The sequence below is a fragment of the Capricornis sumatraensis genome, chromosome 2 (genome assembly GCF_032405125.1).
Source record: "Capricornis sumatraensis isolate serow.1 chromosome 2, serow.2, whole genome shotgun sequence".
NCBI classification, from domain to species: domain Eukaryota; kingdom Metazoa; phylum Chordata; class Mammalia; order Artiodactyla; family Bovidae; genus Capricornis; species Capricornis sumatraensis.
This window is the reverse complement of record NC_091070.1, coordinates 76,536,133-76,674,322: the sequence shown is the minus strand read 5'-3', so window position 1 is coordinate 76,674,322 and position 138,190 is coordinate 76,536,133. Positions and strand designations below refer to the sequence as shown.

Here is a 138,190-nt window from a genome sequence, read left to right as displayed (position 1 = left end):
AGGGGTCTCAAGAAACCAACAACCCCAGCATCAGCATTCCCTAATGGATGTCTCAAAGAAGGGTTTTGATTTAAAGCATGGTCCTTTGCACTGTAAAATAACCTTGTTTCTTACCCTAGCATTTCTCAGAAAGTATCATTTCCCTGTTGGTGAGGATTTTCCACTCTGGGAAACTAATTCATCACTGGAGCCTTGATTTTCCCGAAGTTCAAACTCAACCCTAATTCTAAGTAAAGTGCCACCTTTCTCAATTGCCTTTATCTTCTAAGACACTTAAATGCTTTTTACGACGACATATTTCCCTTTGTGCACCTAGCAAAGTGACATGTTAACTCTAGAAGTTAAATGCATTTTTCTGATGGAGCCTTCTGAAAGGAACAGCTGTGGCTGATCATGTAAGGAACTCGACCTTAGTGACTCTTAATCATGGACGTTTACCTAGCTTCACCTGTACCCCACTCACAGAGGTACAAATATTTAATAACACCAGAGAAGGTTCACAACAATTTTGCTATATCTCACCACCTCAGGCATGCTAGAGGACTACTCCTGGGAAAAATTCTCTGTAGCAATAGGCTCAAAAATACTGTTTCAGACCTTATATTTTAATTTTTGTGAAAACAATGCAATCTGTATTTTCTGATAATAGCGACAGTATCATTTGTCTTAATAAAATTACATGTTTGATTTAGTTGGCTAAATTCTGGTGTTACGTTACTTGAAGATTCATTTGAGTTTCATTCCTCTGATTATCCAGAAACAGAGATTTAAGGAATCTTTATTAAGTACCTTATGGAGCAGAGTTTCATATGCCTGAAAGAAAGAAATAGATGTTATCCTGTTGATATACCAAGTTGATATTTATTTTTATATTTATCTCTGTAATACAAATGTTTAAATATTTATTTTAAAAGATGTTATGAACATTTCCCATAAATCAAGTCAATCTGTCTGCCGGTTTACTAACTGCTGCTCCCTTTCCCTGATCTAGCTTGCCAGGCAGTCTGTGAATATAATAGATCATGGCGTTTCTTTACAAGGGTCAGTTATGCAAATTTGCATTGCACTTGGTGGATTTTCCAAGAAAGCGTATTTTTATTTTCAAACTAGGGGCTATCTCTTTACTCATCATGCTTCAGAAAGGTCACTTTACAGTTTTGGAAACAGAAATAACAACAATAACCAAACTCACAGCAACAGCTACTATTATTGGCTGAGTAATTACTCTGTGTTACATGTTACTGTGTGTTTCATTGTCTCTTATATTATGATCATCATAATTCTTTCACACATATTATGCCATTTAATATTCACAGCAAATCTGAGAGGTACTGTTACCTAAATTTTAAAAATGAGAAACTCAAAGTTCAGAGAGCTAAGTCACTTGCCCAGAATCACACAGCTTTCAAGAGACTGAGGGAGAGCTATACCTCAGCCTGACTGCAGAATCTGCACTATTGACCTCATATCACTGATAGAGATTAAGACAGAGATTAAGAGGATGAAAACTTATCTTAGTATATGTGTAATAAAATGTGACTAGAAATGAAAACTGCTTTAAAAAACAAGCTGTAAAACCTACATTTAAAAAAAGTATTCACCACTTTAGGTCATCTTTACACTACCACTAATATGGGTAAGGACCTTCAATTTAGAATGGCTTTCTCCCTTTTTCCCTTCAATGCAATGGAGGAATGGATGGATTTTTAAAATATATAATTCCACAAATACAGCTATTTATCCATATGATTTTAAAATATCTTCCTTTCCAGACTTCCCATCCTTTCAGTGTTACCAAAACTATTCAACTCAAAAGAATACAGGCATATGCACAGTTCTTACAAAATACAGTTTGGGAGGTTGACCTTATAAAGATACCTTTGTGCTAAGTTGCTTCAGTTGTGTCCAACTCTGTAAGACTCTAAGGACTGCAGCCTGCCAGGCTCCTCTGTCTATGGGATTCTCTAGGCGAGAGTACTATAGTGGGTTGCCACTCCCTCCTCCAGGGAATCTTCCTGACCCAGGAATCAAACCTGGGCCTCCTGCATTACAGGCAGATTCTTTACTGCTGAGCCATCAGGAAAGCCCCAAAGATGGCTTTGCTGCTGCTGCTGCTAAGTTGCTTCAGTCGTGTCTGACTCTGCACAACCCCATAGACGGCAGCCCACGAGGCTTCCCCATCCCTGGGATTCTCCAGGCAAGAACACTGGAGTGGGTTGCCATTTCCTTCTTCAATGCATGAAAGTGAAAAGTGAAAGTGAAGTTGCTCAGTCGTGTCCGATTCTTAGCAACCCCATGGACTGGCTCCTCTGTCCATGGGATTTTCCAGGCATGAGTACTGGAGTGGGGTGCCATTGCCTTCTCCAAAAGATGCCTTTAGTCTTCATCAAAACAGACATACCAAGGGCAGAATCAACTGTAGCTAATCAACTGTAGCTAACTGAATGGCACCACCATCATTTAATCACCCAAGCTAGAGATGCAGGAGTTACCTCTTATTTCTCCTTTTCCTTCACCACTCTACTTTGGTGATAAAGTCTATTCTTCTAGTTCTGGACCTCTAACACAGTCCTTTCTCTGTAAGCCTCTTTCACTGCCTTGGTTGGGACCCTCATCCTGAATCCCCTGGATCACTGCACTCATCTTTTTTGCTGATTTCTTTGGCTTCAGTCTTATATCAGCCAACCTATCATTCACCCTGCTGCCAGGTCATCTTTCTAGTAGTTTTGTCATTTTTGAGAAGTTCAAAATTTCAGAGAAGTGTAAGTACTATTGTAATAGTCATCTATAATCCCACTACTCAGAATTAATCATTAGTACTTTATAATAGTTTTTTGAAAGTATCATTTCTTTATTAAAATGTATTTCAAAGTATTTTGGACATTAAAAAAAAGGCAAAGTGATCTCTTTGGGGAAAAAAAAACTGATGATCAACTTGCTTAAAACTTTTCTGCAGCTCTCCACTGTCTATAGGATAAAGTCTAAATTCCTGCTAAGAGCTCCATGACCTGCTCCCTGATGTTTCTCACCTCTGTGCCTTGGCCTACACCACTCTACCCCTGGAAAGCCCTTCTCTTTCTCTTGCACACTCATTAACACATGCTAAACTGTCAGTGTTCAGCTCAGGAGTAGAATCCCTTATGAATCCTCTTCAGATCCTGCAGCCCATCCTCTGGTGGATCCAATGACCCTGTCTTTTGTTTTCCTCTCATACCCTGCTTGAGGATAATTGTATTTGTCTATATCTTGTCTTCTCACTTTTACAAGTTCCTTGAAGGCAGGAGCTGTATTATCTTTTTAACCTTTGTATCCAGTGCTTTGCACAGTTCCTGGTAGTCAATAAATGTTTATTCAGTAAAATAATGGTGCCAATTTATTATTTAGACTCTTGGTGCTCTATTTCTACCATTCAGATATGAGTTTCTATTGCATGGTAGTGAGAAGAGTGTGAGCCTTGATTCCAGATGAACCTGGACCCAAATTCTGCTCTTCCTCTTATTTAATAACTTGAGCAAGTTATTTAACTTCTCTGTGGCTCAGTTCCCTCACCTGTTCAACATTACCTGTTAAACTTACCTTGACGGTTGTTGTCCGGCTTAGATGACTCTATGTACCTAGGACAGAGTCTATCACATAGAAAGTGCTCAGTAAACTGGTTTCCTTCCTCCCCTATGACTGCTCTTGGCTTCCCAAGTTCAGTTAAACTCTGGTTGGGGTCTCTGGCTTGGAACTTAATCTGACACAAGTTGTCCCCACTTAATTCCACCTTCGTGGGCAGGGCTTGAGTTGTAAGGCTTGGACTTGAACATCACCTGTAGATTTGTGACTTTTGACAAGCAACTCAGCTTCTTTCCTTTCTGGTCTCCCATGTGTAAGATGGAGAAAATAACACAATTTTCTTAACTAATTTATTTCACACCCTCCCCCCAAAAAGCACAGCTGAAGATGGCAACTCACGGCCTGAACTTCTGTTAATTGTGCCTTTGTCACTGCCAAAGAGGTATTCCTTTCATGTAAGAGCTTCTTAAGTCGAATCAGCTGTATATTCTCTTTAATGGAAGCTCTGGAGAAAGAAGACAGTACTAAAATACCATCTGTGAATGGAGAGAGTGAAGGACCTTTCCCCTCTGTGGATACGGACAGGGGCACAAAGGGAGATCGTTATTTCTGAACCTAAGGGACCATGTTTCCTTTATTATTTGAAAGGCACTGGGGGAGGATTTGGGTTCTCTAGAGTCTCTGTCAGTGATTTCCAGTCCTAGATGGTTATTAGAATCATCTGGTGCAATCTTTAATCTTAACACTGCCTCAACTCCACCCCCAATTAATTGAAAGGGAGTCTCTGGGGTGGGACACAGGCATCTGTGGTTTTAAAAAGTCTTCAGGTTTAAAACTTATGTCCATGCAGAAACATGAATGTGGATTTTACAACAGTTTCACTCATAACTGTCAAAATTTGGAAGCTACCAAGATGTTCCTCAATAGGTGAGTGGCTAAATAAACTGTGATACATCCAGACAATGAAATGAGATTCAGTGCTAAAAAGAAATGAACTATCAAGCCATGAAAAGGAGGAAACTTAACTGTACATTGCTCAGTGAAAGAAGCCCATCTAAACAAACAACATACTGTATGATTCCAATGACATGAAGTTCCGGGAAAGGCAAAACTATGAGGACAGTAAAATGAGCAGTGGTGCCAGGGGGAAGCGGGGAGGAAGGGATGAATAGGCAGAGCACAGAGGACTTTCAGGGCAGTGAAACTACTCTGTACAATACTTTAACAGTGCACACGGGATTAAATATTTGTCCAAACCCATAGAATGCACAACACCAAGAGTAACCATAAGGTAAGTTACGGACTTTGGGTGATTTTTGTGATGTGTCCCTGTAGACGGATCCATTGTAACAAATGTATTCCTCTGCTGTGGGATGTTGACAATGAGGGAGGTTTGGGTGTGTGGGGGAAGGAGGGGAAGGTGAGACGGGGAGGTATATGGGAAACCTCTCTACTTTATGCTCAACTCTGTTGTGAACCTAAACTACTCTAAAAAAATTAAGTCTATTTTTTAAGCTTTCCAGGGGCTGAAGCAGAATGGGGGCTGAGAACCCCTATCTGGTGATAAGGATGAAATATTTTTCCTTCTATAAAGTGAAGCAAAACTTTTCTTATACATAAATATCCCTTTCAAGGTAATCGATTCCGTAATCCACTTGTGCCTCCAGGCCTACTTCTCAGTGTGAATTTAATCCCAAAAATTCTCTGTTCCTCTGAGATGGGTGAAAGGTGCCAAGCAGAATCTTTTTCAGTTCATTTGGGACATGGAATTCCACACTCTTACCGAAGTTCTGTGGCCTTCTGAGTACTCTCCAAAGAGCTTCTCTGTTCAAAAATTTCATCTTTGGACCACATTTTCTCAGGAGACTTGGGTGGTTCTTCCACTTGCATAGTATCGCTGGTCATAAGGTGGGCACTGTTAGGCATGCAGAGACCAATGAGCTTAGTCATAATTATATGACTTTGCTAAAAGAGATTTTTCTCTTAGAATTAGGAACATTTAACACACACACAAAAAAAATAGAAACCCCTGTTATAGGGGTTTAGAACTAGGTTCTCACATATATATATATATTTTTTTTAATTAGAGGAGTTAGTAATCTTGGCATGTGTGGAGGATAATCTTACGAAGTGTAGCTTTCCAGTGTCAAACAGAAATATAAGTTAATTATGACCTAAGGGGGTAAATATACGGAGAAGGAATACCTTCAATTAAGGAAAGGGCCTTTATTTTCCTTTCCTTGGAAGACAGAGAGGTGCTTATTTTCCATTTTTAAGCAATGAAGTTGGAATTTGACCTAGGGATGACTTTCATCTTCTCTGATAATGCTAGAACGACTCAAAAGTGGCAGGGTTCACTTGTTCCCCAAATAAAGTTTTTCCAATTAAAGGTGAAAGAGTAACAGCATAGGATAAAAGAGAACTCACAGTTCGCTGGGTTCCCTGGATACTTCACCTCTGGCTTCTTCATTTGTCACATGTTCCTTGAATGTGGGAGGGGCTGTGTAGCTCAGCCTGTCCCTTGACTCTGAAAGTTTATAGACAGAAGATGCAGCCTCTGGCAAGAGATTTCTCCAGAACTCTGGCTAGAAATGGAACCCCAAGTGCTGAAGGCAGGGAGACTTGAGACCTGGGGGAAGTCCTTATATGACCAATCATCCCAGAGGAGGGGCTCTCAGTTTTTACTCTTGCACTACTGATTTAATAAGTTAGCAGGACCATAGGCTCTCAGGTAAGTAAGAATAAATGGGAAGAAGAAAGAGCAGGGACTGTGTGTCCAGTCTTACGTATCTTTGTTTCTAGTGCCTAGTACATAATTGGTATTCTATAGTGCTGAAGTTAAACTGAGCTGAACTTCAAACAAATTTTTTAGTTTTTCTCCTTTTAGCTGTTCACACAAACATTTTGTTGGCTCAAGAAGGGAGCTTGAAAATATAGAACTGTGCTGAACAAAACCTAACACTGAGTCCCCAGGGCCAAGACACCTTATTTCCATGAATCTCAAATAGGGATGAGTAAGCCAGGTGAAGGAGGCATGCACAGCACTTATTTAATTCAGCGTCGGGTTCCATAGCAGTCAGAGACACTTAGCCACTTGGGACACAGGAAGAGGAGAAACTGCAGCTCCTCAATTAGCAGCCTGACTTCTAAGCCTGGACTTCAGGAATGGGCTTTGGGAATCTCTGAACCCATGCAGTTGTATGCAAAGTTTGTCTATGTGTATGGGCAGTTTTCTTGGGAGGAGGCCTAGCTTTTGCTCATGGGTTCAAAGGAGGCTCTTTCCCCCTCAAAAGATGAAGAACCCCAATTGTGGAGGCACAAATCACTCTGCCCAGAGTCCCATAGTCCCAGGAGAGGGGCAGGTCTTAAGATCACTGTCACTCACACCTGAGCAGGTCATCAAAGTGATCTGTTTTCTGATCCCTACAAAACGTGACCAGCAACTTTCCCTTTTCCATTGTCTGATTCTCCTCTCAATAGAACCTCATGGTGAAGTGAGAATTTTGAACCTGACATCCTACTCAGGAAAAAAAAAAAAAGATTTTGGAGAATAGAGAGGAACGAGAACAAAAGAGCAAAATGGGGGTGGTGGGCGGAATACAGCAGTGGGAGGAAAATGTGGCTGGCAAATCAATCCTTCCAGCGTTTTGACCCTGTCGGGGACTTGGCCCCGAGCCTCACCTCTCTTGGGTTTCTCGGCCTCCGGTGCCCCGGCGGTGTGGAGCTGTCTGTGTCCCGTGTGGATGCGAGGCTGGGTGCGGCGGGGAGCAGGGGGGCCGAAGTGCTGGAACTGCAGCTGGAGCCCGGGCAGCGGGCGGCGCTGGTGCTTGAGGGGGCGCTGCCGCCACTCTGCGTTCCGCCGCCGTGTAGCGGGCTCCCGGAGCTCAGGCTCCGCCGCGGCCGCCTCCGCCCGCAGGCCCCGGCCTGCCGCGGTTAGCCGGAGCAAGGCTGTTCTCATCCTGTGGGCAAAAGGAGAGCTGGTCGATCGTGCCTTCTTCTATGACAGCGATTATCTCTACAGTTTATTTGGTGGCAAGTAATCTGAATTGGGAATTGATCTCGGATATAAAATTAATTTTCTGCCCCCAATGACCATGATGTATTAATACAGAAGGCTCTCTATATAATTCTGTATATTTATTTTTAAATTATATGTCTTCTGTATTAATACATCATGGTCATTATAAGCCATAAACAAAAATACTAAGTTAACAGGAGATAATTAAATATAAGTAGAAATTTTAATATTTACTTCTCCAGTCCCAACTGTTCACACATTCCCATGTATGTGCTCACTCTAAAAATTATTCCTGTATTAGTCCCCCTGGGTACATTGAGCATTACCTACAATGGACAGTCAATCACTATTTATTATCTTGACCTGAAATCATACTTTTAAATGTTACCATCAGATTCTGTGATCCCACTGCCTGCCAGTTCTGACATTGACTATGTTGCCTGGGGCATGTCATTAACCATTTGGGTTCAGTTTTCTCATCTATAAATACAGGTACCTGCCCATTGGATTGTTTGGAAAAGGGCATGGCAACCCACCCCAGTATTCTTGCCTGGAGAATCCCATGGACAGAGGAGCCTGGCAGGCTACAGTCCATAGGGTTGCAAAGAGTAGGACATGATTGAAGCAACTTAGCACGCACGCATGCATTGTATTTTTATGAGGATTAAATAAGTTAATATATATAAAGGACTTAGTGATGGTGCACTGTAAGCACAGGTTGTTGTTTAGTTGCTAAGTTGTGTCCCATTCTTTTGCAACCCCATGGATTGTAGCCCACCAGGCTCCTCTGTCCATGGGATTTCCCAGGCAAGAATACTGGAGTGGGTTGCCATTTCCTTCTCCAGGGGATCTTCCTGATCCAGGGATCAAACACACATCTCCTGCATTGGCCAACAGATTCTTTACCATTGAGTCACCAGGGAAGTCCTGGCTGCTGCTAAGTTACTTCAGTCGTGTCCGACTCTGTGTGACCCCATAGAAGGCAGCCCACCAGGCTCTCCCGTCCCTGGGATTCTCCAGGCAAGAACACTGGAGTGGGTTGCCATTTCCTTCTCCAGGGGAAGTCCTGGAGGAGTTAGCAATCATTATTATGCATCATTATGTCCAAATAAAGCTGCTTCTTTCCCAATTACAGCTGTAGCCTCACTCTAGTCTAGCCTCCCTGTAGGTACGATTTACTGAGATATCAAACCCACATGCAGGAGATGTGGGTTTGATCCCTGGATCAGGAAGATCCTCTGGAGAAGGAAATGGCAACCCACTCCAGTATTCTTGCCTGGGAAATCCCATGGACAGAGGAGCCTGGTGGGCTACAGTCCATGGGGTAACTTGCCCAAAGTCAGAGGGGATAGTATCCAGTTTAGTCACTTACTATCTATAACCTCAAGTACTTTTTGGTTATCAACCAAGAAACAAGATCCCTTGGCCCATGTAACCATCTGACTTCACTGGATTCTCAAGTTCTCCACAATATAATAAAGAATCTCCGACTCTGAAGTGTGATGGCAAACAGCAGAAACCTGCTATCTCGTAAATTCTAAATGAAACTCTGAACCACTCTTGGGGGTTACCATCGAGAAAGCAAAAAGCTGCTGCTGACTTTGGGAAATTGGTGGGACATAGCTAGTCCTCAGTGTTGTTTGAAGGTGGCCTGGCATTCACAGCTACATTCACAGCTAGGCCCTGTTATTGTGCTTTTGGATGTAATCTCACAGAACACCAACATCACACATGGCCACTCTGAGACCATGACAGAGTGATACCAAAGAAGTCTGCTGCATACTTCTGTCTCAGCTCAGACGAAAGCAAGGTCACTGTCTCATCCACAAAATACCAAACATACTCTCTCCTGGCTAACCGGAGTGCTGCTGCTGCTTTCCCAATTACAGCGTTAGCCTCACTCTAGTCTAGCCTCCCTGTAAGTAAGATTTACTGAGATATCAAAACACAAAATTGTCCCTGTTTTCTGACAGTATCAAGTCTAGAGCAAATTTCTGTTACCTTGGAGCCTCCGCTAAACCACCCAGGTGAAGCCCAAATCCTATGATAGACTCTTTCTAACACAGTCTTACTGAGATGCCCATGGTGTGCACTTTTTCTAGCTACCACAGTAAAAACCCAAACTTGCCCAACTATAGGTATGTTCCTAATGGTCTTTGGCTGGGAGGCATTGACACCAATATCTTTAAAATGTGTCCTAGAGATTAACCCCAGACTTTCAGAACTCTTATTCTCCCCATCTAGTTATCTACCCACTCTCCATCTCAGATTTCTTTCCAGGTCTGTACCCAAAAGACACACTTTTGAAAGCCAGTACCCTAATTTTGGAGTTAAGAGCTTTCAGCTCTGCCATTCATTGGCTATGTCCTTGGGCAAGTTATATAACCTCTTTGTGCTCCCTTTCCTTCTTGATAATGCTTCTTTCATTATATTAAATGAGTTAACATATATAAAGCACATATTACATGCCTGCATATACGGAATGATCAACGCAATTTTGAGTTTTGCTTTATAAATAAAACCCCTTTTCTTACTTGCCCCTATAGTCTTTAGTCCTTTGTGATTTTGTCCGTTCTCCTGTCCCCATTCTCTTTTGTGACCAGGGCAGAAGCCTGCCCAGTCTCTTGCTCTCTGGGTTGGAATAGCTCTGATGATGCTTTATGGACTAATGGCCACAGACTATTGATGCATTTGGCAAGAAAACAAAGCAATATTGCTTCGAAAACAATTTTTGGAGTTAACCATCCTCGCCATTTGAACTGTTTTCTGGTGTAGACATCTCAGGAAGATGCATTCTTTTTTGTTTATTACAGTGAAGGTCTGATGTAGACACAGCTTTTAAAGATGTAAGAACTCTGGGTACCTTTTGATCTCATCTTGTTGCTTCCAAAAAAACTCCTTCACCAACATGTGCTCTTCACGAAGACGAAACAAACTGTCCTCCAATTCATCCCGAGTCATCCTGCTCAAGGGTGGTTGAATTTTTGTATTCTTACCTAAAGTCCCGGAAGAGGATAAATAGAGATTATTCTTATATGTAATGTTTTTAGCTCATCATATCTCTGGCTGCATCTTGTCCAGAGGGCTTGAATCTATTTTGAGTCAAGTGTTTAAGAGGAAATTCATGAAGTATATGAACTTAATCATTCTACGTCACTCTTGTATATGGAAAATCATTACATTTCATTCCAGCATGTGATTCAACCTCCTATCTGGAAAGTATATTCTCTTTCTAAAAGTAGTAAGTAGAGCTTTTAGTCTACTTCATTTTTATTTTTAATCCACTCTTTTATTTTTCCTTCTCATAATAATTAGATAATTTGGACTTAGACAAGGATTGTACCCATAACTGTCTTCAGAGCCCCCATAAGGAAAAGGATAGAAACCCTTCTTGAGTAACGGGAGTCACCATTTGTTTTGGTGGTATGGAGAAACTGTCCCCAGATCTGCTTCCTTGGAATAGAGCCTCTGCTTGATCTAAGCAGAGGAAACTGCAGTACACTATAAGATAGTGTTAGTGTTCCCTAGTTTAGAATCAGTTCTGATCTTGAAGAAAAACCCAGAGCTTAAAATTTAAGCTCATAATTGTTAATTTTACTTCATTTGTCTTATCCTATTCTTTCTCTCTCTTTCTCCATATATATATTACATAATATTTAAAATTACATGTATTTTCTACATATTACTTTTGGGAATCACTTAAAAGTAAATTACAGACATGATGTCCATTTTCTTCTAAAGAACCATGGTATATTTGATGGATACAGTATATCCATCAAAATCAGGAAATTAGCCCTAGTATTATTTTACCATCTAACCCATAGACCATTCAAATTTCAAAAATTCAGGATCATGTGTTTCACTTGATTGGCATGTCTCTTTAGTCTCCTTCACTCTAGAACAGTTCTTTAGTCTTTCCTTGTCTTTCATGACTTTGACATTTTGAGAGCACAGAGTAAAGGCCGTTTCCTTTGCAGAATGCCCCTCAGTCAGGGTTTGACTGATGTTTCTTCACAGTGGGTTCAGATTATTCATTTGGGATAGAAACCCCACAGAACTGAAGCTATCCTTTTCTCAGTGCATTGTATCAGTAGGCACATAATACCGGGGTGGGTTGCATCTTCTGACCCAGGGATAAAACCTGTGTCTCCTGCACTGACACGGGGATTCTTTACCACTGAGCCACCATAAAGTTAATTGAGAAGTCTTCTTAAAACCCATTAATTAATAATTATTTTCTGGGGAAATAATCTGACACTGTATAATAGGACCTAATGTTATATGACATTATAAAATTTTTACCGACTAGCTTTAGCATTGTTTAATGATTCCTGCCTGAATTACTGCTATCGTGGTCACCAAATGGTGTTTTTAATTACATTATTCCTTCTACATTTGTTAATTGCATTCTACTATAAAAGATGTTCCTTCAGTGTGTTTATTAATTCATCTGTTTATTTATATCTGTATGATCTTACAGATTTCATTCAATGGGTTATAATCCATCTATATCATTCCTTTTAATGCTCAAATTTTTCCAGATTTGGCCAGTGTGAGCCCTTCCAGCTGATTCTGATGTCCTTTAAAAATATCTCCATACATCAACATGAATCCGCCACGGGTGTACACATGTTCCCAATCCTGAACCCCCCTCCCACTTCCCTCCCCATACCATCTCTCTAAAATAAAATAAAATCTGAAAAATAAATAAATAAAAGATAAAAATATCTCCATGATTTTTTGAGAATTTTCTTATTTTCTGGCACAATAAGATATTCTAGGCTCACCTTGTGCTTTCCCTACCTGAACCTCTTGTACCTGTTACCAGAGAAGGTATTTAAAAACCAAGATTTGGGTGTTTTGTGTTCTTATGGCTATGTCCTCTCAGCTGACAGAGTCAGGAAGTGTATGCATATATACACACATATGTGCACAGTCACACATACACACCTATGTCTATTTCTATATGCTAGAAACCATGAGGGCACTCTGATACCTTCATATAAAATCCAAAATCACATGGTTTATTCTGGTCTTATATCTTCCTGTATTTGCATCTTTCTTCTCAGTGACAAATCAGTTCCCATTGTCCCCAATACCCTTGAATGAAACAAGTCTCCTCACTACGTGGGCTATGTTTTTATCCACGGCACTGTTGAATCACACTTCCGCCAGCTGAGTGACCCACTGATTCACACCTGTTTGCAATGGCAAAGACTTCTGACCCCACCAGCCCTGGTAGTGTACAAGCCAATAATATTTTTTTATATTATACTGTGTCCTATTCTTTTTCTTTTAAATTTTATAATGAATTTATTTATGTATATATTTATTTTTGGTTGCACTGGGTCTTCATTGCTGTGTGCAGGCTTTCTCTAGTTGCGGTGAGCTACTCTTCACTGTGGTACATGGGCTTCTCATTGCCATGGCTTCTCTTGTTGTGGAGCACAGGCTTTAGGCACACAGGCTTCAGTAGTTGCAGTACGCAGGCCCAGTAGTTTCAGTGTCAGGTGGGTGCGGTGGCTTCAGTGGTTGTAATATATGGGCTTAGTTGCATGTGGAATCTTCCAGGACCTGTGTTAGGGATCGAACCTGTGTCCCCTGAACTGGCAGGCAGATTCTTATCCACTGTACCAGCAGGGAAGTGGTTGACATAATGTCAACATTTTTAGTTATACAGCTTAACTGTACCATAAATTACTATTTTCTTTTGGAATTGGTGAGATCAGAAAAAAAATATTAAAATTAATTTTTAATATGTTGCATTTATTTTTTTGATGTGTACCATTTTTTTAAAGTCTTTATTGAAATTATTTCTGTTTTATGTTTTGGTTTTTCAGTTCTGAGTCATGTACAAACTTAGCTCCTCAACCAGGGATTAAACCTGCAACCCCTGCATTGGAAGGTGAAGTCTTAATCACTGGACTGCCAGGGAAGTGCCTAAAATTAACTTTTAAAAAATTAATTTAAAAATATATGCTATAAAAATATTCCATTAATGTGGTTTTATTTGCATGTGATCAAACTTTTTTTTCTTCCAAAGCAAAGTTTCTAAGATAAATTCAAAATTGCTTGGAATAAAAAAAAAAAATACAACTTCCATACCAATGAAGTTAAAAATGATGCAGCTGATTGTCAGGGACACTTAACAGGAAAGTATGATCACTAGGAGGAAAATCTGTAGCATGACCAGAAACTTTTATGAAAATGTGCATTTATAGCAAACAGTTTACTTGATTTACTTTTAGCTATTTAGCTATATAAAGAACAGAAGGGAAACTGGACACCGTTTGTAATGACACCTAGGAAAGTTTCTTTTCCCACAAATCAAAAGTATAAAACCTTTACTTTGGCACCTTCTTCCATACTTCCTTTACTGTGCTGAAGAAATATTGAGTTCTTTTAGATTTTTGGTTGTATGGATGGTCTCCAAACTGACTGAATTCTCTAGGTAATTATTTCCTGCGCAGGGGTTTTCTGTCAGTAGTTCTATGTCTTTTCCAACGTTGACAACCATCTCAGCCAGTTTGTTTCATGCGCTTCATCTGTGCAACAATTAACGCTTTAAGAGGCACAAAATCTCCAACTATGCACCATTAAAGGACATCAGAAACATAGTAGATTTCTCACTGAAATAGTATGATTTAGCTTTCTCCTCTCTTCAAACCTACAGGCACCTGCTTCTGAACCTGATGGTTTAGAAGTTCTGCATATTTTCATCCTCAGGACCAATGGAAAGCTAAGCAGGAAGTATGTACTAATCCAGTCCCCAGGGAGTCAACATCAAGTCTACCACACTTTTAAATTTTGCTGAATTTGTATTCCAGTTCTGAAGTCTCAATTCTTCTTCAAAATGATGACATTTAAAGGTATCTCCCAGAGATTGGCCAAGATGGCCGAGTAGAAAGGGCCTGAGCTCACCTCCTATTACGGTCACACCAAAATCACAACTATCTGCAGAACAACAAAAGATTTCCTACAACCAAAGAGATAAAGCAGGAACAGCAAGGTAGGGGCAAGGTATTGTCAAGTCTCATACCTCTAGCTGGAAAACCCACAAACTGGAGGATAAATGCACTGTAGAGGTTTTCACAAAAGAGTAAGAGGTCTGAGACCCACATTAGGATTCCCAACCCAAGGGTCCTACATATAATGGTCATATATGACAAACCTACAGCTAACATCATACTCAACAGTAAAAAGCTGAGAACATTTTCTCTAAGATCAGGAACCAAACAAAGATGTCGACTCTTGCCACTTTCATTCAACATAGTTTTGGAAGTTCTAGCCATGGCAATCAGAGAAGAAAAAGAAATAAAGGGAACCCAAATTGGGAAAGAAGTAAAATTGTTACTGCTTGCAGATGACTTAACACTCCACATAGAAAATTCTAAAAACACTGGAAAACTATTATAGCTCATCACTGAACTCAGTAAAGTTGTAGGATATGAAATTAATATATAGATATTTATTGAATTTCTATACAATAACCATAAACTATCAGAGAGAGAAATTAAGAAAACAATCCTATTTACCATTGTATCAGAAGAATGAAATATCTAGGAATAAACATGTCTAAGGAGGTAAAAGACAGTACTTGGAAAAGTATAAGACACTGATGAAAGAAACTGAAGACAACACAAACAGAAACATATACTGTGTTCATGAACTGAAAGAATTAATATTATTAAAGTGACCATACCAGCCAAGGTAATCTACATACACACACAAAGAATGAAGCTGCATCCTTACCACACACCACATATTAAACATTAACTTAAAAATGGATCACAGACCTAAGTGTAAGAGCTAAAACTGCAAAATTCTTAGAAGAAAATATGGAAGTAAACTGTTGTGATCTTGGACCATGTAGTATTATATATGATGATATGAGGAAATTGGAACTCTCACACATTGTTAGTAGGGATGTAAAAATGTGCAACTGCTGTCAGAAATAATCTGGCAGTTCCTTGAAATAACAAAGCGTTACCATATGACCCAGCAATCCTACTCTTGGGTATACACCTAAGAGAAATGAAAATATATGTTTCTATAAAACTTGTACATGAATGTTCATACCAGCATCATTTATAAAAGCCAAAAAGTGAAAACAACTCAAATGTCCATCAACTGATGAATGTATAAACAAAATGTGATAAGCATTGATAAATGTTACAATTTGAATGAACTTTGAAAACATTTTGCTAAGTGAAAGAAGCTAGACAGAAAAAATCATATATTGTATGATTTATAGCATTTATAGCAAATGTCGAGAATAGGCAAATCCATAGAGACTTAAAGCAGATTAGTGATTATCAGGAGCAGAGAGTGGGGACATGGGGAATGTCTGCTATAAGGGTCTTTTTTTGGGGGGGGTAATTATATGTTCTAAAATTAGGTAGTAGAGATGAATGCAAAACTGTGAATGTAGTAAAAATTAAGGAACTGTACATTTTAAAAGAGTGAACTTTATGTATGTAAATTTATATCCCAATAAAACTATTATGTATAATATACAGCATTTAGTATACATATTATATATATCTATCTCACACATATAAATTGTGAAATAAAACACATATGGACAGTTTAAATAATAATAAAGTAAAATTATTTTACTTTAAAAGTAAAAAATAAAATTTTCTGCACATAAAATACATACCAGGTTAAGAAACAAAAGATTACTAGTGCCCTCTGTAAGTTCTTCATCCATACTATTTCCTTCTTCCTCCAGAAGTGACCACTATCTTGAAAGTTGTATTAATAACTGTCTTGCATTTCTTTACAATTTTGTAAGGAAAACTAAAATTATTTATTATAGAGAAAGCAAATTTATTATTTCAATGTAGGACTATATATCAATGTATATTCATTTTTCTGATCAATGGACATTTATGTTGTTACATTTTTCACTCTTTTGAACAATGCTGCTATAAATATTCTGATCTATGTCTCTTGTCTATGCAAAAACCTCTGCCATTTTATACTCAGAAGTAAAGCTGCATATTCAGTTTTACTAGCTAATGCCAAGCTTTCATTCCAAAATGATCACACCATTTATACACCCGTGAGCAGTGCATAAAATGCCCGATCTTTGAAATAAAACTTACAGAAGTGAAATCAGGTGAAAAGAGAGTTAACAGTAGCTATGAATAGGACTGAGGAGTGGGAGTGTGTGAACAAAGTTACAAAAATATCTTCAGGTGAGTGGGGAAGAAGAGGTAGTGGGGCTGCGCTCTCTCTTCTTTTAAACTGCCTACCTCTGCTTAGTGAGAGTGAAGGGCTGATCACACACATAGATGAGTGACACTCGCTCATTTGTTCTTGGCTTGTGTTTGTGGTGCTCATAAACCCACACAACAAAAATGTTTATTATAAGAACATATGACGAAAACGTTGAGAAGACTGAAGAAAAGGGCTGACAGCAAAGCAGTCACTGTGAAGACTAGCAAGATGCCCCACAATAACAGACTGAGGGTTGTTTTCATTCTAGAAGGCATCCATCCTCAGACATCGAGTTTACCTTTAGAGGCTGGTATCATCAGAGGTATCGAGTCTATGTCTCTATCAGGTCCTTTGCTGTATGATCCTCCAGAAGATAAGATGTCATATCATCTCCCAAGCGGTAAGAGATACCACAGGACACTAAAATAAAGGAAACCTTCAGTCAATTACTTGCAATGTGGGGATGTCATCTGCAGGCTAGACTTAAGCGGTAGCAGAAATTTCTCAACACTTTCATGATGGTGTAAGACATGGCATAGTCTTTTCTGTAGTGGAGTGAATCACTCTACACTAAGGGATAAAACCAAGCATTCAGTAATAATGATGTTATTTATTAAGAATAAAATAAATTTTTCCAATTATAGAATTGATCCATATCATTTTGGATCATTTTTAAAGTATCTGCTCAGCCTGAAAGCCAATGACCATCCCCTTTCTCTAGGAAATGAGCCTCTGAACCCCTCACTACTCCATTATAGGGATGTTTTGGTGATAGGAACCAACACATCAGTAATCGGGTTTATAGTCTATGACCCAGTTCCTACAGTCATTGCTCATTAGACCAGGGGTAGACAACTGACTTAAGCTGGGCCAATCAAATTCTTTCCTCCAGGCATTTGGAAATGGGACTAAGAGACTTAAATTTAGCCTCTGTGGATGACTAGAACTATTACGTAAACTTGGGATTTCTGGGATGGCCATATTCTAATTTGTAGCCTAAATAACTATGGAAATTCCATCTGCAGAGTCACTTCAAACCTCTTTTTCTGAATTGTAATATCCAATCTCCTGGGTTTAACTACTATAATACATATAGTATTTGCCTCAGAACATTTGTACTTGGCTGGAATGCTCTTTCCCTTACTCTTCGCATGGCTAGTTCCTTTTTATCCTTCCGTCTCTCAGCATCTTCTCATCTGCCAAGAGGACTTTCTCTGACTTTGCAACTAAAGTGATTACTTCCTCTATCGTGTTGCCCTGTTTATTTCACTAGTACCACTCACCATATCCAGAAACGACCTCGTTTATTTACACTTATTTATTGCCTCCTCTTACTAAAACTTAAGGGCTTTGACAGCAGAAAATTGGTTTAAGAGAAAATCTCTTACTTGAACAACTCCTAGAAATGTGGCTCCTCTGTCTAGGCAAGAATACCGGAGTGGGTTGCCATGCCCTCTTGCTGACCTGGGGATGGAACCTGTGTCTCTTTTGTCTCCTGCACTGGCAGTGAGTTCTTTACCACTAGCATCACCTGGGAAGTCCTTAGAATGTAATAGGCACCTAATAAATATATATTGAGTAAGTGAACAGGTGAATGAATAAACAAGTCAAGAGACAGACCAACACTGAGTGGTCGAGTTAAAAGGTACTGAAAGTTTCCTGTCCCTGATTTTAGTCTTCCCCAGCGCCTGTCTCTGTTCCTGCCCTTAGGTTCTGCATGAGAGTATTATGTCCTTAAAACAAATTCCCCTTTTTGCTGAAACTAGCTTGACTTGTCAACTGAAGAAGCTTGTTCATAAGCTCATTGTGAACAAGCAGAGAAATACAAAGAAGAAAGTAGAAAGCATGATGGAGAAATTCTACTACTGGGAGAAAACATTAACATTTTGTTGATTTATTTTCCAGACAATTTAACTTGAATTGAATCATTCATATTCTGTTCTGTGATGTTTCATTTTTTAAACCACAATAAGTGGAGAATATCTTTCAAATGACATAATTCTAAATGGATCTATACAGATTTCTACATTAAGGAAGCTGACAATCACCCAAAAGTTTCACGTTTGACAATAATCCCAAGGACAAAATGGAAGCAACCAAGGAAACCATTTTGTTTTAAAGTCAATCCTCACACTGAAAGCTGTTTTTATGTCTGCTATATTACGCCATTTTCTCAACCAGTCTATGGTAGAAAAGTAAGATAAAAGGAAAGGAGGGTTGACTACATCAGAGACCTGTCCTCTCACCTGAAGCCATTTACAAAAATGAAGCTGTGGTAGAGGAAGAGATTCTGTGGTTCTTTAATACTGTTTGGACCCAGAGAAGAGTGTCCTGGTTTATGACCACCCCAAAATACACCACCAAAGCTGCACAGTACTGTGGAGCCGCTGAGAAGCACCACTGAGAGTGGCCAGAGAAGCACTAACAATGAAATGGAGGCTATCAGAAGGCCAGAAGAGAAACCTCAGCAGAGACTGTGAAGGGACATCCCAAAGCAAAGGGGTGACCAGATCTAAAGGCTCAGGAGAAGAAGTGGAGAGTAGATATAAAGAAGAAGACTTTATCACTTGTTTTGCACTCCATGGAATGAAAGACAAAAATAAATCTGTGGAAGTGATATTCAGAATTGTAGTATACTGGGGCAAGGGTAGGTGAGTGAGGGCAAAGAATAACTCATTCATAGTGATTGCTGAATAAAACCAGTGTGATGACATAAAAATCAAAATTATACAGCCAACTGTGCTTAATCTGATTTTATACTCACCCCTGATTAAAGCTGAAGAAAATGAACTGTAAACAGTGACTGTGGTCTAAAGCCTAGCAATAAGAAAGACATGATTCACATCTTTCTTTTGCTGTGTGACCAGGGACAAGTTACTTAACCACTCTGTTTATTTTCCTTACCTATAAAATAGGGATGAAATACATATCTCATATTATTATGATTAGGGTCAAATGAAATAATGTACATAATGCTTGGCACTTAGTATAGGCTCCATATTAGCTAAATGCTAGCTGTTTTTGTTGTTTTTGCTGAACTAGTTTCTGGCCAATTGATAATTCTATTTATCGGTATAAGTTAATGATTTATATTATGATATATATATATGTAATGTTCTTATATGTTGGTTAGTATAAGTTAGTTCTCTATCGTATTTGAACATCACATGTCTCTTTACTAGCCTATCAGCTCTTTTGAGGATATCTTTGTTCTTAACAGAGTGCCTGGTATCTGCAGATACATCATAATTTTTCAACTAATGTATCACTATTATATTGGATTGTGATAGAAATTGTTTTCCTTTTTAGAGTTGCTTTTAATAATTTTACAAGGTTTTGCATTAATTCTCTCTCATCTCTAAGAACACAGTGAAGTGAGAGCCATAATGGTGTCACTTACATGAGCCTAAGAGAGAAAAAAGAAAACTGCAAAAATCAGGTGAGAAATCTGCTCAAAACATTGTCAGTAGCATTTCAGTAGAGCATAGGAAATGATGTTGTAAAAATACTTCCATCCTCTAAAAATTCATGGATTAAGTGGACCTATGTGTTAAAACATAGAAGTAGTGTTTTAACTATTTTAAATTTAATATAGATTGGGAATTCAGGTCTTCCCATTGCATAAGAAGTTAACTTTAACAGGTCTGATAAACAGACAAGTCCCTGAAAGGGGGCACTAAAGTTGGGCTCCTTTGAACTGAAAATCTGGGGGAAGAAAGGGACAAATTGTGAATGGATCTTAGAGAAAATAATTTAACAGTGAGTGAGGGAACTCAGGAGGAGCTGATCTTATTTAAGAGGACAGAAAGGAAATGTAAGCATTAAAAAAGAAACTTGGAGCAGAGACAAAGAGAAGCTTTGGAGAAAAGTATAGGCTCTGTAATTTCAGTGTCCGTTGTATGAATGCTCTGAAAAGATGACAGGAACGCCTAGAATTTGGATTGAACTTAATTTGGCAAATGTTACTGAATACCCAGTTGGTGCAGTTGCTACATGGAGAAAAAAATATAGCCCTCAGATTTGTGGTTACCAGAGGTGGGAGTGAGCAGAATGGGAACTGGATGTAGTCAAAAGGTACAAACTTCCAGTTTCATGTCTAAAATAAGTAAATGCCAGGGATGTAATATACTTGATAAATATAATTAACACTGCTATACATTATAAAGTTGTTAAGAGAGTAAATTTTAAGAGTTCTCATCACAAGGAAAAATGTAATTTATATTTCTTTAATTTTGTGTCTATATAAGATGATGGGTATTTACTAAACTGTGATAATCATTTCACAATATATGTAATTCAAATCATTATGCTATACAGTGTCAATTATGATAATAAAAAATAATGTAGTTTCCCACAGAAAAGAAGGAAAAATAAAGTCCTTGCTCTGAGGAAGTGAATAATTAATGAGGAGAGGAGAAATGAGAAAAGCACATCTTTAGCTGTAAGGTGAAATATAAAAAGTCAGTCTGAAAAAAATAAAAGTCAATTTGAGAAGAGCAAAGCAAAATGAGAGTACAGAGGAAGACTGAAATTCACATTTACTTGAAGGATCAGATAAAGCTTTACAGAGGGAAGATTGTTGGGGTCTGGAGGGACTTTGCAGGTGGAGATATAGAATGGTTTATACAGATAGAGGAGAGTTTGAATAGAGTCAGAGATGGGCAAAGAGCAGGGTGGTCTTCAACAGAAGCAGGTAAGCAGACAACTTTGAGAAACAGAGTTGTAAGAATTCAAGTGAAAGGAAGCATATGTTGGAAGACCTTGCCTATAAACTAGAGGAGTTATATTCATTCTGCAGAGAATGGGTGAGAATTACACATTTTGAGCACAAGAACAATAGAGTTAGGACTGTGGAAAGGCTTTAGGAAGATTCATCTGGAATAAGTGCGCTAAAAAGACTGGCAGAGAGGTGCATTAGGATATTGCTGTGGTTCAGGAAAGTGACCTTGAACTAGGAAGGATGGTGGCAGGGAGATGGAAGACTGGGATAGATTACAAAGACACTGAAGAAGGAAAATCTAAATACTTGCCAACTAGTTGGATGTGGAATGGAATGAAAAAGGTGGCAGGATTAAAGAAGACCTAGTGATATTGCGTCTGGATGCCTATCAGACTGGCACAATACAGAATTCTCCAGGTAAGAATACTGGAGTGAATAGCCATCCCCGTCTCCAGGGGACCTTCCTGACCCACGCTGCAGGCAAATTCTTTACCAGCTGAAGCACAAGGGAAGCCCAGTGGCATTGTGTCTGGATGCGTGGGAGACCAGCGCAAGACAAAATGAATAAACCTTTTTCACTCCTCTCAAAAACCCCAGGTAAAGAAATGGAAGACTATAAACGTGTATTTGATACAAACTTACAGTTCTTGCTTCCTCTAGAGAGCTCTCTCTTATTCTTTTCTCTGTTTTGGTGTCCTCCAGTTCTGCAGAATCCTCTTGTCTTCCTGGCTTGTTAAGAGAGGAGTTAATACAGTTCTGTTTAGCTCTTAAGATGTTAACTCTTTGCAGATCAGAGCTTGAAGGCCCTGCATTTTTTTCTGTTTCTGTTGTGGTTGGAGAAAGAGCAGTTAAAACATTCTTTAACATACCAACTTCTCAACTAAAGCTAAAGCTGAAAAAGTATCTATTTGATCTGAGATTAACAGAAATGTGTTGGTGTTGGGAGAAGGATCTTTTGAATCACTTCCAGAAGGGCAACAACAGTGGGAGATTTTCTGGAGCCCTAAGATCTCTTTGAAGGTAACAAACTCTGCTCCATTGGTGGGATCAATGTGCCTACTCAGTCCATGTGTGCCAGGACCCTCTCAAGTAAAAGAATGTATATATTTCATCATTGTGATCATAGTTGTCAAACCAAATACTGGGATGTAATTATGCAACAACAGAACTTGATATTTGAAATTCAGATGATCTTTAAAATTCTGCATGCTGGTCACTGCATTCATACTATATATTAAGTGAAATCTAGTTTCAACTGTTATATGAAATTCTCTTTTATAAAAAATATTTATTTTATTTGGCTGCACAGGGTCTTAGTTACTGCATGCGAGATCTCTCATCTTCACTGTAGCATGCAGACTGTTTTGTTGTGGTACGTGGGATCTAGTTCCCTGACCAGGGATTGAACCTGGACTGCCTGCATTAGGAGCTTGGAGTCTTAGCCACTGGACCACCAGGAAAGTCCCAAAATTCTCTTTCTTAGGCACACTCAGTATATACGTTGAAAACAGATTCCCAGGAGGGTGAGCGTATGTTTAATGGACCCTGTGTGACTTCCTTATGTCCTATGAATAAACTAAGAGAGACAATTAGGATTTATAAAGATTACTCAGAACACAGTCAGTGTCCCAGTGAAAACAAGAAAATCCAATTTAATATTTTCCCCAAGTCTAAATGTCAGAATTATAAAAACTGGCTTTTTCGGCACCCAAGATTACTTCTTGCCCAAGCGGTTTCTCATGGATCATGGGTCTTCTCTCCTTTTTCAGCTTATTTAAGCAGAATTAGCTCTGGGAAAAATTTTGAAGTAGGCCAAGTTCGTGTTTGGTGATTTTGCTCTTTTTCCTGAGTCTCTGATTTTTTAAACGTTTCCTCCTACTCCTTTCAGACAACAAGTTACCTCTTGTTTTTCCCCTGACGTCCTCATTACATTTTAGAATGAATTTATATTATTTGATATATTTTTCACTAGGCTTAATATGCTTTTTAAAAACAATCATTTTAATTATTTCTTTATCTTTGGCTGCACTGGGTCTTCGTCGCGTGGGCTTTCTCTAGTTGCGGCAAGTGGGGGCTACTCTTTGTTGTGCTAAGAGGGCGTTTCATTGCAGCCACTTGTGGAGCACAGGCCCTAGAGTTCGGGCTCAGTAGTTGTGGTACACAGGCTTAGTTGCTCCACAGCGTGTGGAATCTTCCTGGATCAGGGATCGAAACTGTGTCCCCTGCACTGGCAGGCAGATCCTTATCCACTGTGCCACCAGGGAAGCCCCAGGCTTAATATACTTCTAAATGTAGACTATAAGGCTTTGTTCATTGTTAAAGAAATTTAAGTTTCTGTACCAAGAAGTTGGAGATATAATAATACCATTCTGATTCTAAAAGTAACACATGTTCATGGTAGACACAAACAGAAAAATAAAAAGAAGAAAATTAAATGTATTGGTCATCGTAACACCCAGAGATAGCTACTATTATCATTTTGATTTATGCATATATAAAGGCATAGACAATTGAAACAAAAATAGAATCATTTGTTTTCTTTTTAAATTTACTAAATTTCTTAAAAAATTTAGTAAAATACTCATAACAAAATGTATTATCTTAATAATTTTTTAAGTGTACAGTTCAATAGTGTTAAGTATTGTTAAAACAAAAAATTCAACTTGAGTAAATTTTAAACATCTTATTGGTTTTCTTCAACAATCACAAATTAGTCAAAATTCTATCTAGCAGACCAAAAGGAGCTCCAAGGAGCTGTACAAAATGAGACCTTTACAGGCAGAAGGCAATGGGAACAAGGAAGTTATACCAGACAGAAGAGTGCTTAGTTATTGCATCCTTTAGGGGATGGGTCTATCAGGCAGGTACCTAAGGGGTATGAATTAGGCAGTTCCCGATTGGCTAGTTTAGGATTCCATTTTTGGAAGAGGCAAAACTGTAAGTCAAGTTTTGGTTTGGTGACATGGGGCTTAGGATAAGCAACTCCATTTTGGTTGGGGCTGTTGTCTTTTTTTTAACAGTATATTCACATTGTTATACAATCAATCTCCAGAACCTTTTCACCTTACAAAACTAAACTCTATGCCCATTAAACAACTCCCCATTTTCCCCTCCCTCCAGCCCTTGGCAACCACCTTTCTACTTTGTTGTTTTTATGAGTCATCTATTTTTTAAAGTTTTCATCTTTTAATAACTAATTATAATGTAAAATGAACATTTTAAAATATTATTAAATATTCTATTGTATAATTAGAAATGACTGTTCAATATTCTAGTCTATAAATGTATAATAATCAATTTAATCAATTCTCCATTGATGGGCATTTAGATTATTTTCATGTTTTTTTGCCACTATAACCATATTGCATTAAAAATCCTCATAGATGAATCCTTGCTTCCATCCATATTTATTTTTATAAGATGAATTACTAAAAGTAGAATTGCTGGGTCAAATTGAATGCCTATTTTTAAGGCCTTGGATGAATGTGAAAGTGTTAACTGCTCAGTCATGTCTGACTCTTTTCGAACCCTGGGCTGTAACCCACCAGGCTCCTCAGTGCATATTTCCAAATTGTCCAACCAACTTTCAGAAAAGCTATACTAGTTTATACATCTGCCAGCAGTATCCACTTCTTCTCATCTTAACAGTAGGCATATCTTTTTTTAAAAAAATCTATTTCATAGTCAAAATACTAATTCGCTATCCTTTTAAAATACATTTCTTTACTTGCTAGTTGCCTTGAACTTTTAAAATATTTATTATCATTATATGTTTCTTTTATAAGTCCCTGATACATTAAGAATATTAGAGTTTTTGCATGTTTTCTATTTTGGTTGTTATATGTCTGTTGTAAGTATTTTGAAACAGATTGAAAATGAGAAAAGAATTAAATAATGTCATTTGCAACAACATGAAAAGTTTTATATACTATTAAACCTATGGCGTTCAAAATGGTAGCTACTTGCTACATGTGGTTATGAGGCATTTGAAATGTAGTTAGTCTGACTAAAGGACTGAGTTTTTAGTGTTATATTCTTTTTTCCTTGTACACATACTTATTTCAGGTGTAAAACAGTGATTTTTTTAAAGTAACTTCACTAACTAATGAAACCATCACCATAAATCAGTTTCAGGACATTTTCATTCCCCAATTTTATATATTTTAAATTTAAAATTGAAAACTGATATTTGATTTAGATATTAGAAACCTTACACAAAATTAACAAGGCTTTCTTTTCCTTTTCAGTACTCAGGTAAAGGGAAAGTAAGGGGTATGAATTCATACCCCTTTCCTTTATTGCTCAAATCTACCAATTCAAATGCATGCCACCTTTCTTTGTGATATATTACCCCTAATTCAGCATTTCTTCAAATTCTCCAAATATATCATTTTTTGACCCCTACTATTCTGTTTTTAAGAAGCTCATGATATGAGCCACAGTCAGCTCCTGGTCTTAGAGTTTTTGCTGACTGTATACAGCTTCTCCATCTCTGGCTGCAAAGAATATAATCAATCTGATTTCGGTGTTGACCATCTGGTGATGTCCATGTTTAGAGTATTCTCTTGTGTTGTTGGAAGAGGGTGTTTGCTATGACCAGGGTGTTCTCTTGGCAAAACTCTATTAGCCTTTGCCCTGCTTCATTCCGTATTCCAAGGCCAAATTTGCCTGTTATTCCAGGTGTTTCTTAACTTCCTACTTTTGCATTCCAGTCCCCTATAATGAAAAGGACATCTTTTTTGGGTGTTAGTTCTAAAAGGTCTTGTAGGTCTTCATAGGACCATTCAACTTCAGCTTCTTCAGCATTACTGGTTGGGGCATAGACTTGGATTACTGTGATATTCAATGGTTTGCCTTGGAAACAACAGAGATCTTTCTGTCGTTTTTGAGATTGCATCCAAGTACAGCATTTCGGACTCTTTTGTTGACCATGATGCCTACTCCATTTCTTCTGAGGGATTGCTGCCTGCAGTAGTAGATATAATGGTCATCTGAGTTAAATTCACCCATTCCAGTCCATTTTAATTTGCTGATTCCTAGAATGTCGACGTTCACTCTTGCCATCTCCTGTTGACCACTTCCAATTTGCCTTGACTCATGGACCTAACATTCCAGGTTCCTATGCAATATTGCTCTTTACAGCATTGGACCTTGCTTCTATCACCAGTCACATCCACAACTGAGTACTGTTTTTGCTTTGGCTCTATCCCTTCATTCTTTCTGGAGTTATTTCTCCACTGATATCCAGTAGCATACTGGGGACCTACTGACCTGGGGAGTTCCTCTTTCAGTATCCTGTCATTTTGCCTTTTCATACTGTTCATGGGGTTCTTAAGGCAAGAATACTAAAGTGGTTTGCCATTCCCTTCTCCAGTGGACCACATTCTGTCAAAAACAAGACCGGGAGCTGACTGTGGCTCAGATCATGAGCTTCTTATTGGCAAATTCAGATTTAAATTGAAGAAAGTGGGGAAAACCACTAGACCATTTAGGTATGACCTAAATCAAATCCCTTATGATTATACAGTGGAAGTGAGAAATAGATTTAAGGGACTAGATCTGATAGATAGAGTGCCTGATGAACTATGGATGGAGATTCGTGACATTGTACAGGAGACAGGGATCAAGACCATCCCCATGGAAAAGAAATGCAAAAAAGCAAAATGGCTGTCTGGGGAGGCCTTACAAATAGCTGTGAAAAGAAGAGAAGTGAAAAGCAAAGGAGAAAAGGAAAGATATAAGCATCTGAATGCAGAGTTCCAAAGAACAGCAAGAAGAGATAAGAAAGCCTTTCTCAGCGATCAATGCAAAGAAACAGAGGAAAACAACAGAATGGGAAAGACTAGAGATCTCTTCAAGAAAATTAGAGATACCAAGGGAACATTTCATGCAAAGATGGGCTCGATAAAGGACAGAAATGGTATGGACCTAACAGAAGCAGATCTTAAGAAGAGGTGGCAAGAATACACAGAAGAACTGTAAAAAAAGATCTTCATGACCAAGATAATCACGATGGTATGATCACTCACCTAGAGCCAGACATCCTGGAATGTGAAGTCAAGTGGGCCTTAGAAAGCATCACTATGAACAAAGCTAGTGGAGGTGATGGAATTCCAGTGGAGCTATTTCAAATCCTGAAAGATGATGCTGTGAAAGTGTTACACTCAAGATGCCAGCAAATTTGGAAAACTCAGCAGTGGCCACAGGACTGGAAAAGGTCAGTTTTCATTCCAATCCCAAAGAAAGGCAATGCCAAAGAATGTTCAAACTACCACACAATTGCACTCATCTCACACGCTAGTAAAGTAATGCTCAAAATTCTCCAAGCCAGGCTTCAGCAATACGTGAACCGTGAACTTCCTGATGTTCAAGCTGGTTTTAGAAAAGGCAGAGGAACCAGAGATCAAATTGCCAACATCTGCTGGATCATGGAAAAAGCAAGAGAGTTCCAGAAAAACATCTATTTCTGCTTTATTGACTATGCCAAAGCCTTTGACTGTGTGGATCACAATAAACTGTGGAAAATTCTGAGAGAGACGGGAATACCAGACCACCTGACCTGCCTCTTGAGAAACCTATATGCAGGTCAGGAAGCAACAGTTAGAACTGGACATGGAACAACAGACTGGTTCCAAATAGGAAAAGGAGTGCATCAAGGCTGTATATTGTCACCCTGCTTATTTAACTTACATGCAGAGTACATCATGAGAAATGCTGGGCTGGAAGAAGCACAAGCTGGAATCAAGATTGCCGGGAGAAATATCAACAACCTCTGATATGCAGATGACAACACCCTTATGGCAGAAAGTGAAGAGGAACTAAAAAGTCTCTTGATGAAAGTGAAAGAGGAGAGTGAAAAAGTTGGCTTAAAGCTCAACATTCAGAAAACTAAGATCATGGCATCTGGTCATCACCTCATGGTAGATAGATGGCGGAACAGTGGAAACAGTGTCAGACTTTAATTTTGGGGGCTCCAAAATCACTGCAGATGGTGACTGCAGCCATGAAATTAAAAGACGCTTACTCCTTAGAAGAAAGTTATGACCAACCTAGATAGCATATTGAAAAGCAGAGATATTACTTTGCCAACAAAGGTCCGTCTGGTCAAGGCTATGGTTTTTCCAGTGGTCATGTATGGATGTGAGAGTTGGACTGTGAAGAAAGCTGAGTGCTGAAGAATTGATGCTTTTGAACTGTGGTGTTGGAGAGACTCTTGAGAGTCCCTTGGACTGCAAGGAGATCCAACCAGTCCATTCTAAAGGAGATCAGTCCTGGGTGTTCTTTGGAAGGAATGATGCTAAAGCTGAAACTCTAGTACTTTGGCCACCTCATGCGAAGAGTTGACTCATTGGAAAAGACTCTGATGCTGGGAGGGATTGGGGGCAGGAGGAAAAGGGGATGACAGAGGATGAGATGGCTGGATGACATCACTGACTCGATGGACGTGAGTCTGAGTGAACTCCGGGAGCTGATGATGGACAGGGAGGCCTGGCGTGCTGCGATTCATGGGGTCACAGAGTGTCGGACACGACTGAGCGACTGAAATGAACTGAACTGATCTGATTCTGTTTTTAGCCCTCCCCAGAAGAAAATGGTAGTGCAGGTTCTTTAAACAATGAGAAAGTGAGCCAGGGAGTATGTTCTAGGATTTAGGTGGTGGTGGCGGTTCAGTCACTAAGTCATGTCCAACTCTTGCGACCCCATGGACTGTATCCTGCCAGGCTCCTCTGTCCATGGGATTCTCCAGGCAGAATATTGGAGTGGGTTGCCATTTCCTTCTCCAGGGGATCTTCCGAATCCAGGAATTGAACCCAGGTCTCCTGCACTGCAGGCAGATTGTTGACCAACTGAGTTATGAGGGAAGCCCTAGGATTTAGGTATCTGAATATAAATTGGGATGACAAGAAGGCAGTGTTCTGGGAGTGGAAATGTAGAATAGGTAGTGATAAAAGGTAAGAATCTTTCTCTAGTAAAAGTTGCCATATGATGCACCAATACCACTCTTAGGCATATATCTGGACAAACTATAATTCAAAAAGAAACATGCACCCCTATGTTCATAGCAGTACTATTTAAAGCAGCTAAGACATGGAAACAACCACTAAATGTCCACTGACAGAGAGTGGATAAAGATGTGGCACCTATATACAGTGGAATATTACTCAGTCACAAAAAAGAATGAAATAATGCCAGTTGCAGCAACACAGATGGGTCTAGAAATTATCATACCAAGTGAAGTAAGTCAGAAACAGAAAGACAAATATCATATGATATCACTTATATGGGGAATCTAAAATATGACACAGATGAACTTATCTATGAAACAGAAACAGATTCCTAGGTATAGAGAACATACTGGTTGTTGCCAAAGTGGAAGGGACCAGGGAGGGATGAACTGGGAGTTTGGGACCAGCAAATGCAAACATATCATATACAGAATGGATGAACAAGGACCTACTGTATAACACAGGAACTTTATTCAATATCTTGTCATAAACTACAATGGAAAAGAATATGAAAAAGTATAAATATATGTATTACTGAATGATTTTGATGTACAGCAGAAATCAACACATTACAAATCAACTATACATCAATAAAATAAATTTAAAGAATCAGTCTATGGTAATGTTCCTCAGACATGAAGAAAGTTTTCTAAAATTATGTTTAAAGAGTTCCTGAGTAAATTTTATACTGGTCAACCATATGAAGCAATTACTATGTGAAATAAAATTTTAGACTTGAAAGGATTTGGGCCGGTTCACATAGTATTTTTATAACCTTTAGATGTTTTCTCAAAAGGTCAATGTCTACCATCATAGGTGACATAAGCACTAATTGTTAAATGTAAGATTTGTCAACTGTAAAGTACTTTGTAAGCTGTACAAAGATTAGCTTAATGAAAAACTACCAGAGGATAAAATCTTGTGCTGCACAGCCAGAAGGAGAACAGATGGCAAGAGTGTTAGAGAAGGCTTAACCTGCAAGAAACCAGATTTAGGTCATTGCTGGGATGAAAATTAGAAGAGAAGCAAAGAAGACAAAGGGAAAAAATGGAGAAAAACATTTAGTAGAAAAGGGAAAAAAGAAACTGAGGAAATAAGAAGAAGTCTTCTTAAGTTATTTATTTTCACAACATTTCCTTGAAAGGACTGGGGCCTATATTATATAGATTCCACAGCATCATGTACTTATATTTAGTAGCAATTTATTATAAGCAATTGCCTATTTATTCATTTAATACTTGACTCTGTTCTGAACATCAGGAACTACATCTATTTTTTTTACTTCTATGTCCTTGTGACCTGTTACAGTACTTAGCACAATTGCTTATTACATAGCATGTATTTGTTCATAAATACTTGTTCAATAAATAAGTAAAATTTCCACTGTGGCAAATCTTATATTATTAATAACTCTGTAATAGTTATATGCACTCTAGAATCAGACTTCCTAGAGTCAGAATCTTAGCTCCATCAAAAACTACCTGTGCCACTTTAGGCAAATGATTTAATTTCTCTGTGCTTTAGTTATCTTACCTTTAAACTGGGGATAATAAAACTGCCACATGAAAAGTGCTTCGCATACAGTTATAGAAAAGTTATGTTTTTTTCCTATTATTAACATAATGGTGACCAATAATACTTAAAATCAGATACTACTTGACCTGAAAACCACTAGATGTCATGATTCTGAGTTGCTTTAATCTTTCTAATTTTTTCAAGCTTTATAGATAAAGATTTTTTGCTTATTTTTAAATTTTTGAGCTCAAGGTTTTAGTTATTAAGATTTAAAAGTTCTCTGATTACAAGATATTCAGGTAAAAATAAATCCATATATACATCTTTTAAAAATCTGTAAAAATCTATATGAAATAGTTAAGAATGAATGTTTTTGGAGGACAGAGCACATAGATGTTTTCATTCTTTCTGTATTTTAATTTTTTATAATAATCATGAATTATTAGGGAAAAAATAGGATATTTCTATTTAGAAAGCTTTAAAATAGAAATAGAAAAAAACCCTAAAACACTAGAAACCTTCAGAAGGATATATAATCCAATCAAACTGACCAATAAACCAATAATATTATTAGCAGTGTGTAACATCATTTTTGGAGAATCTATACCCTGTTGGAGAACAGCAGGGGCTGCCAGAATAGGGCCTTGTGGAAGGGATAACTGATATGTAATGATGGGCCAGTCAGGAAAGAGCTGTGAATGAAGCAGTGAAAATGTAGGACTGGAACAGAGCGCTATTATAGGATTTTAGTATGGCAGTCACAATAAAAGTGAATGCTTTCAAATGATTATCATGAGAGCAGTTTGCAGTATCAGCTTGGGGGACAGACTCAATATAGTAAAACAGGATGCATTCAAAGTTTAAGGGTCTTGAAAGTGCTGTGTAATATCTTTACCATATCGTTTTTCTGGTAGAATATGGTTGCCTGTCGGAGAAGGCAATGGCACCCCACTCCAGTACTCTTGCTTGGAAAATCCCATGAACAGAGGAGCCTGGTAGGCTGCAATCCATGAGGTCGCTAAGACTGAGCGACTTCACTTTCACTTTTCACTTTCATGCATTGGAGAAGGAAATGGCAACCCACGCCAGTGTTCTTGCCTGGAGAATCCCAGGGACGGGGGAGCCTGGTGGGAGGCTGTCTATGAGGTCACACAGAGTCGGACAGGACTGAAGCGACTTAGCAGCAGCAGCAGCATGGTTGCCTGTAGAAGATATTCAACAGTCAGAAAGGTCTCCCAATCAGTGTAAAAAAGCATAAAGTAGTGTTGGGTATTCGGAGAAGGAAATGGCAACCCACTCTAGTACTCTTGTCTGGAAAATCCCATGGACGGAGGAGCCTGGTAGGCTGCAATGCATGAGGTGGCGAAGAGTCAGACACGACTGAACAACTTCACTTTCACTTTTCACTTTTATGCATTGGAGAAGGAAATGGCAACCCACTCCAGTGTTCTTGCCTGGAGAATCCCAGGGACGGGGGAGCCTGGTGGGCTGCCGTCTATGGGGTTGCACACAGTCGGACACGACTGAAGTGACTTAGCAGCAGCAGCAGTGTTGTGTATTGGAAAGTCTGGCAAATTTTAATTAAGTGCTTTGTCTGGATCCATCAGAGACCACCTCCTCACTCTCCAGTGGAAGATGCTTTTTTTTTCCTTGTTTTTTTTAGGGCATCAGCCCTCAACTTTCTTTGTAGGACACTAGATGCTGTTGTTCATTTGCTAAGTTGTGTTAGACTCGTACAGCCTCTTAGACTGTCGCCTGCCAGGCTCCACTGTCCGTGGGATTCCCTAGGCAAGAATACTGGACTGGGTTGCCATTTCCTCCTGTAGGGGATCTTCTTGACCCAGGGATTGGACCCAGGTCTCCTGCACTGTGGCTGGATTCTTTACTGACTGAGCCACCAGGGAAGCCCTGGAAGATGCTTTTGATAGCACTCTTGGATAATAAAGGATTAGAGGAAGAGAGGCAATGAGAATTGTATTGGTAAAGTCCTATTTGACTTGTTGAATAGAATAAGGTAGATAACTAGGTACACTGAGGGTATGTAGAATGACATATATTGAGGAAAATATTCAGCCAATAGGTCAGGTAAAAAGCAAATCAGGCATTTCAAAGCCGTTGCAGCTTTCCCTTTCTTCTTCCTCTTGACAGGTGGCTTAGAACTGAGAGGAAGAAAGGTTGCAGGGGACACATTATTCCGGTAATACCGCTAAGCCATATAAAGCCTTCTTAAAACAGAAATTACTTCTCGAATCAAAGACAAAAGTATAGTTTTGTTTTTTCTCTTTAGCCCAAGGTAAGGCATTTCACCCACCACTCTGGGTGAAACCAGATAGTTGTGAATGATTATGATCAACATGGTGCTTTGCATTCTGCCTTGTATTATGCTATTTTTGCTCTTGAGCGTCCCTTGGATTGCAAGATCAAACCAGTCCATCCTAAAGGAAATCAGTCCTGAATATTCATTGGAAGGACTGATGCTGAAGCTGAAATTCCAATACTTTGGCCACCTGATGCAAAGAGCTGACTCATTGGAAAAGACCATGATGCTGGGAAAGATTGAAGGCGGGAGGAGAAGGGGATGACAGTGGATGAGATGGTTGGATGGCATCACTGACATGATGGACATGAGTCTGAATAAGCTCTGCAAGTTGGCGATGGACAGGGAAGCCTGGCAGTGCTGCAGTCCATGGGGTTGCAAAGAGTCAGACACAACTGAACGACTGAACTGAAGAAGTTACTATTTCTATTTCCTTATCTCTTCTCCTACTTCCCCTCCATTACTGAGGTCTGGCTAATGGCTTTCTACAATGTATACAGAATCACTTAATAAAAGCAGCCAACTTAAGAAGTTTAAGGGTGTTTAAGTAGAAGAGATAAAGGAAACTTCCTACTCTCCATTTCACCTGCCACTCTGTAAGAGTCTTAAAACTAGATAGTTGTGAATGATTATGATCAACGTGGTGCTTTGCATTCTGCCTTGTATTATGCTATTTTTGCACTTGTTTTCTCACCCTTGGTAAATTCAAGCTACTTGATGGAGGGATTGGACGTTAATTCTTCTTGGTTCCTCCCATCTAGCAATGGGGAAAACTCAGTAGAAACATAAATGCTCTCTCTTAAGTACTCCCTTGCACCAAATACAGTGATAGTTAATAAATGTGTGCATGCATGCTTAGTCTTGTCCAACTCTTTGCAACCCTATGGACTGTAGTCTGCCAGGCTTCTCTGTCCATGAAATTTTCCAAGCAAGAATAATGCAGTGCATTACCATTTCTTCCTCCAGGGGATCTTCCCAACTCAGAGATCAAACCTGCATCTCCCATATTAGCAAGTGGATTCTTTACCACTGAGCCACCTGGGAAGCCCCAGTTAATAAGTAGGTCATGTCAAAGATCATGCAGTAAAATTGATTTGTGGTAAAATGAATTTAAATATTAACACTTTATAAATATTTTTATTCTATGAGAACCATGATTAATAAAACATGCTAGTATTTATTTTTGTTTACTTAAGAAACACATGCATGTCAATCAAGCCTCATACTATCTGGGTTCCTCTGAGTAAGAACTGTATAAAATATTTAATAGAAAAAAGTATAGTCTACCTGTTTGTCCAGGGAAAATAACAATTTCTCCTGCTAAATAAAAGCTAATGATTAACACAAATTTCAGACACTCTCTGTTTAAGGTCCTAGGACATGTAGTAGGCAAAGGGAATACAGAGAGTAATGAGAATTAAATTCTGTAATCAAAAGATATACTATCCATGAGAGAAGAAGAGACAAATGTAAAATTAACAACAGTGCAATGAGGTCATTTTAAATAAATTGCAATGTGGCAACTGAGCTGAGGCTTTAAGCACTTGGAGATGTTTCCTCTCTGATTACTTGTTCAAACGTAACAATTCAGAAAATATAGAAAAGCACAGGCAAGTTTAAGGGGGAAAAAAAAAAGCACAAGTTCTCCCACCAGGGGGGAACCACCATTCACATTTTAGTTTATTTTTTATTATGTGCTCTTTGTTTTTGGTTTTTAGATTTGCTTAAAACAACACATGCATATGGCAAAAAGTTCAAATTGTAAAGAAAGGCATACCATTGAAAAATGTAAAAGGTTCGCTCCCCAAAGATATGTCCAAATAAATTTCTAGGCCCAAGATGGAGTTGCTCCTGCTGGGGGTGTCACGTTAGCAAACTTAAACTTCAAGTTCCTGTAAAAGGTCACCTTGACCAGAAACTCAGTACACCCAGTCAGTCACAGTCTTCTCAAACGCCATACTTTTTAGGCTGTATACCTATTTCCTTGTTCCTTAATCTTTCTAAATAAGGTCAGATACACAACCGCAGGCGATCAAACTCTTGATTGCCTTGCTGCTTTTAATGCTGTATTAAGCTCGTTCTTGCCCAAACTCCCTGGGGGAGTGCGCCACTGCTTGTGAGTCACCGTACTCTTCCAACCATGAATTGTTTTCACTTGAGTAAAGGACATTACACTCGTTACTAAATTGTCTTGATTTTTGCCATTTGACAGGTAGACAGTTTCCTTGTGAATCTGAAATTAAGAATTAATTCGAAACTAATGCATAAAACTGTATTCACAAATGCATATATTCCTTAAAATGTATAGAGTATCACATTCTCTAGATAAGTGTTCTGCAGTCTTGCTTTCCCCAACTACACAGAGAAATATCCTTTATTCCTATTCCTAGCACAGCTGGCCCTTATTGCATTGCGTGCTCGGCTGCTAACCAGAGGGACTGCAGTGCAGACGACGCCAGTAGGTGGGAGACAGGATCGTTTCAGGATGCGGAGAATTAAGGGACCCGATTGTGGGTTCGGGCGGGGGAGAGCTAGCCAGTTGAACCAATTTGGTTGGCATATAGGGTATTAGAAAGTGAGATGATGATACTGGATGCTTGGGGCTGGTGCACTGAGACGACCCAGAGGGATGATACGGGGAGGGATGAGGGAGGGGGTTCAGGATGCGGAACACGTGTATACCTATGGCGGATTCATGTTGATGTATGGCAAAACCAATACAATATTGTAAAGTAACCTCCAATTAAAATAAATAAATTTATATTAAAAATAAATAAATACACTCCCTCAGCCTCACCACTTTGGGGAAAAAAAAGGAAAGTGAGATGACTTGGGGCCAGAGGACGAATGCTGTAGTATCCCAGGCCAGTATTTTAGACTTTATTTACCTTTTGCAGTGGAGAGGTGAGTTAAGTCAGTTGTTTTGCGTGAGTTATGGGTTGTTTGAAGGGCTTGACAAGCTGAGAAATGTCCAGAAAGGAGCTCTAGGGTTGGAAAAACTGCAGGGCTGGTTTGTATTCTAGCTTTTAGTGCTCCCTCCCCAGTCAAAGAAAAAAATTTTTTGTCCACCCCGCGGGCTACAGCTTTTCCTTTTACCTAGGCCGGGAGCTAGGGCAGACCTTTCGGAAGTCTACCAAACCAGACCCGGCAATCTTCATCCGCCGCACCCCCCTCCTCCCAGCGCCGCGGGAATTCCGAGATCCGGGTGGGCCTCCTTCTAGGCGCTCTGAAGAGTAGGGATGGGATACTGAGACCGCCAATCAGATATCTCGGATACCCGGATGTGAAGCGATGAGCCTTACAAAGGCCAGTTTCCACCCAGAGCTTCGTCAGGGTACAGTGGCCAATAAGCATGTCTTAGAAGATAAATGACAGGAAATATAACCAGTTACAAACTAGTTTCTCCCACGCATGTGGAAATTCTCTAGATTAGTCTAATCCACTACTGATTGTGATTGGATAGAATTGTGAAGAGCGGTAGAACTGTCTAATGAGAAGCGGGAGCGAGAAAACTCGCAGCCAATAGGAGGATTCTCAGAAGAGGGGCGGGCCTAGGCCTTCGCCTCGGCGGCAGAGGAGACTCGGGGGCCATTTTGTGAAGAGGCGAAGACTGAGCGATTGTGACCGCGGTGCCGACCTCGAGCAGCACTCGGCTTCTTCACGTAGAACCCAGGGGTAGGAGATTCAAAATCGAATCTCTTCTCCCTTCCCCCTCCTGGTAAGTGGAGGGAGCGGAAGCAGAGGAAGCGCTGGGTTCTTTGGGGAGCGCGAGGTGGAGTGGGAGAGAGGACGAGGGAACCCTCCCCTCGGTAGAGTAAGCAGGCCCCCATTTATTCTCCGGTTTGGGGGATTAGATCTTACGCGGGGAGTTTTCTAGGCCGCAGCCCTTGAGTAGATTTTTAACCCAGTGTTCTCTAGGCCACAATCGGCAGGGAAAATGCTGTTTTTCTTTTTCGCTTTCTTGCGTTAACGGCTGTCCTTTAATTTTCGGTGACCATGAGGACTCAGATTGTGAAACGGATGATCAAAGGTGCTCATGAATGTAGTTCAAGTTAATGTAGTGCCGATGCTTCCTGTTAAATTTTAAAATTAAGTGGGGGATGGGGAAGGGTTATCAAGCAGAAATTTTTTGTACCGCGAGCCTCCAAATTCTGGAGCGTACCGCAGGGTATAAATATGAAAACAATAGTTTTAATATTTTACTGATTACTTTTTAGTTTACGCCTCTCTGAACAAATGATGGACCTCGAAATATTTTCAATTTTATTTAAAAAATTGTAATCTGATTTACATATTAACAGTAATAATTAAAGCTGGATTTTTATCTGCAGGTTACAAATCACTTGAAATATATAAGTTAGTGGAACTTGCTTGAGGTAGGTATACTATCTTTCTTAGACAGAAACCGAGGCATGAGTGTTGATTGCCTGGGTCATATTAATCAGCCGAACTAGTAAGGAATTTGGTCTCCAGGTTAAGTCAAGTGGCTTTACCTCTCCGTTGAAATCGTAGATGTTAAAAGTAATTACAGCAAGGACTAGCGGTAACTGGAAATACCCAAACTGCTCTTGGGGAAAAGATTATGAGTATTGCGTTTATTAATGTGACGTCCTAAGATTTTGTGAAGTTTGATTTTCGGGATATCTGGCATTAATTTTCCGGACCATCCCAAAGTTGGCAAAAATGCATAATTATATGCTTTTTGTTAAGCAGGTATTATGGTGGTTACTATTTGCTAAGCCCTGAAAATTACTAAACAGTTTTTGCCAGGTTTTTAAAAATTACATAAGTTTCAAAGTATCACAAAATCGCTTTTTTTTTCATCTTTGTGTAAGATTTAGGTGATTTTGTTTTTCATAATGTGTTAAACAGTCACAAAAAGTAATGTTAAGTATAGTTTAAGCCCATACTGGGTAAATTTGTCCCTTAGGAACAGAAGCTAAAACTGTTACTGTAGGTAGCTATGTATCGATCCCTTAGCATATAGATTTTGTAATAGAATCAAAAGCTTTGCCTTAAAAAAAATAAAAGCTTAAGCATTTAGATTGTCACATGGACTTTAAAAGGGCAATAATTGGTTAATTTAGGAAATCATACGCCTAATATTGTTGGCAAATAAAGAGAAATGTAGGAAATCAGTATTTAAGAATGGTTAAATTCTTAGATGGAAATAAAATTATTTGAAGTGCACTTTTCTTGCCTTGAGGTGTTAGAAATGGGTTCCTTAGGATCAGCATGTACCAAGGTAACAGTTTAATATCACTCATCTGGAATGATTTGGCCACAGATCAATCTGAAATAACTAGATTTGATTCAAATAGATAGGCATTAGTAACATTTTCATGTTGGCTGGAGAAGAGGGATTTAAGAAGGATGGCTTAAGCTGGAGGACTCTGTTTCCCATGCTCATGCCTCCTGCTGTTTTCTTTGGTAGAGGATATAAACACATGTTATTCCTGATTAGGTCTCTAGAGGGTTTTGCATAGCTGTGTGACCTTGTTTTGGATGGAATTGCTGTTAGAAACATGGAATAAGCTCCAAAATAGCTAATTTTTCTAATCTTAAAGATTAATTTATATTAACTGGTGGATGTGTGAGATGTCAAGTGGGAAGTGTGACAGTTGAAAGAACCCTGGTCTAGGAGTTAAGAGAACTGGATTTTTCCCCTCCTGCTGCTTATAAAGTCAGTTAAACTTTATGAAATTCAGTTTTATATTTATAAGGGGTCTTAACAAGAGCCCTGGGGCTTCAGAAACTCAAGGGCAAGGCCTCCAGCCCAGCCTGCCCTGTTGTCACGGGGTTGTGTGAACCCAAAGCCTCCTGTCTTACTCATGTATACCCCTTTAGCATTCCCTCCAGAGAGGGTCCTCCTGCCCCCAACCTAGGTAAATGCAAGATCCGCGTTTCCCACCAAGGCTGCCATAAACTGGCCTGCTTTCCCCACCAGAATGATGTTGTTACTGCGAACCAGGGAAACAGGAAAAAAGGTACAGTCTCTATCCTCACGGAGAAGGCGATGGCACCCCAGTACTCGTGCCTGGAAAATCCCATGGGCAAAGGAGCCTGGTAGGCTGCAGTCCATCGGGTCGCAGAAGAGTCAGACACGACTGAGCGACTTCACTTTCATGCATTGGAGAAGGACATGGCAAACCACTCCAGTGTTCCTGCCTGGAAAATCCCAGGGACAGGGGAGCCTGGTGGGCTGCCGTCTGTGGGGTCACACAGAGTCGGACACGACTGAAGCAACTTAGACTTCTTACCTCTTAATGTCTATTTTCTGTAATTCAAGTGATTTTTTGCCAGAAGGCTAAATAGTGTGCAGAAATAGTTTTATTGTTGACAGCAGTTTTTGTATATTAGTAATTACTGTTAACTGTCTTAATAACAGTATTTCAGTCTTCAGATCATTTAATTAGTTGTCTTTGGGGAACATTATTTGCTCATACTTAATATATACTCATTCATTCTCATTGGGACCAGGGAGGCTTAAAATTTTGTACAGAATAGACTTACTAGATAGTTGACTATGGTGAAAATCAGAACTTTAAGATGTAGCATAGCTGCATGTGTTCTCTTAGACATTGGAAATCTGAGGTTTATAAAGGGAAAAGGGATTTCTGTAGGGCTTTATGGTATAGCATTTAGTGTGGTAGGTTATAATTTTCGAGTTACTGTGTTTCGATCCTAATTAGGGGATAGAGATTCCTTATTAAACTCTACACAGTGGTTCTTAAACATGAGCAGACATTAGGACCAGCAAGAGGGCTGGTTAAAACATTGCTGGGCTCTCCATCACCACTTTCTAATAAAGTCAGTCTGGGGTAGACCCTGTTAATGTGCATTTCTAGTATGTGCCACGCTATCTTAGTTGGCAGCCCTCACTTTGAGAATACCCCTTTAGAAGAAGAAATCTAGAGATTTGACAAAGTATAAACTACAGGTGTACTATTAATTGCAAAAGTTACAATTTGGTGTTAACTTGGTTAATCATTTTTATGAGGGGTAGCTCATCAATTAAGCATAGTATCTTGGAAGACATCTTAAGTTCTTAAATTCGAAAGATGTAAATGTTTTACATTACTTTCTAACCTTATAACATGTTTGCAGAGGATTTGTTTGTAGCTGAACCAGTTATTTAACATCCTGACATTATTGAGTACCAAGTTCAGGCTGTGATTCCAAAGAAGAAAACTGAATGTCTCACCATAACTGAACATCCCTTACACTTACACATTCAAAATGTATATTTGAATGTACATTCAAATAATTGTACATTTTCTGTAACTTTTTCTAAATAGTTTGTACATTTGTAACATTTAACACATCAGTTAAAATTTAACGCAGTCTAAGCGTAAAAGTAGCTTATTTGGTTTGCTACTTCTCAGAATTAGATTTAATAGTACCTTTTCCATTGCTTTAGTCATTAATTTGTAATTGACTTAAGGAACACTTTTTAAAAGCTCAGCTTACTTTTTTTTAGTTCACTGACATTTGGAAAGGAGAATAAAACCTCATGGCTGAATATTAAAATGCAAGTACAGTCGTTCTTATTGCTCAAAGACCTACAATCTAATTGCAAATCTTAGCCAGTCTGTTGTGACGGTATGTATCAGATTCTTAGAATTGCTATCTTGGAGTAGCAGTATGTACTATTTGTAAACAGTGGGACCACAAAGAAACAAACACCTTTTTGCCTGTTTTTTTTTTTTTTAACATTGTGTAGTCAGTAGCCATAATAATCTTTTTTCCTTCATCTGACTTTTCATTTTGTTACTGAGTGGATTAATGTGCTCTTGATTTAAACTGTTTCCCTGACAGATTCTGTCAGGTTTTACAGATTGACCACTCATTGGTTTTGAGACTACATGTCATCTTTAGTATGTATCTTCAGAGTAGACCCTTCCCCTTCAGTTTGTATGGTAGGAAGAGCTACCTGGGCCTAAAATTTAAAACACAGATCTGCTTTCTGATGTTTAACATTTGCTCACTTCATCTCTGTTTATCTGGTTTTTCTAAATTCTTTTTGGCCAAATTGATTATCAAGAGGAGTGTTTGAATGTGGATATTTTTTTGAGACCCTTAAGGGAATACAGGTGCATATGTAATTAAAATAGTCACCTACTGACATTGAAGAATTGTGAAGCCAGTCACTGGTAGAGGTGATAATTCGATAGAGGCTCTCCCCATCCAGTGGGATGTTATGTTTTACCAGAATGTTACATGAAATGGACAGATGTTTCTGTCTTGGGGGTTTAGGGCACAACATTTCTGAGGAACTCTGACTCAATCTGTCCCTTCTCCTTTCACAGGGCAGCAAGGCGAACCCCATCCCTACTCACTGGAGCTCAGCTTTGATTTTTAACCTCCCTTCCCCACCCTTCCAGAACACACACATTCCCATTCCAAAACTGATTTTATAAAGACATTTTAAACATAATGATGCAACTTGGTGTGCACTACGGCAAATTTACAGGTGGTTTTTTTTTTTCAATTGTTTCCAAAAACGGGACTTGGATTTAAGATGTAATTTTTAAATTTCTATTTCTATTTTTTCTGCAGCAATTGGGTTAGAGGAGGAGGAGCCTTTTAGCCTCTCATAAACTGACCTCTCTACTTCCTCGTGTATTTTTAAGATTGATAGATGATGTGGAAAGGGCTTTGCTTGTCTGCTACTGAGAACTTTACCCTTGCGGTTTTTGTGGAAACTGCTTTTGGAAAGAGAAAAGAAATGAACTTTACTGACTTGACATTTTTGCACCTCCCATTTTTCTAATCTGGGCTATTTTTATTTTTGTTTTTTTACAGTGAGATTTTTTTGATCTTCAGCTACAGTAAGTTATTCCAATTTTTTTTTTACATTTTTCCTGACTTTCCGCTGATTTCCTTTTTATTGTTGTTACTAGTTACTATTATTTATTATACTTAATGATGGTGATGATGATGATGATAATGACACTGATGATTTTTAACCGGATTAAAATCGAGTTTTTCTGAATGTTCATTAAGAATTTCTCCGGCCTCCTGATTGACTTTGGAGTTTTACATCTTGGGAGAGAAAGTGAAGGCATTAGCATTTTTAAGTGGATTGATCACATAAACCTTTTCTCTCCCAACCCTCCCCCCTTGCCCTTATCCCCTTCCCCACGCTCGAAAGAATTTTACTGGCTGTTAAGTCTGTGACCTTATTTTTCCTGATCTTTAACTTAACTGTTTTAGAGCATCTCTGGACGTCTGTATTTTTTATTTTTTTATTTTTATTTTTTTTTATTTTTAATCTTTCATTTGTTAAATTTTTAAACTGTGCTGCAATAAAATGTGTGTGGTATTACTTAACACCTATGATGGTGATGGCATTTTCTCAGAAAGCCATCCCCCTCCTGTTTCCCTTGAAATCCCATCCTGCTTTTCCTGTACACTACCCATCATCACAAACCACAAGCTGCAGCAACATGGATGCCCAGCCTGGAGCAGCAGCAGCCAGGATGACCTGGAGCCAGGGGGGCCTTCGGAACAGATGCACACCCTTCCTGGGTGATGGTAAGAGGTGTGAGGTCCACTTGGTTTCATTGGAAAGACTAGGAAATAACACCTGTTTAAGTTGATGTGGTGCAGGTGATAGCTTCTGGAAATGTTTAGGTTAGGCTTTTGTGTGTACATCTCAAAAGATGCTTTCTAAGGAAGGACCCTTCAGGGTTTTTTATACTAATGGAATTATGAGTGTCAAACTTGGGGTGCTGAGGGTTTTTCATAAAGCAAAGAGCAGCTGAAGTTTACATATATTTTAGAATGAAAATGACATGTTTTAGTGATCAGCAAGACAAATATGTTAGGTGTTCATTTTTTCTTAGGTTATTGCAAATTAGTAAACATTTTCTGTCATTTAGAGTTACCTTTAGATTGTGACGATAAATTTGGATTCTATTCTATTTAGGCTTTTTTATCATTAAAATTTAGCATGAATCAACCCACAAGAAACATGCTTTGATATTGAAATGCTATCTGACTGGAAGATTTTTTTAAAAGAAAAGGATAAATAAACTTTTTAACCTCAGCAGGAAAATCTGTATAATCTCTGTATCCAAACCAGGAAAGATCAAGGATTGACCTGTTTTTCAGTGATTACTTCTGGCCCAGCTACATATTAGGGAATTGACTGTGTTCCAAAGGTTAATGAGACTGAATATTCACAAGAAAAATGCAGAGATTAATAAGGATGTGGATAGTCAAAGTGTTAAAAATAATAGCAACCTGTAGAAATCGCAGACAGTAGGATACAACTGAGTGACTAACACACAGTAATTTACTGACAACGGTGAAACGTTTTGATAATTCACTTGAGAGTTGCTTTAATACTGAGTTGGGGTAAGGCCAGGGGAGAAGTAGAGTGGCTTTTAAAGGTATACTTAGCTGTGTGTACAGGAGTGGATCACATACTTGACCCCTCCCCTTACTCCTATTGAACGTAAAATCTAAAAGTGAAAACTGAAGGCAGCCTCAAAGGAAAGCAAAATGGGAGAAAATTAAGTAAAATGTTGTAAGGTTACCTGGAAGAGGAATGGAAAATTTTCTTTTAGGTCCAGGTTTTATTGATACCCTTTTACAAATCCATTATTTTACGGGTCATGTTCTTCTGGTTTGTGGAATGCAAAAAAGTATAATGGTTCTTCAGGGACTCATAACCTTTTGAGAGAGACAGATGGATGATAAAATGTCACTGTGGTTAAAGGTAGGCACAGAGCCTATAGAACTGTGCAATAGATGGGCACCTCATTGACTCTTAAAAGAGGTCAGGAAAGGCTTTTAGAGAGTTATGGCCAGATTATAAAAATTTTAATACCACGCCAAGAAATTTGTACTTTATCCAGAAACTGATGACTATTAAAAGATTCTGAACTGAGGAATGATATCAGATTTTCATTTTTAGAAATGTCATTGTAATAGCCATGAGGAAATGGCCATAGAGGAGAATGAGATTGGAGTAGGTGATAAGTAAGAAACTGGAATAGAGGGAAGAATAATGAACTGGCTTTACTGGCCAGTTCACTGGGCAAATATCACTGCCAAAAGCAATGGTGCTGGGATTAGGAACCATTAAATTTAGGATTTGGTGGTGGCTGTGATATGAAGAGTGACAGATTTGGGAAGATTCCCAGCTTTCAAGTTAGAAATGTTGTTTATTAAACATTTGAGTGCTTATCTGAAAATCACCACTAGGCTTGGGCATATACAGGTGAACAAAACATACTGTCTCTTGCCCTCTTGAGTATTATAGACCATTGAGAGGAGAGAGAAAAGAATAGCACTTTCACAGTCTAGACCCATGAAGGAAAAGAGATGATAGTTCAGGGAGCCAGATACAGATACGGCAGTGAAAGGGTGCTGCCAGCAAAGAGACCTTAGGAGCTGGCTTATGTTGAAATTGAGGTCAGAAGTTGGATTATCTTAGAAAGCCCAGATGGGTGAGGGTGGGTTGGGTAGGAGGGAGTTGGCCTTAGTGCAAGAAATCCTACTATACAATAAGTCATCAGGAATACAGAGAAAAGACATGAAGTTGGAAAGGTAGGCGAGAACCAAGCATAGTATATGGGCCCATGTTTAATATCTAGATTACTTCAGACACAATAGGAATTTGTTTGAGGACTTTGGAGATTGGAGAGATCTGGTTACTTTATTGAAATTTCCTTTTGGCAGTTGTGTGGGTAATGTTAGTAACGAAGACTAAGTGTAAGTAGGACTAAAGACTAGGTTAGAAGACTTGTTAAAATAGGCCACTATCTATTCATCTTTTGAAGAAGATAGTAATCCTAGGCCTGAGGGTACTTGGCCTGGTTTTTCAAATGAGATTTCTTTGTGTGTATTAATGAACAAGAGTTTGAAGAGGATATTTAGTTAGGCTTTAGAAAGTTATTTCTCTAACATCCCTGTTGAGTCAGACCTGACATAATAGCTTTCCTATTTGAAAGGAAAAATGCAGTACAAAAACTTCAGTTTCTTGAAAGTGGTAAACGGGAAACTTAACCATTTGTCCATTACTGTTAAAGTTCCTGTGTTAACTTAATTATCGTAACCTTATGTAAATATTACTGTCTTTAACATTTTGGAGATGAGACTATTCCAGCACAGATTTCCGTAATTTGCCCAAAGTTAGACATACCTAATGTCAAGTGAGGTATGGATTCAACCCAAGCAGTTAAAACTATAGATATCAAGTCTTAATCATACTAGACTGACTGTACTTGACATGTGAAGTATTCTAGAAAAACATCTTTAATTTGATTAAAATGCCTAAAACAAAAAACTGCTCTGGACTTCTGTTTTCAGCAAGTTTTAAGCAAAATGTCATTGTTAAACTATTTTGTTCAGTTTACAACAGTTTAAATAGCATGAAGTATCCAAGGTGATTATTTGGGTAGATACAGGCTTGTAGTATAATTCTGAAGACTCTTTGGTTGTAGCAACATTCTTTAGGGAAATAATAAACATTTAAAAGTGAGTTTCAGTTGGGAGAAAAAAGTAATCGTATAATTTATGGTTTTTAAAAATGTGTAACCCAGAGGGATTTGCTAAATCCAGTGGTCCTTTCAATCCTTATCATGCTTTTTGGTATGATTTAACCAGTTGAGCTGCCACTTTTTTAAACTATTTTTTACTTAGCTTCCAGGTTTTATTCTCTTTCTGGCTATTCCTTCTCCCACTTAGCTCTGTGGTTCAGTTCTTCCACTTCACTTTTCTACTCACACTTCGTTGGGTCATTTCATTCAGTCACATGATTTTCTATACTATCTATAAGCTGATGATGCCCAAACATATATCACCAGCCTGGACTTCTCTTTATTGTCTCTATCCAGTTACCCACCTGACAGCTTCCGTGAGTGTTAAGTATGTATTAGTTTAAAAGTCCAAAACTGGGCTCCTGCTCTTTTCTCAAACCAGTTTCTTCTGCAGTGTTGCCCATTTCAGTTAATGAAACTGGCATTTTCATGTCAAGCCAGACTTTGGTTAGCCATCCTTGACTTTTTTTTCTCATACCTCATCTTTGGCATTGTAGAAAACACTGTCATTTCTGCCTTTAAATTATAACCAGGATTCACCACTCATTCTGCTGTGACTTGATCCAGTTTCAAGTCATCATTTGTCTTTGGCACATTATTGCAATAGATTTATATTTCTTTTATACCTCCACCCTAGTGTGTGGTAGCTAGATTGATCCTGTTAGAATAATAATGTTTGAAAAATGTATTGCCTGAGTTTCTGGTTTGAAACTCACTTAATAGCTGCCTAGTTCAGCATTCAAGTCAAAATTGTGTTGTGATCTACAGGATGTGCTGTATGATCTGTTACGCACCTCCTCCTCTTTAATTGTATGCTACTCTGCTTCAGCCACACTGGCCTCCTTAACTGAGATTTGGATGTACTAAATGTTCCTACCTCAGAAGCCTTTTTGGGCGGGGCGGGGGCGGGGTGGGTTTTCTTCCCCAGACAGGTTGGATTCCTCAGTTCATTTTCGTTCTTACTCAAAGGTCATCACCTCAGTGTTTTCTCTCACTTAGCCTTCTAACTGCTCTTTAGCACTTTTCATCAGCTCACATATTATAGAAGTTTATTTTCTTCTGTGTAAGATACAGAGAAATATCTGGAAAAATAAACGTGAAACACCATTGATGGATTACTTCTGGACAAGTGGGAAGGACTTAGGGTTAGAAGGAAACTTGCTTTGTGTGTTCAAAGACCATTATTGAGCAACACAACAGTATTTTGCTTCTAATTAAACCTATAACTCCTTATTGTCGATATACTTCAGCTCTTTGACTTTATGTCTGAATATAAATAGCATAACTGGCTTCTGTGGTAGTTTAGTAAGCGACTTTTTTTAGTTGTAAAAGCAGCCTTAAATTAGGTTTGCCTGTGATGGAATGAGTCCCATTAGCATTTGACGATGTAGGCTGATGTATTGCTGGTGATGGAGCTTTAATAAAAATTTGAAAGAACTTTGTCATTTTTTAAGGATTTATTCTCTACTGGGAATACATAGCTATTTTTAAGCAGTAGCCATAGGAAAGGAAATGGCAACCCACTCCAGTATCCTTGCCTGGAAAATCTCATGGACAGAGGAGTCTGGTGGGCTACAGTCCATGGGGTTGAAAAGAGTTGGGCATGACTAAGGAGCTAACACAGTAGACTAAGGGCTTCCTAGGTTTCTCAGTGGTCAAGAATCTGCCTGCAAATGGAGGAGACACAGGTTCCATCCTTGGGTTGGGGAGATCCCCTGGACTAGGAAATGGCAATCCACTCCAGTACTCTTGCCTGGAAAATTCCGTGGACAGAGGAACCTGGTGGGCTTCATCTGTGGAGTCTCAAAGAGTCAGACACGACTGAGCACACATATAGTAGATTAAAGGGCATCTGAGTTTTTCTTCCTATCTAATCTGATTCCAGTTTGACCTTTCTGAAATACTCTTCCTTTTTATTGTTTAGATTAACCTATGGCTTTTGAGTTGGTTTCAGAACTAATATAACTCGCTGGAAATTCATTGAACCAGTCTTAGGCTTTTCTAACTTGTCTGGAATAACATTTAGGAATAGTTGAGTACATGTTAAATGAAAAATCTCCCGTAGTCCTCTTACTAAATTCTGAATTCTGAAAATTGTGTAACTATAGTGTCTTTGCCTTAGTAGTTTTGTGATAACTTTAAGAAACTTAACAGCTAAAATTGAGGTAGTAAAGTGTGCTTTCCTAGGAAAAAATTTCCCTTGTTAATCCTTGAAAGTTTGTTGGCTTCCTGTGTTGGAATTAATGGTTTGTGTTAAGATGTAGTTTTACTAAGAATTTAAAAGGAAGATTAATCAGATCACTTGATTGATGCGGATTTTAAAAGAAATTACCCCCATCTTTATTTTAGCCTTATTCCAAATTAAGCAATGCATGTACATATAAAATTTAGAAAATGCAATGGAGGCCCATCAAAAAGGCGTACTTACCCATCCAGAATAAAAGTTTTGATGTGTCCTTTCAGACTTTTTCTTATTTTTTTTTTGGTGTATGTATGCTTTTGAAAAAGTAATGTCCTACATATGACTCCTGTCTATGGGATTTCCCAGGCAAGAATACTGGAATGGGTTGCCCTTTCCTCCTCCGCGGGCTCTTCCTGACCCAGGGATTGAACCTGCCTCTGCTGTGTCTCCTGCATTGGCAGGCAGATTATTTACCACCAAACCACCTGGAAGGCTCCCTACATATGACACATACATTTAAGTAGTCTTTCTTTTTTTTTCCCAGCATGAACGTAACATCAATATAAGATGTTATTAGATACAGCTCTCCTAAAGATTTTAATAACTGCATAGTATTACATTGCATACTTACACAATGTTCTTGCTTACTATTGCGTACTCTGTTGTTGAGTTCTTAGGTTTTTCCTTTTAAAAGCAATTGAACAGTCTTACAGCTAAGATTTTGTGAATAACCCTTAGTTATTTGCTTAGAATTAAGCCCTAGAAGTATAACTTCAAGAGCATGCATGTTTTAAAAGCTCCAATCTAGGTTGCTCTCTGAAAAAGGTAAAAATAATTTACTTAATGTAAGTGACCACTGATATTTGACTTCTAATTTTGTTAATTTCTTGAGTCTTTTTCATTATGTTTCAGGGTTTGGTCCTGAAATTTAAATGTTTTCATGTTTGATAAGTCTATTAATTGAAGAGTAACAATGTTTAAAGAGTTAATACATTTTCTGAGTAAAAGGCTGCTGCCAGGTTAATTGCTAGGAACTTGTCCAGCTTTGGCAAATTGGGGGTAATCTTGTTTTTATCTATACCTGCATCCATTCCCTTCCCTTCATGTTATTTTGAAGTAAATAATTTTATTTCATCTATAGCTATTTCAGTGTTTCTTGGAAAGATAAGGACTCTTAACACACAGAAACATGTAATATATTTGAAGACCCTAAGGTACTACTCTGAGGACTGAATAAGGCATTCTCTAGTTGTGTTTTTTCTATGGAAATGGTAACTTGGATGACTGTTTTTTTGCTTACGTGTTATGTTTTGCTTATTTCTTCCTAGAATTTGGAAACTTCTATTAATCAGAGATAAGTGTAAAATTTTGAGTGAGAAGCTTGGTAATGATTATCCTCATGTGTGATAAAATTGAGTTTTCAGGCTAGCAAAAGATGGAATTTGCTGTACTTCATATACATTTTGGGCTTCCCAAGTGGCGCTAGTGGTAAAGAACCTGCCTGCCAATGCATGAGACCTAAGAAACTCAGGTTCAATCCCTGTGTTACGAAGGTCCCCTGGAGGAAGAAATGGCAATCCACTCCAGTATTCTTGCTTGGAGAATGCCATGGACAGAGCAGCCTGGCAGGCTATAGTCGATAGGGTCACAAACAGACACAACTGAAGCAACTTAGCACACATACACATTTTACTGCTAAATTCTGGGATTGTGTGTTAGTTGCTTGGATCTGAGAGATGGAGAATGATGTAGTAACTTTAAGTTGGGCTTGCTTATTAAAAATTATTTTGTTGTACCATCAGATCTTTTGTTCTCAATTCAGAAATCTGTGACAGTTTTTCATCAGTTTGATCACAGAACCTGACTTCAACTGACGTGAGATTATTTATAGTCTTTGTTATATTTAGTGGCTATACTTATGTATTATTGCAGAAATGTTAATGTATTATATCTGGTAGCTGGATGCTTGCCCAGATCCCACTCGCTGTTACATAGCAAAACTATAGTATTATCTTTGCAAAATCTGAAAAGTCTTGATTTTTTTCCCCTGATTTTGTCTCCTGGTGAGACTTCAAAAAGTTTATTTGTTGTTACTAAAGGTTCAGTTTGAGTTCACTGATAACATTGAAGCTTTCTACAAGATAATGAAGTCTTATGTGTAAGTATTGTTGACCCTTGCTATTCAGACTGTGATCCACAGCAGTAGCATATCATTATCATTATCTGGAAGCTTCTTAGAAATACAGAATACAATGTCCTACCCTTTCACTCCTTTTTATTACGTGGGAATTGGAAATTTTAATAGACTTTCTGACAAGTGTGTTTGCTCTTCGGGGAGCATAGCTGAGGGTCATAAAGTAGCCACATGATATGTAAATTTGAGATAATGCAGTATTAAAGATGACTCTTATGTACAAATTTTGGATAATGACTCTTCCCAAATAGAATTAAAAAGTAATTTCCATCAAGCAATCTGAATAAATGTCTGAGCCACTTAAGCTAGTAATCAGATATACATGCCATCCTGAAATGTGTGTATTTTGAATTATCTGAGCTCTTAGGGAAATCATATATAATGTGACCAATGTGTAATTATTTCTCGGCAATAAATGATAGCTGAAACATTTGAAAAATGTAACTTTGCAGGTCAAGGTGGCTCTTAAGTTATGACCATTTTTTTCTTTTCCCAGCTTTTGAGACATAAAACAGAATAATGAATTTATTTCACCTCGATTGCTATGTTTGCTTTTTCTCAAATGTTTTGCTGAAAACAGTCAAGATTTATTGACCTTACTGAAGTAATTCTTCTGTTATGAAAAGCAGTCTCTTACATACTCCTAATGCTTACAGATTGAGGAACTTTTTTTCAAATGGTTTAAAATATTCTGAGGAAACAGTTGTTGATGGGGAGTTTTCCTGTATAGAAGTTGTTTTAGTTAAGAATATGATAGGTTTTTAAATGCTCTATTTTTCCCCTTTCCGTAAAGTGTGATGTAACACTCACAGAATAGAGGTGACTTAACATTTAATGATGGGTGAGGAGGACACATTAATAAGAGTATGGAATTAATTGATAGAAACTACTAAACATAAAATAGATAAGCAAGGATTTACTGTTTAGTAAATATAGGCAGCATTGTTGGTGAAGAACCTGCCTGCCAGTGCAGCTTAGATTGTAGCCTATCAGGTTCCTCCGTCCATGGGATTTTCCAGGCAAGAGTGCTGGAGTGCATTGCCATTTCCTTCTCCGGGGGATCATCCCGACTCAGGAATTGAACCTGGGTCTCCTGCATTGCAGGCAGACACTTTACCATCTGAGCCACCAGGGAATCCCTGTAAGGTTTGATCCCTGGGTCAGGAAGATTCCCTGGAGGAGGGCATAGCAACACATTTTAGTATTTTTCCCTGGAGAATCCCATGGACAGAGGAGCCTGGCAGGCTGCATTGCATTCTGTCACATGCATTGAACATGACTGAAGGCAACTAAGCACATGTACACAGGGAATTATACCCAATATCTGTGTGTCGGGACTGCCAACAGACATAGAATGAGAAACACCAAATTACAGAATGCAACATCTAGTGAAAGTTTTGTTGTCCTAAAGATGCCCATTTCCTTGATTTTACATAGTTCTGAGTTGCATTAAGGAGGGGAAGCACTCAACTTTTCTAACTTCTGTCAAGAAATTTATAGAAAAGCATTGATGACTACACCAAGTCATATAATCATTAAATTCCAGGGTAGCATGAAACTATCTTTACAGAACAAAAAAAGTTAAGAAACTGTTACAATATTAAAGAAAGATTGGGAGAAAAGAGTATTCTACAACCTCATGATCTTACCATATCCTGAGATGTCTTAGCACTTTAGTGCGTAGTCTTCTAGATAATATATGTATTATGTATGCTTAACGTCTTGAAAATCTCTTGGTATCAAGTTATTTTTTTATTATTATATATAATTTTGGCTGTGCCATGCAGCTTGCAGGGTCTTATTTCCCCAGCCAGGGATGAGCTTGTGCCCCCTCCAGTGGAAGTATGGATTCTTAACCTCTGGACTGACAGAATTCCCAATAAATTTTTTTTTTTAAAGTTGTTGCTTGTTTCCAGTTAGACTGTTGTACTGAAATTCATTTAGTCTCATATGTGTTTTATTTTCCAATTTTTCACTGTAATATATCCACATCCTTGATTCCTTCAGATAAGTTCTCAGAGGTAAGATTATTGAGTTACAGAATATGCATGAGGTTTTTTTTTAAAAACATGTACAATTTTAAGGCTTTGATAAAATAGTCCACTTATGAATATACTGTTACCTGTTCATACTGTCAGAAATAACATGTGGAAATTTCAGTTTAAAATATTTCTACTTGTTTGGTAGGTATAGTGTTTGGTTTAGCTTTTAATCACCGTTTGTGTCCTTGTGTCTGTGTCCCACTTTTTATTGGTATGTACCAATAATAGAAAATGATGTAGTAGTAAGAGCAGCTGCAGTGGCTACACTTGCTGTGTGCCAGGCACCATGTTCAGTGTTTTCTGTATCTTCACTTACACCTCATACCTATCCTATGAGAAAAGTGCTTTCAATGATACTCATTTTATGATTGAAGTATCTGGTGTTTGAAGGGATTGGCTTTCTAGAGGGAAGTCCATGCCACTTATGTGGTTAAGTTTGAAATTAGAATGTCTTTATTTTTTAATATACAGTAGTGACTTAAATTGTTGTGAACAGATACGTATTGCACACATTCATCAGTTTTTTTGCTTTTTAATTAGGGTATATTTTAGTATAGGAATGTCTCTTTTTTTGGTATTTTCTATTCAGAAAGTTCTCATGTCAAAGTTAGTTAATTTAAATGTAGTTAAAGTAGTAATTTAAATGTAGTTCAGTCACGATGGGCATGACATGACTGAGGATAGATATTCTTCTTATTTCAAAACTAAAATATGGCATAAAAAAAACTTCTGAAAGAAAATTGTGTTAATCTTCGTTGTTCGGTCGCTAAGTCATGTCTGACTCTTTGCAACCCTGTGGACCACAGCATACCAGGCTTCCCTGTCCTTCACTCTCTCCCAGTTTGCTCAAACTCATGTCCATTGAGTCAGTGGTGCCAACCAGCCATCTCATCCTCTGTTACCTGTTCTCCTGGCCTTAATCTTTCCACCATTACAGTCTTTTCCAGTGAGTCATCTCTTATTATCAGGTAGCCAGAGTAGTGGATCTTCAGCATCAGTCCTTCCAATAAATATTCAGGGTTGATTTCCTTCAGGATTGACTGGTTTGATCCCCTTGCACTCCAAGGAACTCTCAAGAGTCTCCTCCAACACCACAGTTCAGAAGCATCAGTTTTTCAGCGCTCAGCTGCCTTTATGGTCCAGCTGTCACATCCATATATGACTACTGAAAAAACCATAGCTTCGATTATATGGACCTTTGTCCGCAAAGTGATGTCTCTGCTTTTTAAATATGCTGTCTAGGTTTGTCATAGCCTTTCTTCCAAGGAGCAAGCATCTTTTTAATTTTGTGGCTACAGTGACCATCCACAGTGATTTTGGAGCTCAAGAAAGTAAAATCTGTCACTGTTTGCACTTTTTCCTCTTCTGTTTGCCTTGAAGTGATGGGACCAGATGCCATGATCTTCGCTTTTTGAATGTTGAGTTTTAAGCCAGCTTTTTCACTTTCTTCTTTCATCCTCATCAAGAGACTCTAGTTCCTCTTCACTTTCTGCCTCTTTCACTAGGGTAGTATCATCTGCATATCTGAAGTTGTTGATAATTCTGGCAATCTTGATTCCAGCTTGTGATGTTCAGCATTTCTCATAATGTACTCTTCATGGAAGTTAAATAAGCAGGGTGACAGCATACAGCCTTGACATACTTCTTTCCCAATTTTGAATCAGTTTGTTGTTCATGCCGACTTCTAACTGCTGCTTTTTGACCTACATACAGCTTTCTCAGGAGACAGGTCAGGTGATCTGGTATTCCCATCTCTTTAAGAATTTTCCAGTTGGTTGTGATCCACACAGTAGCTCAGCTGGTAAAGAATCTGCCTGCAATGCAGGAGACCACAGTTCAGTTCCTGGGTCAGGAAGATCCCCTGGAGAAGGGATAAGCTACCCACCCACTCCAGTATTCTTGGGTTTCCCTGGTGGCTCAGGTGGTAAAAAATCCGCCTGCAGTGCAGGAGGCCTGGGTTGGGAAGATCCCCTGGAGAGGAAACAGCTACTCACTCCAGTATACTGGCCTGGAGAATTTCATGGACAGAGGAGCCTGATGGGCTACAGTCCATGGGGTCACAGAGTTGGACAGGACTGAGCAACTTTGACTTTCACACAATCAAAGACTTAATCTTACTAAGCTTTAAAATGACAGATGAACCTGCTTATAGTATGTTGAAAAAATCTGGAGAATTGGGAGAGATTGTTAATACTTCACACAACACAATCAAAGTTTGAAATTTTCTTCAGGTTGGAACCAAGGACTATGAATTAGATAGAAGAGTATATGAAATGCAGAGCCTTGCACTAAACAGTGAATTCTACAGATATTGACAGTGCTAAAGATGGCAGACATGATAACATCTGGGTAGCATCTAGAATGGAGTTCAGAGCCTGTTAAGTTTTAGAATTCAGTATCTTTTCCAGGTTGTGAGTTCCTTGACTTCAGTGGCAATTCAAGAAGTTTAATGATTAATCATCTTTTGAATTTGGGGACATTGATCTATGTGATTTAGTTTTTTTTGTCATTGAGGTCTGTTGCACTATACTTTTACAGGAACAGTCCTCTTTTATTATTATAAAATACTTATTAAAACTTGGAAACATGCAGAGAGAGAAAATATTTACCTAACAGCATCAGCACTCAGAGATAACCATTACCAATATTTTAATGTTTTGATTCATTTTTCCTGTCTCAGTAGCTATAGATGTGTATCTAACTTCTATCAGTTTAGTTCAGTTGCTCAGTCCCCTATAATGCAAAGGACATCTAACCTCTATATATGTTGTATATTCTTTTAACATCTTTACCAGTATGTAAACTTTCTACAACATGTTTTTGTTAAAAAGCTAATCTTTTTTTTACTACTTTGTCCAGGAATTTACAAAACATCTTTTCTCTTTCCATTCCAAAATAGGATTACCTGAAATTTATTTAATGTCATCAGTTGCTTAATTAGTACAAATTTATTGACCTCCCCGTTGCTTAGCACTTAGCTTTAATTAACATTTTGCTGGAGTAGCTTTACAAAGGATTTTCAAATGAGCTTACAGAAACATATACTAGTTTTACTTAGTTACAGCAGTGTTAGTGCCAGTTTCCTCCTCTACCCCACTGGGTGATCATTCTGCATATCTGAAAGAAAAAACTATTTTGGAGGGAACTTGCTCAAGAGTGTGATGTGGTATATATTTCTTTTCCATTTGCTGGAGTAGGTTCTTAAAAAAAAGAAAAAACTTGAACAGATAATGTGTACTTTTGTAAAATAAGCCATTCTTGTCTCAGCCTTCTTCTTCTTGTTCTGGTAACAACTGTCTAAATGTACCATGTTTGATCTGTGTTTTTGTCCCCTCCTGAATGATATTAAAGTTACAGGCGTGATACTTGAGATGGGAACTGCAACAAGGCAAACACTGATTCAGTATTCTCTCTCACACAATCTACATTAAATTTCTCTTGTTTTCACAGAAAAGATCTCTTTCCCATGGTGTTGCTTTCTTAATCTTCCTACTCTTGAGGAGTCCTAACAAGTTGTGCTGTATAATGTCCCCACAGACTTGAAATCTGATTGTTTCCCTGTTGTATCGATTCAAGCCAAATATTTTACTAAGAATATTGCTTAGGTGACATACATTTATTTTGTCAAACAGGAAGCATATAATGTTAGATCACTTTGTATAAGTGGTGACTCATATTTCTGTAGTAGTAGAGGTACTTTTTTTTTTTTAGTTAATAGTCAGTCATACTTGGAATCCAACACTTCTTCATGTTAATGGTTTATTATTTTATTCCCCTTTTTTGTTGCTCCTAACTTTTGGAGGGACCATTTTGTCTTACTGTTTTGACAGTTATGATACTTCCGGCGTGTAGAGTGAGATTGGTCCCTAACATTTGTTTAGATGGCTGTGGGGTACCATTTTTACTTTTAATCTGTTTTTGTTTTTCAGTGTTAATATTTTTATAATTGGTTCTGGAAGTATAGTTGATTGACAGTGTTGTATTAGTTTCAGATGTACAATGAAGTGATTCAGTTCTATATAGCTTAACTTAAAATGGTCAATTTGGTATTCTTGTGGCCTGAAAATACCACCATGTGCTATTTTTTCATGTTAATAGTCTTTACATGATAGTCTTTACCTTGGGACTGTGTCTGTGTTTTGATAAATAATTAGCTTTGGGAATGAGCAAATTACAGTCGCTTGGTGTTCTAGGAAGATTGATTCTAGGACCCTGGCAGATAACCAGATTCTGGGATGCTCAAGTGCCTTGTATAAAATGGTGTGTTTTATGTATACCATCTGTATTTGCATATAATCTATACACATCCTCTCATATACTTTAAATTCTTTCTAGATTACTTATACTATCAAATATAATATAATTACTTATATTAATAATACCTTAATGTAGTATAAATAGTTGTAAAGAAAATACAATGTAAAAAATAAATTTATATGTTAATGCATGTGTATGGAACCTAGAAAAATAGTATAAATGATCTTATCTTAAAAGAGGAAGCAGAGACACAGACATAGAGAACAAACATGGATACTATGGGGGAAGGGGAGGTGAACTGGTAGATTGGGATTAACATATATACACTACTATGTATAAAATAGATAACTAACGAGAACTTACTGTGTAACACAGGAAACCCTACTTGGTGCTCTGTGGTGACCTAAATGGGAAGGAAATCCAGAAAAGGGGCTCTTTGTACACGTTATAGATGATTCACTTTGCTACACAGCAGTGTAAAGCAACTATATTCCAAAAAAAGGAAAATCAGTATGTGTAAGAAGCACCAAATACAGTGCTTAGTGGGGTATTGTACATTACAGTTAATTCATTTAAAGACAGTGGCTCACTGGCTGCTTGCATAAACAAAGCAGTACCTGCTCTGTGCCAGTTCATATATTCTACTGTTGAAAATGTTCTGAAAATAAAACATACCTGAGTTTAAAAAGTAAATATAGTGTAAATGTTCTATAAATGATGTGCAGCAAATTCAAGTTTGGGGTTTTGGAACTTTATATAATAAATTTCCCCACATAATATTTTTTGATCCATGATTGTTTAGATCTACAGATGCAGAATCTGCAGATAGGGAGGGCCAGCTGTACACCGGCCAACTTTTTGCAGACATGGGCAGTTTATTGTTGCCTGCTGATGAATGCAATGAAGACAGGAAGCAGAGAATATGATGGGGGTGGGGAAGAATAACAGGAAAGCAGTGTGAAAGGGACTTAAGGGGCAACATAGGAGCTTAAGTGTGTTAAAGGAAAGCAGTTTAGATCAGGTGATGTTGCTCTAGGTAGGTAGAGAAATTTATAGTATCTAAGAGGTACTGAGAAACTCTTGATAAACTGTGAAAGACAGTGTGAGATAGGAAGTCTTTGGATTCAAGATGGCTATCATTTAAAAAATTTGTCAACTCATTGCTGCCATCTAGCGACACCGTCTTTAAACTGCTTTAGGCATATGAGAGTTGCACACCATAACTCAAACTGCAGGATGAACAGTTGAAAATAAATAAATTGACAGGGTAGCTTGTATTCCAACTCCATTCCAAATCTACGTGATGTAGATTTCATGAGTTTCGGTTTAGGATATGACTGATGTGGTAGCATTGGTGATAGAAACACACTTCTGTATCCATGAATCTTGAGCAGTTCTTATCCTTGATAGAGCCACTCATTGCTTTTAATGCTTCAACATAAAACATAATCAAATGGACACATACATCCTTTGGTGTAATCAAGTAACTCAGCATTCTTGGTTTTGACTTTTACTCGCCAGTCTTAGTAATTCTTTGATGATAAAAAATTGTGAAAATAACCTGGGGTGAAAAGATAGCAAGCACATACATGTGTATGCATCCATTAAGTAGAGGTTTGAATTCCACCACCCTGTAACCTCTAGGGAAATACTCAATCTTTTTCTGTTTATATGGTGATGGGATTCTGCTTTTCTGGAAACCTCTTGATGTCTGTTACTGAGTTTAAACAGTTTACAGAGTAACCAAAGAGTCATTTCAGAAATATTTCCCTCTTTAGTTTTAATCTTTGAAACTAATTTTAGGAAAGAAATTGATTATGATGTATTTTTTATTCTATGTGCTTTTATTTACTTACCATCTTTAAAAAGTTATGAGAAATTGACTTGTCCTATAAGGGTGACTCCAAAATGTAAACTTCTATGACCCATGTGAAGTGAAGTGAAGTCGCTCAGTCATGTCCGACTCTTTGCGACCCCATGGACTGTAGCCTACCAGGCTTTTCTGTCCATTGGATTTTCCAGGCAAGGGTACTGGCGTGGGTTGCCATTTCCTTCTCCATATGACCCATGAGGCACTCTCAAATATACTCATTTAGGTCTATTTCATTTCTATTTGTCTTAAAAAACCCAGCTTAATGAATTATTATAAAGCAAAAACCCTGTAGCGTCTACTCAGGTTGAGAAAATAGAACTTTGCCAGCAAGGTTTATAGTTTGGAATGATTCTGTGGCAGTCCAGAAGTAAATGGAGTATATTTAAGGGAAGAAAATGTGATTCAGTGATTTTATACCCAGCGAAACTGACAGATACAAAGGACACAGGCAAACTGTTAATAGTTACAGGAACTGATAAAACTATTTTCAAGCTCTTTCTAAGTAATAATATTAAGGATAAGCTTGAGTTACCATAATCCCTAGAGAGATCTGGTAGAATTTTAGCATGAATAACATTACAAAAAGATAATACTACTTGAATATAACCTTGCAGAAGTGTCACACGTGAGTCTGATCAAGCCTTTGATCACAGCTTCCAATTTCTGAAAATACAAAATATGTGGAATTATGCTAAGGGTATGAAATTTTGAAAAACTGCAGGACAAATGCTCAAGATTCTTCAACAGATAAATGTTAAAGGGGAACGTATCTAAAAAGAGCATTAAAAGACATCAAATTTGTATCAGTGAGTAAGACTATTACTACCAGGAGTACACATTAGGTAGTAGAATTATTTTAAAAGGAACAAAGTGATTTTGTGAAGTTAGTAGTTTTAGGAGGTGGAGGAAAGAGATGGAGAAAGGAATGCACATGGGGCTTCTGAGTATTGAGATTCTCTAGAGACTTGAGCTGCTTTAGCACCTATGGACAGTTTTACTGCAGTACCTTGTACTCACCCACTATTGACTCAGGCAAGACCCTCCCTGTTGAAACTGCTTTTCCTAACATTTGTTCTTTTCCTTTCCAGTACATACTACCTGGATATTTTGATGTTCTTCCATTTTTTGGCCCTTCTGGGCTCCTAGTTGCTTCTTTTGCTTCTCCCACGGTGATATATAACATGCATGTTAGCTTCTGACTTGCCCTTACCAGTGTGCATTATGAAGTTTTGTTTGGGATGCATCGACACAAAGTTGTATTCTGTATGCTGTTCATAGGTTTTTGCTTTACCCACAATTAATTTCTTTTTATTAAACTCAAGGAGAGGGACTTACCTGGTGGTCCTGCAGTTGAGAATCTGCCTTCCAGTACAGGGGCCCGAGTTTTCCCTGGTCAGGGAACTGAACCCCACATGCTGCAACTAAGATTTTGCAAACCACAACTAGAGATACTATATGCTGGGGCAGAGATTGAAGATCCTGCCTACCACAAATAAATAAATACTAAAGAAGAAACTCAGTGAGCTTTTACCTGTATTTATCACGTGTGTGTGTGTATATATATATATAGTTTGTGAAAAAATTTGTTGAAAACTGGCTTATGTCTCCACTTAATAGCAAACTTTAAGAGCCACGCAGAAGTATTATTGTTTGAAACCAGTTAGGCCTCTTAGTAGGTTTCTGTTTTGATCCCTCTTGGAGTTCTAAGGCTTTTTGGTGCTCCTGCTTAAGTTGAAAGGCTGTTAGTGGTTCTGAGTAGCCACTGTTAGGTTAATTTTTACTGCTTAGTGTCAAAGATTGTAAAGATAAACAGTTTAGAAACTCGAATAAAAGCAGGGTGTTTCCTGAATTTCAGAAGGATAGGAGCTTTAAAGTTTTAGACTCAGTATGTGTGTGAAAAGACAAGGTATTTGAAGGGTCAGAATGGTAGTGGTCACGTGTAAATGTTATACCATCTTTTTTTTTACATGTATATAAGACCTTTACATAATCTACAAGAACTAGTTTGTCATTATCTTCTTGAGGATTGGAAAGTTAAGAAATACTAGACCTTGCTATTCAGTACCTTTCAAGGGGTTGAATGGGAAATAACCTTAAGAATGTTACTCTAGATGGCTGGATCCATCTTAAGCCCTGTTTAACTTTGGTGGTTGGAGTGGGAAGGAGCAGTAGATGAAAAGCTGATAGAAAAGCTAAAGAATATCAAAACATCTTGCACTTTAAAAGACCTAAAATGACTTCATGAATCTCCACATAGTTACAGACTATGCCTCTGTAACATATATAAAGATAATTTTTGTTTTGAAATGGTCTGAGCAAAGTTGTGTTTTCTTCCTTACTGCTTCTGGTTCTTTTTTGATTAAGGCAGTGTTCTACCTTCTAGTTTTATCATCATCACCATCCAGCATTATTAAATGTCCTAGCTGTATTTTGTACTGTTTTCACATAAAGAATCATTAACATTCTGTAAAAATGGTATTGATATGTAAGTATCTATTGGATGCTATAAATCTGGAAATAAACCTGGAAATAGATTATTTCCAGAGTGAATGAGTTGGTTCTATTTATTGCCTTCATATAACAAAGTTAATTAAACTTGAAGGGCAGAGTGTCACTTGTCCACATTCATCCAGCTAAAAAATAGTTTTTGGGCAGAAACTGGAATTCTTTATGTGGTAATGAGTGAGACTCAATAAAAGCAACATGCAAAAAGGTGGAGTTCTTGATAGATGGCAAGGGATGGTTCGATTAGCATAACTGGGACAGTGAAAAAACAGAAATTTATGGTAGAGAGATTAGGGGGTTCTGATTTGCTTGAGGAGTTTTAAACAGTGAAGTCACTTGGGATTAATAATTTCCAAGAGGATTGTGTGTATTATGTGAAGAGGAATTTTCCCCCCTTGAAGTGATAGTCTAGCAGGAGTATATTACAGAAGAGGAGGTTGAATTTCTATGAGGATATATATTCATGGGCTCAAGTCTCTGATTACTAATAAACTTGATGCTGTGAGATCCATTTTGTTTAAGTTGACTGATAACTGTAGGTAGAATGGTTCAAAATAAGAGTAGAACAGGTTTTTTATCAAGGACTATTTTGTTTTTAGCATCTTTTCACCTGAATGCATTTTTTTCCCCTTCAGTTTTTCAGCTTTGTGAGGCACCGTATCATCAAAGACAATGGCCAGCAATGTTACCAACAAGACGGATCCTCGCTCCATGAACTCTCGTGTATTCATTGGGAATCTCAATACCCTTGTGGTCAAGAAATCTGACGTGGAGGCAATCTTCTCAAAATACGGCAAAATCGTGGGTTGCTCTGTTCATAAGGGCTTTGCCTTCGTTCAGTATGTTAATGAGAGAAATGCCCGGGCTGCTGTGGCAGGAGAGGATGGCAGAATGATTGCTGGCCAGGTTTTAGGTAAGATCTGGGTTGAATTAATTTTTCATTGATTATGTAATTCAGATCTGGGAGTTCTGTTCATGTTTTCTTTCTCTCTCTCTCCATAAAGCTGTTATTCAGAGAGGTGTTCTGCGTGTTATGTCTTGACATCAGCCTAATAAAAAATAAAAATAAGGTTTATAGGTCTAAAGAGAATTTTAGGCCTGTAAAATTTTACCATTTGGTGTAGTAGAGACTGGATAACCCTTAGTTGGCAGTCTTGAGTAAAGTAGAGAGAGAGGAACAATATTTCATAAGGTACTTTTGCTGCCTAAAATGTCTGTGTCATTTTGAACACAGTCGACTGGGTGAAGACAACAGGGCTTAGTCATGTGCTCTAGAGTCAGATGTATGTTAGGGCCTTACAGCTATGTGTTGGGCAGCCTACATGGCTTTTCTTCATTAAAATAATTGTGTGTGTGCGTGCACATGCTACCTCGGTTTATTATCTATTCTTACTGAAGGTAATACTACTATGTGGTTGTCAAGAGAATTTAGATAACTTGAGAGGGTTAGTTATTTAGATAACTTGAGGTGATTCATAATAAAAGGTTGTCTTATATTAGTTCCCCAATAGGGTTCGCCTCTGATCTAGCATGTTTAAATTTTTGAGAAATGAGATCTGAGCTCTATTCAGAAAATTTATATTTTAAACTTGAGATCTCATTATATGTGTTTCAGTCCTGTGAAAATTGTTTGAAACTCGAGATATCTCATCTTTGGCCAGTGGATAGATCACCTTTAAGTTGGTTCCTGTGTCCTAGAGACCTTTCTCTTGTGATAATGCATTTCCCTTGCTTACTGCACCACAGGATATTCTGGGTCATCTGTGTATCTTATAAGAGTGTTGGCTCCTTTTGATGGGAATTATTTGGAAACCCACTCCCTGTATACCAGGAGTGTTTATTGAATTTTAATTGCATCTTGTTAGTTTCAGTGGACAGAATAGGGGACACTTAGGTTTTTAAGAAAACAAAATGTCAGATTTTTATGTGTGCATTGTACCACAGACTCAAGCAATCATATCTCTGTTTTTATTAAAATTATTCAATTTTGGATATTGACTTAATACAGTTTTCCCTTGATGGAATAACACATGTTTGAACTGCATGAATTCACATCTACGTATGTATTACATTACTATAAGAGCATTGGTAGAATCCTAGTGCAAAACCACAGATAATGGAGGGGCAACTGTAAATTTAATGCAGATTTTCCACTATCATGAAATAATTCTATGAGGTTGTAAAATCAGTTGGATACATAGTGTATTTAATCTTGTTACTACATTTTTTAAACTGCTTTTAAAAAGTCTACCTTTAGTTTTATAAAATGTTAACGATTCCAAAGTCAAAATTGTAAAAGCAGTGTTGTTATAAACATTAATTACTAAAAATTAGAAATGAGTTTTTAGTGAACTACAGACTGAAGATTATTCATACTCTGAAGATTATTCATAAATGTAATGGTGTTTAGCAGATAAGACAATGTACTTAAAAGTCTTTTTCCAGTGGTCACTTGATGAACTGAGTTTTGGAGAGCTGGCTAGCTTTTATTTAATTGTTTTTTGAGAAATCGTCTCGTCTGTTAAAAGGAACATGAATTCTTCGATAGGTAGTGGGTGGCATGGTGAGCAACTGGGCACTTTGGCATAGGTGTTTTAAAAATTATGTTGTATATGGAAACTAGATTTGTTTTCTTTTAATTCTTTCCCTTTTCTTGGAGTGTGTGCATGCATATGAAGATTGTTTACTTATAAGCAGTTCACTGTACAGTGTTTATTTTTTTATGCAACTTTTCAGTTTATCCTATTTGTAAGGAGAATAAAAATCCCCAGTTTCTCATTGAGGTATTCAAGTCGAGGGAAAAAGGTACTAAAGACAGACTTCGTATGTTTTGCCTTTCTGTTTTGTTGGTAGAGAACAGAGGACAAAGAAACGGAGGATTAAGTCCTAACCTTGTAAAAAAAATCTCGAGCCGATTTTATATAACAAGGAAAGATGAGATACATCATTTGACTTTTGTTAATTATATGGCCATGTACACTCTAGAAAGGTGCAGTTTGAGACACGTCCCTCCCAACAGAGTTGTCATTAAAGTGTTTTTTCCACCCCCAGATATTAATCTGGCTGCAGAGCCAAAAGTGAACCGAGGAAAAGCAGGTGTGAAACGATCTGCAGCGGAGATGTACGGGTCAGTACCAGAACACCCTTCTCCGTCCCCTCTACTCAGGTCCGGAACTTTATTATTTATAACTGCATTGTGTCCATCAGTGGGCATCTTCTCTATCTGTTTTCTGGATGTGGGGAGGGTTAACTGTAGTATGTTTTATGTATGTGAAAGGACTGCTTTATTAATTTTGTGTTAATATACTTCATTTTACCCCATTTCCCAGAGAGTTGTTGGAATTCCTGAGATTTTTTACTATTAAAGAGTAGTTTGTTATTTAAAGTGTTAGTTGCTCAATCGTGTCTGACTCTCTCGCTACGCCATGGACGTAGAGCCTGTCGGGCTCCTCTGTCCATGGGATTTCCCAGACAAGAATACTGGAGTGTGTTGCCATTGCCTTCTCCAGGGAATCTTCCTGACTCAGGGATCAAACCCGGGTCTCCTGCATTGCCGGCAGATTGCTTACCATCTGAGCCACCAGGGAAGCCCTACTAGTATAAATTAAATTCCTTCAAAAGGAGTTACTTAGCTTCTGAGAAGCTGGGGAGGGAGTAAGAAAGGGAAAGAGGATGACATAAGAATGTTTAATTTACTATTGTGTTTTTCCATATTCTTATTTTAGCTCTTATGTGTTGGCATTTTAGCAATCTTACAGCTAAATTTATAGTTTGGCCACTATGTCCAGTGGCCTAAAGTGGTTGGAATTTAGTGATGTGTTCTTAATGATTGGGCATTAGTCCATGCTAATCTGTTGATATGTTTGTTGGGTTGGTTTAGGGTGGGTTTTGTTTTTTTTTCCATCTGCTGTTGTCAACAGGTCCAAATTAATCCTCTTTGGTATTTGTTTTTCAGCTCATCTTTTGACTTGGACTATGACTTTCAACGGGATTATTACGACAGGTATGTTTAAGATGTTTTCTCTTCCAATTAGAGGCTGTCTAGTGAGAACCATTTATTTTTCTATTTTGTGGTAATGTTCTATTTTGTAGTAATGAATAACAAACATGTTTTCAAATAAAGCCCCCTCTTTTCTGTCAAAACATAATGAAAAAAAGTGTGTGTGTTGCTCAGTCATATTTGACTCTTTGCAGCCCCATGGACTGTCGCCATCCAGGCTCCTCTGTCCATGGAATTCTCCAGTCAAGAATACTGACTGGAATGGGTTGCCATTCCCTTCTCCAGGGGATCTTCCTGATCCAGGGATCTAACCCAGGTCTTTTGCATTGCAGGCAGATTCTTTACCATCTGAGCCACCAGGAAGCCCAATGGAAAAATAACTTCTGCAGATCATTAGAGTTAGACTAGATAAGGGTGATTTTTTGTTGTTGTTGATTTTATAGAATCAGTTTATATATATATATTGACAGGGCATATGGAGACATGTCCAATATTTTCTGGTCTAACGCTTTTTCTTGACAAGTCAGTTTTTTGTTTTAATTTGTGCCACATAAATGTAAGGACTGACTTACCCAATGATAAAGGGAATTTAATTAGCAGTCTCATTTCTCTATTTTTTTTTGCATATTAGCTGCTTAGATTTGCATTATAGAAGATTACAGCAAAAATATAAAAAATGATTCCTTAAAATTTCAGTAGTCTCCTTTAAGCAAACCAACCAGAATAGGGTACAATAAGCATATGTAATGAATTTACAATGCAAATTGCTTTAGGCATTCATGTTAAGTGTTAAGATTTGTATTGTAGATTGGAGATGATGATACAGTTCTAAAAGGCAGAGGGGTTGGAATAATGGTTTCTTAGGCCCCCAGAATAGCATTTGTATTTGAAAAATCATGAGAAAGTTGATATAGATGCATCGTCTCATTCTAAGTAAGTTTGGGAAAAGTTGTTTTAAGTGATAAATTTTGAAATTGAGTAAAAGAGACAGCAAGGAATAATGAAAACACTGAGATGTTTGCAGAAATACCTTCATAGATCTTACCACTGCTATTTGGTCTTAAAAACTGGTAACACCACCACTGTTGGCCTCACTAGTTTTTCAAGAGCAAGAGAATACCTTTAGTTGTTACCTGTGTTGCTTGATATTATAGAGTGACAGTGAAAAGTAATGTTTTTGACCTTCCATTCTACACTTGGCCAATAAAAAAAGATTTCTGATGCCCGAGTAACCAAACAGTGGCTTAATAAAGAGCTCATTCAAATATATACTGAGGTCTAGTAGGGAAAACAAGCATGTTTACCTAAGAATGGAAAAACTCAGGAAAATGGTAGTATCAGTTTTCTCAGAAGTCATCCTGAAGATACTTTATTCACAAGGTTAAGATATTTATTAGCCTTAGTAACATCATAAATTAACTTTCAGATTCTTTACTAAAAGAAGATGGGAAATTGGCTCTGAGATGTGCTGAAAGCTCTGTGTCTTGTTATATAAATGGGGGTTAAATCAGTCTGCTTAGTCACACTATTAAGAACATGAAATTCACATGAATATTTTAAGACATACATTTGGCATTTCTATTGCCTATTGTTACATTAGGGCGGCAGCTGATAGAAGAATCCAAAGGCTTAGTCACTTAGCAGAAAGGATTATGACCAGAGTCATACATCACTTCAGTTTTCTTACCCCTAAAATGACAATGCCTACTAATTGAGTTGTTATGAAGACTAAGGAAACGTGGACAAAGGTTGCATTATGTATAACCTTCAAATACTATTATGCTTTCAGTTAATCAAGGATTAATCTTGGGTTTCCCTGGTGGTTAGGTGGTACCTGCCAATGCAGGGAACACCGGTTCAGTGCCTGGTCTGGAAAGATCCCACATGCTGCACTGTTAACACTGACATACGTTATTGCTTATGCATATATTGTTGACGCCCTTCATTTTAAATGAAGGGAATCATGGACCCCACCATTCCTTTCCACAAAATCTAACATCTTCAGCTTGCAGTTCCTTGTGTGACAGAAGTCTAAACTAATGCATAGTGAAATGAAGACTGGTGTTTATCTTGACATGTTTTTTAGTAGTTATTTCAAGTTTTTTGTTTACTAATATAGAACATTTTAATTTATGTAAGAAAGTATCAGTGTAAGATAAAGACTGCTTTTATAAGCATAATGACATTTTATAAACACAATGACAATACCATTTATACTTAAGATAGGGAGATTCCTTAATCATCCAAGTTTTCCAGACTTGATTTTGCAGGTTGTATTTTGCGTTGTTTAGCATGTTAACCTGTCATCTGTATTTCCTTTGAACTAGTGGGGTAGATTTGGAGCCTAGTTCAGATTCAGGTTGTTTTCTTCTTTTCTTTTTTTTTTACATACGGGAGGTCAGAGAGGAGACCAGAGTATTTTATTAAATACTGCGCAATGAAATACTCTGCCCTGCCCCTTCTGGTCTAATGCTCCGCCCCTTCCGGTCTAATGCCCCGCCCCTCCTCCCTCCTGGAGAGACCAGAGTATTTGATTGTATTATGCAATTTAATCATCATTAGCCTGACTTTTGTCAGAAACTTTAGGAATGTAAGCATTAGGTGTTTCTTAAGGAGATACATTTTCAATATGGGGGAGTAGGTGATTAATGACGTTTTGTTAGGAGAATTAGAGTGATTTTTATTTTTGCTTGGGTTTTCATGGGTTTTGATGCACCAGTTCCAAAGATTGTAAATACTTTTCATACTGGAGGATGATCAAACATTAAAATTTGAGTCACTTATATATTAATATATGCTATCTCTGAGGAGGCAACAGAGGACTGGATTCTATAGTCTTAGTACAAATTACTTTTTCATAAACTATGTAAATTAGGCCTGTCATTTTATTTGTTCTTAAGGCCATTTCTGATACAATATATGTTGGAAGTTCTTAAGTGAATTTAACATAAATTACCAACATGTGTGAAACTGCCATTTTAGATACTTAATGTTTCTCAGATGCACTGTCACCTCTTTCAAATGGGCTATAAACTGTCATACATAGTTTATAATTACTCAAAGATTTGTTAACATATTTTTTCTGGTAGGAAGACAAGCCCCAAAGTAGCTTTCTGAGTTAGGGTGACTACTCATGATAGGGGCTGGTGGGCATGCTCAGTCCTGTCTGACACTTGTCACCCCATAGACTAGCCTGCCAGGCTCCTCTGTCCATGGGATTTCCCACACAAAGAATACTGGAGTGGGTTGCCATTTCTTCCTCCAGGGGATCTTCCCATCTCTCGTCTCCTGCATCTCCTACACTGCAGGCAGATTCTTTACCCCCTGAGCCACTGGGGAAGCCTTCATGGTGGAGGAGGATCTCTGCATCAGTTACCTTGATGTTGAAAGTCTCACAGCCTGTAAGCTGACAGAGATCCATTTCCACTTGGATCCTGTTGAGTCTTGTTGCTTCTAGGGAAATTGTTGCTGGAGTAGTTGCTGTTGGAGGACTTCTTGTGTGAAGCAGTTCCTTTGAGTGATTTTTCTTTGAAATGCTTAAATGAATTTCTCTCAATTTCTCTTTCCATGTAGATATTTAGTCATTCACTTTTGATATTAATGCCGATTAGAAAGCAGGTTGTGCTGCTGTGCCAGAAGTGCTACAATAAAAATAATCGGTACATTGTTGGAAATAGGCATTAAAGCTTTTTCTTTCCCTTATAATCACCCAGGAAAATATTCTGGAATTACAGAGTTGTAATGATGCAGAAGTTTGTGAGAATACTAAAAATCACTAAGTTGTACATACTCAAAGGGTTTGTATTGGTTTGGTATGTGAATTGTGTCAATTTAAATAAAAGAAATAGCACTCAGTTATGACAGTGGAGTAGTTCTTTCTCAGTTATTCTTCTGTAAAGAACTTTGGAACACAAGAAAAATCACATGCTTACTTAGATTTGATAATAGGCTATGGTATGATAGCTGAGACTTGGCAAACACTGTTAAGCAGGTTTCAAAAGGACTCTTGAGTTTAGTTCTGTGGTCTTTGAGGACTTTATAATAAATAACTTGTCAGAAGTTGCATATGTTACGTGGATACCAATGTCAACAGTGCATAAGGGACTGAACTGTGAAGTTGTTCCGCTAGAGATTTTTCAGAGTGCTGTTACTATGGCACATATAAGTACATTGAGTATTGCTAGTATACCGTGAAAGGAGGAGGGAAGTAAGTCTACAAGCAGATCAAATATGGCACATTTATGATGGCACTATGTTATACAGTGAAGAACGTGCTGTGAAATTAATTGGCTTCTATGTGTTCTGCTTTATACAGGATTGTCCCATAGAAAGATGAATTGTGTGCCCTTGGGGGAAGTGTGAGCTACCCTGTTAAAATTTAGAGAGCTCCAGGTTGTTTCACAAAGGGCAATATTTGTACCTGCCTTTGATATTAAGTAGGAGGTTTTTAGACAGACAGAGTGAGGATACAGGGTTATGAATATGCCTAGCATATTTGGGGAAGCAGCCAGCTGTGATTGGAAAGAACACATTGAGTAGTTGGATCCTATTAGCAGTGATACCTAATTAACAACCCCATGACTAGAAAAGAGAAAATGGAGGGGGAAAGACATTTACCATTGTAAATGTTGGAATGTGGAGAAATTTCTGAGGTAGACTAATCTTGGCATGATTTATTGGGTCACAGTTATCAGAGCAGGTGCTTTCTGGGGCAAAAATAATAAGTCAAGATGGCTAAAATAATAAGTCGAGGTGAGATTTTTATTTTTATGACTAGAATTATGCCATTAAAGGTGTAATCTTTTGCTAAGTGACAGGTCTGTGAAAGGTTTGAGTTCTTAGAATTTGGGGAAATAAGCAATTCTGTTGATACTTATCCTACAGATCTTTTCCAATAAGATATGCTTACAGAAAGTAGAGAAAAGAAATTGAAGTGGGGGAATCGCCATTGAAAATGCAAGACAAATGAAAGATGGTAACAACCATCATAATTGTTAAACTAATATCTGAGCCCTTATTTTGTTTTAGGCAAACTATTTTAGGTTTTGAATTAGTCAAAAAATACAGTATATGGATTTCAGTTGCCAACGCCTTTATTGGTGTTAGAGGAGCTGTATTCTTGGCTCCCTCCTTTTCTTTCAATTTTCTGATATTCCTGAGCAACACTGGACCTGAGAGAGAGAGGTTTTGGATGTGTGTACAAAAGAAGAGTATGCAAAATATTCAGGTTTGGAGAATTGAGTGAGATCATCTGCTTGGAAAGGCATGTGATTCAGAGAACCAGAGAGTTCTTGGCTACTTGGGAAAGCTGAGGAAGGCTTCTTTAGTTGACAGTTAAGATCTTCATTTTAGGCAAAGGGTGAGAATTTTCATTTGCTAATAGCCCTTCTGTTTGTTTCTTATGGGAAACTAAACGTTCTCAGATTTTAGATTAATGTGTAGATTTGTATGATAAGTATACAGTTCAACATATATATTCAGAGTGTGACTACAACCATGATAGAATTTTAGAACATGTTATCACTCTAAAAATAAACAACTTACTAGCAGTCATTCCCTATTCTATCCCCAGGCCTGGCAACCACTTTCTGTATTGTCCTTTTAGTTACTAAATCGTGACTCTTGTACAACCCCATGGACTGTACCCACCAGGCTCCTCTGTCCATGGGATTTCCCAGGCAAGAATACTGGAGTGGGTTGCCATTTCTTTCTCCAGGGGATCTTCCTGACCAAGGGATTCTCGTCTCCTGCATTGGCAGGTGGATTCTTTACCACTGAGCCACCAGGAAGGCTGCCTTTCTATGTATAGCTTTGCTTATTTTGGACATTTCATGTCAGTGGAATCATGAGGTATGTCTTTTGTGACCCGTTTCTTCCATGTTTTTTTCCAACAGTTAACCCATGTTACACTCTGTATTAGTACTTCATTCCTTTTATTACTACTGCAGTATGTTTATCCATTCATCCGTTGGTAGATTTTTGAAATGTTTTCCATATTTTGAATAATGCTGCTCTGAGCACTGGTATACACATCTTTGCCTGGGCATATGTTTTCATTTCTCTTAGGTATGTACCTAGGAGTAGAATGGCTGAGTCTTACTGCCATACTGTCTTCCAAAGCAGCTGTACCGTTTTACTTTCCCATTAGCCATGTATGGCATGTATTTCTTTGCCAGCAAAGGTGCGTCTGCTCAAGGCTGTGGTTTTTCCAGTAGTCATGTATAGATGTGAGAGTTGGACTATAAATAAAGCAAGCTGAGTGCCAAAGAATTGATGCTTTTGAATATGGTATTGGAGAACACTAGAGAGTCCCTTGGACTGCAAGGAGATCCAACCAGTCCATCTTAAAGGAAATCAGTCCTGAATATTCATTGGAAGGACTGATGTTGAAGCGGAAACTTCAGTACTTTGGCCACCTGATGCGAAGAACTGACTCATTGGAAAAGACCATGGTGCTGGGAAAGATTGAAGGCAGGAGGAGAAGGGGATGACAGAGGATGAGATGGTTGGATGGTATCACCAACTCAACGGACATGAGTTTGAGTAAATTCCAGGAGTTGGTGATGGACAGGGATGCCTGGAGTGCTGCAGTCCATGGTGTCGCAAAGAGTCAGATACGACTGAGCAACTGAACTGAACTGAGCCATGTATGAGGTTTTTAATTTCTCTACGTCCTTGCCAACATCTGTTTTGTTGTATCTTTGTTATTTAAGCTGTTCTGTTGTGAGGATTATCTTTTTGTGGTTCTTATTTGTATTTTCTTAAAACCGATGTTGAGTTTTCATGTGCTAATTGGTTGTTTCTCTTTGGAGAAATGTATTCAGACAGATTCTGTGGCCAATTTTATATTGGGAAAAGCTTTTTCATATATTTTTGGTATAAGATTATGGATTCAGTAACTGATACTATCATTTTTGAAGTTTATTACTCTTAGTTTTTTTTTCTTTTAAATATCATAGAATTCTAGACTCTTTGGAAATTATATATAGAAAGTAAGTAGATGTCTGGAAGGAACAAACTAGAACAATGCTGTCCAGTAGAACTGTGTGTTGAGGTCAGTATTCTGTATCTGCAGTATTGGTGTCATAGACAGCCACATATGGAAAATGTGGCTAATGTAACCGCAGAACTGAATTTTAAATTTGTTTTAAATAGCCACATGTGGCTAGTTATTACTTGATTTGATAGTACAGATCTTAGAGTGCTACAGACTTAGTCCTAAGTATGAGAAAGAAAAGGACCAAGGACTGCTCTTCAGAAGTTAGGGAACCCAGACTAGTTTTAGGACAAGCTGACAATGTTGAAAGAATATCCAGGAAACTAATGTTATTTTTCAAGGTTGGGGGGGGGGGGGAGAGATATCCTTTTGATAAATAGGATAAGATTATACTTCGATGCAAGGACTTACCTGGTGGCTCAGATGTAGAGAGTCTGCCTGCAATGCAGGAGATCTGGGTTCAGTCCCTGGGTCGGAAAGATCCCCTGGAGAAGGAAATTGCAACCCACTCCAGTATCCTTGCCTGTAAAATCCCATGGAATTAGGAGCCTGGCAGGCTACAGTCCATGGGGTCACAAAGAGTTGGACACTACTGAGCATCTAACACATACTTTGATACCTTCTTAAACTATAATCCAGAGGAACAAGAAGTCCACCAAATAGAGTTTGACTTGTTTAGGTGGATAAACTTCTTTTCCAGGACTTTTATTTTACCAGGGATAAGTATCTTATTACTATGAGATAGAATAGTTTAGCAAGAGGAACAGATTGATAAGAGTACAAAATGTATACTAGCAGGAGCTCATCAATGGAAAATTGTGATGTCCTTACAGGGAGCATGACATAATAGTCTTAAATCATATATATTATAGGCACAGGGTCTTATTTTTATATTGTTATCAATAGTTTGAAAAAGGATTCAGTTCTGTGGTTAAATTATTATTGAACTTTTTTCAATAATAAACTAATTTTCTTAGGGGAAAACTCCCAGTAGTTTTTATAAAACTAGAAAAAGGGGAGCTGAATCCTACTGGCTTTCCAGTTAAATAATAGATTGGTTTGTTATTTGTTGTTGATAATATGACTTGTGATAAATTCTTTCCTATAGGCCAGTTTAGGAAAATTTATTTTCTCAATAAATATTTGTTAAGATCTTACTATGAAATATTGTGGGTATCATGGGTACTAGTGGAAATAGATGGCCTCAGAGAGGATGGACAGGTTGAACACATACAGAGCATGTTAAGATACTGTTTATTTTTAGTTTTTACCCTGAATGGGGGTATGGCTATTGGAGATAGTTGAACAGAAAGGATCTTTTTTATTATTATTATTTTAACTAGATCATTCTGAAAGGGGCTGATGGAATTATGCAGACAGTCATTTGGGGAAGGACCAAGGAGGTGACAGTGGGAGTGCTGAATAGTAGTTGTATTTGAAGTTAATGCAGACATATATTTCTTCCAGATTTTTGTGAGGGCTGAGATAAATCACTGATGTCACCAAAGTTTTGGCTAGGAATTTATAGGAACAGTGATGGGGAAAGAACATAGAAGGAACAAAGGTTTGGGGTGAATATAACAGTTGAGTTGTGGATATGTTAATATAAGTTCCTTATTAGACATCCACTTTGAGAGATGTAATTAGGCCGCAGGTGTGGAGTTCATTGGGGTCAAGGGTAGGTTTTCATAATGGAGGGGGGACAAGACTTTATAAGGCAATTCAAGAGAGAATGGAAAGACAAATTGTGGAGACATCATGTTGTTTAGTCATTATTAAGTCATGTCAAACTCTTGTGACTCCATGTAGCCTGCCTGGCTCCTCTGTCCATGGGTTTCCTAGGCAAGAATACTCAAGTGGGTTGCTATTTCTTTCTCTAGGGGATCTTCCTGACCCAGGGATTGTCCTCTGTATTGGCAGGCATATTTATTCTTTACAACTGAGCCAACAGGGAAGCAGAAATATCATACAAAACTTAAATTTTACTCTTTTGGATGTACAGTTTCTACCTGCATAGCCATGTATTTACCAGTGCAATCAAGATACAATTCCATACCTCCCAAAAATTTGCCGTGAAGCTTTCTTGTAGTAAACTCCTTCCTCCACTGTGTCCCCTGGTGATCACAAATCTGTTTTCACAGACACCTCCTTTAAAGAAATTTTATTGTAAGTGAGAGAGGTATACTCTGACCTGGCTTGACAACATGAGAATTTAATAATGAATGGTCTTACGTGTTTTCTGACTTACTGTTTATAAACAGTATTTTTCATAAATGTTCATTTGCTCAGTTGCTGTGAGCGCATGGACTGAAGCTAGGCTTCCTTGTCCTTCACTGTCTCCCAGAGTTTGCTCATACTCAGGCACATTGAGTCGATGATGCCGTCCAACCATCTCATCTTCTCTCGCCCTCTTCTCCTGCTCTCAGTCTTTCCAGCATCAGGGTATTTTCCAATAAGTTGGCTCTTCACGTCAGCTGGCCAAAGTATTGGAACTTTGGTGTCAGTCCTTTGAATATTCATGATTGGTTTCATTTAGGATTGACTGGTTTCATCTCCTTTTGTAGTTTTCACCTTTTTAAAAAAACAAAAATTGGACCACACTGACAGTTTAAGACATTATCTTTTGGAAAGATCGAAAGTGATATTTGGGAGTGTTTATTGAGTACATCATGACAATTGAGTAATAGTGTAATTCTTTGAAAATTGAGCAGACTTGAAAAGATTTCCACCCATCACATGGATGGAAAGTTTTATAAATAGTTTAAAAGTTATTTTTCCTAATACTGTTCTGGATCTAGTCCTGTTTCAAAGGACTCAAAGCAATCTATGTTCTATCACCCAGATAATTTTATTTTAGGTAAATTTTCAAATTGCCCTCCCATGAAACATAGTTTTAGATTAACATAGATTACCAGTGAATCCATGAAGAAAATTCAATATAGTTGGCTTAAGTGGCTTTCATATTTTAACCAAATGTACTATTGACTTCGCAAGAGTACCTCTAAATACTTGTATCACCAATACTTTTCAAAAGAAGATTACAGAGCCAATTATTGATTGCTTTCATTGATTCTACAAATACAGAGGTTATTGATTCCTGCTCTTTGTAAGTATCTGTGCGTGTGGTGTTCCCCAGCTTTGATCACTGTTCTTTGCGCAAGGTTCGTAATCCTTACAGAGGTACTGATAAACCTTTGTTTTTCTGGGTGTGTGGGTGTTTCTGTTTGTTTTTCTTTAGCTCAAAAAAACTTAGTTAAAATTTGATGTTTCGGTGCCCTTATATATTGAATGAATCCTGCACAGCAGACCTGTTTATCATTAAGTCCCTTAATCATTTAGTTGAGCAGTACTTGCTGTAAAAACAGTAATTAAACAGTAATTAAAAACAGTAATTTTAACTGTCGTACAGATAAGCTGTATCCTTAATGGACCAAAAGAGCAGTTTAAAGAAAGTTAAGGACAATAAAGTACAACTGTAAATTTACATTAGTAATTGACACTCTTCCTTATGTTATCAAAACAAGTGTTTATAGTCATATCCAGTTCCCAGACTAGTCAAGGGAACATTTGTGGAGGGGTGCCTACAAATAACAATTAGAAATTATTTCTTAATATAGAAATAAAACACAAATTATAAGAATTTCACTAGTGGATTTGTCAACAGGGTAAATTTTACATCATGAAATTGGGGGGTTTGAGGGTAAATAGATACATCAGCTTTATTTTAATGTAAACCTGAACTAAACATGCTACATAGGCATGAGGGTAGAGCTTCCCCAGTAACTCAGACCATAAAGAATGTGGGAGACCTGGCTTTGATCCCTGCCTTGGGAAGATCTCCTGGAGTAGGAAATGGCAACTTACTCCAGTATTCTTGCCTGGAGAATTCCTTGGACGGAGAATCCTGGCAGACTGTACATAGTCTATATTGCAAAGAGTTGCAAAGAGTCGGACATGACTGAGTGACTGATACTTCATAGTCATTTTTAGCACTTTTCCCTTAGGTAATTAAAGGCAACAGTCTACTCATTCATAAAATAAAACAGATTAAAAAAAATATGTACTATTAAAATTTTATTATGGTAGATTTTAAAATTTTTTGGTTCCTAAATTATGTATTTAAAAGAATTTTATACCGTAGTCTTCAGTAATAAGTTTTAAGATAATTTCATTGTGTTAATTACTAAAAAGCAATTTTAAGACATAAAGTCTACTGAGGGTATTGTGCTGTCAATCCAGTCTAGTGAAAAATCTGGTAATTTTCTTAAAAAAGATCAGAAGACAGTTACCTAAATCATTCAAATAAGGTTTTTCAGATGGTTTTCTAAAGAGTATAATGTTCAAAGATGCCAATTACTGAAGGTCTTGATTTTTTAATAATTTCATTTATTTTTAACTGTTAGGTCTTAGTTGTAGCGCATGGAATCTTTCCTAGTGGCACGTGGGCTCTGTAGTTGCAACCTGTGGGTTTTTAGTTCACTGACCAGGGAATTGAGCCTACATGCACTGCATTGGAAGGCAGATTCTTAACCACCAGGGAAGTCTAGAAGATTTTGATTCTTGAACAGTTCCTTTAAATTCTGGTATTCATGAGTATCAGTAGTTGATAACTCTGCTCATCCAGTGTACTGCTTCATCCACACAAGGCCAGATAGATAAATGTTGTAAAACTCCTTTTCTTTGTAGAAAATCTGTACAGCATAATGTTACATAAGGGGTGTGTTGTGGAGGTTTACTGTGGATGATGTATTGGGAAACTTAAAATTGAAGTTGTATAAGTTGTAGATTGTTGTAAATTGAACCATTCACAGAATTTTAGCAGACAGTTGGAGGGAGTGTCTGACATCCAAAAGCCCCCAAATACAGTAGCCTATAAAATCTGACCCTTTTCTAGGAAAATCAAAGATAATCAGGAAGAAACTTCATCTTGACATTTTTCTGTTGCAGATGAAGAATAATGTAGTGGGAGAAAAAATATTTCCTAACCCTTGAATGAAATTACAATGAGATTGTGTGTTTAAACTGAATTTGATAAGTCAGTATTGTAAGGGGGGCAGTAATCTTAATTGATTGCCTGCTGCTGCTAAGTCACTTCAGTCGTGTCTGACTGTGTGACCCCATAGACGCCTGCCCACCAGGCTCCCCAACCCCTGGGATTCTCCAGGCAAGAACACTGGAGTGGGTTGCCATTTCCTTCTCCATTGCATGAAAGTGAAAAGTGAAAGTGAAGTCGCTCAGTCGTGTCCGACTCTTAGCAACCCCATGGACTGCAGCCTACCAGGCTCCTCCGTCCGTGGGATTTTGCAGGCAAGAGTACTGGAGTGGGGTGCCATTGCCTTCTCCTAAATCTGTCCAATTTTTAGGACCAGAAACAGTTATGGTTCATTAAGTAAACATTCTGGAGAATATAGGGTTTTGCCAATACTTTATTCTAGTTGTTTCTACTTTGATAGTAGTTAAGATGTATTACTAATCAGGTTTTCTGAGGCCAGAGGTCACTGTGTTACATTCAGTCATTGAAGAAGCTTGCCTTTGAATGCCTGTACATTTAATAAAGGCCTTGCAATGCTCATGTTTTACCTTGGAGGTTAGGGTAGAGGGTTTTTGTTTTGTTTGTCTTATCTGTTAGATTACTAGCTAATGTGTGTCCAGAAGTGTTTTGATTTATTTAAAATGATATTTTAGTTTCCTTTTTATTTTGACTAGATTTTATACTAACACTTAGTGTCCAGGTTCTGAACTCAGTGGAGTCACAATTCTTAGTGTTCAGTGCTTGTTCTCTAGTAACAATGTAACTTCCATGAAGACTTTTTAGTGGCTTGGGCTTTATAATTGGAGAATTCAGCTCTTTCATTACCTCCTGTGATTTACTGTATAACTTTCTTGTGGGGGAAGTGGTTACTTAGTTTGTACCTGGTTCTTGAAGCTGTTATAGGAAGCATCCTATTATCTATTCTATAACCAATCTCAGTAGGTGTGGTTTTTCTCTTGCTGTTTTCTCTTCTCATGTTTTCACATTGATGAGCTTTGGCATCTTATAAGGCATGGTCTACTTAAACTTCCTTGGAGAAATGTTGGTGAGTTTTTTGAGAGCCCATTTTTTGCTTAAGCAGCAGTTCTGTGACCCTAAAAGCCCTTCAGCATAACCAGTTGATCATTTTTCTTCAGAGAACTAAAGCGTTTGACTTCCTTTGTGTTCATGATACTATTGCATAAATCGAAAATACACAGTGTGTTTCTTCATTTTTGTTACAGCGATATATACCCTGGTAAGATGAAGTAGTATGGTTCAAAAAAGAAATTACAGTGCCTAAGAGGATAGGGAATCTGGAATGGCTAGTTCATTGGCTTGGAGACTGATGCCAGTGAGTGAGTAAGTGGGTTGGAAAGTAGGTTAGATCTCTAAATCCAGCAGGGCTCAGGCATGAGCTATTTCATGCCTAAAGGTGTGGTACCTCACTTTTTTACTCTCAGAAATTGTACAGAGCATCACAAAGGAAAGTAGTTTCTGAACACTGATATTTTATAGTTTCTGGATCATTATACTTTGGAAAATTTGGGGCCAAAAGACAAACAGCTTTATGTAAAAATGGAAGAAAGTAGTTACAATAAAAAGTTACTAAGTAGCTCTTTTGGTAATTCCCATAAATGGATTAAAACTGACAAACAGCTCCATTAATACTCTTCTACTAAGAAGAAACCTGCAGAAGCATGAGCCTACTTTCTGAATCACAGGATCTTAAATTTTCCTATTTCCTAGGATTCAAACTTCCTTATTGGAACGTAAAACAAAACTGTTTTAATAACTTACCAAGGGTTGATTCCCTCACTTATTTGATAGTACACACATACTCTTAAATTAGGAAAATGTTCCTGTCATACCTGCTTGCCTTGTTAAAACAGAATAGAAACATTTTTATATTGTTAAGGTTGAGCAGAAGAAAGAAAAGTCTGTGAGACTGCAGAATCAATGTTCTCACTGCCAGGATTGGAGACTGTTAGCCACTGATGAGGCGTATAAGAGGGAGACGCATCACATTATATAAGGGTTTTAAAATTTCAACGCTTTGAAGTTAGGTGGGGGAACAGTTGGTGGATTGTTCCTTGGCCTTGGAGTCAATAGCTAAAATGGTTCAGAACTAGAATTATTAGTTCTTTTCCTACTGGTACGTCTTAACTTATGCCCTACAGGCTTTTGTAAAATGAATAACATGGAATAAAAAGACTTGCTGGAACTAATGTCCTTGTGGGAAGGTTTTTGTTTTATTTTTTTCTCTTTACAAATGTAAGCACCAGTACCATGCCATCACTTTGGTATATCTTTAGCAGTCACAGGAATACTTACTCAGTGGAAGCAGCAGTTGAAAAATATGTAATTTTTGAGAGCTAAATGTGTGCTGAGCAATGAATTTAGGCACTAGTGAATGGTGAACAAGATAGACAATATCCTCTGTTGGAGCTTTGAGCGGAGCTTATGCTAAATGTTAGAATTGATAGTGGTATGTACACCCAGCTGATACATATGAAATGCCTGTTTCTATAGGTCAAAAGCAGTTAATCATGGAAGTTTTATATGGTTCAACCTAATACTATAAACTAGTGATAAATATTTGTATGCTTCTGTGGGTGAAAATGCCAGGGATTTAGCTAATAATAGCACTGTTTGCAAAGTTGGTTAATTGTAGTCATTTGTGAGTACTTTTATTTCCTTATAATACTGTAGCACATATATGAAAGGAATAAGATCAAAGGCAAAGGCTATTCATTGCAAAAAGTAAGGTTCTGTCAGTAATGCCATTGTACACAGGAACCTTTATGTCCAGAGCTTAAGGCAACCATTGTGTGTATGTGTGCAGTTGCAGTATTAAAAAAAATAAATAGGCCTTATGAATGAAATTAACGTAGCAAAAAGAATTAATTGCTAGACGATTGACAATAATATATATCATTTTATAAGGATACAGTTGTTGGAATCTTCGTGACTTCTTTGTGAAGAAATTCTGTTTTCCTTTTATCCAATAGGATGTACAGTTACCCAGCACGTGTTCCTCCTCCTCCTCCTATTGCTCGGGCTGTAGTGCCCTCAAAACGCCAGCGTGTATCAGGAAACACCTCACGAAGGGGCAAAAGTGGCTTCAATTCTAAGAGTGGACAGCGGGGATCTTCTTCTAAGTCTGGAAAGTGTAAGTATTATTACTGCAGCTTTCTGGTTCTGATATTTCTTGTAAATTGAAATTCAGAGATCAACACAGTTAATAATATTCAAAACTTTTATGTTTGTACAAATAACTGTTTAATCAAATAATGGAAGACGAGAAAATAGTGATTAAGGGGTCAGCTCTAGGCAGCCTTTGTCCTTAAGGCCTTGGTAATTTGAAAAAGTCATTAGATTTTAAGGAGTTGCAACACCCATTCAGTGTATAAAATAATGTTGCTAAAACTAGAAAATGCTTTAAAATAGAATTGAGGGTTTTATTTTTTTAGCTGGCTTACAAAAGTAATAATGCTGCTCCTAAGGGAATAGATTCATTAGATTCCATTTTCATCTAATAATCAAAAGATCAGTGAGGCGCCCCTCCCACCCCCACCCCCACGTCATTACTAGGACAATCTGGTATAGTCTCCATTTCTCTTCAAGGATCTCATGTTGACTACTATTGTATAGTCTAGAGGGGGAATGTGTTTGGTTATCTGGTAGCTTCTAGTACATCTGATTTTAATCTAGGTTTTTGTTTGTATTAAGTGAAAGGAGATGACCTTCAGACCATTAAGAAGGAGTTAACCCAGATAAAACAAAAAGTGGACTCTTTACTGGAAAGCCTGGAAAAAATTGAAAAAGAACAGAGCAAACAAGGAGGTAAGTGGTCCTATTGCTTGTTGGGTGTAAAGTAGAGTTAGCTACCTAAGCTAGTTGCAAGTACATGTTGAAATAGTGGGGTATAAAGCAATTGACTATGAAACTTGTGGCATTTGAATTGGGAAGGGCATTTTGTGGGAGGATTTAGATTTGTGCTGCAGTTCTGTGATCGGTTAGTGGGGATTGTCTACATCCTGTGGACATTACTTGCCCCTAGACAGACTTGTCCTTCTCATCCCCAGTAGAGATGAAGAATGATAAGTCAGAAGAGGAGCAGAGCAGCAGCTCCCTGAAGAAAGATGAGACCAATGTGAAGATGGAGTCTGAGGGGGGTGCAGATGACTCTGCTGAGGAGGGGGACCTACTGGATGATGATGATAATGAAGATCGGGGGGATGACCAGGTGAAAACCACGGGAAAGGAAAGAAAGAGGTGGTGGAGGGGGGGTCAGGGACACATGGAGTGCCTCTAACTCCATCCTATTTGTGTCTGTTTCTCACAGCTGGAGTTGATCAAGGATGATGAAAAAGAGGCTGAGGAAGGAGAGGATGACAGAGACAGCGCCAATGGCGAGGATGACTCTTAAGCACATAGCGGGGTTTAGAAATCTTGTCCCATTATTTCTTTACCTAGGCGCTTGTCTAAGATCAAAATTTTCACCAGATCCTCTCCCCTAGTATCTTCAGCACATGCTCACTGTTCTCCCCATCCTTGTCCTTCCCATGTTCATTAATTCATATTGCCCTGCGCCTAGTCCCATTTTCACTTCCTTTGACCCTCCTAGTAGTTACGTTAAGTCTTACCCTGTAATTTTTGCTTTTAATTTTGATACCTCTTTATGACTTAACAATAAAAAGGATGTATGGTTTTTATCAACTGTCTCCAAAATAATCTCTTGTTATACAGGGAGTACAGTTCTTCCCATTCATACAATAGTTGCTTCCCTAACTACAAAGGCAGTCTCATTAGTTGAGTAGAACCTGAGAGCAGCTTTGAGTTAGAGGTATGTGTGTTATACCCCACATAAGAGTGCTGTGTGGGGCTGTTCAACACAAATGTAACAATGTATTTTTGTGAATGAGAGTTGGCATGTTAAGTGCATCCTCTAGAAAAATAACTAGTGTAATAGTCTTAAGATTTGTTTTCTAAAGTTGATACTGTGGGTTATTTTTGTGAACAGCCTGATGTTTGGGACCTTTTTTTCTCAAAATAAACAAGACCTTATTAAACCAGGAATTTGGAGAAAAAATAAATACCCTGATTTTTTTATTTTTGTATTTTATAAGTGTTTACTTCAAATTCTTTGTTTCACAGCAGCCTTCACAAAACCCCTAGAATGTACTAGATAAATATCTTTGAGTCATAATTATTATGCATACCAACATACACTTCAACTTAGGTTTCATTGGGGTGGGTGTTGAATCAAGGAGACAAGTAACTTGGATTGAAGTGGAGATTTGTTTGCAAAAATGGCTTTTAAGCCCTAATGAAAAAGTTTGGGAACTTCCTTAAGCCTTTTTGTCAGTGTTTTGTGATCCAGTTGGCACCTTTTTTGAGATTTTTGTTGTGTGCTGAATTGTTTCATCCTTAAGTAAAAGAGGTTCAAACATGTCAAGAGTGAAACAGCTGGAGAATGAAACTTGTGTTTTCTTCCATTTTGTGTTTTAATTGCCATTTATAGCCCCAGTAACCGAATGGATTCTGAGTCTGTGCCTCAGTGTTTACTGAAAACTGTAGAGCTATTTCCTGGTCTTCTGTAGGCTGTTCCTTCCTACCAGACTGTGAGGACAGTCAAACATTTACTTTACTTTCAATTAATTCAGTCCATTCAAGCTAATTTTAGGCATGGTACTAATTAGCACCCAAACTTGGACTTATTAAACCACTTTCAGGTTTATGATGCTTGCCTTGTCCTGAAAGGCCCTTTTTATTTATGTTTCATGCTTCAGTTTTTCCAGCAGGACAGGACAAAAACATGGTTAGTTTGGGCTGTTAAAACTTACGTGCCCCTTGGATTTCCCAGAAAGTTGCTTCTGTTTCAGAGGCATTTATATACAACTTGGTAGGGACAGAAGTCATGTCCTATTTATAAAGGTTCCATAAATCACTATCTAACAGGTGACAAAGTAGGACAGAAGGGAGAGGCTGGACTATGGACTGCCCTTGTAGCTCATGTCACTGTATATAAGTAGGTTTTGTTAGGACCTTGGTCAAAAGTACTTCTAACTGCCTTGTTTCATATGTTCTCATATGTTACACAAACTCAGAATTTAGCACATAACTGGTGACAAAATAAACTAGATCCTTAGAAGAAGGGTCAAATTTCTAGGTCAAAATTCCAAGATGGTAATAAAAGCTGTTTTGAGATTGTTAGCCATCAGTATTTTAAAATATTGGACTACTTAGCTCAGGCATGAAAAGTGTCTGTTTTTCATTCCATTTGAAACCACGTATTGAAAAACCTATGGAAAGCTCAAAACAAAATAAAATACAGTGTTGCATTTGCTTGGATATAAAATTTAGAACAATGGGTTTTCTCAGTATACCATAAAATCTAAGTGTACTTTTTCTGAGAACACATGCCTGGCCTGTGACCACACTGACTGACCATTGTTTAGTCGCTAAGTTGTATCCACTTCTTGGTGACCCCATGGACTGATCACGGATGAACTAATTTTATTTTCAGGAGAGAACCAGGAAGCATCATTACTGACTATAACCTGGGAGAACGAAGGACTTAGCCACATTAAAAAGTTCTGTACAGTTGACCTTTTTATTTAGTGTGAGGAAAATTCAGCTGCACCAGTATAAAGTGGGGTTTGAATTTTGGGACCCTAGTTAAGATCACCTTGACCAAGAAAATGCATTTCAGTTGAATTCAGAGAGGTCAAAGAAAAAGTAGTACCCTGATTACTTGCAGAAACTAGTTAACAGTAGTAAGCATGTGTGACATAGAAATGAGGGTGATGAGTAAATCTTACAGTAATGCAGAGTGGGGATACTAAGTAACTTTAAAGAGCCTCACTTGCTTTATCAGTGCTGTAACTCACAGAGAACAAGTATTTCTACTGTGATGTTTGAATAATAAGGGACACTATGTTGGAGGATGTTTAGTGTTTGGAGGGACATTAGGGATAAAGTAAAAATTTGGCCAGTTAAGCTGTAGAGAAAAGGCTGGGTATAGATGGCTACCTGACTAGAGTGGCAGAATTCCAAATGTTAAGAGATTAAATTAGGGATTTTGAAGGTTCCAAGTTATTCTCTCTCTAAGTCGCTTCAGTCGTGTCCGACTCTGTGCGACCCCATAAATGGCAGCCCACCAGGCTCCGCCGTTCCTGGGATTCTCCAGGCAAGAACACTGGAGTGGGTTGCCATTTCCTCCAAGTTACTCTAATTTGTATTAATCAAGGAGAAAGCCTCAAAACCATAGCAGGTTGTGTCAGTAACTTTCAAGTTTATAAAATGTAGAACCCCAGTTATGAAAAGCAGGACCTGTTTAGAGAGTGTTAAAGAATTAAAAGTCCTATTGTGAGCTAGAGTGGGACTCTTCCCCACCACTTGAATTAAAACTATAAGACAGGTTAGGAAGAGAGAAGGGATAATGTAATGAGGAATATGCCAAAAAGACAAAACAAGTAAATGGGAAGGAGTAACCTAAGACGTATAGGGAATAAGAAGCTGCTGCACAGTCCACTGGAATTTTCTGAGATGATGGAAATGTTTCATCATGCATTGACCAATATGGGAGCCTTTGAAATGTGGCTAATGTCCCTAGAACACTGAACATTACCTAGAACATCCTTCAACCCTAAATTGAGTATTTCCCTAGCATGAGAACATGTACAACTGCAAGCCTACTCTGTTGTGTAATCCACTCTCGAAAAAAATCCACCATTTTTCTTTCCATCTGTCCACCGAGTACTGGAGTGGTTCATAGATCTAATCATTGGAAAAGCGCATTGTTGAAAAATGCCTGGATAAGAGGTGAATAATTTGTAAAAATTACTTAGAATAGAACAGTGACTCCATTCTTCGACCCTGTACCTTGAGGCTATGTGTGTGATTCATGAGAAGCACCTGGCAGTACCATTGCAGGAATGTCCTAAAGAAAAGTCTCTCCCAAAAGGACTTCCTAATGTGGAGGGAGTTAGATGACACAGATTGACCCAGACAAGCCACAATAATGAATTGATGGTGCTACTGTGAGACATGTTGGGGGCAGGAGCAAGGTGAACCTGGTAATTCCAGCTTGGTCCTTGGGTAACAGCTTTACTAGTTTTCATCCAGACTTAGAAGTCTTACATTGGACTTTGATGTATGGACATTTTTTGGGTTTAGGGTTTTTGGAGGCCTGTTTTTGTCCCTGCCTTGAAGGATACTTGCTCCTTCAAGCAGAGTTAACAGCGTCATACTTCAAACACCCTGTTGTTGGTCTCTGGGAGAAATCAGCCTAACCAGAGTTTGGAGTGGACCAGGTAGTCTGCTGAACAGCAGGCTAGAGCCAGCTGCCAGCCCAGCCTCACCCACAAGATTTCTCTCCCTCCTTGAAACCTGTGTTTTACTTTTTGTTAGTTTCCTCATCCAACCAAACCTGACCTTTCATCAAAATTTTATAAGCACTCTTCACAAAAGTTGTTGGGTAGCAGCAACTAGGTCATTCCCAGAGTCCCGGAAGTTGGCTGGGGTTTAGTTGCCAGGAAGTTGTCTGCATAACTGCAGAAAGTCCTGTGGTGGCCTGTACTGTCCGTTACAGGTGCCCCATGTTGGACTGACCTCCCAGCTACAGGTGTTTGGGCCCTGCCTTGGGCAGAGGAGCAGCCTTTGACAGCATCCTCACTGTGTTTTCTCATGACACACTTGGAGATGGGTGACCTCAGTGTTTGCTGTCAGTGTTTTCATTCTGTCTTAACCTGGGCATACAAACGATGCATTCTGGTGGGGCCCTGCAACACCTGGGTACATACCCAGGGCTCTACCATCTCCCCTCCACCTGGAATCAGGCACGTGGCAGCACACCCTTGCAGTTGTGCTTTCTTGTCCTGTGTCCACCTGAGTGTAAGTATGTACATCTTTCTTTGAAATACTAACACTCCCAGCAGAGTTCTGCACTTGAAGGATTCTGCAGTCTTCACACAAGGGACTCGAAGGTTTGTTTTCCCTAAATCTCCACAGAACTTGGAAAGCTCTGTCTTAGCTTTGGTGTATCTGGAGTCATTTTTCAACTTTTCCACCAAGATGGCAGCCTCCTGCCTGTCTTCTGTACACTTGGTTTTCATTTTGCCTTCCTCCGAATGCCCTTTTTCATCATTGGTTCCCTAGCCATGTTCTCCCCCTGCTCTCTTTTTGGGCAGTTTTATGGCAGTCTTCAGTTACTTTCCTTAAGCAGTATTGACACCTATCAGTTTCAGAATATCCTGGCACAATTGAGTTGCAACATGGTCACACCTTTTTTTGTAAGAAATGTGCTAGTGAAACATCAATCAAGGTTAACAACACATGTACATTTGCATCTAGCTCATATAAACACATAATTATTTGCTCTGTTTAGAAATAAAGATGATACACCATATATTAGCTGGTGTTAAAGCCCATGTGCCTTCTAAACAACTGTTCAGTTGTTTTTTTCTCGCCATCTTGACTGCTGCCATCCCAGGCCAGGCTACCGTCACCCTTCTGGCTTGCTCAATACCCTCGTGTATAACCATAACCACTCTGATCCTTGTCTAGTCCAATCACAGTAGTGTTTTCAAAATAAAATGATGGCACTCTTCAGCTTGAAACGCCCCTGGCTAGTGACTTGCCCTTAGGCTAGTGACAAAACTGCTTAACAAAGTGTTCAGTTCAGTCACTTAGTCATGTCCTACTCTTTGCTTCCTCAAACTCCTGTCTATTGAGTCAGTGATGCCATCCAACCATCTCATCATCTGTCATCCCCTTGTATCTTCAGTCTTTCCCAGAGTCAGGGTCTTTTCCAGTGAGCCAATTCTTCACGTCAGGTGGCCAGAGTATTGAAGCTTCAGCATCAGTCCTTCCACTGAATATTCTGGACTGATTTCCTTTAGGATTGACTGGTTTGATCTTCTCCAACACCACAGTTCAAAAGCATCAGTGGTCTAAACTTGCCTATCTGTCCAGCTGCTCTACCATATGCCCCTGGCCTTTGTCTTTTTCAACCATATGGAACTTCTCTTTGTCCCGCCTGCTCCCCCTGCTCTTCTCCCTCCACCTTTACTCGTTTGTCCATAGTTAACTTCTGTTCACCCTCAGAATTTAGCTCAGGTGTCCCTCCAGGAATCCTCCCTACCTTTCCTAAGTAGACCAGTAGGCTCTCAGAAACAGGAATCTTTGTAGCACTGATGACACAATTTGTATGATTATTTGATTAATAAGTTTCAGAGTTGAAACAAAGCAGGAACCATATCTATTAATGCTCACCAATATATCCCAAGTGCTTAACACAGTATCTGACACAAAAATACATGTTTGATGTATGAATGAAGAAAGGAAGAAGTGGAAGAGAGTTAGCCTAGTGTAGGGCAGTCTTAGGAACAGGCAGCAGGAATGCCAAGCAAGGCAGAACTGACTTCACAACATACCTGGGAGGATGTAATGCCTATGCCTGTCTCAAGGAGGCGCTTTCCTAACAGGTGAACTTCAGTGCCTTTGCTTCCGCTGTTTCACAATCCTCTCCCAGTGCTAGCCACTAACAAGTTCCTTAATAATCCATCTGATGCCAAGAATGAGAGAGAGAGCATTTTCCAGAAAGATGGATAGACCCATTGCAATTAACTTGTCTTTATCAATATTGTCCAGTTTTTCTTACATAGCCCACTCTCACCTTAATAAACAGCTCTGCTACTCTTCAACACCTGCATTTTTTAATTTTTAAAATTAAAAGTATACACACACACACACTATAAGGTGCATACATTTTAAGCATATAGCTTGACTGTAAAGTGAACATGCCTGTTTAAACACCACCCTGATCAGGATATGGAATGATCCCAGTACCCCAGAAACCTTCATGCCCCCTCCAGTCATTACACCGCTAGGTAACCACTATTCTGAGTTCTGTCACCATTAGATAGGTTTTGTCTGTTTTTGAAGTATGGATGGATGGAATAGGTAAAAGTTTGGGCTTCCCCAAGAAAACACTTGGATGCAGAGTTTATTGAGGGATTGATCCTGGGAGACGAGTAATGAAGTGGGGAGAGTTAGTTAAGGAAAAGCCAATATAAAGGTGTGTTATTGAGACAACATGTAATGCTTTCCAAAATTGTCTGAGAAATGGGAGAAGAGAGGCTGGAATACTCTGGCTCCTGTTCCCCATTAACTTATACGATTCTGGGCTATAATCAATCTTAAATAGGCTCCAGCAGCATTGAAGGACATTTGGATTATTTTCAGTTTGAGATAGTCCTGTTATGAATGTTCCTAAACCTCTCTTTGGAGAACACATTTGTACACATTTCTGTAGGGTATGTAATGGGGTGGAATTCGGGGGTCATATGGTATGTGTATATTTAGCTTTAGTAGATACTGCAAAACACTTTTCCCAAAGTTATTATACTAGTATATATTCTTACTAACTGTAAATGATATTTTCAATTCTCCACATCCTTGCCAACACTTGATATTGTTTGTCCTCTTAATTTTAGGTTTTTTAATGAGTATGTAGTAGTATCTCACTTTGTGTTTCCTTTTTAGTAAACTTTTTATCATAATTAACAGAAAAATGCACAAATCGTGTGTAGCTGTTAACTTTTCTCACACTGAAAACACACAATAACTAGAAGTCAAGAACTGGAAAATCACCAGCATTATAGCCCCATGCATGCCCTCTTCTGATCACTATACCTCCATCCCAGGAACATACTATCCTGGGATTGCTTCTGCCTGATTTTGAACTGCAAAATAAATGGTATAATATGTAGTTTTTTGTGTCTGGCTTTTTGATTCAACATCATGTGCAATTCATCTCTATTGTTGCATGTTCATACCGTGGTAGACTATTATGCTGTAAAAATACACTGCAGTTTATTCATTCTGTGAATAGCTATTTGTACTGTTTTTGATTTTGGATGTAATGAATAAAGCTGCTATGAACATTCCAGAGCATGTCTTCTTGAACACATGTATCTATTTCTTATGGTTATGAAACTAAGAATGAAGTTACTGGGATAAAGAGTGTTCTCCACACCCTTGCCTACCTGCTATATTCTCTCTCTAAAGATGCCTAGTGGTATCACATAAATTTTTCTTTTATAAAAAATAAGACTTCAATGTTTGATTTACAGGAAAGTTGCAAAGATATACAGAGAACTCCTTGTGTATCCTTCATCCCTCGTTAAGTTTCTCTTAATGTTAACATCTTAACACTACCATGGCACATTTGTCAGAAATAAGAAGCCAATACTGGCATATTACTGTTAAACTCCAGACCTTATTCAGATTTTACCAGTTCTTCCCTGTATATGTGTGTGTTTCTGCACAGTTTTGTCACATGCATAAATTCATGTAACCACCACCCCAATCAGTATTGTAAAGAGCTGTCCCATTACCACAAGGGGATGCTTGTACTATTTATCACTTCATTGTGCGCTCCTCCATCCTCCACTACCATCCCTAACCTGTGGAAACCACTAACCTGTTCATCACCATAATTTTAAAATTTCAAGAAGTTATATAAATGGCATCAGACAGTATGTAGATTTTCGAGTATGGCTCCTCCCCACCCCAACAGCAAGATGCCCTTGAATTTCATCCAAGTTGTTACATATATCAATAGTTTGTTCCTTTTCATTGCTGTGGATATTCAAGTTTGTTAATTGTTCATCTGGCTAAGGACATCTGGGATGTTTCCAGTTTGGAGCTATTACAAACAGAGCTGCTATGAATAACTGTGTATCAGTTTTTCTGGACATTTTATGGTGATTGGTATGGTAATATGTACATGTTTATTTTTATTAAAAACTGCCAAACTACCAGAGATGCTGTATTGTTTTACATTCCCATGGACAATGTATGAGACATCCAGTTTCTCCACATTCTTGCCAGGATTTGGGATTGTCACTTAATTTTATTTTTACTTTTCTAATAAGTTTGTAGTGGTTTTCTGTTTTTGTTTGTTTGTATTTCCCTAGTAGCTAATGGTATTGACCGTCTTCTCATGTGCTTATCTGTTATCCATACATCCCTCTTTGGCAAAATAGCTGTTGATGTTCTTATCAATTTTATCATTGACTTTTTAAACTGCTAAGTTTTGAGAGTTCTTTATATTTTCTAGCTACATGTCCTTTGTTTAGATGGCTTGCAAATGTTTTCCCCCACTCTGTAGCTTGGCTTTAACAGAGACTTCGTGGAAAAAAAGTTTTAAATTTTGGTGAAGTCCCATAATCAGTTATTTTTCTTTTATGATCATGCTTTTACTGTCATTTCTAAGAATTCTTTACCAGGAGTTGAGCCCTGCCGATTTTCTCCTATGTTTTTCTCTTAAAAATTTTAGAGTTTTAGCTTTTATGTTAAATCTATGATTCATCTAAAGTTATTTTTTGTATAAGATGGGAGATTTAGACTGAAGGATTTTTTTAACTATGGCTATTGCCAACATCCGCTGGATCATGGAAAAAGTAAGAGAGTTCCAGAAAAACATCTATTTCTTCTTTATTGACTATGCCAAAGCCTTTGACTGTGTGGATCACAACAAACTGTGGAAAATTCTGAAAGACATGGGAATACCAGACCACCTGACCTGCCTCTTGAGAAACCTGTATGCAGGCCAGGAAGCAACAGTTAGAACTGGACATGGAACAACAGACTGGTTCCAAATAGGAAAAGGAGTGCATCAAGGCTGTATATTGTCACCCTGCTTATTTAACTTACATGCAGAGTACATCATGAGAAATGCTGGGCTGGAAGAAGCACAAGCTGGAATCAAGATTGCCGGGAGAAATGTCAATAACCTCAGCTATGCAGATGACAACACCCTTATGGCAGAAAGTGAAGAGGAACTAAAGAGCCTCTTGATGAAAGTGAAAGAGGAGAGCGAAAAAGTTGGCTTAAAGCTCAACATTCAGAAAACGAAGATCATGGCATCTGGTCCCATCACTTCATGGCAAATAGATGGGGAAACAGTGGAAACAGTGTCAGACTTTATTTTGGGGGGCTCCAAAATCACTGCAGATGATTGCAGCCATGAAATTAAAAGATGCTTACTCCTTGGAAGGAAAGTTATGACCAACCTAGATAGTATATTCAAAAGCAGAGATTACTTTGCCGACTAAGGTCCGTCTAGTCAAGGCTATGGTTTTTCCTGTGGTCCTGTATGGATATGAGAGTTGTACTGTGAAGAAAGCTGAGTGCCGAAGAATTGATGCTTTTGAACTGTGGTGTTGGAGAAGACTCTTGAGAGTCCCTTGGACTGCAAGGAGATCCAACCAGTCCATTCTGAAGGAGATCAACCCTGGGATTTCTTTGGAAGAAATGAGGCTAAAGCTGAAGCTCCAGTACTTTGGCCACCTCATGGAAAGAGTTGACTCACTGGAAAAGACTCTGATGCTGGGGGGGATTGGGGGCAGGAGGAGAAGGGGACGACAGAGGATGAAATGGCTGGATGGCATCACAGACTCGATGAATGTGAGTCTGAGTGAACTCCGGGAGATGGTGATGGACAGGGAGGCCTGGCGTGCTGCAATTCATGGGGTCGCAAAGAGTCAGACACGACTGAGTGACTGAACTGAACTGAACTGATTCAATTATTCCAACACCATTTGTTGAAAATACCTTCCTCCACTAAAATGCTCCTGCACTTTTGTAAAAAATGAATTAAGCATAGTTGTATGGGTCTATTTCTAGGTTCTCTCTTTTGTTCCATTGTTCAATGTATTAATCCATTTGTCCATATCATATTTTTTTTAAACTGCAGCTATATAGAAAGTCTTAAAATTGGGTAGAATGTTTATTTCCTCTTTAATATTTTATGTTTTCAAAACTTGTTTTCGTTATCTCCTTTGCATTTCCATATGCATTTTAGAATACGCTTGTATGTTAAAAATCTTACTTGGATTATGATAGGAAATGTACTAAATCTATAGATTAATTTAGAAGAATCAGTGTCTTTAATCAATGTTGAATCCTTTAATCCATGAACATGGTATGACTTTCCCTTTGTTTGGGTCTTTTCTTTTCATCAGGGTTTTGTAGTGTTATCTTGATCTTGCATCATCTTGTAACCTTATTGAACTCTTATTCTAGTAGTTTTGGGTTTTTAATAGCTTCACTGGGAAATGAATTTTCTCAGTGCATTGAGAATTTTATAGATTAATCTCCAAGATAGCCATGCCATCTGCAAATATGAATTTTCTTCCTTTCCAGTACATATGATTTTTGTTTTCTTTCATTCTTGCACTGGCTAGGATTTCTAGTACTATGATGCATAAGGGTGGTAAGACCAGACATCCTTGCTTTGTTCCCAGTTTGTGGGGGGGGAATACACACTCTTTTACCATAAGTATGATGTTAGCTGTAGATTTTCCACACATACTCTTTATCTGGTTGAGATAACTTTCGTCTATTCCTAACTCACTGAGAATATTTTTTCATGAATGAGTGTTGAATTTTGTCTGTAAATTTCCTTGGGTAGTATAGTCTTTTTTTTTTTTTTTGGCTGTGCCATACAACTTTATTTAGTTCCCTGGCCAAGGATCGACTTGTGCCCCATGCAGTGGAAGCATGGAGTCCCAACCACTGGATCACCAGAGAATTCCTGGTAATATGGTCATTTAAAAAATATTGACCCTTCCAATCCAAGAACATGGTCTATCTTTCCATCGGTTTTTCTCATCTTTATTTTCTTTCATCACCATTTTACAGTTTTCAGAGTACAGGTCTCCTGCCTCCTTATGCAGATTTATTCCTGTGTATAAACAAAAGTTTATCCACCTACTTAATGGACACTGATTTGCTTTTACCTATGGACTGTTGTGAATATTGCTGCTATGAACACTATTTACAAATATCTATTCAAGTTTCTGCTTTCACTCTTTTGGCTATGTACTTTGAAATAGAATTTCTGGATTATATGCAAATTCTATTTAATTTCTGAGGTGTTTGTCACACCATTTTCTACAGTGGTCACACCATTAATTTTCTGGTCACACCACATGACTTGTGGGATCTTATTTCCCCAGCCAGAGATCAAACCCAGGCCCCTGGCAGTGAGAGCACTGAATTCTAACCACTTAACTGCCTGGGAATTACCTTGGCTGCACCATTTTAAAGTCCTACCTGCAATGCCATATGTTCAAATGTCTCCACATCCTCCCCGATACTTGTAATTTTTTTCTTTCTGCCATCCTAGTAAATGTGAAGTGGTATCTCAAAGTGGTTTTGATTTGCATTTCCCTATGGTTTTTCCAGTAGTCATTTATGGATGTGAGAGTTGGACTGTGAAGAAACCTGAGTGCCGAAGAATTGATGCTTTTGAACTGTGGTGTTGGAGAAGACTCTTGAGAGTCCCTTGGACTGCAAGGAGATCCAACCAGTCCATTCTGAAGGAGATTAGTCCTGGGTGTTCTTTGGAAGGGATGATGCTAAAGCTGAAACTCCAGTACTTTGGCCACCTCATGCAAAGAGTTGACTCATTGGAAAAGATTCTGATGCTGGGAGGGATTGGGGCAGGAGGAGAAGGGGACGACCGAGGATGAGATGGCTGGATGGCATCACTGACTCGATGGATGTGAGTCTGAGTGAACTCCGGGAGCTGGTGATGGACAGGGAGGCCTGGCGTGCTGCGATTCATGGAGTCGCAAAGAGTTGGACATGACTGAGCGGCTGAACTGAACTGAATGATTAATGATGTTAAACATTTGGCTGTGTTTATTGACCACTTTTCTATGTTCCTTGGAGTACTGTCTATTCAAGTCCATCATTTCTTTATGGCTGTGCTGGGTCTTCAGTTGTGGCCAGTGGGGGCTGCTCTTTGATGCGGGGTGCGGGCTTCTCACTCTAGGGGCTTCTCTTGCTGCAGGGCGCAGGCTCTAGGTGTGCAGGCGTCAGTAGCTGACTTGGGTTCAGTAGTTGTGCACGAGCTTAGTTGCCTCATGGCATGTGGGATCTTCCTGGACCAGGGATTGAATTCACATCCCCTGCATTGGCAGGCAGATTCTTTACTACTGGACCACCAGGGAAGTCCCTTTTGCCCATTTTTAATTCCAGTTGTTTCATTTTTGTTGGGTTAAAGAAGTCCTTTATAAATTCTGGATATCAGTTCCTCATGAGTTACATGATATTCAAATATTTCCTTTCATTCTGTGGGCTATGTTTTCATTCTGTTAATTTTCTATGAAAGTGAAAGTGAAAGTTACTCAGCTGTGTCTGACTTTTTGCAACTCCATGAACTATACAATCCATGGAATTCTACAGGCCAGAATACTGGAGTGGGTAGCCTTTCCCTTCTTCAGAGGATCTTCCCAACCCAGGGATCGAACCTGGTCTCCCACATTGCAGGTGGATTCTTTACCAGCTGAGCTACAAGGGAAGTCCTAATTTTCTAGAGTGTTTTTTTTTTTAATTTAATTTTTAGTTGAAGGATAATTGCTTTACAAAATTTTGTAGTTTTCTGTCAAACATCAACCTGAATCAGCCATAGATATACATATGTCCCCTCCCTCTTGAACCTCCCTCCCATCTCCCTCCCCACCCCACCCTTCTAGGTTGATACGGAGCCCCTGTTTGAGTTTCTTGAATCATATAGCAAATTTCCATTGGCTATCTATTTTACATATGGTAATGTAAGTTTCCATGTTACTCTCTCCATACATCTCACTCTCTCCTCCACTCTCCCCTATGTCCATAAGTTTGTTCTCTATGTCTGTTTCTCCATTGCTGCCTTGCAAATAAATTCATCGATACCATTCTTCTAGATTCCACCTATATGCATTCAGTTCAGTTCAGTTCAGTCGCTCAGTCGTGTCCGACTTTGTGACTCCATGAGTTGCAGCACGCCAGGCCCCGTTGTCCATTACCAACTCCCGGAGTTCACTCAGACTCACGTCCATCGAGTCAGTGATGCCATCCAGCCATCTCATTCTCTGTCATCCCCTTCTCCTCCTGCCCCCAATCCCTCCCAGCATCAGAGTCCTTTCCAATGAGTCAACTCTTTGCATGAGGTGGCCAAAGTACGGGAGTTACAGCTTTAGCATCATTCCTTCCAAAGAACACCCAGGACCGAACTCCTTTAGAATGGACTGGTTGGATCTCCTTGCAGTCCAAGGGACTCTCAAGAGTCTTCTCCAACACCACAGTTCAAAAGCATCAATTCTTCAGCACTCAGCTTTCTTCACAGTCCAACTCTCACATTCATACATGACCACTGGAAAAACCATAGCCTTGACTAGACAGACCTTTGTTGGCAAAGTAATGTCTCTGCTTTTTAACATGGTATCTAGGTTGGTCATAACTTTCCTTCCAAGGAGTAAGCGTCTTTTAATTTCATGGCTGCAATCACCATCTGCAGTGATTTCGGGGCCCCCAAAAATAAAGTCTGACACTGTTTCCACTGTTTCTCCATCTATTTCCCATGAAATAGAGCTATTTCAGTTGAGCTATTTCAAATCCTGAAAGATGATGCTGTGAAAGTGCTGCACTCAATATACCAGCAAATTTGGAAAACTCAGTAGTGGCCACAGGACTGGAAAGGGTCAGTTTTCATTCCAATCCCAAAGAAAGGCAACCCCAAAGAATGCTCAAACTACCGCACAACTGCACTCATCTCACACACTAGTAAAGTAATGCTCAAAATTCCCTAAGCTAGGCTTCAGCAATACGTGAACCATGAACTTCCTGATGTTCAAGCTGGTTTTAGAAAAGGCAGAGGAACCAGAGATCAAATTGCCAACATCCGCTGGACCATGGAAAAAGCAAGAGAGTTCCAGAAAAACATCTATTTCTGCTTTATTGACTATGCCAAAGCCTTTGACTGTGTGGATCACAATAAACTGTGGAAAATTCTGAGAGAGATGGGAATACCAGACCACCTGACCTGCCTCTTGAGAAACCTGTATGCAGGTCAGGAAGCAACAGTTAGAACTGGACATGGAACAACAGAGTGGTTCCAAATAGGAAAAGGAGTGCGTCAAGGCTGTATATTGTCACCCTGCTTATTTAACTTACATGCAGAGTACATCATGAGAAACGCTGGACTGGAAGAAGCACAAGCTGGAATCAAGATTGCCGGGAGAAATGTCAATAACCTCCGATATGCAGATGACACCACCCTTATGGCAGAAAGGGAAGAGGAACTAAAGAGCCTCTTGATGAAAGTGAAAGAGGAGAGCGAAAAAGTTGGCTTAAAGCTCAACATTCAGAAAACGAAGATCATGGCATCTGGTCCCATCACTTCATACGAAATAGATGGAGAAACAGTGGAAACAGTGTCAGACTTTATTTTTGGGGGCCCTGAAATCACTGCAGATGGTGATTGCAGCCATGAAATTAAAAGACGCTTACTCCTTGGAAGAAAAGTTGTGACCAACCTAGATAGCATAATCAAAAGCAGAGACATTACTTTGCCGACTAAGGTCCGTCTAGTCAAGGCTATGGTTTTTCCAGTAGTCATGTATGAATGTGAGAGTTGTACTGTGAAGAAGGCTGAGCGCTGAAGAATTGATGCTTTTGAACTGTGGTGTTGGAGAAGACTCTTGAGAGTCCCTTGGACTGCAAGGAGATCCAACCAGTCCATTCTGAAGGAGATCAGCCCTGGGATTTCCTTGGAAGGAATGATGCTAAAGCTGTAACTCCAGTACTTTGGCCACCTCATGCAATGAGTTGACTCATTGGAAAAGACCCTGATGCTGGGAGGGATTGGGGGCAGGAGGAGTAGGGGACAACAGAGGATGAGATGGCTGGATGGCATCACTGAGTCGATGGACATGAGTCTGAGTGAACTCCGGGAGTTGGTGATGGACAGGGAGGCCTGGCATGCTGCGATTCATGGGGTCGCAAAGAGTCAGACACGACTGAGCGACTGAACTGAACTGAGGTGGCACTAGTTGTAAAGAACCTGCTTGCTAATGCAGGAGACATAAGAGATGCAGGTTTGATTCCTTGGTCGGGAAGATCCCCTGGAGGAGGAAATGGCAACCCACTCCAGATGTCTAGCCTGGAAAATTCCATGGAGAAAGGAGCCTGGTGTGGTGCAGTCCATGGGGTCACAGACAGAAAGACATGACTGAGCACACACACAAATATTTTATTTAGGATTTTTGTCTCTATATTCATGAGAGAAATTGACCTGGGGTTCCTTTCTTACTGTGTTGTTTCCAGGTGTTGGTTGTCAAGGTTATATGGGTCTCTTATAATAAATTTAACAGAATTTCCTCTTTTCCTACCAACTAGAATTTTCTGTGTAATATAGATGTTATTTATTCTTTAAATATTTGAGAAATTTTACTGATAAATCCATCTGAGCCTAGAGTTTTCTTTGTAGGGAATTTTTAATAATGGATTAAAATTTGTACTAGCTTTAGGACTATTCTGATTATTTCCTCTTTGTTTTGATAAGTTATGCTCTTTAAGGATTTTTTTCTATTTTATTTAAATTCAAATTTATTGGGATGATTACTCATAATATTCTTGTGTCTTTTACATCTTTGTTGTATCTCATTAACATTGTGATTTCTCTTTTAACTCCAGTTATTTAGAAGTCAGTCTGTTGCTTAATTTCTTAAGTCTATTATTTAATTTCTAAGCAGGATTTTATAACTATCTTTTTTATTTATAGTTCAATTCCACTGCATTGGAGAGAACATACTCTTTATAATTTCATTCCTTTGAAATATGTTACTGTATTGCCAGGTATATGTTCCATTTTGGTAAATATCGAAAGCATATATTGCTTTAGAAGAATGTGCATTCTGTGATTTGTAGGTGCACTGTTTTATTTATATCAATTTCATTAGGTGTTTATTCACATCCTTTATATCCTTTGTGATTTTCTGTCAGCTTGTCCCATCATTTAGTGACAGAGATGTGTTAAAATCTCCAACTATGATTGTAATTTAATCTGTTTCACCCTATGTTCTATCATTTTGCTTTATATATATTTGAAGTTGTGTTATTAAATGCATATTAATTTTAGGATTATTACATCTTCCTGTTGGATTCGCCCTTTTGTTATTATGAAATGCCCTTAGTCTCTCCTAAAGCTCTTTCCTTTAATGTCTACTTTAACTTATATTAGCATAGTTAAACTAGACTTCATTTTGTTCAAATATGCATGGTATATATATTTTTCAGTTTTTTACTTTTGAATTTTCTTTGTCTTTATATTTTAGATGTGGTAGCTCACATAGGAAATGCAGAATAAATGTTTGATTCTTTCCCTTTAAATCCTAGTTTTCAATTCACTGAATTAATTCCCTGTTAGCTTCCAAATATGATAGCCAGCCATCTTGGCCCTTACCAGTCCTTAGTAGGGCTGACCTGAATAACCATCAGAATACTGTGAAAGTAATAGTGTGTGCTTTCTGAGGCTTCCAAGGTCTTAAAAAACACTGTGGCTTTCTCCTTGCACTCTCTTTGTTCACCTCCTCTGCAGGGAGGCAGTCATCATGTCAGGAGGACACTCCAACAGTCTTGTGGGGAGATCCGCGTGTAGAAGAACTGAGGTCTCCTGCTAACAGCATCAACACCAGTCACGTGAGTGAACTGTCTCGTAAGCGGATCCTCCAGTGATTCGACTGACAACAGCTCCAGTTGACATCTTAACTGCAACTCCATGAGAAAGCCAAGGACTCTCCAATTTTTGACCCATAGAAATCATGTGAAATACTAAGTGTTTATTGTTTTTTTTTAAGCTGCTAAATTTTAGGACAATTTATTACAAAGGAATAGATAATAAAACAGTCTTTGGTAAATGGAAATGAGATGTGGATTTAACAAAACCCTAAAAAATTATAAGCATCTTTTACAGTGCAGTGGGAGGAAGCTGAAAGAACTTTGAGGAGAGGATTAGTGAAAGTTTAAAATGCCTTGAAGAGACTGTTAGCAAAATTCTTTGAGAAGGCTGCCAATAAAGATAAACATGGGACTTAGATAACTATGAGGAAAATGTTATTGGAAACTCAGAGGGAAAAAAATCTCTGTTATGCAGTTGCAGATAGTTTAGCAACACTGGTGCCTTCAGTAATGTAGACGGTAGAAAATATGGATTGCCTAATGAAATTGGCAATCTGGGAATTCCCTGGCTGTGCAGTGGTTAGGACCGCATGTTTTCACTGCTGAGGGCCCAGGTTCAATTTCTGATCAGGAAACTAAGATCCCTCAAGCAGCTCATGGCCAAATAACAAAGATGAAACAGAGGGTCAGTAAAATCTTTTGTTAAGACTTTAGAAAGATCTAAGGTAGTACTTCAGAGAATGGTTCAGTTAAATGATAGGACTTCCAAAAACTTTCAGGGCACAAGCCCTCAACAGTCTCAGCAGAGGTTCAAGGCAGAGGGCTGTGTCAAGAGAGATTTATTAATAAGAGTCACAGAAGACACCCAAGTTTTTAAGAAAGTCACGATGACAGAACCACCACCAGACTGAACTGTAAGAAAAAAATGAAGAGAAGCCTTTCAATTCCCAAACTCCTTCAGTCAGGAAGCAAGCTAAGAAAACTACTCAGCTTACAAACACAGGCTAGCTTTCATATAAAGTGAAGGATAATTTAGTGAGTTCAACTATAATCTCCAAGTGGAGCCAAGAGCCACAGAGAATTATTCTTAGGATCTGAGTCCTAATCAAGGAGTTGCCAACAAGTGTCTTACAGGATTTTAGAATTTTTGTGATTCAGTGACTCTTGTGTGCCCTACCTCCCATTATTTCCTACAGAGGTTATCCCAGACCTGTCCTGCCAGTATATGTTTTGTGTGTATAGAAGCCAGATGTAACTTCTGTGTGTAGCTCACCAATCTTAAGATTGAGAGGAACTGTAGTCAAGATACTCTTACAGAGGGACCATGCTTCAGTTATACCTGATTTAGATGATGTGACTGTGGACTTTGAGCTGATACTGTAATGGAACATGATTTTTGGGAGGTATGAGTATATTTTGTGCATATATTCGTGTATAAGTTGGACAAGAATCAGTGAGGGCCAGAGGGAGGACTATGATAGCCAGCCTTCAAGATGGCCGCAGTGATTCTCAGCTCCTGGTCATTTTATAGTATGTGGGAAAATTTATCAAGAGGACATAACAATCTTAAATGTTTATATACCTCATAACAAAACTTCAAAATACATGAAAGCAAAACTGAATAACTGCAAGAAAAAAATTCACAATTATAGTTAGATTTCAATGTACTCCCCTTTCAATTCTTGATAGAAAAAGTAGGCAGAAAATTAGAAAGGATATAGGAGACTTGAACAACACTGTTAAGCAACATGAGGTAATTGAAAGTGATAGACCACTTGACCTAATGACAGAAGAATATAATTCTTTTCAAGTGGTCATGGAACATTCATCACAATATACCATATTCTGGGCCATGAACAAGTCTCAATAAATCCAAAAGTGTTCAAGTCATACAAAGCATGTTCTCTGATGACATGCTATTAAATTAGAAATTGATAACAGAACTATCCCTAGAAAATCTCAAGTATGTGTTAAATAAATCACATACCTCTAATTTTATTATGATCTTGATGGACAGAGAGGTCGTTCTTCACTATAGTCTAAGTCACTGTATACATTGGAAAACTGGAATAGAGGAAAGAAAAACTATAAAAACTTATTTCTCCAGCATAGAAGAAATACAGTTAATAAGTACATAAGAGTTCAATTCGGGGTTGAGATAGAGTGGTCCTTTGGGGCTACTGATCAGTGTATTGGCAGGGATCTGGTATGGATCTCTTCCCTTTATTCCCAGTGTCCCAGTCACCAGATTTCTCAAGGGTAGAAACTCAGTAACTTTGCAAACGCATTAATGGATCTATATGGGGCCAATTATTCTTACTTCTTCACCTGCCTGCTAAGCCCTCATTAATGAAGGCAACATCCTCCCCAGCTGTGAGCTAATGGGCCACCCATGGGAAAAGATGGCTCTGGGGTGCCTCTTCCCAGGACAGGACCAGCTGTGAGTGCCTCTCAGAGTGGGGGCTGCCTCCCTCCCCTCACCACGTGAGAGGTTAAAGTCAGTAGCAGGCTCTGATCCCCAGACTCAGCCTATGGACCCAATGAGTCTGGCTATGTCATCACTGTTTTTCTAAGGAAAGATTGTGTTCTGACCTCCAGAGCAACAGCTCTGCCACCAAGTCACATGCTCTGTTGGAATTAAATGATTTTCTTATGAACATGTAAAGCAAACTTGAAGGACGAAATTCGTTGGTGCTTGACTATCACCAAGTAATACTCAGATTTCTGGGAATTGTTAACTACTGATATGTCTTCTGGAAGGAAGTGAATGTCCAGGACAACCACCTTATCATACAGGCTGGTCTGATTTTCCAGGACATGGAGAATTCTAGCAACTCAGAAAAGGATATTTATATGTGGCTCAGGGGAAGATACTCCATGGTTTAGTGTTCCTCAAAGTGTGGTCAGTGACGACCTGTTTCAGATTCACCAGATTTGGGGGCCTGGCTTTAGATTTACTAGATCACATTTTCAAGGTTGGTACCTAGAATCTGCACATGCAGCCGGCTTCCCCAGGGAAGCTTGGGCAGAGCGCCTTAACGTTTCAGAACCATTGTTTGAGGTCATTGCTGCTCGCTGAGTGGGGTCATTGCTGCTCCCTCTGGCTGCCTGCTCTCCTTTGTACTCCCACTCTGTTATCCCAAGGAGGAAGGCAAAGAAACAGGTATAATAAAACCCTTGTTTATTCCTCCCTCATCTACAGGCCCCTGACACCTGCTCTCACTCCTTAACACTTCACTCCAGCATGACTAGACTAGACCTCTCAAGTTTTCTTCCTAGTTTCCATTGACAGGTATAAACTACAGCCAACAGAAATAGTTGTTACTCCAGCATCCTTCCCCCTCGCCCCAAGATGAACTACTTCCATTTATTTATTATTATTTTGGCCATGTTGCATAACATGTGGGATCCTAGTTCCCTGATCAGGGATCAAACCTGTGCCCCCTGAATTAGAAGAAGCAAGGAGTCCTAACCACTGGACCGCCACGGGGACCCCACTCCAGCATCTTTTGAAAGACTGTCAGAGATGTCAGTTTGTCCACAATCCCTTGCTTGACTCTCTCTATGCTCTGAATAGTTTTGAATTTAGTGCAGACTGGAGAAGAGGGATGGCAGAGGAAAGGGGAGAAGAAGAGAAAGCGGGTAGACATCAGTTCAGTTCAGTTCAGTTGCTCAGTCGTGTCCCACTCTTTGCGACCCCATGAATTGCAGCACGCCAGGCCTCCCTGTCCATCACCAACTCCCGGAGTTCACCCAGACTCACGTCCATCGAGTCAGTGATGCCATCCAGCCATCTCATCCTCTGTCGTCCCCTCCTCTTCCTGCCCCCAATCCCTTCCAGCATCAGAGTTTTTTCCAATGAGTCAACTCTTCAGTGAGTAATAAATCAGAGGCTCTGATCAGCTACCCATTGCATTACCCACTACCCTACCCTTTTCCATCCCACCTCCCAGCCTGCGTGTTGGCCGCATTCCTGCTCTTCTCAGCTTTTGTCTACTCTTTTAATCAAAGAAGTACTTGCAGACCTGTTACTCACGTTGAAACCACCTATTGAAGAAGGTGTGAACTTGGGTCTTGAGTTCTACTTCACTCATAGTAAGCATTTCTCAATTTCTTGAAGTCGCTGTAAGTTATTTCATCCTGAGATTTTTACAGTTAATTCTTTAAAGTCCTTGTAATTTGCCTTGAAACTGGGTTGGCTTTTGACACCAATAGGGCCAATGACATTTGCAACCCAAATCTGGGGCTGTCTGCAATCCTGCATAATAGGGTTTATTATAAACTAGCAACTGTTGGGTTCAGAATGGCTGAAATGTTACATCTCAGTGACACCAAATAAGTCAGTTATGCTCCATGTGCTCTAAAAGATGTTACCAGTACCCTGTGTTCAAATTTGCCCTCTTGGGTTTTGTATCGCAACTTTATTAGGGCATGTTATCTCTTTGGGCATTACTGATTTCTTCCAGTCACCACTCACAGTGTTCCATCAAGAGCCATAGTGTCTTCAGTATCTACTTGATAGCTAAAATTTTTTAAAAATTTTATTTATTGATTTGGCTGTGCCAAGTCTTAGTTGTGGCATATAGGATCTTTAGTTGCAGCTTGTGAGCTATTAGTTGCAGTATGTGGGATCTAGTTCCTTGCCTAGAGATCAAAGCCAGGTCCCCTGCATTGGGAGCACAGAGCCTTAACCACAGGATCTTAACCACTGGACCACCAGGGAAGTCCCTCAACAAATGTATGTATAAATTTAGTTATCCATATTCCAGAGTCTTCCCCTGCTCTGGCAGTTTGCTGATTCTGGAAAGTTTGCCAATGGGACAAACTAGAATCTTTTGCCTGTTCATGACAGCTCTTTCCTCTCTGGAATCTTCCCAACATCTTTCACAGCTCCATTATTCATTTACTCCTCAGGGCAGGAGGAGGGAGCTCAATTTTTTCCCTTTCTAGCCTCCTCTATCACATCTGCTGGTTTCAACATCTTCACAACTGAGGATCCTCACCAAAGAGCACAGGATACTTAGCTGACTCCAGAGCCCAAGGTAATTCAGGAGCTGGCAGCCAATGGAGCAGGAGAGAGTGTGGTGTTCAGGTGGTGCAGTGCAGTTCAGTTCAGTTCAGTTGCCCAGTCGTGTCCTACTCTTTGTGACCCCGTGGACTGCAGCATGCCAGGCCTCCATGTCCATCTTCAACTCCCATAGTTTACTCAAACTTATGTCCATTGAGTCGGTGATGCCATCCAACCAACTTATCCTCTGTTGCCCCCTTCTCCTCCTGCCTTCAATCCCTCCCAGAATCAGGGTCTTTTCATATGAATCAGTTCTTCGCAGCAGGTGGCCAAAGTATTGGAGTTTCAGCTTCAGCATCAGTCCTTCCAATAAGTATTCAGGACTGATTTCCTTTAGGATGGATCTCCTTGCAGCCCAAGGGACTCTCAAGAGTACATCATGACTTTATTCATTCTCTATGTGTAAAAGGCATTTTTACAAAGCCCTAGTCCTGGAGAGGGACTATTCCTTCCCTGCTGGCCCCAACATCCCTTGAGAAGAAGGTGATTCTATTCACTGGAAATGATAGTGCCTTCATGAAGGATGGGTGACGTTTTCCCCTTGGCTGATGCTCTGGAGTGCAAGGTCTCAGTGTACACTCTGCAGCCTTATACCACCCCTATTTCTCCACATCCCAACCCCCATCACCTTTAGAGTCCACAATAGTGCTTGACTTGTGCCAAGTTCTGAGAAGCAATTGTATAGCTGAGCCAACGAACCACCTTCTACTCCTCTAGAATTCTCCAGATCCTCTGAAGGCTTGGTTAGTCACTCTCACTTAGTACACGTTTCTCTTCTATTTTGTTTGGTGGTAGGTTGTTTGCTAAATCTTGTCGCTGTTTCATTTATTTATTTTTATTGTTTAGTTTTGTGTTAGATTTTTCTCTCCAACAAGAATAATCAAGCTAACATTCTTTCTCAAAGTGCCAGGCTTTGTTCAAGTGCTTTACAGGAATTAATTCATTGAATTTTTACAATAAACTTTTGAGATTAGTGTTGTTATTCCTATTTTACAGAAAACTGAAAATCAGAAGAAAGGTTAAGTAACATTCCCAAGGTTACCTAGCTGGCTAATGATGAGGTCTGTTTGGAACCTTATCAGTCTGATGCCACAGCATGTGTGCTTAGACACAAAATGTATAGTCTCTAGAATATAGGCTTCTTGAAGTCCGACATACTTGAATTCCTGACAGGAAGAACATAGAGCTAAGTTTATAGAAGATGGTCAATAAATTTTTGGTAAGTAATTGTTTCATTATTTAGAATTTTTTAAGATCCCTAAGAGACCAAATTGTGTATATTTCATTTCTATTTTCCATTGCTGCTCAAGTAATACTTCCTAAGTGACTAATCAGCCAAGTTGAGGAGAACTTCTCTGTGACAGAATCCCACTGACAAAAGCAGACTTCCTCAGTGAGAGCAATCTTCAGAAGGCTGTCCTTAGGGCAGAATTAAGCCCGTGAGAGCCTCTGGGTGTTTCACTTCTTTCCGGTGGTCCTCTCTTTCCACGTCACAGAGCATTGAAGAAATATGGAAGGGGCCAACCTGAGCCGAGAGACTGAGTTTGAGCTTTTGGGGCTCACCAGTGACCCCTGGCTCCAGAAGCTGCTCTTCGTGGTGTTCCTGGGCATGTATACTATCACACTGCTGGGGAATCTAATCATGTTTCTTCTGATCCATGTAAGTGCCACGCTGCACACACCCATGTACTCCCTCCTGAAGAGCCTCTCCTTCTTGGATTTCTGCTACTCCTCCACGGTTGTCCCCCAGACTCTGGTGAACTTCTTGGCCAAGAGGAAGGTGATCACCTATCTTGGCTGTGTGGTTCAGATGTTTTTCTATGCGGGTTTTGCCACCAGTGAATGCTATCTCATTGCTGCCATGGCCTATGACCGCTATGCGGCTGTTTGTAACCCCCTGCTCTACCCAATTGCCATGTCTCCTACGGTCTGTGCCTCTCTGATTGTGGGATCCTATGGTGCAGGATTTCTTAATTCTCTGATCCACACAAGCTGTATCTTTAGTCTGAAATTCTGTGGTACTCACGTGGTCACTCACTTCTTCTGTGATGGACCACCCATCCTGTCTCTGTCTTGTGTGGACACCTCACTGTGTGAAATCTTGCTCTTCGTTTTTGCTGGTTTCAACCTTTTGAGCTGTACCCTCACCATCTTGGTCTCCTACCTCTTAATTCTCATCACCATCCTGAGGATGAACTCAGCCCAGGGCAGATTCAAGGCCTTTTCCACCTGTGCTTCCCACTTCACTGCTGTGTGCCTCTTCTACGGCACAACACTTTTCATGTACCTGCGCCCCAGGTCCAGCTACTCCCTAACCCAAGACCGCACAGTTGCTGTGATCTACACAGTGGTGATCCCACTGCTCAACCCTCTTATCTACTCTTTGAGAAACAAGGATGTGAAAGAAGCTTTAAGAAAGGTTTGGGAAAGAAAAATAATGGAATGATCTTCTTAATTCATCACCACAAATCTTTAGAAAGCTGAGGGAAATTTATCCCATGCTCAGCACTATTCATAGGAGGCACTCTCTGGTCTGCAGGGGCCTCTGCATCTACTGCCACAGAAAGAACTGATCGTGTCATAGAGACTAAAAAGAAGGAATGTCTGCTAGTTGAATAATTGGACCCACTAGAAATATTTAGGCATGCCTTTATTCAGATGTTTCTTTCATGTTTCCGTGTGTGTGAATATTTTTTATTACAAACTGACATTTATATTCTTCACAATGAAGTTCTACCCTTAAATAAAGAAGACCTGCACTGTTTGGGGGAAATCCTTCCTTACTTATAATTGCCTCTTTATAAAAAACTGACTCCTTGACTTTAACATTTTTAAACTGTCTACTTACTTGAATAATACTGTAACAATTTCAGAAGCTCAGATGATATTCTATTGTCTTTATTGACTTTTTTCCTGGACAAGTAACTACTTAGTTGCTTCCAAACTGGGTGAACTTAGGCAAGTTACTTGGTTTTTCTGAGTCACAGATATCTCATCTTTTAATTGGTGTGAGTTTTAAGTATTCAGTTACATATTACAGGTAAATCATTCAGTACATGATAGACATTCCTGGACTTCCCTGGAGGCGCAGTGGTTTAAGTCTGCATGCTTCCACTGCAGGGTGCACAAGTTTGATCCCTGGTCGAGACACTAAGACCCTGCATGTCTCCTGCTCCACCTTTTCCTTTCTATCAGCCCCTGTGCATGCTCAGTTCCTTCAGCTGTATCTGATTCTTTGCGATTCCATGGACTGTAGCCTGCTAGACTCCTCTGCCCATGGGATTGTCCCAGCAAGAATACCGGAGTGGATTACCATGTCCTCCTCTAGGGGGTCTTCCCCACCCAAGGATGGAACCTACAGGTCCTGAACTGGCAAGTGAATTCTTTACCACTGAGTCAGCAGGGAAGCCCTTTTTTTCCCCCAATAGTGTGGAATAATTTAAATAAGATAGGAATATTTGTTCTTTAAAAATGATACATGCTCTGCTGTGAAACCACCTGAGACTGATGTGTCTTTAAAAGATAGACTTTTAATTATACTTCCAATTTCTTACATAGTTATTAATTTCATTTTAGGCTTTTCCCTGCTTATTAAATCAATTTCATCAGTTATATTTTGCTCAAAAATTATTTCCTCCTTCTAGATTTTCAAATTTATTGCCATGAGTTGTACATAATATTTTCTTATAAATTTTGTATTTGTTCTTTAGGTCAACAACATGTCCACTTACTCTTCTAAATCTCTCCAGAGGGTTTGTTCCATTTTTTAGGACAATCTAAAAAAAGATCCTCTACCATAAAATGAGAAAAGGATTAAGTGGTCTGTAAGGATCTTCTGGACAACAACACTCCGTGAGATAAACATTTAAAGAAAGGCAATGTTGAGGAAGGATTAAAGACATATACTGCCTAATTCTAATCTAGCTCTGTCACTTACTAGCAATGTAAATTTGGGGAAGTTCTTTTACCTCTCTCTGCTAAGTTTTGTCTCATTTGGGAAATAGGGATAACAGTAAAATCTATTTTATGTATAAAGCTGTTGTGAAAATTAAATTACATAATACTTACACTTGTGAAATTTAAATGACAGCATATCTAAAACAGTGTCCGACCCATAGTAACTCTTTCATAAATTTGTATTAGCTACTCATTTCTTTTGTGTGTTTCTGTGGTTACATTGCCTTACACATTCTTCATATATTTGTTTTATTTTCCTTAATAACACTTAGCAGAGGACTTTTTATCAACCTTTGAAAACATTTTGTTTTGCGGTTTTTCTTATTTCTACAATGTATCAGTTTCCGATTTTATTAATATCAGATTGTTCTTTATTAATTCCTTCTTTCTCTTCATTTATTTTGTTTTTCTTTTGTCAAGTGATTGTTTTTAAACACTGAAAATCTACAAGAGAGTATTTTATACATAGTCATGTCTATTTATTATATAGTGATTAAAAATAAAATGCAATCACTCACTATCCAGCTAAAGAGGCAATATTACTAATCCATTAGAAATTGTTCTTGCTTTACCTTCCAGGAAGTGCTTAGTCATAAGTTGTATCTTTTTTAGATTTTGGTATGCTGAAAACTGGAACATAGATGTCTGGAGTACAGTAGGTATATTGGGTCAGAAGGTGACCTTGAGCCTGGAAGTTCTATGCAAAGGATGGCCAAGAAGGAAGACAGAGGAGTTTGGGTCCCTAGGGACAGCATGAACCCATAATCTCTACCTCTGAGCTTCCTTTATATAAAAGAAAATGGACCCTGTCTTATATATTTTGGATTTTATGTTATATGTGACTAAGCATAATTTACACTGCCATTGACATAGGAGAGCAGAGAAAATAGGCAATGTCATGATAGAAACAACATTTTGTTTTTCTCCAAAGATGGGAGATACTATAACATTTTATAGAGGAAGAAATTGATGGTGTAGAAGAGAGAGGATATAGTTATAGGAGCAAAGCCTGTGAGCAAGGAAAAGGGATTGGAATCTAGCACACAGATGAGGGGATTGGCCTTAAATATTAATGAGAAGAGTTCATCCATTGTCACAGGAGAGAAGGCAGACAGGTATAGGCCTAGGTAGTTCAGTAGCTTGGTAAAAAAGTTAAAGTAGTTTTCAATTGCATTTCTCTATTTTTTCAGTGAAATATGAAGTGAGTTATAAAATTAATTCTAGTTCATCTCTAAAATGGGGATAATCGTGTCTGCTTTCAAGAGTAGGCCACGTATAGTATATAGGACATGCTAGGTTTGCTGTATAGTACTGAAATCTCTGGCTCAGTCTCTGTGGGGGTTTCTTGATCCTGGTGTGCACAAGGTTTGTTTGAGTCCTACGAGGGTCTCTGGTGGGTGTGGGGTTTGATTCTAAATGCGATTTCACCCCTCCTGCCATCTTGCTGGGGCTTCTCATTTGCCCTTGGACGTGGGGTATCGTTTTTGGTGAAATCCAACATTCTCCTGTCAATGGTTGTTCAGCAGCGAGTTGTAATTTTGGAGTTCTTGCAGGAGAAGATGACCGCACGTTCTACTCCATCATCTTGCTGCCAAAAACTTTTTCACCAAGCTACTGAAACACCTAGGCCTATACCTGTCTGCCTTCTCTCCTGTGACAATGGATGAACTATTCTCATTAACATTTAAGGCCAATCCCTCATCTGTGTGCTAAATTCCAATCCCCTTTGCTTATTCACAGGCTTTGCTCCTACACTTATACCCTCTCTTCTGCACCATCAATTTCTTCCACTATACAAATATGTTACACTATCTCTCGTCTCAGAGGAACCAGAGATCAAATTGCCAACATCTGCTGGATCATTGAAAAAGCAAGAGAGTTTCAGAAAAACATCTATTTCTGCTTTATTGACTACACCAAAGCCTTTGACTGTGTGGATCACAACAAACTGTGGAAAATTCTGAAAGAGATGGGAATACCAGACCACCTGACCTGCCTCCTGACAAATCTGTATGCAGGTCAAGAATGTAAGAGTTTCTATGACAGTGTTTATGGTATGGCTCTTTAGCAGACTCAGAGTCTGTGGTGATCACTTTCATTTCTCCAATTATTCTCTTCATGCTAAACAACTACTAGACCAGCGTTTTCCAATGTATAGTTAGTGGATATATATAAAAATTCCTGAGCCCCACCCCCTAAAAAGTTAATCTGCATTTTAATTTGTACTTACCAAGGGACTCACATGCACCCTAATGTTTTAGAACCATCACACCAAACTCAAGGGACCATGCCCCTCTTATCCACCAATGTAATCCCTATATCTGGCATAATCAGTAATTATTGAATGACAGAATGAATAAATTATGGCAATAAGTCATGATTATTCCTTCAGAAACCAGAGAACACTTTACTTCAGGGCAATGGTTCTCAGACTTTTTGGTTTCAGGATCCCAAACAGCTTAACCTTAGAAAATCCCAGGTATATACCCTGCTGCTGCTGCTGCTAAGTCGCTTCAGTTGTGTCCGACTGTGTGCGACCCCATAGACGGCCTCCTACCAGGCTCAGCTGTTCCTGGGATTCTCCAGGCAAGAACACTGGAGTGGGTTGCCATTTCCTTCTCCAATGCATGACAGTGAAAAATGAAAGTGAAGTCGCTCTGTCGTGTCCGACTCTTAGCGACCCCACAGACTGCAGCCTATCAGGCTCCTCCGTCCATGGGATTTTCCAGGCAAGAGTGCTGGAGTGGGGTGCCACTGCCTTCTCCGGGTATATACCCTACTATGTATAAAATAGATGAGAACCTACTGTCTAGCACAGGGAACTCTACTCAATGCTCTGTGGTGACCTAAATGGGAAGGAAATCTTTTGAAGAGTGCATATATGTACACCTGATTCACTTTGCTGCCCAGTAGAGACCTAACACAACACTGTAAAGCAATTTATATGCCAATAAAAGTTCATAAAAAGAAAACCCCAGAAAACACAAGACTATACAAACCCATTGTCTATTAGCCATTAAAGTGATGATGTCATTATACTTCCTGTAGCCTCTGGAGATTTCCTCTGTGTACTCGTAAACACATGAGAATGAAAAAAGAAAAAAAAAAATCTTAGTATTATTTTGAAAATAGTTTTGACAAAGGACTACCCTTTGGCAATCACAGCTGGAGGGAATGTTTTGGCCAGAGAGGCAGTGTTACTGGGGTTAAGTGCATGTACTCTAGAGCACGGACTCCTGGATATGAGTGAGCCCTTTACTGACTAGCTGCTGTGTGACAGTAAATTTCCCGGACTTTATTTTCCTTAATGGTAAAACAAGGATATTAGTGCCTGCTTTTTAGGGGTGTTGTAAGGATTAATTGAATTAAGACACTAGAAGTGCTTAAGATAGGGTGAAGCACAGAGTAAGCATGACAAAGGTACATGTAAATACTATTATTGGAAATGAAGATATCATCATCATTATTATAAATGCTACATGACTGCATATATGTTATTTTCTCTGGTCCCTTCTGAAGGTTTTTTCATGAACACAAACCACATTTACAGCCCGTATGTCCTTACAACCCAGTTGGCAGCTGTAGTCAGAGATAATAGATTTGGAAAATAGTTTTCTAATTTTTTCCCTGAGTTCTTTTTTAATTCCCTAGCACTATTTGTTACAGTTGATTGCAAAAGGAACTTCTAGTCTGTGCCTCTTAATATGATTCTGTTGCATCCTTATTCCCTTTTATTTGCTTGCCTTACCCTTTTTGAAAGGTACTTCTCTCCTACAGTAACATCTTTGACTCAGCTATGAAAGAGATTTTTTTCTTTCTAAGTACATGTTTACTTGTTTCTCTGAATGTTCTCTTCCATCATCACTTTAGTAGTTTCCAGATTCCTTGGTGCTATTTACCTTTAAAACCCTATCAATTTTTCCCCAACTAACATTTCCCCCTAACTTTATTTAACAAGTAAAAAGAGTTTTTGGCTCAATACAAGAAAAACTTTTTTTTTCCCGCTTCAAGTTGATTTAACCTTCTCTTTTCCATTGATTGAGAAATGGCATACTTTTTCAAATTTTATTTTTTAAATTGAGGCAACATTGATTTGTAACATATTAGTTTCATGTGTACAACATTGTAATTTCGCTTTTAAATACACAATAGTGTGCAACCCACTCCAGTACTCTTGCCTAGAAAATTCCATGGATGGAGGAGCCTGGTGGGCTACAGTCCATCGGGTCGCAAAGAGTCGGACACGACTGAGCGACTTCACAACATGAGTGTGCTTTCCACCAAAAGTCTAGCTTCCATCCATCACTATACAGTTGATCTTTACTTATTTCACCTTCCCTCTCAACCTCCTTCCTGTCTGTTCTCCATATCTATGTGTTTTGTTTGTTCATTTATTTATTTATATTTTACATTCCACATGAGTGAAATCATATGATATTTGTCTTTCTACATCTGTCTTATTTCACTTAGCATGATACCCTCAAGGGCCATCCAGGCTGTCACAAATGGCAAGATTTCACCTTTTATGACTGAATGGTGTATATATATACTATATATATATATATGGATTATATGTGGTATATATATATGTATATATGTGTATGTGTGTGACATCTTGATCCATTCATCCATGGATAAGATCATAGGTTGTTTCCATATCTTGGTTATTGTAAATAATGTTGCAATGAACATAGAGGTGTGTATATCTTTTCAAATTAGTGTTTTTGTTTTCTTTGAATACTCAGGAGTAGAATACCTGAATTGTATAGTAGATCTATTCTTAATTTTTTGAGGAACCTCCATTATGGATACACAAATTTACAATCCTACCAACAGTGAATGAGAATTTCCTTTTCTCTACATCCTTTCCAACATTTGCTATTTATTGTATTTTTGATAATAGCCATTCTAATAAGTGTGAGGTGATAACTTTCTGTTGTTTTGATTTGTATTTCCCTAATAATTAGTGGTGTTGAACATATTTTCATTTGTCTGTTGGCCATCTCCATGTCTTCTCTGGGAAAATGTCTGTTCATAGCCTCTGCCCATTTTTCAATTGCATTTTGTTTTGGTTTTTCTTGAGTTGTATGTGTTCTTTATATTTTGAATGTTAACCCCTAATTGTATATATGATTTGCAAATGTCTTCTTCCATTCAATAGATTTGTCTGTTTTGTTGGTGGTTTCCTTTGCTGGGCAAAAGCTTTTAATTTGATGTAGTCCCACTTATTTATCTATTTATTTTTTGGTCATGCCATGTTGCTTGTGGGATCTTAATGCCCTGACCAGAGACTGAAATCAAATCTTTGACAATGAAAGCACGGAGTCCTAACCATTGGACCACCAGGGAATTCCCACCCATTTGTTTATTTTTGAGGTTATTTCCCTTGCCTGAGAAAACATATGCAAAAAGATATTACTACGAGTAATGGTAAAGAGCATATTGCCTATGCTTTCTTCCAGGAATTTTATGATTTCAGGTCTTCAAATTTTTCTTTTTTTAAAAATCCATTTTGAGTTGATTTTGTGTATGGTGTAAGATGGTGGTCTAGCTTCATTCTTTTTTATGTGACTGTGCAGTTTTCTCAACACCATTTATTGAAGAGATTTGCTGTTCTCCATTGTATGGTCTTGACTCATTTGTCACAAATTGAAATAATAAATCAGTTATCCATAAATGTGTGGGTTTGTGTCTGGGCTCTCAATTCTATTCCATTGATCTGTATGTCTGATTTTCTGCCAATACCATGCTGTTTTGATTACTCTAGCATTGTAGTACAATTTTGAATCAGGGAGTGATTCTTTTTTGTTCTTTTTTACTCAAGATTGCCTGGGCTTTTTGAGATTTTTGGTGGTTCCATATAAATTTTAGATTTTTCCTTTCTACTTCTGTGAAAATTTTCATTGAGATTTTGAAAGGGATTACATTGAATCTGTAGATAACTTTAGGTAATATGAACATTTACACAATGTTAGTTCTTCAATTCATAAGTACAAAATACCTTTCCATTTCTTTGTGTCTTTTGCAATTTCTTTCAACAACATCCTATAGTTTTCAGTGTATAGGGTTTTCACCTCTTGGTTTAATTTATTCCTGTGTATATTGTTCTTCTCATTGCAATTGTAAACATGATTGCTTTTTAAATTTCTTTCTGATAGTTTATTGTTAGTATATAGAAATGAAACTGATTTTTGTATGTTGATTTTATACGCTGCAACTTTCCTGTATTCATTTATTGTTTATAATAGTTTTTAGTGGAATCTTTAGGGTTTTCTATACATAAGATCTTGTCATCTGCAAATAGTGACAGTTTTATATCTTGATTTCCAGTTTGGATGCTTTTTATTTCTATTTCTTGTATAACTTCTCTGACTAGGGCTGCCAATGCTACGCTGAATAAAAATGGTGTGAGTGGGCATCCCTGTCTTGTTCCTGATCTTAGGCCAATAGTTTTTAGTTTTTTACCCTGAGTATGATATTAGTTGTGGGCTTGTGATAAATGGCCTTTATCATGTTGAGGTTTGTTCCCTCTGTATCCACTTTATTGAGAGTTTTTATCATAAGTGGACATTCAGTTCAGTCACTCAGTCATGTCTGACTCTGCGACCCCATGGACTGCAAAGTGCCAGGCTTCCCTGTCCATCACCAACTCCTGGAGCCTACTCAAACTCATGTCCATCGCGTCAGTAATGCCATCCAACCATCTCATCCTCTGTTGTCCCCTTCTCCTCCTGCCCCCAATCCCTCCCAGCATCAGGGTCTTTTCCAGTGAGTCAGTTCTTCACATCAGGTGGCCAAAGTATTGGAGTTTCAGCTTCAGAATCAGTCCTTCCAATGAATATTCAGGACTGATTTTCTTTAGGATGGACTGGTTGGATCTCCTTGCAGTCCAAGGGACTCGCAAGAGTCTTCTCCAACACCACAGTTCAAAAGCATCAATTCTTCGCTGCTCAGCTTTCTTTATGGTCCATCTCTCACATCCATACGTGACTACTGGAAAGACTAGCTGGACCTTTGTTGGTAAAATAATGCCCCTGCTTTTTAATATGCTGTCTAGGTTGGTCATAGCTTTTCTTCCAAGGAGTAAGTGTCTTTTAATTTCATGGCTACTGTCACCATTTGCAGTGATTTTGGAGCCCCCCAAAATGAAGTCTTTCACTGTTCCCACTGTTTCCCCATCTGTTTGCCATGAAGCGATGGGACCGGATACCATAATCTTAGTTTTCTGAATGTTGAGTTTTAAGTCAACTTCTTCGCTCTCCTCTTTCACTTTCATCAAGAGGCTCTTTAGTTCTTCACTTTCTGCCATAAGGGTGGTGTCATCTGCATATCTGAGGTTATTGATATTTCTCCTGGCAATCTTGATTCCAATTTGTGCTTCATCCAGCCTGGCATTTTGGATGATATACTCTGCCTAAGTTAAATAAGCAGGGTGACAATATACAGCCTTGACATACTCCTTTCCCGATTTGGAACCAGTCTGTTTTTCCATGTCCAGTTCTAACTGCTGCTTCTTGACCTGCATACAGATTTGTCAGGAGGCAGGTCGGGTGGTCTGGTGTTCCCATCTCTTTAAGAATTTTCCACAGTTTGTTGTGATCCACAGAGTCAAAGGCTTTGGTATAGTCAATAAAGCAAAAGTAGATGTTTTTCTGGAACTATCTTGCTTTTTCAATGATCCAGCAGATGTTGGCAATTTGATTTCTGATTCCTCTGCCTTTTCTAAATCCAGCTTGAACAATGAACATTCATAGTTCATGTACTGTTAAAGCCTGGCTTGGAGAATTTTGCGAATTATTTTGCTTGCTTGTGAGATGAGTGCAATTGTGTGGTAGTTTGAAGATTCTTTGGCATTGCCTTTCTTTGGGATTGGAATGCAAACTGACCTTTTCCAGTCCTGTGGCCACTGCTGAGTTTTCCAGGTTTCCTGGCTATTGAGTGTGGCACTTTCACAGCATCATCTTTTAGGATTTGAAATAGAATTCCATCACCTGCACTAGCTTTGTTCATAGTGATGATTCCTAAGGCCCACTTAGGTGAGTGACATTTTAGGAATCAGTGAACTAAAATGGACTGGGATGGGTGAATTTAACTCAGATGACCATTATATCTGCTACTGTGGGCAAGAATCCCTAAGAAGAAATGGAGTAGCCATCATGGTCAACAAAAGAGCCCAAAATGCATTACTTGAATGAAATCTCAAAAATGACAAAATGATCTCTGTTCGTTTCCAAGGCAAACCATTCAAAATCACAGTAATCTAAGTCCATGCCCCAACCAGTAACACTGAAGAAGCTGAAGTTGAACAGTTCTATGAAGACCTACAAGATCTTCTAGAACTAACACTCAAAAAAGATGTCCTCTTCATTATAGGGGACTGGAATGCAAAAGTGGGAAGTCAAGAGCTAACTGGAGTAACAGGCAAATTTGGCCTGGAGTACAAAACAAAGCAGGTCAAAGGCTGACAGAGTTTTGCCAAGAGAATGCAGTGGTCATAGCAAACACCCTCTTCCAACAACACAAAAGAAAACTCTACACATGGACATCACCAGATGGTCAATACCGAAATCAGATTGATTATATTCTTTGCAGCCAAAGATGGAGAAGCTCTATACAGACAGCAAAAACAAGACAGGGAGCTGACTGTGGCTCAGATCATGAATTCCTTATTGCCAAATTCAGACTTAAATTGAAGAAAGTAGGGAAAACCACTAAACGATTCAAGTGTGACCTAAATCAAATCCTTACAATTATACAGTGGAAGTGACAAATAGAGTCAAGGGATTAGATCTGATAGACAAAGTGCCTGAAGAACTATGAATGGAGGTTCATGACATTGTACAGGAGGCAGTAATCAAGACCATCCTCAATAAAAAGAAATGCAAAAAGGCAAAATGGTTGTCTGACAAGTTATAAATAGTTGAGAAAAGAAGAGATGTAAAAGGCAAAGGAGAAAAGGAAAGATACACCCATTTGAATTCAGAGTTCCAAAGAATAGCAAGGAGAGAGAAGAAAGCCTTCCTCAAAGATTAATGCAAAGAAATAGAGGAAAACAATAGAATGGGAAAGATTAGTGATCTCTTCAAGAAAATGTGAGATACCAAGGGTACATTTCATGTAAAGATGAGCACAATAAAGGACAGACATGGTATGGACCTAACAGAAGCAGAAGATATTAAGAAGTGGCAAGAATACACAGAAAAACTGTACAAAAAAGATCTTCATGACCCTGATAAGTGAATGTTGGATCTTATCAAATGCTTTTTCTACTCTATTGAAATAATCATATGATTTTTATCCTTCATTTACTAATGTGGTATATCATGCTGATTGACTTGCAGATGTTGAAACATCCTTGCATACCTGGAATATATCACACTTGATCATGGTGTGCTCTGCTGTGCTTAGTCGCTGTCGTGTCCAACTCTTTGTGACCTCATGGACTGCAGTCGGTCAGGGTCCTCTGTCCATGGGGATTCTCCAGGCAAGAATACTGGAGTGGGTTGCCACGCCCTCCTCCAGGGGATTGTCCCAACCCAGGGAATAAAGCCAGGTCTCCTGCATTGCAGGCAGACTCTTTACCATCTGAACCACCAGGGAAGCCCAAGAAGACTGGAGTGGGTAGCCTACCCCTTCTCCAAGGGATCTTCCTGACCCAGGGATTGAACGAAGGTCTCCTACATTGCAGGAGGATTTTTTACCAGCTGATCCACCAGCGAAGCATGATCATGGTGTGCGATAACTTAAATGTACTATTGTACTTGGTAAGCTAATATTTTGTTGAGGATTTTTGCATCTATATTCATCAGTGATATTGACCTGTAATTTCCTTTTTTTGTGGTGCTCTTTTCTGGTTTTGGTATCGGCATAATCATTTCGTAAAACAACTTAGGAAGCATTGCCTCCTCTTCAATTTTTTTGGAATAGCTTGAGGATTGGTATTAAATATCCTTTGAATGTTTGGTAGAATTCACCAGAGAAGCCATCTTGTCTTGGACTTTTGTTTTTTGGGAGGTTTTTATTACTGTTTCAATCTCATTACTAGAGATCAGTCTATTCAGATTTTCTATTTCTTGATGATTCAGTCTTGGTTGTGTGATTTTTTACTCAAAGAATTTACCTATTTTTTAGATTATCCAATTTGTTGTGGTATAGTTGTTCATAGCATTCTCTTATAATCCTTTGTATTTCTGTCATTTCTGTTATAATTTCTCTTCCTTCATTTCTAATTTTGTCTTTATTTTTTATCTTTTCGAAGAACCAACTCTTAGCTTCATTGATTTTTTCTGATATCTTTTTATCTATTTCATTTAATTCCACTCTGATTCTTATTATTTCCTTCTGTGGGCTTCATTTGTTCTTTTCTCAGTTCAGTTCAGTTCAGTTCAGTCGCTCAGTCATGTCTGACTCTTTGCGACCCCATGAATCACAGCACACCAGGCCTCCCTGTTCATCACCAACTCCCGGAGTTCACTCAGACTCACATCCATCGAGTCGGTGATGCCATCCAGCCATCTCATCCTCTGTTGTCCCCTTCTCCTCCTGCCCCCAATCCTTCCCAGCATCAAAGTCTTCTCCAATGAGTCAACTCTTCACATGAGGTGGCCAAAGTACTGGAGTTTCAGCTTTAGCATCATTCCTTCCAAAGTTTAAATATAAGGTTAAGTTGTTTAGTTGAGATTTTTCTTGTTTCTTGAGGTTAGGCTTATGTTGCCATAAATTTTCCTTCTAGCACTGCTTTTGCTGCATCCCATAGATTTTGGTATGTCATTATTTTTGTCTTCAGGTATTTTTTTTTATTTCTCCTTTTATTTCTTCATTGACTCAATTGTTTTTCAGTAACATGTTCAGTTTCCACATATTTTTCCCAGCTTTTTTCTTGTAACTGATTTCTAGTTTCACATTGTTATGTATGGAAAAAATGTTTGATGTGATTTCAGCCTTCTTAAATTTACTGAAAGCTGTTTCGTGTCCCAGCATCTAGTCTATATCCTTGAAAATATTCTATGTGCACTTGAGAAGAATGTGTATTCTATTGCTCTTGAACGGGGTCTTCTGCATAAATCTATTAAGTTCACCTGATTTAAGACTGATATTTTCTCATTGAATTTCTGTCTGGATAATGTATCCATTGATGTAGTTGGAAGTTGAAGTTCCCAACTATCATTGTCTTTATAGGTCTATTAATAATTGATTCATATATATTAGTTCCATCTATATTAATAAATGTTATATCTTCTTGAAGGATTGTCCCCTTTGTCATTAGGTACATCTTTGTCTCTTATTACTTTATTTTCTTAAAGTCTATTTTATCTGATATGCGTAGTGGTTGTACCTGCTTTATTTTGGCTGCCATTTGATTGGTGTATCATCTTCCATCCCTTCACTTTGAACCTATGTTGGTCTTTAGAGCTAAGTCTCCCAAAGGCAGTGTATAGTTGGGTCTTGTTTTTTAATCCATCCAGCCCCTCTGTATCCTTTACTTAGTGAATTCAATCCATTTGCATTTAGGGTGAGTATTGATAGATGAGGACTTGGTCCTGTCATTTAATCTTCTGTTTTCTAGTTCCTCTTTATCTCCATTGTTTCTTTTCCCTTGCGTTTCTGTCTGTTATTTTGGTTTGGTGGTTTTCTATGATGTTTTTCTGTTTCCTCTTGTTCATGTTTCATGTCTCTGCTCCAATTTTGTGTATGTGTGTGTGTGTGTGTGGTGTGTGTGTGTGTGGTTACCATGAGGTTTGTATAAAATATCTCATAGATAAAATAGTCCTTTTTAGGACTATAGTTTCTTTTTCTGGTGATAGCATCTTGTCTTCATGTGTCTATATAGGTTTGTCTTTTTCTTCTTCCCTTCCATGTTCTTATTGTCACAAATTATCCTCCTTTATATCATGAATTCATTACCAAATTGAAGAAGCTATAGTTATTTTAAATACTTTTCTCCCTCTAAACTTTATACCATATTGTTTACCAGTATTCTGATACAGAGTTCTCGTTTTTCTGATTCTGTCTATTCATCACCTTACTCAAAGTTTTGTGTACTTTTGTCTTTTTGTTTCAGGTTTAAAAGCTCCCTTCAACATTCCTTGTAAACAGATCTAGTTGTGATGAACTCTCTCAGCTTTTGTTGGTCTACGAAAGCCTTTATTCCTCCTTCATATCTGAATAATAACTTTGCTGGATAGAGTATTATTAGCTGAAAGTTTCCATCTTTCAGTATTTTGAGTATGTCATTTTGCTGTCTTACAGCCTGTAGAGGTTTTACTGAGAAATATGCTGATAGCCTATTGAGGTACCTTTGTAGGTTACTCTTTTTTCCCTCGATGTCTTTTAAATTTTTTCTTTGTCACTGACTTTTGACAGCTTTAATATAATATGTCTTGGAAAAGGTTTTTCTGCATTGATATAATTAGATGTTATACTAGCTTCATGAATGTATACATCAATTTCCTTCCCCAGGTTTGGAAAATTCTGTTATTATTTCTTTAAAAGTTCTTTGCTCCCTCTTCCTCCTTTCTTCTGGGATACCCATTATCTTTATGTTGCCTTTTCTAATGTAGATAGTTCTCATAGTTTCTTCATTGAAAACAAAACAAAACTTAGTTTTATTATCTCCTCTTCTACATGAGTCATTTCTAGATTTCCATCTTTGAGTCTGTGAATTATCTCTTCTATATGGCCTTCTCTGTTTTCAGTGCTTTCTAATGCATTCTTCATCTCATTTATTGAGCTCTTCATCTCCACAATTTCTACTTGGTTCTTTTTTAGAGTTTCATTCTCTTCGGTAAAATATTCCTTCTGTTCCTTGATTCTATTCCCGAGGTCATTGAGCTGTCTTCTGTATTTTCTTGTAGCTCATTTAATTTCTTCATGACAGCTATTTTTGAATTCTTTAACAGTTGGATTAGAAGGCTTCTATAATTTTGTTTCAGTTCTATGGACTTGTCACTTTCTTTTTTTGATACTGTGTTATCATGTCTTTTTATGATGCAAGGTGAACCGATCCTCTGCCAGCGCATTTGAAATAGTGAACACTTTTCTTATTTAAGTAGTTTTGTTTACTTTTAACAATTTAACAGACCAGTCACTAGAAGGCCTTTCTTTTGCTTATCGGTAGGTGGTGCTATAGCACAAGTTTTTGGTTCCTCTTACCAGAGCGGCTGCCTAGATTTGAGAATTAGCACGTTCCATCTTCCATTACTTTTGCCAAAGGTGTCGCTGCTGCCCTTGTCATAGCTGCCTGTGCCTCTGGGGTTCCTAGTACCTTGGTGCTGCTGGCAACACTGGTGTTACTGGTGTCACCACCAGGGGCACTGGGACGGCGGGAACCTTTGTTTTGTCCAAAGTTGTCTGGTTTGCAAGCATTGCTACTGTGATGAGAGAGGAGTGGGAGAGCTGGGGGAGCCGGGGACAGGGATTGTCTCCACCGTGTCTGGGGTTGTCTGGTTTGCAGTAACTGCTGCAGTAGGCAAGGGCAGGGGACCACGGGGAGTTGTAGGCGTCACCACAGTTGGAGGGACTGTCTCGGCCTGCCAGTGCCGCTGCCCTGTTTCCTGTTCAGCAGAGATGCTGAAGTTGTGTCTGCTGCCCCTCCTCCTGCTCCGCTGTTTGCTGGGCTCAGCTGCTGTGACCAAGGGGCTGGCATCCTGGGCACTGCCTCTGCTCTTTCCCCACCTTCCACCTCCTCTGTGTTCCAATCCACCCACCTTCACATGTACAGATGTACGGATCTCTCTAGCATCCTGGTGTGTTGGGTAGGGAGCTTTTCTTGAGTCAGGGATGTTTTACTAGCTATAAACTGAAGGTGTGAGACAAAGGGAGCTTCTCACACTACACGATGCTCATGTATCCTCCAGGAAAACTTTAAAATAATATTTAAAACCCAGATTATGGAGGTTTTATATATACATATGGGTGTTTGTGTGTGTATAAGCTACGTTTTTTCCAGTAGTCATGTATAGATATGAGAGCCAGATAATAAAGAAGGCTGAGTGCTGAAGAATTGATCTTTTTGAACCATAGGGCTGGAGAAGACTCTTGAGAGTCCCTTGGACTACAAGGAGATCAAACCAGCCAATCCTAAGGGAAATCAACCCTGAATATTCCTTGAGAGGACTGATGCTGAAGCTGAAGCTCCAATACTTTGGCCATCTAATGTGAAGAGCTGACTCATTGGAAAAGACCCTGATGCTGGGAAAGATTGAGGGCAGGAGGGTAAGGGGGTGACAGAGGATGAGATGGTTGGATGGCATTACCAACTCAATGGACATAAGTTTGAGCAATCTCAGGGAGATAGTGAAGGACAGAGGAGCCTGGCAGGCTCCATGGAGTTGCAAAGAATTAGGCAAGACTGAGAAAGACTGATCAGAAACTGTTTAGGGATCAGACCTGTATCCCCTGCACTGGAAGGCAATTCTTAACCACTGGACCACCAGAGGAGTCCCTATCCTTCTACACATTTTTTCATATGCATATACTTCAGAAAAACAAAAACTATACCTACTGTTTCGTAATGTGCTTTTTATTGTGGTAAAATTCACATAACATACATTTCACTATTTTAACTATTTTAAACTATACAATTCAGTGGCATTTAATACATTCACAGTGTTCTGCAATCATTACCACTATCTAGTACCAGAACACTGTCAGCATCACAAAAGGAAACCCCATAGCCATTTCGCAGTCTTGTCCCATTCTTTCTTCCTAGCCCATGGCAACCATTAATATGCCTTTTGTTTCTGTGGATTTGCCTATTCTAGATATTTCAGATGAATGGAATCACACAAAATGTGGCCTTTTGTGTCTGGCTTCTTTCACTTAGTACAGTATTTGCAGGGTTCATCCATGTTGTAGCATAGTGGAATAAGAAGTGTTCCATTATAAGGATATACCACATCTTATATATTCATTTATCAGTTGATGGTCATCTGAGTCGTTTCCATCCTTTCTCTATGAATATTTATATCTAAATCTTTGTTTGAACACCTGTTTAGTAAATGCATAAGAATTGCTGGCTTGTATAGTAATTCTATGTCTCACCTATTGAGGAAATGCCAACCTATTTTCCAAAGCAGCATTTATGCTCCTATCAGCAATACATGAGAGGTCCAATTCCTCCACATCTTTGCCCACACTTGTTATTTTCCGTTTGTTGCTGTTGTTCTTATAGCTCTCCTAGTAGGTGTGAAGCAGTAGAGTAGGACTTCATTGCCATTTTGAATTGTATTTCCCTAATGACTGTGTTTCTTGACTTCCTACTTTTGCATTCTAGTCCCCTATAATGAAAAGGACATCTTTTGGGGTTGTTAGTTCTAAAAGGTCTTGTAGGTCTTCATAGAACTGTTCAACTTCAGCTTCTTCAGTGTTACTGGTTGGGGCATAGACTTGGATTACCATGATATTGAATGGTTTGCCTTGGAAACAAACAGATCATTCTGTCGTTTTTGAGATTGCATCCAAGTACTGCATTTCGGACTCTTTTGTTGACCATGATGGCTACTCCATTTCTTCTGAGGGATTCCTGCCCGCAGTAGTAGATATAATGGTCTTCTGAGTTAAATTCACCCATTCCAGTCCATTTTAGTTTGCTGATTCCTAGAATGTCGACGTTCACTCTTGCCATCTCCTGTTGACCACTTCCAATTTGCCTTGATTCATGGACCTAACATTCCAGGTTCCTATGCAATATTGCTCTTTACAGCATCGGACCTTGCTTCTATCACCAGTCACATCCACACCTGGGTATTGTTTTTGCTTTGGCTCCATCCCTTCATTCATTCTGGAGTTATTTCTCCACTGATCTCCAGTAGCATATTGGGCACTTACCAACGTGGGGAGTTCCTCTTTCAGTATCCTATCATTTTGCTTTTTTCATACTGTTCATGGGGTTCTCAAGGCAAGAATACTGAAGTGATTTGCCATTCCCTTCTCCAGTCAACCACGTTCTGTCAGACCTCTCCACCATGACCCACCCGTCTTGGGTTGGCCCGCCTGGCATGGCTTAGTTTCATTGAGTTAGACAAGGCTGTGGTCCTAGTGTGATTAGATTGACTAGTTTTCTGTGAGTATGGTTTCAGTGTGTCTGCCCTCTGATGCCCTCTTGCAACACCTACCATCTTACTTGGGTTTCTCTTACCATGGGCATGGGATATCTCTTCACGGCTGCTCCAGCAAAGCACAGCCAGTGCTCCTTACCTTGGATGAGGGGTATCTCCTCACCGCCGCCCTTCCTGACCTTCAACATGGGATAGCTCCTCTAGGCTCTCCTGCGCCCGTGCAGTCACCGCTCCTTGGACGTGGGGTGGCTCCTCCCAGCCAACGCCCCTGACCTCAGATGCAGGGTAGCTCCTCTCGGCCGCTCTTGCGCAATCGCAGCCTGGCACTCTTGGCTGCAGCCCCTGACCTTGGACGTGGGGTAACTCCTCTTGGCCGCTGCCCTTTGGGTATGGAGTAACAGGCAAATTTGGCCTTGGAATATGGAATGAAGCAGGGCAAAGACTAATAGAGTTTTGCCAAGAAAATGCACTGGTCATAGCAAACACCCTCTTCCAACAACACAAGCAAAGACTCTACACATGGAATCACCAGATGGTCAATACCAAAATCAGACTGATTATATTCTTTGCAGCCAAAGATGGAGAAGCTCTATACAGTCAACAAAAACAAAACCAGGAGCTGACTGTGGCTCAGATCATGAACTCTTTATTACCAAATTCAGACATAAATTGAAGAAAGTAGGGAAAACCACTAGACCATTCAGGTAAGACCTAAATCAAGTCCCTTATGATTATTCAGTGGAAGTGAGAAATAGATTTAAGGGCCTAGATCTGATAGATAGAGTGCCTGATGAACTATGGATGGAGGTTCGTGACATTGTACAGGAGACAGGGATCAAGACCATCCCCATGGAAAAGAAATGCAAAAAAGCAAAATGGCTGTCTGGGGAGGCCTTACAAATAGCTGTGAAAAGAAGAGAAGCAAAAAGCAGAGGAGAAAAGGAAAGATATAGGCATCTGAATGTAGAGTTCCAAAGAACAGCAAGAAGAGATAAGAAAGCCTTCTTCAGCGATCATTGCAAACAAGTAGAGGAAAAGAACAGAATGGGGAAGACTAGCGATCTCTTCAAGAAAATTAGAGATACCAAGGGATCATTTCATGCAAAGATGGGCTTGATAAAGGACAGAAATGGTATGGACCTAACAGCAGCAGAAGATATTAAGAAGAAGTGGCAAGAATACACAGAAGAACTGTACAAAAAAGATCTTCATGACCCAGATAATCACGATGGTGTGATCACTCATCTAGAGCCAGACATTCTGGAATGTGAAGTCAAGTGGGCCTTAGAAAGCATCATTATGAACAAAGCTAGTGGAGGTGATGGCATTCCAGTTGAGCTATTTCAAATCCTGAAAGATGATGCTGTGAAAGTGCTGTACTCAAGATGCCAGCAAATTTGGAAAACTCAGCAGTGGCCACAGGACTGGAAAGGGTCAGTTTTCATTCCAATCCCAAAGAAAGGCAACGCCAAAGAATGTTCAAACTACCGCACAACTGCACTCATCTCACATGCTAGCAAAGTAATGCTCAAAATTCTCCAAGCCAGGCTTCAGCAATACGTGAACCGTGAACTTCCTGATGTTCAAGCTGGTTTTAGAAAAGGCAGAGGAACCAGAGATCAAATTGCCAACATCCGCTGGATCATGGAAAAGGCAAGAGTTCCAGAAAAACATCTATTTCTGCTTTATTGACTATGCCAAAGCCTTTGACTGTGTGGATCACAATAAACTGTGGAAAATTCTGAGAGAGATGGGAATACCAGACCACCTGACCTGCCTCTTGAGAAACCTGTATGCAGGTCAGCAAGCAACAGTTAAAATGACATGAACAACAGACTGGTTTCAAATAGGAAAAGGAGTATGTCAAGGCTGTATATTGTCACCCTGCTTATTTAACTTCTATGCACAGTACATCATGAGAAACGCTGGACTGGAAGAAGCACAAGCTGGAATCAAGATTGCTGGGAGAAATATCAATAACCTCAGATATGCAAATGACACCACTCTTATGGCAGAAGGTGAAGAGGAACTAAAGAGCCTCTTGATGAAAGTGAAAGAGGAGAGTGAAAAAGTTGGCTTAAAGCTCAACATCCAGAAAACGAAGATCATGGCATCTGGTCCCATCACTACATGGCAAATAGATGGGTAAACAGTGGAAACAGTGTCAGACTTTATTTTTGGGGGCTCCAAAATCACTGCAGATGGTGATTGCAGCCATGAAATTAAAAGACGCTTACTCCTTGGAAGGAAAGTTATGACCAACCTAGATAGCATGTTAAAAAGCAGAGACATTACTTTGCCAACAAAGGTCCATCTAGTCAAGGCTATGGTTTTTCCTGTGGTCATGTATGAATGTGAGAGTTGGACTGTGAAGAAAGCTGAGCACCGAAGAATTGATGCTTTTGAACTGTGGTGTTGGAGAAGACTCTTGAGAGTCCCTTGGACTGCAAGGAGATCCAACCAGTCCATCTTAAAGGAGATCAGTCCTGGGTGTTCATTGGAAGGACTGATGCTGAAGCTTAAACTTCAATACTTTGGCCACCTTATGCGAAGAGTTGACTCATTGGAAAAGACCCTGATGCTGGGAGGGATTGGGGGCAGGAGGAGAAGGAGACAACAGAGGATAAGATGGCTGGATGACATCACCGACTCGATGGACATGAGTTTGAGTGAACTCCGGGAGCTGGTGATGGACTGGGAGGCCTGGCATGCTGTGATTCATGGGGTCGCAAGGAGTCGGACAGAACTGAGCGACTGAACTGACTACCTAATGACTAATGATGCTTGACATCATTTTCATGTGATTATTAGCCATTTACAAATTTTTTGGAGAAAAATGGCAAAAGACTTTTTATTCAAGTCTTTTGCCATTTTTTATTGGATGCAATGATGAAAAAAATTTTTTTACTTAGGAATACTCTTTTTATACCAATGTAATATAGTATAACATTTCAATCTCTAGGCTTATTATACTTTAAAAATCAACTAGGACTTCCCTGGCAGTCTGATTGTTAGGACTCTGTGCTTCCACTGCAGGCGGCATGGATGTGGAGTAAAATTTTAAAATAATAATAATAAAATAAAAATCAACAACCGTATTGTTTCTCTGGTGGCTCAGGTGGTAAAGAGTCTGCTTACAGTGTTGGAGACCTGGGTTCAGTCCCTGGGTTGGGAAGATCCCCTGGAGAAGGAAGTGGCAACCCACTCCAGCGTTCTTACCTGGGAAATCCCAGGGATGAAGGAGCCTGGTGGGCTACAGTCCGTGGGTTGCAGAGTCACACACAACTGAGCAACTAACACACACACCAAATTATTAGATATTTAAAACTGCTTGCACTTTTAAAATTAATGATGTACTGAACATTTCAGTAGGTAACTCCTTACATATGACCAAAAGTATTCCTGTAAAAAATTCCTAGATATCGAATTGCTGGGTTATGGGTAGGCAATTTTTTTTTTGGCCAAGCCATGCAGCATGCAGGATCTTAGCTTCTTGACCACGGATCACAGCTGTGCTTCCTGCAGTAAAAGTGCAGAGCCCTAACCACGGGACCACCAGAGAATTCCCAAGGGCAGGCAATTTTTAATCTGTATGTACAAGATGTTAAGTTGTTTTCCATTACAGTTTACCAATTTACAGTCCTATCAGAGAAGTAAGAAAATGCCTATTTCCTTGCACACTCATCAATGATGGGTTTTATGCATTTAAAAGTAACAATATGATTGACACAAAATAACATCTTATTGTTTTAAATTGCATCTATTTAGGGACTTCCCTGGCTGTCCAGTGGTTAAGATTCGTTTCCATTGCAGGGGGCACAGGTTCCATCCCTGGTTAGGGAACTAAGATTTCACATGCTGAGAAGTGCAGCCAAAAAAATAGAAAAATAAATAAATTGAATTTATTTAACTAAAGTGAAAGTGAAGTCGCTCAGTCGTGCCCGACTCTTTGCGACCCCGTGGACTGTAGCCCACCAAGCTCCTCTGTCCATGAGATTCTCCAGGCAAGAATACTGGAGTGGGTTGCCATTTCCTTCTCCAGGGGATCTTCCTGAGCCAGGGATCAAACCCAGGTCTCCCGCATCGCAGGCAGACGCTTTAACCTCTGAGCCACTAGGGAAGCCCTTGTTTAACTACTATGATTACAAATCATCTTTCATAGATTTATTGGCCATTTAAGTTTCTTTACTGTATTTCTTTATTTGGTAAATTGGCTGTTTTGTCTTTATCAATTTCTCTGTAAGAAAAGATTCAGGGACTTCCCTGATGGCCCAGTGGCTAAGACGCCATGCTCACAATGCAGGGGGCCGGGGTTTGAACCCTGGTGAGGGATCTAGACCCACATGTCACAAATAAGACCCAGAGCAGCCAAATAATAAATAAGAATAAATTTTAAAAAAGAAAATATTCAGTACTGATACTAACCATCTTTTAGTTTTATGTTATTCTTTCAAACTTTACATTTGAACTTTACCTACATTTATTGTATTTTTTTATAGAAAGCTTAAAATTTTTAATGTAAAATCAATCTTTTTCCTTTCAGTTTCTACTTTGTTGTTCAGTCGCTCAGTAGTGTCCAACTGTTTATGACCCCATGGGCAGCAACACGCCAGGCTTCCCTGTCCTTCACCATCTCCGGGCGTTTGCACAAACTCATGCCCATTGAGTTGGTGATGCCATCCATCCATCTCATCCTCTGTTGTTCCCTTCTCCTCCTGCCTTCAATATTGCCCAGTATCAGGGTCTTTTCCAATGAGTCAGCTCTTTGCATCAGGTGGCCAAAGTATTGGAGCTTCAGGTTCAGCATCAGTCCTTCCAGTGAATATTCAGGGTTGATTTCCTTTAGGATTGACTGGTTTGATTTCCTTGCTGTTGAAGAGACTCTCAAGAGTCTTCGCCAACACCACAATTTGAAGGCATCAATTCTTCAGCACTCAGCCTGTTTTATTGTTTAGCTCTCATATCCGCATATGACCACTGGAAAAACCACAGCTTTGATTATACAGAACTTTGTAGGCAAAATAATATCCCTGCTTTTTAAACTGTCCAGGTTTGTCATTGCTTTTCTTCCAAAGAGCAAGCATCTTTTAATTTCATGGCTGCAGTCACCATCCACAGTAATTTTTGGAGCCCCCAAAAGTAAAGTCTGTTACTGTTTCCATTGTTTCCCCATCTATTTCCCATGAAGTGATGGGATCAGATGCCATGATCTTAGTTTTTTAAATGTTGAGTTTTAAGCCAGCTTTTTCACTCTCCTCTTTCACTTTCATCAAGAGGCTCTTTAGTTCTTCTTCACTTTCTGCCATAAAGGTGGTGTCATCTGCATATCTGAGGTTATGGATATTTCTCCCCACAATCTTGATTCTAGCTGTGCTTCATCCAGCCCGGCATTTTGCATGATGTACTCTGCATAGAAGTTAAATAAGCAGGGCGATAATATATAGCCTTGACATACTCATTTTCCAATTTCGAACCAGTCCATTGTTCCACGTCTGGTTCTAACTGTTGCTTCTTGACCTGCATACAGGTTTTTCAGAAGGCAGGTAAGGTGGTCTGTTATTCCCATCTCTTTAAGAATTTTCCACAGTTTGTTGTGATCCACATAGTCAAAGGCTTTAGCGCATAGTCAATGAAGTAGAAATAGATGTTCTTATGGAATTCTCTAGTATTGTCTATGATCCAAAGGATATTGGCAATTTAATCTCAGGTTCCTCTGCCTTTTCTGTATGCAGGTTGTACATCTGGAAGTTCTCGGTTCACATACTGTTGAAGCCTAGTTTGAAGGATTTTGAGCATTACTTTGCTAGCATGTGAAAAGAATGCAGTTGTGTGGTAGTTTGAACATTCTTTGGCATTGCCCTTCTTTAGGATTGGAATGAAAATTGACTTTTTCCAATTCTGTGGCCACTGATAAATTTTCCAAATTTGCTGGCATATTGAGTGCAGCACTATAACAGCATCATCTTTTAGGATTTGAAATAGCTCTACTGGAATGCCATCACCTCCACTAGCTTTGTTCATCACCTTCACTAGCTTTGTTTGCAGTTTCTGTTATTAATGTCATATCTAAAATCTCTTATTTGACCTGGGTTATATAAATAATTACCTATATTTCTTCTCATATTTTTATGATTTTGATTTCCATTTATGTCTAGAATTTATTTTGGTGTATGGTATATGGTAGAAGTATAACTTAGTACAGTTATGCAGTTATTCCAACATCATAAACTGATTTTAGTTCATGATTAACTAACTGATAAGAAATAGTACTACTAAAATTTATTAAATCTTATATATGCTTGAGCTCTTCTTTTGACTCTATTCTATTCCATTCATCTATCTATTCTGATGTCAATACCATAGTGTTTTAATTTTTCATCTTATACATGAATAGCTGATAGACCAAGTCTCACCTTATTACTCTTGTTAGAAACCCTTTCTTCTTTCTTTTTCTTCTTTCCTGCCTTCTTGTTCTTTCATTATTATTTCTTTATTCTTCTAGATGCACTTTAGAATAACTATTGAAAACAAAACAAGACAAAATCTTGAAGTAGCAGCTGTGGAAACTGAGAACTGCCAATAGTAGTATTAATATTATGGGGTTGCCTTTAGGATATTGCTGCAGTTTGAGATCACGAATTTGTTGTGGAACCAGCTGCCATGATTGAGTGATTTTCTCCAGTGACCATTACTGTTAATGTTTTAGCAGAGACTGAATGACTGTCAGAATGTTGCATAGGAGTTTCTATGTTGAAATTCCTTCAGACTTAGTGTATTTATTTATTCAGTCAGTCAATGTGTATTGAATGTCTCCTATATGCCATTCCTTTAGCTAGGTTCTGGGCTTATAAAGATGAATAAAACAGTTCCTGCTTCAAAGGTGGGCACATAAATGATAATTTCACTTGTGGGGGAAGAGAAAACTTCTCTACCTTCTTGGTTTAGTAGCTGGAGCTTGCAAATTAAATTGATAAAAAGTCAAATTAACAGGAAAAAAGGCATATACATTTCACTTGTTAATATTTCAATTTTTATATATACAGAGGCTCTTCATAGAAAAGAAATAATGGATCAAAGAGGTGCTTAGACACAGGGGATTATATACTATTTTAACAAAGGGTGATAAACTGTGGAGAAGTGAGAAGATAAAGGAAAAGCATTTTAGGCCTCCAGGAGTGGTAGATTTCAGGAAACTAAATATATGGGGAAAACTGATAAAAGACAATTGTGATTTTAGTAAGGTTGTTTGTGTACATTCATGATGGTGCTGACTCTGTCTGCCATGTAATGGTTGCTTTTCTTCCTCCCACTATGAGAGATAGGAGGGGGATGACCTTTACAAAGGGAAATTTATATTTCACTTTTATTAGAGGGAGGGCAAAGAGCTCTTTCTGAGTGTGCTGCTTATTTGCCTTCTAATCAAGACAATCTCCATGCCAATGTGACACATTTTGGGGTGAGGTCTTCTGATCCCCTTCATAATAAGTATAGAATTATGTATAGAGTACTGTAAAAGCACCTGGTAGTGAGGAGAGAAGTCAGGGAAGCTTCCCAAAGTAGGTGAAGACTAAACTGAGTCTTGAAGAATCAGTACCAGTTAGCAATTTGGGGCTAGGACTACTTACCACTGCTTGAATAAGGCATAAAAGAAAGAGACATATGTGCCAAAGTGAGATGTTTTGACTTAGCTATTTTGACATGACATGGCTTTAACTTCTCACTGGAGTTTTGATTGTTCTGACTTTTCACTAATGTGTGCAAAAAACAGTCCTGACTCCCACCATGCCCATCACTGAGTCACTGCTGTCATGATCATCATCCTTGAAAGTGAAAGTCACTCAGTCGTGTCTGACTCTTTGAGACCCCACCATGATCTATACAGTCCATGCAATTCTCCAGGCCAGAGTACTGGAGTGGGTAGCCTTTCCCTTTTCCAGGGGATCTTCCCAACCCAGGGATTGAACCTGTGTCTTCTGCATTGCAGGAAGATTCTTTATTGCCTGAGCCACCAGATTATGAGTGGGCCCATTTAAAAAACCATCACTGGGGTTTCCCTGCTAGTCCAGTGGTTAAGAATCTGTCTTGCAATGTAGGGAACATTATTCAGTCTTTCATCAAGGAAGATCCCACGTGCCATGGGGCAACTAAGCCTGTGTGCCACAACTATTGAGACTGTGCTCTGGAGCTTGCAAGCTGCAACTACTGAAGCCTGAGCACCCTAGAGCCTGTGTTTTACAATAAGAGAAGCCATCTCAATGAGAATCCCACGCACCATAACTACAGAGTAGCCCCCACTCTCCGCAAGCAGAGAAAGCCCATGTGCAGCAACAAAGACCCAGAGCAGTCAAAAAACAAAACAAAACACAAAACCATCATTGCTGAGAAACCAAATCTTAATGTTGGAGAATAAATTAAAGGTCATCTATTCAAACCATTACTGGAGAAGAGAATGGCAAACCACTTCAGCATTCTTACCTTGAGAACCCCATGAACAGTATAAAAATGCAAAAAGATAAGACACTGAAAGATGAACTCCCCAGGTCGGTAGGTGCCCAATATACTACTGGAGAAGAGCAGAGAAATAGCTCCAGAAGGAATGAAGAGGTTGAGCCAAAGCAGAAACAATGCCCAGTTGTGGATGTGTCTGGTGGTAAAAATAAAGTCCGATATTGTGGTGTTGGAGAAGCCTGTTGAGAGTACCTTGGACAGCAAGGAAATCCAACCAGTCAATCCCAAAGGAAATCAGTCCTGAATATTCATTGGAAGGATTCATGCTGAAGCTGAAGCTCCAATACTTTGGCTATCTGATGCAAAGAGCTGACTCATTAGAAAAGACCCTGATGCTGGGAAAGATTGAAGGCAGGAGGAGAAGGGGATGACAGAGGATGAGAAGGTTGGATGGCATGACTGACTCAATGGACATTAGTTTGAGCAAGCTTCCGGAGATGGTGAAGGACAGAGAAGCCTCGTGTGCTACAGTCCATGGGGTCTCAAAGAGTTGGACATGACTCAGAAACTGAACAACAACATTCCAATCATTTGGTTGATACTTGAAAACTCACTTCAACAACTTAACTGTACAGAAGTGCATTGCACAAAACACCTCAAACATTACCCAGAGGTTGAGGGACTAACTTCAAAGCAGCTCATCTTTAGAAAGGTGTTCCATTTCTCTTTTTTGGTTGAAAACCAGCCTCTCTGCCTCTCTATAATATGACACCATTGGGCCCAGTTTCACATCTTGGGCTCACTAACAATAGTTTCTCTTCCTCATAATTATCTGTGAGATTTACAAAGACATCAGTCCTGTTTCTCTTATGCCATGACTTTGAGTCCTCTCATTTTATCTAAAGCACAAGAGTGGATACAGAGTAGTTTCTTCATACATAAAGTGAGCATAGAATTATAAAGAAGCAAAGCTCCTCTATATGACGAGCTTGGACTTGTAGAAAAATACTTTATAAACAAGAAACTTTAAAAGGCAAGGAAAAATAGATAAGAGTCAACAAAAACAACTCACTCACTCTGGATGGAACACAGGAAACGTTTCTGATAAGAAAAATCAACCAAAGATTCAGATCATAGGTAGAATCAAGAATAACATATAGGACTTACCAGATGGTCCAGTGCTTAAGAGTCTGCCTGCCAGTCCTGGGGACACTGTTCAATCTCTGGTCCAAGAAGATTCCACATGCCCCGGGGCAACTAAGCCCACGCACCGCAACGACTGAAGCCTGCGTAGCCTCGAGCCCATGCTCTGCAGCAAGAGAAGCCATGGCAATGAGAAGCCTGCACAACGTAACTAAAGAGTAGCCTCCGCTAGCCACACTAGAGAAAGCCCATGTACACCAATGAAGACCCAGAGCAGCCAAAAATCAATGTTTCTAAAAAATTTTATAAAAATAAAAAGGAATAACATGAACCACAAAATATAATTAAAATAAAACTGAAAAAATATAGGCAAAGAAGGAAAAACAAAGAAACAGAAGACGACTCCCTTTAAGTAAACAGCATCTGAGTTATAAAGCAATACATACCAGTTTAATAGCCTTAGAAATTATACAAGGAGGCCCTTTCCCTGAATTTTTGTCTTTTTTTCTATTATTAAATTTAATTAAAAAGTTTTTTTTACAGTGTTGTGTTAGTTTCTGCCATACAGCAATGCAAATCAGCTGCAATTATAGATACAGCCCTTCCCTCCCCAGCCTTTCTCCCCTTCCCCCATCCTATTTCTCCAGGTCATCACAGAGCACCAGACTCCCCTAAATTTTTATACATGGGAAAGCATATTAAAAGGAACTCCAGGCAACTGTTTTCCCTCCCCCTCCTCCTTTGCTTCCTCCTCCAATTCTGCAGATAGGGACAAGGAGGGCCTGGTAGAGTCTGGGCTCTCCATAAAAAGCCAAACGTGTAAAACATACAGGAAGGGCAAACAGCTAGGGGACAGTTCTATACATTTATTAATACTTTAACTCTTGGAAGGTTTTAAACACATTATTATAATGATAGAAAATAGCACCCACTAGAAGTTTTCCTGCCTTTCCTCCAGAACGAGTCACTTGCTGCTCAGTCACTAATAGCCCAGCTACAAGGGCAGTATCCTAGATTCCCTGTGCCCTGGACATGGACCTCTGATCACTACAGTGCTCAGATCCTGTCATCCTTATAGGAAACACTGCTTACCAGCGACACACACTGCCACTGTCCTGCTCAATCCAGCAATTAAACATCGAACTTGAAGCAGCACTGGCTGGACAAGCCAAGAAGGAACGATGTGTACACAGAGCAAACCAAAATGGGCCTAGCCAGTACAACAAAATACTGATGAGGTAATCGTCTCTTCTCACTAAGATAAAGAATAACTCAGCCCTGATGGTGAGTAGAAAGAGGCTGCAGGGAATTCACTGGGCCAAGCAAGCGAGGTCAGCTCCGATTACTCCTGGGTAGTTGAGTTTACTGATTTTCTGGCTTGAGTCCAGGATTGCATAACACATGGAGGCCCAAGGGCTGGGAATGACCCAGAAGGCCCTGTGCCTCCAGCCTACTTGCTATGCTCTTGGCATGCGTCATGGCCCAGGTGGACTCATAGCAGGGGAGGGATTTGGCGCATGCCCCACAGTGAGCAGACTCCTTCTCCAACTAAGCCATAAGCCACTGACACACGCCATTACCTGGAGGGAAGGCCCTTTGTGAGACCTCGACCCCAGCAGCAAAGAGGCCACAAGATGGCAGCAGAGGACAAAGCCCAGGACACAAAACCTGAACCATCTGCAAAAGCTGATACTTCATTTGGGAAATGTCTGTTGTCTACAATCATGTATTTAAGGTCAGAATAAATGACTGAATCTCAAAAAAATCAGGGTAAAATTCATCAACATGGAGAATTTCCCAACCACCTCAGAATTCAGCCGCATATGAAGCCACATATTTCTTAAATGCTTAAAGCAGGGGATGGTGTCAAGGCCTTTAAAACTGACGTCAGCAGGAACCTTGTCACAGTCACTTCTTTCTGGGAAGTTCCAATGGGCAGGAATTCAAGTAAAACATGAGTGACTTCTATAGCGGCTGCCAAACTGATGAAGGGACAGATACAACGGTAGCTGGGAAGCATTGAGCAAAGCAGAATGCTTTCATGGAGCAGCTAGGAACTCTGGCAGTAGGCAGTATGCCGAGAAGGGTGGGGGGGATAATGAGGACCACAGGACAAGTCTCACAGTCTTTACTCGCAGCTTGCAGAGGTCAATGCACAGGAAAGGGGCAACAGTAACACTGGGACTAAATCTCTGATCTTCCAATTTATCCTCTTAATACTCTTCTGGTTACATACTCTTCCCCTCCCCCTCCACTGGAAGCTGTCACTACCAAAAATTGCCAAGTAATCCCTGTGGGGCAAAATACCCCTCCCTGAAAACCAATATGAGAGGGATATGATTCTTAAAAAATGGTTTTGAGAACCTAATGTTAAATCTCTACAGGACTCTTGAATTTTATAAAAGGCTTTGATGGCCTACAAGAACCATATTGTACATCTAAACTCTAAATTTCTACCATATGTGTATATAAAGGACAGATAATAATTGAAGGACTATGGACCAAATCTGGTACTCAGTTTTAAGAAAATCAGTTGTTAACATTTTAAAATCAGAAGATTTTACATTTAAAAAGTCAGAATTTCTGACTATTATAGAAAAATTGGAACAATGACAATACTAAGCCCATAGTCCCACATGCCAATAATTGGGTAGAGTTGAGTAGGGTTAGTCTTTAAACAGAATGTGGGCTCTCTAGATTGCCATAGTTCCCATCACTCCCTATTAACTCATGCCTAATCTGCTCCACTCATTTACACTATTTCTCATCTCTATAGGCAATTTATTTTCAACCTCTGAAGTGCTTTGTAGTTTTAAAGTATTTTTTTCTCATGTGTGATTTATTTGACCCTTACTACTCCAGTAAGGTAGCGAGAGTAAATATTATAATCTCCATTTAAGCAAAATGCATTTCAGAGAGGTCTGATTTGCCCAAACTTCCATATCAAAACAAGAGTTTACATTTTCTGACTCCCAATCTTATTACTCTTGGCAGGGGGAACTATTGAGTTTCTATTAAGAACTTCACTATATGGACTTCTCTGGCGGTCTAGTGGTTGGGACTTCACGTCTCCAACTGTAGGGGGCATGGATTCCATCCCTGATCAGGGAACTAAGATCCTGTGAGGCATGTGACATGGACAAAAAAAAAACCAAAAAACAAAAAAAACTTCATTTTAGTGGTTCATGTATCAAAACCAGAGAAGTAGATACAGGTATAACTGTTGGAATGGATGAATTCCCACTGCTTAGTTGTTCAAGAATCCTTGCAAATGATTACCTCCTCTTCTTTCAATGAACTATATCTACTCCCCTTTCAGGCATATGAAGATTGCCCTTCTAACCATCCTGAAGTTGAGTGTGGTTATATGACTTGTTTTGGTCAATGAAGTGTGTGTGAAAGCGATATGTATCCCTTTGAGGCAGAAGCATTTAAGAACCTGAACAATTCTCCATGTTTACTTCACAACTTGGGAAGGGGCTGGAGCTGGGGGAAGGGGCGATTAGTCTCATGGTGACGTGGTAGAGAGCGTCAGGCTGCGACAGTGGTGCAGGAGTGGCCGAGAGGAGCTACCCCACGTCCGAGGTCAGGGGCGGTGGTGGAGAGGAGCAACCCCACGTCCAAGGAGCCGCAGCTGCACAGGTGCAGGAAGGCCGAGAGGAGCTACTCCATGTTCAAGATCAGGAGGGGCGACTTGTCCAAGGTAAGGAGCTGTGGCTGCACTTTGCTGGAGCAGCCGTGAAGAGATATCCCAAGTCCAAGGTAAGAGAAACCCAAGTGAGATGGTAGGTGTTGCAAGAGGGCATCAGAGGGCAGACACACTGAAACCATATTCACAGAAACTAGCCAATCTGATCACACAGACCACAGCCTTGTCTAACTCAGTGAAACCAAGCCATGCCGTGTGGGGCCACCCAAGATGGACGGATCATGGTGAAGAGGTCTGACAGAATGTGGTCCACTGGAGAAGGGAATGGCAAACCACTTCAGTATTCTTGCTTTGAGAACCCCATGAACAGTATGAAAAGGCAAAATGATAGGATACTGAAAGAGAAACTCCCCACGTTGGTAAGTGCCCAATATGCTTCTGGAGATCAGTGGAGAAATAACTCCAGAAAGAATGAAGGGATGGAGCCAAAGCAAAAACAATACCCAGGTGTGGATGTGATTGGTGATAGAAGCAAGGTCTGATACTGTAAAGAGCAATATTGCATAGGAACCTGGAATGTCAGGTCCATGAATCAAGGCAAATTGGAAGTGGTCAAACAGGAGATGGCAAGAGTGAACGTTGACATTCTAGGAATCAGCGAACTAAAATGGACTGGAATGGGTGAATTTAACTCAGATGACCATTATATCTACTACTGCGGGCAGGAATCCCTCAGAAGAAATGGAGTAGCAATCACGGTCAACAAAAGGGTCCGAAATGCAGTACTTGGATGCAATCTCAAAAACAACAGAATGATCTCTGTTCATTTCTAAGGCAAACCATTCAATATCACAGTAATCCAAGTCTATGTCCCAGCCAGTAACACTGAAGAAGCTGAAGTTGAATGGTTCTGTGAAGACCTACAAGACCTTTTAGAACTAACACCCCCAAAAGATGTTCATTATAGGGGACTGGAATGCAAAAGTAGGAAGTCAAGAAACACCTGGAGTAACAGGCAAATTTGGCTTTGGAGTACAGAATGAAGCAGGGCAAAGGCTAATAGAGCTTTGCCAAGAGAGTGCACTGGTCATAACAAACACCCTCTTCCAACAACACAAGAGAAGACTCTACACATGGACATCACCAGATGGTCAACACTGAAATCAGTCTGATTATATTCTTTGGAGCCAAAGATGGAGAAGCTCTATACAGTCAACAAAAACAAGACCAGGAGCTGACTGTGGCTCAGATCATGAACTCCTTATTGCCAAATTCAGACTTAAATTGAAGAAAGTAGGGAAAACCACTAGACCATTCAGGTATGACCTAAATCAAATCCTTTATGATTATTCAGTGGAAGTGAGAAATAGATTT

General features: G+C 39.0%; 2 protein-coding genes across 5 annotated transcripts; both read left to right on the top strand.

Annotated features, from left to right (window-relative positions):
- The first annotated feature begins 36,951 nt into the window (after window positions 1–36,951).
- On the top strand, window positions 36,952–82,036 carry HNRNPC (heterogeneous nuclear ribonucleoprotein C). 4 transcript variants are annotated; one of them, XM_068965545.1, is made up of 9 exons: window positions 36,952–37,077; window positions 42,165–42,190; window positions 61,599–61,876; window positions 64,015–64,090; window positions 64,919–64,966; window positions 79,983–80,143; window positions 80,704–80,817; window positions 81,063–81,220; window positions 81,320–82,036. In XM_068965545.1, exons 3-9 carry the CDS (start codon window positions 61,636–61,638, stop codon window positions 81,401–81,403), a joined length of 882 nt encoding a protein of 293 aa, XP_068821646.1. In that variant the 5' UTR covers window positions 36,952–37,077; window positions 42,165–42,190; window positions 61,599–61,635; the 3' UTR covers window positions 81,404–82,036. The 4 variants fall into 4 exon arrangements, with proteins under 4 accessions (XP_068821646.1, XP_068821644.1, XP_068821643.1 ...); XM_068965543.1 differs by having other exon boundaries at window positions 81,060–81,220; XM_068965542.1 differs by having other exon boundaries at window positions 64,015–64,129.
- A 22,888-nt stretch (window positions 82,037–104,924) lies between these two features.
- On the top strand, window positions 104,925–106,007 carry OR5AU1 (olfactory receptor family 5 subfamily AU member 1). Its single transcript, XM_068966769.1, has one exon. It carries the CDS (start codon window positions 105,072–105,074, stop codon window positions 106,005–106,007), a length of 936 nt encoding a protein of 311 aa, XP_068822870.1. The 5' UTR covers window positions 104,925–105,071.
- The last annotated feature ends 32,183 nt before the right edge of the window (window positions 106,008–138,190 follow it).

Coding starts and splice junctions, on each gene's coding strand:
- HNRNPC (XM_068965541.1), top strand. CDS start 61,636: ATGGCCAGCAATGTTACCAACAAGACGGATCCTCGCTCCATGAACTCT. Junction 61,877..64,014: donor GATTGCTGGCCAGGTTTTAG/GTAAGATCTGGG, acceptor TTCCACCCCCAG/ATATTAATCTGGCTGCAGAG. Junction 64,130..64,918: donor TCTCCGTCCCCTCTACTCAG/GTCCGGAACTTT, acceptor TTTGTTTTTCAG/CTCATCTTTTGACTTGGACT.
- OR5AU1 (XM_068966769.1), top strand. CDS start 105,072: ATGGAAGGGGCCAACCTGAGCCGAGAGACTGAGTTTGAGCTTTTGGGG.